General features: G+C 43.7%; 1 protein-coding gene across 3 annotated transcripts; it reads right to left on the bottom strand.

Annotated features, from left to right (window-relative positions):
* Nucleotides 1–76,310: 76,310 nt before the first annotated feature.
* On the bottom strand, nucleotides 76,311–143,930 carry SYT16 (synaptotagmin 16). Of its 3 annotated transcripts, none has more exons than XM_061997913.1 (8): nucleotides 143,736–143,930; nucleotides 143,345–143,492; nucleotides 130,483–130,662; nucleotides 117,780–118,406; nucleotides 98,244–98,500; nucleotides 93,893–94,336; nucleotides 92,446–92,635; nucleotides 76,311–80,350 (listed from the first exon to the last, which is right to left on the bottom strand). In XM_061997913.1, exons 4-8 carry the CDS (start codon nucleotides 118,333–118,335, stop codon nucleotides 80,037–80,039), a joined length of 1,761 nt encoding a protein of 586 aa, XP_061853897.1. In that variant the 5' UTR covers nucleotides 118,336–118,406; nucleotides 130,483–130,662; nucleotides 143,345–143,492; nucleotides 143,736–143,930; the 3' UTR covers nucleotides 76,311–80,036. The 3 variants fall into 3 exon arrangements, with proteins under 3 accessions (XP_061853897.1, XP_061853898.1, XP_061853899.1); XM_061997914.1 differs by having other exon boundaries at nucleotides 143,360–143,492; XM_061997915.1 differs by lacking the exon at nucleotides 143,345–143,492 and adding an exon at nucleotides 131,571–131,622.
* Between the last annotated feature and the right edge of the window lie 249 nt (nucleotides 143,931–144,179).

The raw sequence follows: 144,179 nt of genomic DNA, 5'->3' as shown, positions 1-144,179 counted from the left end.
TTTTTCACCGAGAGGGTTATTAAGTACTATCCCAGGCTACCCAGGTGGGTGGTGGAGTCACCATCCCTGGAAATATTTAAAAGACACATAGCTGAGGTGCTGAGGGACCTGGTTTAGTGGTGGTGGTGTGAGATTAGTGGTTGGACTTAATGATCTTAATGGTCATTTTCCAGCTGAAATGATTCTATGATTCTATAATTCACACCTAGGCCCTTTTAATCAACTTCCTTGCCTATGTTCTCCTATAATTTTCATTTTACCCATAAACTTTCCTGTTTTAATTGCTGCCTCTTGACTTTAAATGTTCAGCTCTTCCTTTAGAAGACAAATATCTATATTTTTTGGTTTTCCTACTGTATTAATTTCAGCTGATGATTATTTAACTTCTACTCCTGGATTGTCTAACTCAGCAGACATCTCTACTTTGGGAATCAAAATATATTCCGTGATTTGGCTTTGGAAGAGTCAGAGTACATGTAGGGAACTCTTCTAGTAAGCTGTGAGATTTTGTCAATCTTTGAAGCCCTTATTTCTGATTTTGAAAATTCTGCTGAAGACTGAAGAATTCTTAAGTAAACATTTTTGTCCTTCAGCACTATGCTTAACTATATCTGCATGTACAACCACATCTGGTTTTGGAATAGTCACTCTAATCACTGTTCTATTTGCAGGTAATGAAATACCTCCTCCCATCTCCGGTAAACTAACACCAGAAATCTTCACACAATCTTCTAATTTTGGAACCCTTCCTTTTCAAAACATACTTTCAGTGGCTACATAGAGAAGATATTTTCAGGACTATTTGTTTCTACTTGTATTTTGGCAGAGGGAATGCTTATTTGAGGTTTTCCCAGACTTCTTGGCAATGTGAAGTTAGTGGTTGGACTCAATGATCTTAAAGGTCTTTTCCAACCATAATGATTCTATGATTCTTTCCACATCAGACTCGCGGTTTTGTTCCATTCAAGGATGTCCAGTCTAATGCAGATACTCTTTAATTTGGCATTTAAAAACATCCCTGGTGTTCCTTGGTCTCAATTTCTTCAGATTTTATCTCATGTTTTCCTTTTAATTTGATTCCCTTCTCTTCAGGGCTCTCAACAGATCTCTATCCTCCAGAATCTCAAATATCAACCTAAATATAAATTTTAAGTTGTGATGCTGGAACTCACATAGAAACATCAGCTATTTCCAGTGTCATTTTAGATAATCTAGGTCTGCTTCTGGTTTTGAAGAGCTGATCTCAAACTCTAGCCTTTTCACATTTTTTTAGAGAAATTCCAAACTTTGGTTCCTGGAACTCAGATAGTTTACTTTTACTTTGAAGACCTTCCAGTTTCTTCTTTCTTCCATCTATAAACCTTTTAATTCTTATTGCAGGATCCTTCAATTCAACTAAAGCTTCTCTTTTGGGTAATTTAATAACTTTTTTGAACGACATCTTCATCAGCAGAACTTGGGTTCTTTTCCCCCTCTGAGGTTTCAAATTCCGTTTTAGAACTAATGTCACCTTCTGACAATTTTCCCTTACTGCAAGCAATTTTAAATTTTGAGGTTTGAGTTTTATGTATTTTAACTGTACATTTTGTATCACCCACAGGTATTTCAGGAGCTGGTGTTTTCCCTCCTGGCTTCAGATTTTTTTGCTATAATGAACCATCTACATTTAAAATTCCAAAATCTGTTGCAGAAAGATTCATATCAGCAAGAGTTGGCATTTTTTGGTTCAGATTCTGGAACGTTCATTTGATATTTAGTTGCATCCTCCTTTGGTGATGCAGAATGTTATTCAATTTTAGAAGGGCCAATATCAACTTTGGACAAATCCCAACCAGAAATGTTAAATATCTTATTTGTAGAGACTCTGTCTCCCAGACAGAAAGATTTTTAGATCCAACACTCCTTGGAAGAGTATCCTCTGTTTCTGCATAAGAAAGATGTTCTGACTGAAAAATGTCTGTTCCCAACTTACTCTTGGCCACCTTGGATGGAAAGGTGGAATAATATTTGGTCAATATAAAATGTCCAATATTTTGTTTTCTTAGAAGAGCCATTACCTGCTATGTAAGCAGGTTTCACATCTTCTGGAACTTCCCCTAAAGTTTCTTTCCTAAGTTTTCCTAAGTCCACAGACATCATCTCCACCTCAAATATCCCAAATCATTTTCTTTTCTGAATTACTAGCATTTGTGTGTTATCTGCTGCTTGTTTTTCCTCTTGTTTCCAGTGTGTCAAATGTTGTATGTAATTCTACTTTAGCAGTGCCATCTTCATACCGTCTACCTGTACGAATCCTCATGTGATCCATTACATCCATGTGAATTCCACCTTCTCCTCTTTGGCTGTTGTTCATTTCTAAATTTGTTCAGTATTTTTATGAGGTCTCTGATATTTGTTTAGCTGAGCTGTCTTTCAGATCAGTTGTTTCTAAACAGAGTTTTGATATCTGTGTTGTTATAGCTGGCACTTCTGGTGCAGTAAACTTTGATGTTGATTCCTCATCTTCATATTTAATGCTTATATCAACTTCAGGATGGGGTTTTTTGCATGGGCTGGAATGCCATTTTTCATTTCTTTTATCTTTTGTTCAAGATTCAGATCACTGTTTGGACTGCTAAAGCATTTACTTCTTTATGTAGTACTTCAAGGCCAGTTACAGTACTGTTCCCTTGTGGTTGGCACTAGGCTTGCAACTGGAAAACAAAGAAACAATTACCTAGGAGGATTCTTGGGTTGGTTCTCTGCTGTTTCTCTTGTTGAAGCTGGGTGTAATTTCTGTGACAGCATAGTTGTCCGATCTGGGCTGTTGGATGCTCCATACTCAGGACTACAATGGTCCTGTAGTAGTTTGTATGGTTAATTCATCTCACCATCCAGTGGGGCACATCCTTTGAGTCTAGAATACTGCAGCTATCCTATGTGTACTAAGAGAGATAAAACTTTTTAAAAGCAGATGATTTAATTAAAGGATAGTTAGGATGATTAGGTGAACAATATCTTTGAAATGTTCCTGTTGGTAACAGTGGGCAACTTTAAAAACACAAGCTAATTAGGCATTACACCACCGCACACAGTGAGAATAAAAGACTTGTTTCCCATTGGGTTGGCTGTTTAAAACAACAAATGACACTGCTAGTCTTGTTCAGGGTGGATCTGCAAAGTTAAACCTGGGGCTGATGACAGCTTACCTAGGCTTGTGTGGGAGGAGAAGTCTCTAGCTTTCCAGTAGCCACTGATCAACCAAGGCAGTGGTGTGTGAGGCATAAGGCTTCAGATGCTTGACCAAGAGCTGTCAGGCAATCACTGAGGCTGTGGATCAAAGTTTGCCAAAATGTTGTCAGAAACATCCTGTGCTGCTGAGGGGCAAACCTCTCAGTATAAAAGACCTTGTCCACCCACCTCACAATGGGTAAGAAGGGAAAGATTCCTCCTGTGAAAGCCTACAGGACACGGAAAGCTTTGGACTGAGGTCCGTGCATCTGTCCTGATTTCCCTAATCTTTGCCTACATGTATATTAATTAGCCCCTCTTGTGTCCCTTGATTGCCACTGTAGACTAAGCCTAGGATTTGCTTCAGGTTTTGTTCCAATCCAGACAACAATCAAAAAAATCTGTAAGAGGAAATGCACTTAACTAATTTGGTTTTCAGCAAAGTTCTCTTGCGAGAGACTGCACCAATAAACCATGGTTTATATGTCATTCTCATGCTCCAGATGTTACTGATGCCAACATTTTATAGATATTAAATGTGTTTTTTTTAAAAAACACCAGGTAATCAATGCTTTGTTCAAAACATTTTCAAGAACAATATGGGATTTGCATCAGTGACTACTTCTAAAAGCCACTGAACTGTCTTTAGAGCAAGGTAATTTTTCGAAAGTAGACAGTAGAAGTTATTCAGAATGGAACATTTCCACATCATATGAGTTAAGATTCTATTTGCTTTTTTAAATGCAACCTAGAAATCCAACTAGTTTGGTTTTGATACAAATGCAAAAACATAAACCCACTCAATTGTTGTAGCATTCACATCCAGTGAGTGACACATTTGAGACGTTTAGTGTGGTTTAACTCCAGCCAGCAACTAATCCCCCTGCAGCTGCTTACTCCAGCCAAAACTAGAACAAGATCATATATCAATTTAAAGTATGACAGCAACATCTAATTGAAGTCAGTTGTTCTTTAAAGTATCGTACAAACTGAATAGAACCTGAGTTTTAATTGAGATATTGGCATGCAAATTTACCATAATCTATATCTTCAAAATCAAAGTAAGAATAAATCAGAAGATGAGTATATTGGAGATGTTAAGAAAAGAAACTATAATGACACCATCTCTCATGCTTACAAATTATATTATTTTATCTGCACTTACATCTGGGCTTTTGGTCTCCTAGAGGTCAACACTAAAGATACATATGAAGGCAGTGAATTTAAGTAGTCTGCTCTTATTTTTAAGGCTGTAACTTTTTATTCTGTTAGCTTCTTAGGTGTTATCTTTCCATGTCAAAAGTAGCTTTGTTTATATCATTCAGTTTTTTTGGGAGAGAATTAAAATGCTGTAGATGACTGGTTTTCCCTAGGACTTTGATGGGGATCAGTTTAAATTGACAGAAGTAGCAATGGTTAGACTGCATGTTTTTGACAAAGATGCATGTTAGCACAGGTCATTCTCAGGCAGAGAGGACTCTTCTCACTGGAAGAGGTTTCCTCTTGCCGTATACTTTCTGGCATGATTCTCTAACTTCACTTCAACTGGTTTCTTTTAACAAACAGAAATTTGAACTGTGATATACCCATGTGAAAACTCACGTGCTTTGCTTGCTCATTTATTATTGTTTGTTAATAATACCAAGGTTATAAACTGTGCCTTTGCTTTACTGGCCTTATAGTGTTCACTACTTACCTCTTCTTAGCTATGATAAGAAATAGTTCAGTGTTTGTCTGGCCTTGCAGGAATCACTAGCTTTGAATCCATAGCCAGCTTAAGGACTTGTGCATGTGGGCAAGGCTGGAATACCTCTAGACCAGCTTTTCTCTAACAATGCATGGTGCACACTGGGCACCTAACACGATTTGTCTTATTGACATGAAGGAGGAGTGAGTAATCATAAGGGACTAGTGATGATAATTGTAAGAGACTAATGATAATAATTTAATATCATTGTCATTGTTGACACTGTGTTTGACATGGAAATAATTTCTACATGCAGATCAATAGTTTTCATAGGCCTCTTTCACGTGCTTAGTATTATGCATGTGTCTTAATTTCAATAAGAGTATGCATTGCTGCTATCACAGAGAGCTTCAGCTGACTTGAAGCTACAGCATAGATGTGGGAAGGGCGAAGTCAGCTCTCGTGTAGCCTAGAGTGAGCTCTACCTCAGGAGCTACTAAATGAAAAAGAAGTCCTTTAGCACTTCTACACTTCATAAATCTGCCATGTAAAGTAGATAATGATGTCAAAATATACAGCTTTGTCAGAACTCCTGAGCTGTGTAAAGAAGGAGAGACGCAAAGGGGAGAAAATAAGGTAGGTCAAGTTTAGTGAGAGATTATTTCATACCATCGTGAACCACTAAGAACAGAGTCTGACATCTCCAAGTGCACAGCCTGTGACAAGCACCATAGGAATTTTGCAGCCTGTGTGCCCAGAACGATGCAGTGACAGCTAATGTTCTAGTATAGAAAATTATCATTCATTAAAAAAAATAGAAACTGCTGGGAGGAATTAATTCCACGCACTGTTTGTTGAACAGAACTCTAGGAAAGGAAATGAGAAAACAGAAACATCAATCACTGCTCAGTTCCTGACAGTCAGGGTGGCATTTGTTTTTCACTCGTGATACAATCCCCTCAGAAAAAGGAATGCCATTTCAATCACCTTATCCCCCATGGAATGCAATCCAGCCAAGGGCCCCACCTTCCAGCCAGCTGAGAACTTCCAGTTTGGATTTTAATAGAATGTTTCTCAGTGAATTGCCTTTTGAAGATAGATATGCAAATAACCTCTTTTCATGCTTAAAGCACCTTCTTAATTGCAGACAATTTTTCTAACTAAGCTAAGCACCAGGAGAAATGCTAAATAGTAAAACATGGGGATTTTTTCAGTATCTGATGTTCTGAATGGTGATGGTTTTGGAGACAGCCTCAGACAATTCCCAGGTTTGACTCCATAGGACCTTTTCATCAAAGACTCAGTTTCTCCTCTTATTTTTCTTTAACAAGTTCTGCTCTGAAACTCATCTGCTGTTATTCTTTGGCTTCTGACAGTACACAATCTGCTTGAGACTTTTTTTTACCGGTAGCATGCTGTGCCACAAAGAATTGAGTACATTAAGGATTTTTCTTTCTTTTTCTAAATGCAAAAACCCATATCAAATGGTGGTTTTTACCCTCATTAATATCCAAATCCTACACTCTGTTCCCTTATTTACACAGAGCAGATTCATGCATCTCTGCCACAGGCTCCAGGGATTTGGACTTTTGGGAAAGTTCAGAATTGCAGTTAATAGTGACTTGCCTGAAGTTGAAATTATAAATGAAGAACAAAGTGATACAATTATTTGCTGCACTATTAGCCCTAATGAGATTTGCAGTTGGACAGCAAATCAGCAAAGCCAAGCAATGTGTACTGAGCAAACATGCAGATCGAACGGAGCACTGGAAAAATGCATGTTTTCTAATCAGCTGCTTTGCCTTTGCAAGGCACTTTCAATTGGTAAGAAGATTATTTCATTTATATATCTGGCATGGGACTAATTATCAAACAGAATCCAACCAACCCACAAAAAAAAAAGTCAACTGCCTATCCAGGAACAATTTAATAACCTCTTTCAGCAAGACTGGAACTCCAAGTATTCCATACATCTGGAGGATAAGCCTGGACATAAAGACTAACTGAAAACAGAGGCTCTGAAGTGAATGGCAATGTACATATAAAATATAATTGTAAGTACATCTGAATCTTGGAAAGAACTTTCTTCTTTATGTTTTTGTCAGAGAAATGGCTTCCTCATGGTGTCCACACTGACTGATGATGGGAGAATTTGTCACACTTGAGACTGCCTGCAAAATCTCTAGTATTCAACCCACCAATAGTTAATGAGATGCATGCGGTGGTACCAGTTTGTCTGGTATTAAAGTGAGCATGGAAGATACAGTCACATCTTAATATGGTAGAAGCACAGAGCTATAGCCCCAGCATGGCCATGCTATGTTTGTGCCTGCTAACAGCCCCACCAATTCTGCACCCACATTCCCTTGCAGGCTGATGGTCTGCCTCTGACCCATCATTCCCACGCCCACTGAGGTGCCCAGTGCCCAAGGTGGGCCTGTCCCACTCCCTGACTGGAATGATGAGATGGGTCCTGGCTGTGATACCCCATCCTGGGGAACCCCCAGACCTCACTGTGCCCTGACATTTGCAACTTTAACCTGCAAGACAGCTTAAACAACCTGAAGTGTTTTGTTTGAAGTCAAATCTAAGCTGAAGTTAAGCATTTTGTTTATTTTCTCAACCAAAAGACATAGAATTATACCCATTGCCTTATAGGCATTTTTCTACTGTTTGTTGGCAACTTAGTCTTTGTTTTATGAAAAACAAAAAGCTCAGAGAAAATTTTCTAACTAGGTTTCCCATAATCCACCTGAGTTCACAGAAATGAGGGCTAAATGGACTATAGGAGAGGCAAGTTGAAACATAGCAAGTTCCACTTGACTATGAGGAGAAACGTCCTTGCTGTGTGGGTGAGGAAGCCCTGGCACAGGCTGCCCAAGGAGGGTGCAGAATCCTCTTTGGAGTTTTCCAAACCCACCTGGACATGTTCCTGTATGACCTGGTAAAGGTAACATTAGCAGGGTGTTGGAATGAATCGATTCCTAGAGGTCCCTCCTGACTTCTACCATTCGAGGATTCTGTGGTTCTGTAAAGTGAAATTTTCCATGTAATCTTTTATAGTGGTTTGGTGTTTTTTAAAGTCTCTGTTTGCAAGAGTAACTGGATGCAGACCTGCCCCAACCTCCCTCTGCCTCATCAAGAATTTTAAATGATTTGTTAATTACTGAAGCACTGTCATTTATAATTGTGTTCACTTCAGACTCTTTTTAGTTTGACAACAAGTGTAAAGGGACCTTTGAGAAGCGAGGAAATTGCCCCATCCTGTCTTGTTCTTTTACATCACAGTTCCTGTAAAAAATCTGTTTACAGAGGAGACATCCTATAAATCTCCTGGTTCTATTTCTGCAAAAGTCAGCAGAACAAATGATAACAAATAACTTGGCAGCTCTTTCATTTATAAACTCCATCTTTGCCAAGTGCTTCCCTGCTGCATAAAGCAGATTGTCGCTTCTCACTTCAGCTCCTTGTGCTTTGTCCCACAGCTTGATAAGAATTTTTGCAAGTGTTACAAGATGAGATCTTATGCCTTCAGACAGATAGACACCTCTTTCACATGCAGAGCAGTGCAGGAAATGAAAAACTCTACACAGAGGGGACTGCCAGACCAAAAGCAGATGTTGAGTGAAATCTGGGGTTTCAGATACCACAAGGTATCTAAGAGCATCACAGCTACTCCTAGATCCTTGCTCAGTACACAAAAACAGGGATGAGAGGGAGAAGACACTGAGTTATCCAATTCCACATTTCTTGCTGCTGCAGCTACTGCAGCATCCAGAAGTTTTCCCTCTACCAAGATCTAGACAAACTGTCAAAAGATTTGTGTGAGTCCCTTGCCTCTTCTCCCTTTAATTCTAGCAAAGCTTTCAATGCCTAAAGAGGTTGCTTGATAGCAACACCATTCAAGCAGCTTTAAATCACAGGTTTTGGAGGTTCTCTTGTGGTTATTAAATCACTGCCTTAGCTGCTGTCTGCTTGAAGCTAGTTCCACAGGAGAATCCAGGAGTGCTTCAGTCCCTTGCTCTTCTACTCCTCTTTGAATCCTCGCTGAAAACATTGTTGCCTTTGCACAGTCCCATTGAATCAGGATCATTCCCCAAGGAGGCCTCACCTTGAACATGCCCCCCTTCATGCACAATCTCATTTCTCTGTCTTTGTCGATGTTGAGGTTTTTTTTCCCCTGCAGCAGGAGAGTTTTCTTTTTAGTTTCCTGCTTTAAACAAGTAAAGTCAGGAATATTGTCTTCTAAAGTGCCCAGAAAAACATCTTGGGATTTGCTTGGTGATGGGGAAGAGATGTGAACAAAAGACTCAGAGAGGTTTGAGTTCTGGAAGGAATAATAATTGTTCATAAGCTTATACAAATGTCCCTGGAATTAATGGATTTACACAACAGACCAACTAAGAACAGAAATACTTCAGTACTTGTCTGTAGGGGCTCAGCTCATCCCACTCCTTGCATTCTCCCCATCTCAGCTTCATCATAGTTCAAGCTTCAGTGCCAGGGAAAACAGATGCTAACACCATGCACAGACTGACACAACAAAGCTAGGATGGGACCAACACTGTTCCCATTGCCAAAGCTGTTCCCATTGCCACTTTCCAAGAAGAGAATTTTGAATCAAGGCTAATGAGTGTGTTTTAAAAGGTACTTTCTACTTCAGTATCTGACAGCCCTTGGGACTGTTTTTGGTACTTTGCTAAAAGAATAAAAATAAAAATGAAAATCATCCTGTCAAACTTTCAGTCCCTAACAAAGAAATCTGATATCAAGTGGAAAGTAATGGAATGTCAGAAATTCAAGTGCAATCCAGCACTTCACTAGTAAAAAATACCAGGAGCATCTTCAACGTAGGTTAGCAGGACTGACTCTATTGGCCCCAGTATAAACTACATCAGATAACAACTCAGTAGCTCCAGCCCAGGATTCAGCTGCTGGCCTGTGCTCATTTACAGCTATGCAAAATTGGCTCTTCTTTTCTGGAAAACTGGTGATGAGCTTCAATAATCTGTATGATAGTATCACATAGGAAAGGAGAAGAGGAGGACACAAGTGACGTTGCTGAGATTATCATAGAATCATAGAATGGTAGGGGTTGGAAGGGACCTTTAGAGATCATCTAGTCCAACCCCCCTGCAGAAGCAGGGTCACCTAGATCAGGTCACAGATTATAACAGTAACTCAAGGACACAAAAAAAATGAAGTGTAAAAACAGCACACCAGAGAGTGGAAACTGAGCAAGAGCAGGGATCTGCCTTTCCAAAAGGCAGTACCTTCCCACCTTATTGTCAAACTGCCTGGCCAGCAGAGACTTACTGGGAACTGATCCCTCTAGGATGCTGCAGGTATCCTGCCTGCAGAGTAAACAGTGTCATTTCACAGCGCAGACATGACCAATGACATTTCTGGAGTGCCCAAGAACAATACTGATGAGGCAATACGAGTCAGGAGGAGCTACAGGATACTTCTAAGTAGCTCGAAACAATTTCTCAAGGGAAGAGAAGTCAAGCGTTTTACTTCAGTAATGAAGAGAAATATTGCCTCACTTTCCAAGCCTGAAGAACTACTTTCTCCCCTGCAAAAACTCCAAGCTTTATAAAGCCCTTTGTTTGCAGAACTGCTACAGTACATAGCTCCCTGCAGTGGTGTAGTGTCATATTCAGGGGACACTGCTTCCCAAAACGAAGCCACACAGCTGCTAATGATTCAAAACAACTGCACTGCAGGACCAGCAGTGTGTACAGTGCAGGACTGAAATGCCTGACAAGGTCTCACCAGCCTTGGAGACACACAGTCTTGAGCTTATGTGAGCATGTCCATCTGCGTGACTTCCAGAGCAAGCTCTCTTCTCTCTTTTCTGAACTCTTTAAAAACATTATTATTGGATTTCACCTAGTAAGTGTTGTCTGGGAGCTTTTTTGTATCTGTATGACATCTGTGATCCCAGATTTTTCAAAGGAAGAACTGCCTGTTGCAGCTACATGAAGGTTTCGAGTGTGACTGTGCCTCCGCATATTGTGGCAGTACAGAGAAGAAACAATCCTTGCCACTAAAGAAGTACAATCACACAGCCTCCCTTCTGCCCTTTTCTCTGAAGGATAAAGATTTCTGTCCTCACCTTGATGTACTAATGCGTATTGGAGAGTTACCCAAGGTAGCACAGGAAGACTGTAGCAGAATCAAGAATAAGATTCAGTTCTCCACACTATATGAGGTATTTTTTTTTGCACTTCTTGTAAGGGAAGGTTTAGATACTGGTTGCCAAAAATTGAAAGAAAAGTCCCAAATTCACAGTTTCATCTTAAATAAATAAACCCTTTGCTCCACTGAATGCTATCAATTCAGAACACAACCCCACCTAAAACAGAGATGATTTGAGGATGTATAAAGTAGCAAAGCTGAATCCCACTCTTACAGCGGAAAGGAAAGAGAGAGATAAATACATTGTTGTTCCCCTACCAGCTCTCAGGAAAAAATAAGACTAGGGGGAAAAAATATTAAAAAGTCTAACTCTGCCTGAGCTATCTTCAATTGATTTTGTTTGAAGAATTTAAGGACAGGTTGAATAACAGAGGCTCCACCTTCTATTCCAGTTTTTTGCTATTCTTAGAGCCAAAATTCTTATGCTAATTTAAACCTCCCTTGTTTTAATTTAAATTCATTATTACTGATTCTACCCACTATGTACTTAAACAGATTATTCCTCCGCTGTTTGAAGCCACTTACACACTTAACACAATTGAGGACTCTTTTCCTCTCTCCTTCTGCTTTCTCTACTTTCAGGACACCCCATTCTTGCCATCTTCCTATATAAAAAGTCCACTTCCTAGGTCCACAATCAGCACCACATACTCCAATTCTGGTTTCATTGCGTCCTACTTGCTTTCTCTCCCTTGCACTCATGTAGCTGAGGGGTCTTGACTTTAGCCTTTAACTTAGAGCCTGTCCTTCCTGCTGTGTGTGATGTACCCCTCCAGGAATCAGTGTGGTGTTTTTAAGGCCTGCATTTCCCACCACTACAACACAACTCTCTAGCCCTGATAGATCCATTGTGTTCCTTAGTGACCCACACCCAGGCACCTGCAGTGACTCTGAGACTCCTTTACATGTTAATAGAGCGAGTGACAAGCAAGGATACATGACCCCTTCAGCCCTTGTGCCAACTTGGACAGGTGACATCCCCAGGGAGGGAGATGGGAACATTTCAAGACTCTGGATTGCTGCTTTAGGTAAAACTGGTTTAATTTCCAAACGTTGGCAGGCTTGGGGAACGCTGCTGACGCTCTCCAACTGTCAGCGCTTTGGCAGGGGCACCGTGTGGCTTTCAGTGCTAATCTGTCTTTAGACATCACAGCCTGTAAACTTGCAGATGGAGTTTTCCACAAGCAGAAGATGACATGTCAGAAGCTTGACTGTAGGATCGGCTGGCTGAGCTCCAGCAGCAATATCTCTCCCTCTCTGTGGGATATGGGTTAAGCAAACAGGGAGCTAAAGCGACATTCTTCAGAGGCTACCTACTTCTGCACCCCAGAAGCCCCTTGTTTCCTCTTCTTCAAGAAAGTAAATGTAAAAGGCTCTTTGCAGGAAAACTAAGACCATGGGGGTGTTTATTGGGGTACATTTATTGGTATCATAGAATCATAGAATGGTAGGGGTTGGAAGGGACCTTTAGAGATCATCCAGTCCAACCCTAAGGCAGATCCACCTAGATCAGGTCCCATAGGAACATGTCCAAGTGGGTCTTGAAGACCTCCAAGGAAGGAGCCTCCACACCCTCCCTGAGCAGCCTGTGCCAGGGCTCCCTCACCTCAACAGTACAATAGTTTTTCCTTATGTTTAAATGGAACTTTTTGTGTTCCAGCTTCATCCCATTACCCTTTGTCCTGTTGCTAGATGCCATCAAAAAAAAAGAGATGTCCCAACCTCCTGACACCCACCCTTTAGATATTTGTAAATATTAATAAGATCCCCCGTCAGTCTTCTCTTTTCTAGACTAAACAGCCCCAGTTCCCGCAGCCTTTCCTCATAAGGAAGATACTCCAGTCCCCTGACCATCTTGGTGGCCCTGTGCTGGCCTCTCTCCAGCAGTTCTCTGTTTCTCTTGAGCTGAGGAGCCCAGAACTGGACACAGGACTCCAGATGAGGCCTCACCAGGGCAGAGTAGAGGGGGGCTAGAACTTCTCTTGACCAACTGCTCACACTCTTCTTGATGCATCCCAGGATGCCATTGGCCTTCTTGGCCACAAGGGCACATTAATTGGCTATCATAGACAAGAAGCTATCAAGATTATACTCTAGTCTCAAGACTCTTTCAAGCCTGTTGCTTCACTACACTAATAGAATGAAGTTCATCGGGCTTGTGTTTCTTTTGGTGTTTTTTTTTAAATTAACTCTATACAAGTTTGGCCTTAACCTCCTCTGTTCCAAATCCTTCTCTCTGCTCAGATCAGAAGTGACCACTGCTCGTGCTTTACTGAGGGCAAACAGATAATGGCACGAGGACCTCTTAAAAAATGCACAAAAACAACCTGTGTGAAATATGGAATCTGCTCCGTATCCCAGACCTGATATCTTATGCACAGGCTAGACATTAAACCTGATATAGAAAGAAGTACATACACAAGTTTGAAATAAAGGCAGCCTAGAAAAGCCAAGACATTGAGATCTATCCTGAAAACCGGTAATGGGACAATGACAATGACAGAACAGCACCTTTACCTCTTCTCTCCCAGACTGCCTAGTACTGAAGCCAAACTTAGTACAGACCAAGCAATAAAACAAATGGCTGAGGGATATATCAAAGTTCTTCCAGCCTGCATGAAGACTAGTTTAGAAAATGTTTACAAGCATTCCATTAAGAATGTCTTATCATAGAATCATAGAATGGTAGGGGTTGGAAGGGACCTTTAGAGATCATCTAGTCGAACCCTCTTGCAGAAGCAGGGTCACCTAGATCAGGTTGCACAGGAACGTGTCCAGGTGGGTCTTGAAGACCTCCAAGGAAGGAGACTCCACACCCTCCCTGGGCAGCCTGGGCCAGGGCTCCCTCACCTCACAGTAAAATAGTTTTTTCTTATGTTTAAATGGAACTTTTTGTGTTCCAGCTTCATCCCATTACCCCCTGTCCTGTTGCTAGATACCATCAACTTTTGAGAATAATTCATATACTTTCAAACAATTACACTGCAGACAACAAATAAAAACACCCAACAAGTGTCACTACCATAATAGCTTCTGAGAACGTTCATTTATATCTGTTCTTTCTAGTTGCCAAATATATACTCATGTCTAAATATTCAGCAGATAATTTGATGTTTCTAGATGTGACATTATGAACAATATTCCTCTCAGAGTGGTGGGAATACATTATGACTCACACACGACACCTGCCTTAAGCCTAAGGAGTAATTTAAACTGGAGTATTTTATCAGGGAATTATTAATTAAATTAATGAACATTAACCTGAGTGAATATCTAGAAAATATTACATATTAGTGGGAGGGGATAAAGCCTACTTGATGACTCAGAACAGAATGTAAAATATCATTTAAGAGGGTATAATGACTATGGTAATTAAGAAATAAAAATCTGTTAGTGAGGAACTGAGTCAAGTTATGTCTGAGGCAAAAGTCTTAAGGGTAACAACAATGTCCCCCACCACCACAACAGGCTTCGTACCAAGTCACCACAAGCAAGAAACAGAAGCATCTGTTTTCCATCAGCCCAAGTTTACTATTATCTAAATGGGAGATTACCAAAAAAAATGCAAATTGCCACAAAACAAAAATTGCCACAATGCAAACATTTTAAGGACTCATAAGCACTGAACTAGAGAGCTTGAGTCAATAGAAATGAATTTTTTTAGGCTAGAAGACTCTCAACTGTAAAATAAACTTGCCTCAGTTGTGTCTCACTGCAGCAAATGTTATAGTGGGATGCAGACATAGGAGCATTGCCTGGAGGATGCAAAATATTTCTTCCACTCCAAATGATGAGGCCAAACTGGGATTTTCCCATGTGCAGCACTACAGTACAGTTGGGATGTCAGCTAACTGAAGAGAGGCTGGAGGTGACTGCAAGTTGCAGACATCTAGAAAATATGACCTCTGAAGGAACGCAGAGAAAGTTTAGCCTAGAAAACAGAAACCCAAGAGAACACAGAGTCATGTGCATGGATATAAAGACAGCTGAAAAGATAGCGGGAATGGAATCTTCTCCACATCTGGGGTGGCAAGGGCAAGGAGTCGTAAGTTTAAATTACAACTGAGGAAATTTCAGGATAGCATAGCTTTCATGTTTCTAACATCCAGCAAAACAGCTAATGGGATGGGGAGAAGGTACTGGGGTATCCTTGAAGAAGGAGTTTAAGCATGGCCTCAAGGAGTTGCTATGTCAGGGACAGCAAAAGTAGAATTGATTATGTCTTAAGGAAGAAGGATACTGTTTGCTAATCATGGGAGATGAGGACTTTGAGCAGACATTTCCTATGATCAGCAAATGGGCAGATTTCATTTCCCACTTATACCAAAACTATTTCATTTAGCAGCATGAGGGGACCTAAAAGAGGACCTGGGATTAAAAATCAAACATACAGCTTGAGAGGTGGTAATATGTAGTGAGCGTTTCCCACAGTCTTTAGAGAGTTTATGAAGCACACTACCAGAGGGTGATTGTGTCTCTCACATAAGGGAATATGTCTAATTAGAAGCATTTAACTTTTCCATCTTACTGTCAAAATAGCCCACCTACGGCTCAGAGCACAGGCACCATCTGACAAGCTTTTAATGGGAACCCAGCAAGCCCTCAGTTGTTTGGAAGCATCATTACTAAACTGAATTTCCAAACTATATTTTTTGTCCTTTATGAAAAAATAATGAAGTTTTTCTCTGAGAGTATTTATAGTTCTTCATGAATTTGGGATGAGTACTAGCAAATAGTTTAAGACCCAGTGAAACACTGGTAAACAAATGCATAAAGACTTGGACTTCAGCTTCTCCTCCCTTGACTATAATTACCAAGGGGTAACTCACATGCCAGGCCTTGAGATGCGTGGTCTTCCACATGACACAACCATTAACTTGTCAGGGACTCAGAGAGCTCCCACTCAGCTTTTTGAATGCCTTGATACTCACCAATTTATAAATCATCAGGCACTAGGTTGGTCATCACACTTTCTGCTTAATGGATCTGGCTCTAGAAACTGCAATACATGGAGGCAATGGAGAGCACTAGTACTTTCAGACCATGAGGGCCCTAAGCAAGGCTACAAACTCAAGGGATTTCAGGTTTGCTCAGCCAAGCATGAACTGTGGTGGGAGCACTCATGAAACCTGTCTGCCCTTCCTGGGCTCCTCTTTACCAAAATCTATCAACAACCTGCATGCCAACCCAAAATACTGATTAGGATCATTCTGTCTAAAACAAGAGTAGGATAAGACTAAGCCCATGGAAGAACGACAAGGCCATTTAGAGGAATGAGCGATTAAATAGACAACTGATTTAAGTCTGGAAGATAAGTGGAAGAAGACGGAAAATTCATAGTGGATCTACAGAAATTTCAAGACTATCTCCTCTGTGCCAACGAATGAGCAATTGTTTCCCCTCTTTTCTAATGCAGTAGCATCAAATTAAACTCTCCAGCTACATAAATTCATGGATGGAATGTTCAGTATCTTGGAGAGAGTGTGCTATCTCCTACTTGTAGCCTTTGGAAACCTCTTGTGAGGTCCACGGGTAGGGTGTGGGTTGTGTTGTCTATCTGTGGGATGATGTGTGTGTGTCCCATTCCCCTCTATTTATCAGGAACCACCAAATGCACTCGTATAGAAAGAAAAGTCAGCTCAGGTCTCTGGCAAAGATAACCTCGTTTAAATTCTTCCAGCACTTACACACCAGAAGCACCAATCCTAGTTTCTTGTTCTCTGCAATCCAAGTCATAGTTTTGGCCCAAATACTCTAAAAGATAGAGTATTTCTATATAGTTCCTGGAGCTTTTCTTTAAGAATAACACAACAAAGAAAGCAAAATGTTTGCCTTGTTTCCTACCTTTCTTCTCCCACACCTTTCCCGGCAAGAAAAAATGCTGTGTATTGTGCATAAACCCAATGCCTGGAGAAGATAAAGCCTCATCAGATCTTGCTTTCATTCTCTTGCTGTGGAGCAGTAAATCAGCACAAATCTGTAAACTACATGTTTTGTGTTCACTACTTGTTTTTTGAAGCATTACTTTGGTGTCAGCACCCCAGAGCATAGTTCAGCATAAATCAGCCAGTATGACAACCCTGGCAGTCAGCAGGTGGTCATTCCAATTTTCTCCTATACAGAGTTGCAGTGACAGAGAAATGCACTGAAGAATGAGTTCCCACCCTTGTCCAGTCTTTCTTTAGTAGAGCTGTCTTGAATCCCTCTGTGGAAGGAAGAAAGCAGCCCTCAAATAAACAGCATACGAGTCTGATTTGAACAATTCCCGTTCAAACTCTATGCAGATCCTGACAATATGAGGAACATAATCCACAGGACATCTTTGTATAACAACTTTGAGGAATGAAATTCGGAGCTCCAGCTACAGTGGGCAAGACACTGTTTTAGACTCCAAAACAGCCCATCTCATGGCTGAATCTTCCTGTTTATCATCCTCCTGAGTGCCTCCTTTGCTGGCACATCAGCAAGTTGTGTGTGATTATTATAAACAAGTTTTTTTTGCAATATCAGTGGTGATGCCAAGCTTCCACACAGCCTTGTTTCATTTACAAAAAAAACCCCAAAACACTGTTTTGATTTGGTTTTATGATTTTCTTTTCCTGTGAGTCATCTATTTGAGGCATGAGGAACAGCAAAACTTTCTTGAATCAAGAGGAGAGCAACTGAAGCACAAGGCTGTGAAGGAGAGACAATTTTGATATGATGCTTTGTTTGACACAATTATGGAGTGTTACCTCTTTTTTATAAGACAACAAGCCCTAAGGAAATGTATTTTTTTAATCAATACCCAAAGTTTTCACGACAGAAGCAATAAGTGCACGGAGATAAAACATGCACAAACATCTCTCTCACGCACTCCAGGGGGAAACTGTTACTGACCCAGAGACCTTCCTCCAAAAGCACCCCAAGTTGTTTCCATTATGACAGTGTGATGATTAAAATCGACATGAGGGCAGGCTCCTCAAAACTACCTGTTATGCAAGGCTAAACATTCAAATGCCATTTTGTAGATTAACTGGCATAGCTGTGGGGAGGAGGAACAAACTTCTGAGCCCTTCTCCAAAACAAGTAGCAGAAAGCTCTGCCTACATCAGCGAGACATCACTATTTGCCCTTATTCACTGAACAATAACACTTAAGATAGAGAATTTTCCCTTTTAATATAACACCAAGTAGCTTTAGCCAGGTTAAGTGACAAGAAGCATTTTGCACCCAGCATTATATTCATAGTTGGCATCCTAAAGGAAAAAAACACAAGTATGTTTCACAACTGCAAGATATTAGTGATATCTACAAGATCAACTAATTAGCACTGATGGTAATTTCCCAGCCTTGCTGCCTCCTCCCCAACCTGTGGGCATGTTAGCAGCCACTCCAATTCCAAAGCGCTGGTATTGGCAAGAAAGATAGCTGACAGAGCTTTTCCTTGGTGAGAAAGGTTGAATGTTGGTAAAGCTCTAATTGTCCTCTTTGCTTAGTCATGGTTGAATGCTTTTATTGATAATTTTCCACCATTAATTAATATCCAAAAGCCATATAGAAACATTTTGTTAGCATTCAGGCTGGCACTTGACAGCTTGTAAAATATCAGGTGAATGTGCCACGTAGGCTGAATGCCAAGTGTGGAAAATCTGTCTAGCAATGCCCTCTACTTCCTTGGCAAGTGCAAGCAGCCTGAACAATGCTTGGGGCAGCTATCAAAATGCTACATCCAGGTCAAGTGCATGTTCATGGCTTTCTCTTACTCGTGGAGAACTCTTGCCTCTCCATGTTGACCTGAGAGCAATCTGTAATTAGCAGGGCCTTAATATGAGGATCTATCATACAGTTTCAAGTCCTAAGAGTTGACAGAAAACTCATGAAATCTTGACACAGCAGCTCCAGTTTGGCCTCAATATGCAGTAGAAACACACACATCCTTCCTAGCTTGTCTAGTCCTGATTAATTCCTGAAAACTGAGGGGTTTAGGTAATAGGGGGAGCGAGGGAAAATAAGATACTGTTATAGAAGAAAACAGTTTTCCTCAAACAATACATGCTACCAGTCTGGTACTTCTGTTACAGCCAAGTCTCCTTACTTTAAAGGACTAGTTCAGGCAAAACAAGACAAGTAAAGCCAAGCTAAGCAAAGCAAATGGAGCTGGCAGAGCTGCTGACCGAGGCAGGTAAATACCAGCACTGTCAGCGTAATACTGTGCTGCAGTCCTTGCTTCAAGAGCAAGCACTAAGCTTGCACTAATTTTGACATTATTTTCCTTCCCCCCTCCTCTCCTGGCATGATTGGTTGTGTGCAGCCCAGAAGGAAGAGGAATTAATGAGGTTTCAGCTTTTCAGGAGTACTCTTTTTGAGACAGTCTAAATTGCAAAGCTCAGCCAATGCCCTCCATTCCACCCACCTCTCTCCTTACCCAGCTGACACAGCTTAAGAAAGCAAAAATGGGTGCCTTCAGCCATTACCTGGTTAAGAGCCCAGGACTAACACTCCAAATACGTAGTATTCAAACACTATGGTTGAGAGAATAAACTACCTTGATTGAAGAATGGGCTCATTCAGGTAACAAAGTGACAGCTTTGAGCAAACTCCCTTTGCAGTTTGCATCTGCTCTGATGGGATTAAAGACTGGGAGGAAAGAATGACGTTAATGTCAGGTCTGCCTTTGGCTACAAGTTAAGCAACAAGCCATGACAGTCAGTACAGTTCCAGGGGATTTTTTGCATGCTTAGGTACTCAGTGAGGTACAATGGTCAGAGCAAAGCAATCTCAGCCCCAAGAGCTGCAATCCTTGCACCAGTACATATTATACACACCTCTCAACCAACCAAACCATAATACTAGGAATCAGAGAGCATCATTTTTTTGCATCTCAAATCATTTTGGGTAAAATTCATCTCTGGAGCCAAACATCCAAGTAACCAGGCTTTAGATGAAACACACACAAGCCTCTGTATCTATTAAAAAGGCTTTGTGAGCAACCATCAGTTTAGAAATGCTAATTACAGGCCAAATCCTGGAGAAGTCCCTGAGCTAGTGCTGTGCCAAAATATTCACAGATGGATGTAGAGAGCCAGAACTGATCCCACAGCTCTTTGGCAGGTCACTGAGTGCAACTGCAGCAAACCAAGTTGCATCCCATTGTACGCAACCCTTAGAGGCCTGGAAGAGTGATATATGGGATTTATGGATGACTCTACATCATCTGCTGCCACCCTGATGTAAATTTGCTCTCAACTAACACATCTTCTGTGTAAGAGTCCCATCTATCATCACTGAAACAAATGGTAATGGAGCAGTTCACCTTCTACTACTGGATACATGGAGGAAAACCACTATTTTTCACCACACAGGGAGTAAAAGTGCCCTGTCTAGTCACTCCTGAGCATAGTAAGCAGCTTCTACAAGCAGGTGAGACCTACATCTGACACAGAAGTGATTGTCAAATAGTGAGAGATCCTGATAAGTGACTTGAGGGTGATTAACCCACCTTAAAAGTAAGGGCTGGTCTTGCGGCATCAATGTAGCAGAGTCCATCTATTCCTACTTCCAATGAGTCTGTCCTCCGTATATCAGGTCTTGTACCTCTCCTTGCCTCTGGCCTCAGAATTGCTGAAGTCACTACTGGCTGCAGTTGCCTGAATTTCCCTATACACTGTTGCTTACTCAAATAAATTTTTCAGGCAGAAACTCTTTAAAAAGCTCCCAAACCAGGCACCTAAAAACGAAGATGATGAACACACCTTCAGAATGCTTTCCAAAGGCATCCACTCTTTCTTTTGGATTGCTGTGAATGAAAACTACAGGCTACATATTTCATACCTTCACAAACAAAAAAGCAAGCCTGCTCTAAAAATAGTTTGGATGTGTGATTTATACATGCTATGCAGGCAATTTAGGAAAGAAAAGCTACACAAATAGACAGTCAATGGGGAAATTATTCCTTGTCTCACAAAAGGCTAATCCTATAACCAAATACCATTCACTGAAAGAACCAGGCGCTCACAACTGCTAACATAATCTGTCTGCAACACATTTTCTGCATCAAGCAAGCATCCTTACTTCAGATTACAGGGGTCTATGCCATCCAAGCAGAGCTACAAGCTATAGAGGGTTACTCTAACAATTCAAGGAATGACAATCACAGAATGGGAGGGATTGGAAATTTAGAGATTATCTAGTCCAAACCTCCTCCTATCAACCTAGAATTTGTCAAAGTTGCTTAAATGGATGATTGTGAATTAGCTTAGGGATGGCTGTCCCCACACAACATGCAATGGCAGCCTCAGACCCACTGAATACAGCTAGAGGCCATCTCCAGTACCTGAGAGCTTAGCACTCCATTCCTGAGACAGGCTTAACCAGAACAAACAGTTTATTTCTCTGCTCGATTGAGATACATAACCAAAGGGTTGCTGATCAGTAAGATGTCACATAAAAGTGGAAAGAAAGAGAAATATGACCCATTAGCCTTTTTTTTTAACATGGAACAAGGGGCTCAGATTGTCACCATGACCTGAGCTGGTGAATTCCAATTATACCCTAGCAAACCACTTCTCCTATCCCTCCCCTATGTTTTTATCAATTACTGAGCCGGTGTTCAAACTCCCATAGTGCAGCCACAGCCTCACATTAAAGCATGAAAATTTAAACTCAGCATGTTTTGCAATATTTACAAATCAATGAGAGTAATGCAACCAAAAAGCAGTCGTGTGGGGCTGAGAAAACCTGCTGAGCTCAGATGTTCTCCACCAGTAAATCTGTTCCCATCTTTTATTTACAGGAATTTAAGATAATTCATTAGTCAGAACATTTCATATTTTAAGACAAGTGAGAGGCACACAAGGGCTCCCCCACAACAGTATGTGCTTATGTTTTTTTGGTAGAAAATGGAACATTCCAGGTTATAGAGCCCCAGTGAAGAAACTGAACAACTAACTCTACTGCTGCATGTCCCACCCAGGTTGTGCTACGCAGACCTCTGCCAAGTGAAAGGTGGCTTGGTGTAGAGCCAGGAGCTGGCCCTGCAAAGGAATCTACCACTGCACCATCATCCACTGAAAACTCCTGACAGTACCTTCTTGACGACCTATTTCCTACCAGCCCATTCCCAGGGAGAGAACTGGGAGCCTGGCAAGGGACCCACCTTGCTAAATTCATATTTCTCCAATTTTTTCAAGCCCACTCAATACTGGATTATCTTGCAGCTTTAACTTGAGGTACATTTTTAAAAGCTATTTAAATTCTATACCATGCAAACCCTTTTTACACATTTGCCAGAATGTTCCTCACAACAGAAGGGCCACATGGCAAGAATATTCCCATTTCCTTTATTCACAGGAAGCTTTGTGTTACAGGTTCCTTTGTAAAGAAATGCTGGAAATACACTGGGACAGATTCTCTCCACCAAATGTAAAGGGATAGTCATCACAACCCATCCTACCATCATCCCTTCTGTAATAAGTACACTTTAGAAACCTGGCAATGGAGAGAATCTGACTCATCCCACAGGCAAAATGCCTTCCTGTAAATTGCCTTACTGCTCTGGACATCAGTTTGCTGTTAGATAGGATGTAGTGCTCCTTGGGAAGAGGATGCTGATAATGAGAGCTATGTAAAAAGCTAGAGAACTGCCTATTACCAACAGTATATGATTATTCTAAGACAAAAATCCTCTTGCCTGAGGATCTTCAACAATAAGAAGCTGAGAAACATTCAAATCTTTCCAATTACAGGAAACAAGGTGACTCATACAATTTGAAATAATAATTTTTAACAAGAACATTTGTAACTGCAGGATAAATAAGCAAAGCAGATGATGGCAACTGATTAAACACTCTTAATTGACTTTATATTCCTTTCTAGAGTTACCAAAGCTACTCTTCTTTTCTCTTCTCTCCTAGATCTTTTCCTCCTCTGTCTCATGTTACACCCTCCCCTCTGTCTGTTGCCCTGAGAGCTTTTTAAAACCATCTCAAGAGCCGAACGGTGAGCTCTGTTCTTGATTCACCCATAGATGTTACAGGAAGAAAACACAATATAGCAACCTTGTTAGCTTATGAGTTATTCCTGGAAGGCTCAAAGTTTTTCCCACCAAGTTGTGATTGGTTTGGTTTTAAAGCCTTCAGAAGTGCTCTTCTGCTAGCTTTTCCCCAGCCCAACCATAACGTATTAAATGAGATTGCTAATTTACTCTAACCACTACTCCTTACCCTCATCATCTCCTCCTCAGGGGGTTTCAGAACAATCGTATATTTGCTTTGTTTCTGTCTCAGGGTTTAGTGTTGCTCTTTCCCTTCCTGACATCAGAAATTCAGGTGAGCACAGTTACATCTGAAATGGACACAACTCTCTTGGGTCATCTTGAGTTTGTAGTGAACAGTGCAGACACATTGCCTGCATCAGATAAAAATAGCTTTGTTGTACGGCCTATATGTCTTTAGCATGTTAAGCTTAACATGCCAAGTACTGTCCTCTGGCTATGGCATCAAGAAAATATTACCTAGTTCATCGAGGAGACACCTTGAAGATATCCTGTGATATGGAACATAGATGGCTGATATCTCCCTCTCACCTCAAATAAATTCAGTCCTACAATATGGTGTACACAGGCCATAGGTCTGTGGAGAGTCCCATAATAGAGCTAGGAGAACAGTATCTTACAAGATGAAATACTTGACTTGCTCTAAGAATATCTGGCAGTTATGAATAAGGCAGCAGTTCTGAAAGTCTGGTAAAGGGCTGTTATCATTGCCCATCAGAGTGTTCCTAAAGACTTTCTGCTAGAATCTGCAATCTAGTTGTTGCATTTAATGTGAATGGACATCCAAGCACACAGCTGCTTGTGACTGTCACTGCCATTATATCAGAGATGCATCAGAATCCAAATCTGGAAATTTCAGATGGGATTATTTTGAGACTTGAAATGTGTCTGGACTGTGCTTGAAGATAGCCTTCTCCCCTCAATTCTGTGTGTATTGGGAGATGAAGATCTCGTTCCATCTCTGAACTTTCTGTGCTCATGAAAATTCAGTCTTCCTCCAGCTGGAGCTGGGCTAGAGCTCAATTGGCTCCAGCCAAGGCTGGTAGTCAGAAACCACATAAAGAAGAGGTTTGGCCAATGCCACTGCGCTTGAATATATACACACAGAGAAACCCAAATTCTGGCACACACACAAATTTGCAGTATAGAAGACTGGCAAATCTGGACCTGAAATCATTCCTGGGTAGTTAAAAATGGAGAAATACTCCTGAGCCAAATACTGAGGTGGGGAAACACTTTTGTTGGATGTCTTATCCTTTCCTTCACCCAAAATGTTTCCACAGTATTGGCTGGGAAGGAAAAAAAGAAAAAAAAGAAAAAGAAATCCATTTTCTCTCAGTTCACAATTAGTTTTCCAATTTGTTTACAAGACAGCAAGAGAATTACTCTTCCTGTATGGAGCTAAAATGCTCACTGATCCCTGTGAGTTCAAAGGATGCAGCACGTAAATACATTGAGGAGAATTACTATTTCTCATCAGCAGGATAATAGCAGGCAATCCACTTGAAGGTTAGAACACAATATTTGGAAGAAGCTATTGCTTTTGTGTTTCTTGATAGCATGACATGAAAGATCTGAAACTTCTCCTGTACATGACTCAAATGTGAATAAAGCTCAGAACAAAACAGACGAAAAATTCCTGGCTGATTTCGAGGCATCTGTACTGTGGCTAAATTATATTCTTGTTTTCAGCTGAGTTGTTCATTCTTCTAGACATCTACTGACCATGTATCTAGAGGACCTTAGCTTTCTAGAAGATCCCTTGACTTTACTGACTTTTAATCATGCATCAGAGGGACTTTAAAGTGCAGCAGGCAGAAACTCACAATTCTGTCTGTATGGGAGACAATCAAATCAGTAGTAACATGAGTAGATTGCTGTTTTGCCAAACTCATCATAACAAAGGGATGCAAACTGAATTTACCTAGGACAATGAGTAAGAAAGTATTTCTTTTTCACATCAGGACCTCATGTCTTACATTTCAGGTCGAAAAGTCTCTAATCACACACTTATTCACTGGATTCCATTAAAAGCAATTCTGGCACTCATCTGAGCTGTGCAAGCTTCCCATTTCAAGCAAGTGTAAGAAGTCTCTTCATCTTAAAGATCAGAGTAGTCTCTTTGCTCAGATCCAGTCTCTGAGCACAGAACTCTTCTTGGAGTTCAATGTGTTTAAGAGTCAAAATGAGAAGAGCCCAAAAGAGCTCTACTTCAGTGCCTAATGTCATGTGAAGCTGGAGTGGCAAAGGGCACACATTCATCTCAGAGATGCTAACCAGGAATCCATAGACCTCAAGAAATGCCTGTCCAGTAAAACTGTATTGGAATAGATTTAAGCAATCGGACATCATCTCCAGCCTTCACTCTTCAGCACATATTACTTGTAACTGGTGCAGATTCTTCCCCACAGCAATTTCTCAGTCAAGCAATACCACTAAGGATACCAGCTCCCACCATGTGGAACCATGACCTTGGGCACTAAAAGCTTCCCAAGAATGTCCCCTAGCAGATGGTATAAGCTTAGTGAATGGTGGATAGGAAACACAATTCCCAAGAGATGCAGTGCCAGCAGAGATACTGCAGAGCAGATATTACCTCTGTGTCCCCATAATCCATTTCCATACAGTCCCAGACTTTTCTCCTCATAGTATTTGGGACTTGTATATCTTTAATGAATCATGCTTGTCCAAGACATGGATGAGGAAGGGAGAAATAAATAGTATTTTCTAATTTTGCAAAGAGATCACTGAGACATCAAAGGCTCTCTCTAAAATGTGGGTTGTGAGATGAATAGAGCTAGCTCCAGATCAGCATGTAAAAGCACCAGCACTATTATCTTAGCAGTAGCAGATAAACACCCTAGCAGACTTTGGTTGCCTCCATGCCTCTGTTGTTTTCTTGTCAAGCTCCGAACTCTGCAACATAGATGTACCAGCTGACTGAATTCCCCATGGCTCTTCATACTGTGCTGCACCAAGTGTTGAGGCATCTGAAGTAACGGTCATGAAGTATAACTCAAGTACAAGATCATAAAGAATCACAGTCACAGAAGAAAAAAAAAGCCTTCTGGGGCCAGGAAACAACGGATGAACTACATCAAACAACCTAGCTACATGTAATGTGGATCTGTTTCACCTTTTCTCGAAGCCATCTTCTCATACCTCCATGTACACAGGCACAAAAAGGCCCCAGGACATGAGATATGCCAGACAGGAGAGTTGGATTGGCTCCAGTAGTTTCAAGGACTACACATCTCTACCCACTTTGGCAATCTGCACAGCACAAATACAAGTCAGATCATCACATAACACACTTTGTCAGATGTGACAAAGCATGATGCAACCCAGTGGACAACAAGACAGCTCTCAGGATCAAGAGGAAGAGTCCTTTCTTGTGTTAGAAACACCTGTGGTTTGGTTATCAGACCAGCTTTAAGGAAGCTTTCTCTGTAACCACATGCTTAAGAATCCCTCAGCATCAATAACCCCATCCAAAGTGAGACCTGGATAAATGAGCAAAAAAGTGCAGACATTAAAAGGATACATTGCAGTGAGTCACTCGATTAGCAACCTTTGTGCAGTGTTTAGTAGACAGAGAAGGGCTGTCCTATCTGGCAAATGACTCACAACATGAAAGAACATAATACTATAGCGATCAATCACAAAGGTGAGTAAGTAGCAGCAGCAGCTTAGTCCAGAAGCTGAGTACAATGCTCAGCTGTGCATTGACATGATCTGTGCTACTGCTTCTTTCCTCTGAGTTAAACGAGTGCTACTGAGCCTAAGCTGGTGGTGTCTTATCTAAAGGGCGGAGATGAAAGAGTATCAAAGGGAGAGGTTTCCAGACACTCCACATAACATTACCATTGCCAATTGCAACAGTTGTCTGACTCCAGATAACCCTTCAGAAGACCACAGGAGAGGAATTGTACAAATTCTAACTAAACAGAGACTTGCATCTAGTGAGAAAACCAACAAAACTGAATTTTAATCCAAGGTAGTAGTTTCTACCACCTTTTCTAGACATAAAGCCTGTCCTTTGTCCTACCTCTGGATGGTCAATCCTATCCCTATCCCAGAGTTTATCATTCCCTCAGTTATGTTGAAATGTGGTCAAAATGTTCACTGTGCAGACTTTTTTGTTTCAGGGATTCAGTTAAAGCCCAGCTTCCTTCCCTTCCCACCCCAGCTGTGTTAGCAGGATAATTTTGAAACCAACAGTAGGTCTAAGTCAATTTTGACACCATAGAAAAGCTATGTTACCCTGCTGGGAAAGGATTCTGCTTTACCTGTTAAATGCTGATGCAAATTGTGTTTGAAAGATGCAGTCAAAACAGAGATTACAATAAATAAAATCTAGGGACTGAGACCATTCACAAGCACAGTGAGTTTAGTCAAGAAGTCATCACTGATGAACAACTTGCGAAGGAACCCATTCTGTGGATGCCCACAAGCCATGTTGCTGGCTGCCCTGATATCTGCTCTGCAAACAGCCTCCCACTGGTTCTCCCAGTCCCCACAGGCAAGTAGCAGCAGGCAGAGGCAGAATGTAAGAGTAGGTCTGTTTCATTATGAGTCTCATGTTCCTCTCTCATGTATATGTGCTTCAGGAACCAGTGTGACCTCCACAGCACCCATTCTGTCTCCCGGGGACAAATGCTGAGGATGGCAGAAACTTCTTTCACGTGAGGAACAAGGTCTGGAAATTTTATCAGTAAAGTTGCTTCTAATATGTAACAGCCTGATAAACTTGCCCTGCTATAGTGCAGGGAGCATAAGTGGACATGACAAGTCAATGTTCATGTCCAAGTGAGCCTATGTCTCCTAATACCTGCTCACAGAGTCTGACTGAGGGTCAACAGCTATTCCTTTTCACTGCAAATTGCAGACAGTAGGTTTGCACAGAGAGCAAAGCAAATGGATTGCTTAGAGTTAATATTAGGACAGTGTGGGCCAGGATATCTACCGAGAGGGCAAGTACGAGTGAAATAGGATGGCTACACATTACAGGGAGGATATCAGGAGACAAGCTTACAGGCTTTGTCTTCATTCCCCTGGAACACAATCATGAGTCCTCTTGTCTTTCCCATCCTCAGGCACCAGAAAGTACAAGAGGGCAGCTGAAAAGGTAGAGCTCATCTCCCTCCAGCCTCTGTCCACAGTAAATGACAACCTACCCCTGCTACCACTTACTGTAACTCAAATGCTGAGCAGCAACGTGAACCACAGAACAGTATAACCAGGGTGAGCAGGGAAGATGGTAGGGATTTCTCACTTAAACAGAGAAAGCTGTCATGCACCCTCCCAGATTGCAGTTTTCTCAGTGGTCCTGAAGGCTGAGGACAGCTGATGGCTACTTGGGAAGACCTCCATGTAACTTGGAAAGATTCATCCACAGAAGAGAAATGGAGTCAGTGTAACATTACCCAGTCTGTTTGCTCTCTTCTTAAAGGAAAACTCAGCATTTCATATCATGGAAAAGCAACATCAAAGGGGGAAAAATAAAGAAAAGAAGAAGTGTAGAACCCATAGCCAAGTTCTTTAGCACTAAAAGTTTGACTCTCCAACATTTTTTCTGCCTTTTAAGACATGAAAATACAGATAAAAATACTGGTGCTTATAAAACCTTTAAAATGCCATGTCTGGGGTGATCACGTTATTCATAGGTTAGCAAGCCTCACATGAACAGCACAGCTCATTCAGCTGATTTCTTATTCAACTTTTATACAGCAGTACACAATGACACAGCATGTCATAAACCCTCTAGGATACTATTTTAAAGTCTTCTCCAAATATTTCTAACTTAGCATTACAACAGTTGCTTACAATTCCAGGCCAGATTCTTTGGAATGCATGAATGTAAATGGGCAGAACTCAGAAACAGCCTCAAGATAACCCAAGAAAAAAGAAAAAGCCTTTTTTCACACTTAAAGACTTTGTATTCACTCAGAATTTCAAAGGATAAAGATGTTTCTTTTCCCCTTCAATAGAACACAATGGTCAGATACAGCTGGAGAGATGCTGTAAACCCAAAGGGCTGTTGTGGGGTGTTCTGAGGGAGACACCTCAAGGTCTCTTTTCCACTCCCCCTTCCCCATTCTGTAATCCATTCTGGTGTGAAGACATAAGATAAGGGTTTATTAAGCTTTTTTACCAACATTAGAGACAAGAGAGTCTGTAAATCCTATTGTTTCATGATTAATACACAAGTATTTTGGCATATAGTAGTATATTAGCTTGGAATTATTAGCCCAAGCTCTTCCATTCTACACCAGTTCCTTCAACCTGTTAATTAGACAGGAAAAACCCTAACTACTCTCCTTTACTCAGACAAGCTATTACTTTGATAGATTCTTGAGCTCACCTTTCTTGCACAAAAGACCATTCCAAGTGAGATTTCCTGTCTGTTCAAGAGAAGTCTCAGACCACATCTCAAAGTTGCAAGAAAAAGGCTGCATTCCAAAAGGGCTGCCATGACCCAGTTTTACTTCAACCTTCAAGAAACCTTGATGTGTGCATTGTGTCTACATCTTTATTTATTTCAGAGAAATTCAACATTTCCTTTCCAAATCAAGCTTAGAGGCCAGGGCAGTTTTGGGTTACAGCCTCAACCTAGAGGATATTACAATATAATCTGCATATCAAGTGATGAGCTGAGTTCAAAAGACATTGGCTTTAGGGCAGTCTTTCTTTTGGCTGAGTGCAGAAAGAATCACATCTATAATAATACAGACTCTTCTGGGCCTGTTCTGCACAAACCCAGATTACATTCAGCCTTTGGAAAAATCAAGTTATTTTCCATCTTTCATTTCAACTTGATGGAATCAAGCCCCAGAGCTTTTCAGCAGACCATGCCTGAAGAACACCTGTGTCAGATCAGGATCTCTATTCAAACTATTCAAATTGTGTTTTGTCAGTTCTTAGGAAGTAACAACACGTCTGCCCTTCTCCATCACAGAACACAAAGGTACCATTCAGTTATCTCAAGTTACTAAAGTAAGTTAGCAGAAAGTAAGCAGATTATCCTCAGACAGGAGCAGCTACATTGTTGTTGGCAAAAGCAACACTTGGTAGAGTTACCAAGCACTTCCTTACAATTATTTTAACTAGAAACAAAGTTATTTGGATGCTATAGGCTGAATAGCAACCATCCCAAAGCCAAAGGGAGTGTAATACTTACTTCTGAAACAGAAGTCAGACCAATAATGTATCAACTACTCATTCAGCCTGAGACCAAAGTATTTGAGTATTTAATGCTTTGGTCACATTAATCCTGCCTTCAAAAGATCATTAAGCTACAAGGAAGAACACAGGATACTCAGGCATAACGTTGTAGCTGGAAACTTTTAATCTTTTCCTCAACAAGGGCAACACAATCCCCAAAATGAAGTGTAAAAACAAAATAAATCAAACTCCAAACATACACAAATAAACAAACACAAAACAAAACACTAAACAAGAAAACCACACACACACAAAAAAGCGCCCTCCACTCAATAGTTTTGAGAAAAACCTTTCCAGAAAAAGCCCTTTTTGCTTAGCTGGTCCCAAAATGATCCCAAGTTGACATCCACATGCACTGCCATTTAACCAGCCACTTAGGTGTTTATGCCTCAAATCTAACAACAGATGTTCATAATTCCTTTCCCTTTTTAAAAGAATTAGTGGGAAACATAAGCATCAAAGTCTGAAGGCTAGTCTGTATTTTAGCAGCTAAGCAGGAGCTAAAGGAGGATGAAATACGGAGAGGTCCATGAGCTTGTGCATCTCAAAAATAAGCTGCCCATTTACAAGTCATCATTACCTTGGGCACCAATTTCAAAGGGACTTTCTTGGGGGTGGGGGGAGTCCACCATATTCTGAATTTTTGCTTTGCCCTTTTTCACTAGTTAGGATGAGTTCTCTGAGTCATCTATGAAAGAAAGTAAGAAAATGGGAGCTTCAGCTCTCTGCAGATCTCATTGTTGAGCATCTCAAGCTGATTGCATTACCCCTTGGCCTAAGGCTACTGATTGCTTTGACTCAATTGAACAGTAATTGGATTGCTTCCTATAGCCGTGAATCAATGCCACAGCGTTGTGCTATGGATAATACAGTAAAAGCCTATTAAATCCATGGCCTTGTTGTGGAGAACATTACCTTTAAAACAGATATTGTCTTCTATAATGAATATTAATGCTAGCTTTCTTCTTACTTAAATCATTGTAAAGCCACCAAAAATATTTAGCAAGCTGCAGTAGAGTGAAAGAGCAGAAGCTGGGCAATAGTTTCCTTTCAGACAACAGTTTAGAATATACTTTGCTAAGGAGTTTCTGAAGGGTTTCAAAAACACATTTTAGGTCTTTTGCCTGGAAAACTTTTTTCAGTTTCTGAAGACAATACCCAAAATCACAAATGACAGAACAGATCTCCACAGCCGTAACTCTTGCTATGTCTTTATTGTTTACCAAGAAGGGGCTTCCCTGAGTAGCCTGAGCATACAGCCACATCTAGAGGCTGAACTATATCCCAAGTGAGCATTGCTATTTGGGACCTTTCTACTACAAAGGAGGGAAATTGATAGTTCTGAAATGGCTTTAACTGTTGACCTTACTCAGTTGCAGTGCTGAGCATTGTCCTCGTGGGGGAGGGATGAGCAGGAGTGCTCACATGGGTGAAGGAGGAGCTCCCACCGAGGAGATGGAGTTCAAGGCAGAGAACCACAACTTTGGGTGACACTTCACAGCCTGCAGTCAACAGATAACCCAGAGGAGAAACCACTTCTGACCTCACCATCCTTAACCCACAAGCTGCTTTTCCTTAGTAATATGCAAGAGCACTCAAAAATGAGGATGAAGATCACAGCTGTAACTGCTCCTGGGAATGCCACATCGGTTCTAGCACAAGTGGTCTCAAATACAGATAATCTGAATTCAAAAGTGTTATAGATATCTGTAAGACTGCAGGTGACCTACCATAGCCTTTGTCACAAAGTTTTATGTAAGTTAACTTAGAAAAAGGCTCTAATGTTTTATAATTTTCAGGAGTTGTCTTAAGGTAAACATGTATGAGTTCATTTCATGGTTGTGCAGAGTGTACCTCTGTCATAAGAGACCTTCAAACCCTCCTGTATCACCTGTGATGAAAACCACCTTCTCTCAGAACTTCTCTTGACTCCTGGTAGCTTGCTATGGCAGCACTGCACAGACAACAGGAAACCAAGATCTGTTCCTCCAGGTCCTGTTGTCCTCTCTGCACAGGACAGCAGAACAAAGCATGGAGAAAATGCTGCGTTCCTGTCTCATGATGGTCAATTTTGCATTTCCCAGTGCTGTTAAAATGCAGTCTCGGTAGACATATCTAGACCTGGCAGTGAACTGTATAATGAAACTTTGGCATAGCAGGTTTAAACCTTACACCTCTTCCAAGAGCAGGGACTGAAGGTCTCTAAAGCCCCTGCCTGAGGTGATTAATTAGATGATTATTCACACACAGAGCTTAATCCCAAACCCACTAAGGCTTGTGGGAGTTTACTGACTAACGACCTGCAAATTACTACCCAGAGACTCCCCAAAGACTAATTATGTGCCAGATCTGCTCAGATTATAGGCCTGATTTACAACAGCATTTGGTGTTAAGCTTGCCTAATTCTTTCTATTATTCCATTTAACATTGTGTTTGTGCTGAAGTGTTGATATAGCTGCTTCAGGGAGCATTTTTGAGAGGCATTTAAAGCCAGACAGTTTAATGGCTTCCAAGTAAAAAAAACAACAAACCAAAACAAAACCAAAAACCAAGCAGGCAGATATTGGCTTGGTTCTTGGTGGTAGGTCCTAGGGATTTTTAAGCTTTTCCTTAAAAACTTCGAGCTTATCCATGCTGTGGGATGTCAGCAAGTAGAAAGGGATCAGCATTCACCAACAACACACTCTTTCCTTCACCAAATTAAGGTTCACATTTGTGATCTTTGGCTTTTCAAAATCTAAAATAACTGAGGACTCTGTTCTCAGCTCCCATGGAAGATAAGACTTTCCCATTTCAATTGGACATCACTGTGGGCAGCTGCAGCTCTGGATGGGAGTGATGGACTTCTCTTTGGTAACATATTCCACTGGGCCTAGGTGTGCTGGAGAAAGAGGAAGCATCTTGTCCTCTTTCAAATGCAGAAATGGCAAGAGGTGGGTGGAGAGAAGTGAGGGATTGGTGTGTAAAGGAACGAGCTACAGACAGTGATATAAAATAGTATGGAAATAGGAAAAGTGAAACTAGTAAGTAGAGAAGATGAAGAATGATCTGGAGACAGAAGCAGGAAATAAAATGGGGAATGGGGGAACTTGACATCTTTAAAGCAAGAATCTAGAAATCCAAATAATCTCCTACCATTTCATTGTGTGGAAGAGTCAGCTTCAAAATTTACCTTGTTCTCCCTTCTTCCAACCTCTCTATGCAGAAAAAGTCTATTCTTTTTGAGCTGCTGTCCTCTTCCATCTGCAGAAGAATGATGAGAATCTTCAACGGAAGACCGCCAAGCAGCTGGAACATGCTTGTATCCATGCCCCACATAAATACTGTCCTCCTGCCTGAGCACCACATAGAATGGGGAAGGAATGATGATGATTTGGAGCAGTAAGCCTCCTTTACATGAATTAGCTTCCAGGTGCATAAACCACTGTAAGAGCCTTCATTAGAGACTCTGTGGGGGAGTTTAACATTCTAAGTAGCCTTAATTGGGTCAATACACCAGGAACAAGATCAAGGTGTTTGCTGGGTTATAAAAGATATTTGGGCAGAGTGGGTCCACACTCCCTAGTTGTTCCTTGTCCAGGCTGTGCTTGGTTTAGGTCAACAATTTGGTGCATAAAATACTTGCAGAGAGAGAATAGTTCAAGCTGTTACAGTTATCCGTTAGGAATAAGCTTGGAAGCAAGTGTTTCTGGGAGACAATTTTGACAGGTAAGATAGTATCTCTAGAACAGAGCCTGTTCCACTGATAAGGTGGATTACAGACTGTGTTGTAGCCATCTGTCACTTACAAGTTCTGAGTTTGCAATAGGGAGCAGTCTGAAAAGCCAGACATACAGGAGTTTCCCCAATAATAGGGTTAGTCATCAAAACAGCACAAAGGAAGCCAGCTGAATATCTTTTCCCAGGCAGGAGGAAATAAAAAGTGACAAAGAGGCAGTGAACATGCATAGGTGCAAAACTGGCTTCATCAAAGCTACTCTCAGGGGATCTGGATTTCATCAGGCTTCTATAGTGCTCTTTAGTAACAGCTGACACCTCTAAAGACCTAAGGGAGGTGAGGGGAGTATATCCATATCAGTGCTTATAAATGCCTAAGGTGCAAGTGTTGAGAGCATGAGGATAGCCTTTGTCTGTAGTGCTTAGTGACATGACAAGGGGTAATGGGCACAAGCTGGAACACATGAAATACCACTTGAACAGGAGGAAAAACCGCTTTGCCGAGGATTAGGGACCCCTGGCACAGGCTGCCCAGAGAAGGTGCAGAGTCTCTGGAGGTTTCCAAACCTGCCTGGGTATGTTCCTGTGTGACGTGATCAAGGGGAACCTGCTTTAGCAGGGGGTTTTACTGGAGGATCTCTAGAAGTCCCTTCCAAACCCTACCATGCTGTGATTCTGTGATCCAGGAGGCAAAACAGCATCTAACTCCCAGTCAAGCCATCAGCCATCTATGGTGCAAGGCAGAGATAAAGGTCTAGTTACAGAAGAACATCTGTTCTGTGAATAGGGTTCCTTCAGCTGTATGGAATGGTTGTGTTCAGTCAACATCCTGCCACAAGCCAAAGTACTGAAATGAATAAATAGAATGCATTAAATTCCTGCAGTCCAGATCAGATACAGCACAAAAATATAAGGACTCTAAATTTCTTTGATCTTCAGCCTAAATTGTTGACAAGCTCCTTTGGTTGGGAAGGACTGTTTTCTAGGAACTTGCTGCACCATCACGTAGAATCACAGAATGGGAGGGGTTGGAAGGGACCTTTCAAGATCATCCAGTCCAATCCCCCTACTAAAGCAGGTCTCACCTAGATCAGGTCACACAGGAACACGTCCAGGAAAGTTTTGAAGACCTCCAAGGAAGGAGCCTCCACACCCTCCCTGGGCAGCCTGGGCCAGGGCTCCCTCACCTCAACAGCGAAACAGATACCCGCTGTCACTAGATACCCACTCAAGTGTTTTACCTTTTCTGATGTCAGTTTTTTACTTCTGTCAAGGGTAAGTCACAGGACTGAACAAAGTCCTTCTAATCCAACAACAGGATCCTACACGGACATCAAGTCAGCAAATTAGAAGCTAGATTGGGGAAAAACTGGCTCTGCTGGATTGTCTTGCTGATAATCTCCCTGACTTCAAAGCTCACATCTGTCTCATCAAATGGGGCATGGTTTCCAACTTTAATTGACCCAAATTATTTCCAGCCTTCCTCTACAACACACAGCAACACCGAATCTTTATATAATGCCTTTGATCATTGCACCTCTGAAATAAACTGGCCTGTGTGTCTCTGCAAATAAAGCTTTACAGGCAAAGGAATTTAGATGAAGCCCATTGGTGGTTTAGGTGTGGGCTTTGAACACAAACCAGGCTTTATCTACAAGGTGCCGAGCTTTTGTACACTCCACTTCTAAGAGGGCTCCTCACCTAAGGGGAAAAATCATGCTCCGTTTTTTCCATAAGGTGATGCAGTAGGTAGTAGAAACAAACTTTCCTGAAGCATTAGTTAAGAAAAAGTGATACAGAGACCTATAGACTGCCTCAGATCCTGACTAACTTTTGATTTCATCAGAGACAGGAGACTGAGACATTTTTCCTCTGTATCCTAAAAGCTTTCCAACCCTCTTTGACATACCCTTAACAAGCAAACACACTCTGTAAATGCCAAATTATCATGAAGTTACATATGAAAAAGACATTTAGGGAATTCATATTGGGAGTCACGATTTTAATGTCTCATATTTTTCTCTCCAATTAATTTCTAGTGTACACTGTAGTTGTATTCCTGCTGAGTAGGGTGAATGTCGTTCTTATCCTTCAGTATTGGGATAATTTTTGGCCATCATCTATAGTTAAACTCCATTGACTTATCTGCAATGGTAGGAAACTATGTAAAGTTCTCAGAGGGTTTTGTGACTTTCACTTCTGTGAAGAGTGACATTCCAGCAAAAAAAAAAACCAGCATCCCAGAAAAGGGTAAAGCCATTTTTAAACACCACAAATTAGCAGAATACAGCAAAGCTCAGACTTTTGCCTATTCATAGATGTGACCCTTCCAAAAAGTGAGAAAAGACTCACTGGATTTTTGTTTAAAAGAAAGTTAAAAACCCTTAAACAGCAGGATATTATGTACCTGCTATTAAACTCCATCTGGCACTAACCCTGCAGGCAAGTAACAAGCCAAGACAACCTTTTTTTGAGGAAAAAAAAAAACCTACCCACAACTGATTTTTAGCAGAAACTGTAGAAGCAAAGTTTGTTTGAACTGTTTCTGCACATCTTTTCATCAGGCACTTGCAACTTTTAAAACTATTTTAAAATAGGGTGGTAAATGTGTTAAATAGGTCACTCTCTGTGTCCAGCACAGAGATAAGAGGCTGTTTATAACTCCAACTGCAGAACTTTGGCTCTTGAGCTCAACTGGTAACTGCTTACACGGCAGGTCCCCAATTCTTGCCCTGAAGGCAAACGTTACAGTGAGAGAAAATAAATAAATCTGACTAGTCTCATGTTTAGCTTTGCTCCAGTGCTCCCATACTTCTATATATGGCAGCCCTGGAGCTCTGGCACACAGACACCACAGAAGAGTGCATGATGGATTGGACAAGCAGTCCAAAAAAGTTAAAACATGAGACAAGGAGACAAACTGGATGGATTTGCAAGATTAAGCTGGGAGAAAGTAGGTGACATTTCTGCCAAAGAGGACTTGAGTCCTGTGGTTGCTCACAGAAGTGACACACAGAGACACTCTGTGTTTGGCTCACAAAGGAGAAGCTACAGGAGGGGTCTGCAGGAGAGAGACACCAAGAGACACGTGAAGCATCGTCAGCATTGAGCCAGCATTGTCTAGGCCAAAACTGAAGACTAGAGTTATGTAACTTGTAGCATGGGTGCATATCAGAGTAGACACAGCATTGGTATCCACCAAGGAAAATATTCTGGCTTAAGCACATGATGGAGGAGCTGACAGAGTGTGAGCAAAAATAACCTGTGTTTGCCTCCTCTTTTTCTTGAGCAGAGAGATCTCTCATGATTGGTATCAAAGCCTGGGTTCTAGTCCAGTAAAGACTTCAGGTGTACCAAAGTTCCAGGATTTTTCTACTTACTTTATGGTTTGTTAATATGAGGAGGGAGAAAAATAAACCAAAATGTGTTCTGATCATTCTTTGCAGGACAGCTGCACCGTGGCTTCTCAGGGAGCCATGGAAACTCCCAACATGAGCTGCAGGAAGAACGTTCAAGGAATTGAGTCTCTACCTGCAGGCAACAAGGGCCAACTTTGAGCTGGATCAGCCTTTCCAAGTGTCATAGAGCCAGAAGATAAAACACTGTCCCCTAAACAAGCGGGATATGTGCCTAGTCTAATCTACTCAGGCACCTGTATTCCTCTGCTCATGTCCCTACAAGTGGCAACACCACCAGAGCAGAGCTGGGCAGAGCTTTAGCACCTTGTCCAAATGCCAAAAAGTATTTCTGGAGCTTCTCCAGTGTGAGTTGTAATTCAATCCAATTAAAAGTAGGTAAGTTCCAGTTAGCCTGCATTTTCCCAGAGCCAAGGCACTGTACGAGCCAGAGAAGGCAAATTCTAAGAGCCATGGCCAGCCTACTGAGACAGAGATTTTTAACAGCTGCAGTTTCTGCAGTCTAGAGAAGATAGGAAGAGATGGGGAGGGAAGAAACTGCCAACATGTAAAAGATAATACACAAATAAAGCTTGTAAATCTATCTAATGAGGATGGACCAATAAGCTTAAAGTGCAGCACAGTCTAATTCAGATCTCGCTTTGAGACAGCTTTCAAATGCTAGGTAGAATGAAACACTGGAATGCATCACTGGGAGAAACTGATAGATAGAGCTTCCATCTTCTGCAGAACACCAGAGGCAGAGACAAATAGTGTCAGACCCAAGATAAAGGATTAAGTTAGATATGTAGCATTCCATACAGTCCTTTCAAGAGCCATATGTCACAACAGCCCAGAGACACATTTCAGCAGTACCTACTATCCTGCGTAAGTGTTTATACATCCCAGCGGGACTGCTCCTATCTCTAAGTTGTACTAAAGCCTCAACAAGATTGAGACCTATAGAGAGAGGATTGAAAACAAAATCCCTTGTGCCTCCAAGAAGCCCTATTTAAAACCACAGCCCTAAGTCCAGCTCTGGCCACAAAGGACCCATGAGGATCCATGTCTCCCGAGGCTTTGCAAATCGATAAGACTTCCTTGTAGTTAGTACCATTTTATAGCAGACTGGTAGTGTATCAGCCCATCTGTGGACTACACTGCCTCTTGTTTGCCATTTAAGAGGTAATTATTCATCAAGAGCGTATTGCAGAAGGGATTTGAACACCTCTCTGACTGCACAGGAATTAGCTAAACCACTACCTGCCTCCTTTGTGGGTCAGTTACACCCAGAGGGAGGAAGGAATCTGGGAAGCTGTGTTCCTGATCCAGAAATGTCTCATTTTGTGAATAAATGATGTTAGAGGTGTGGGAGTTGTCAGGCAGAAATACTGCAGACACAGAAACAGTTCCATCTGATGGCTGAAATAAGCTTGTGAGGCATGTTTTGGAGAAACAGGAGACCAAGGGATTTGGTGACTAAGTAGAAACGAAGAATTAGATCAATAAATCCTCTTGTTACATACAGCCCTGCCCAGCATAAAAATATTAACAAAAAATGTCTGTGGGTGGTGAATGCTGTTCTTGATCTTCACATTTCTGCTGTTCCTCTGCCCTTTTGTTCCTGCTTTTGGGCACAGCAAGAGAAGTGTGGAAACAAATCAAGAATCAGTCTTACTCAGGAGGAGCTAAACCTCCGACAGAAGCTAACGGGAAGCAAGACATATGCTTACTGTCATCTTCCTGCCTGCATTTGAAAAGCCACCTTACTTCCAAGGGGGAGAAGAGTCTTTTTGCAAGTCTTTTGGAAGAGAGGAGAGCACCTCATCAGCTGGGCTCTGGCTCAGCTCTCAGCGGTGGTTCATTTTCCTTCATCTGTGCCACCCTTCTCAGCACATGGAGCCCATGATTAATTCAGCCCTTTCTTTAAAGGACTCTAATGCTGTTCCACAGTCACTTTGTGGAAGTTGTTTCCCTCCCATGGCAGAAAGCATCCCATTTTGCATACATGTCTGGGAGCTGTTGTTTTAGACTAATGGCTCCTATTGCTGCCACTCACAGAGTTGGGAGTGAATGGCTCAGTCCCCATCCAACAGAAGGGCCAAGAGCCCATCAGAGGAACAAGGGCAATTGCAGAGTCCTGCACCTTGGGAAGAACAATCCCATGCACCAGGACAGGATGGGGGTGACCTGCTGGAGAGCAGCTCTGCAGAGAGAGACCTGGGACTCCTGGTTGATAAGAAACTAACCATGAGCCAGCAATGTGCCCTCGTGGCCAACAAGGCCAATGGCATCCTGGGATGCATCAAGAAGAATGTGGGCAGCAGGTCAAGGGAGGTTCTTCTCCCTCTGAGGGGACTGAAGCATCTTCTTTATGAGGAAAGGCTGCAGGAACTGGTGCTGTTCAGCCTGGAGAAGAGAAGGTAGAGGGGTGGATCTCATTAACACTTCTAAGTGCCTGAAGGGTAGATGTCAAGAGGATGGGGTGACGGGACAAGGGGTAAGGAACATAAGCTGGAACCAAAAAGGTTACACTTAAACACAAGGGAAAACTTCTTTATTGTTGAGGTGAGGGAGCCCTGGCACAGGCTGCCCAGGGAGGGTGTGGAGTCTCCTTCTCTGGAGGTTTCCAAACTCTTCTGGATGTGTTCCTGTGTCCCCTGATCAAGGTGAACCTGCTTTAGCAAGGGAGTGGACTGGATGATCTCTAGAGATCCCTTCCAACTTCTACCAATCTATGATTCTATGAATGGGGCTGGCCCAAGGGGATGCAGGGCAGTACAGTGCCCTCAACCAAGACCATGCGAATCAGAGCACAGCTTGAACATACAAACCAACCTGCACATTTCTGCCTGGGGAGAGGGAAGCAAAAGAAGGATTAAAGAGGAAAAATAACACATTTCTCCTCTGAATCTCTCCTTTGAGCACAAAGACAGCTATTGCATCTCTTTATTCCACAATCAAACTTCGTCAATAATCTTCCACTAAGCCCAGAGATGACTTCTCTCACCCAAATGCAGCTTGTACATCTAGCTGGTTTGTGCAGCCATCTTACTAGCAGACTGTGGAGTTGTTCATGCCTGGAAGCCTAACTCACTGGAATTCCTTATAGGCTGCAGGACAAGGAGGATTAAAACTGGACCATGCACAAACCATGAGCAAACCACGTTGCAGTTCTAGGGCTCATGTGCATGACAGTACTAGACACACGTCACAAATGCACTTAATTCCTTCACCAAAAGTACAGTAAGCACATCCTGTAGTTTTCTACCACTTGATACTCTTTTCTGTCTCAGTTTTTCCCAAAAAGTTTCCTTGGCCCCAAAGCAAAGTTGTTTGTGGAATTTATTACCACAGTGGTTCCTTGGGTCCTCATGCAGCACTGAGAAACACAAGTGTAGAGCCATAAAGTGCCTCAAAAATAGCCAAGTGTTAGATCAATTATAAAAAACCCAAACTTCTAATATTGCATATTAAGCTGAGAATCACTGTTCAGTGTCTCACACCAACCACCTTGGAGAAGAACTTACTCCCATGAATGACAGGACACAATCTTTCCCAAATATAGGCCACCTAAGTTTTCTCCTATCTGCTTCAAAAAGGATGAAGGTTTCACTTTGTGTCCTGCATGTTGGGTCCTGGATGGTCCCACTTAGCAACTCCACAGCACTGCCACAAACAGGTCTCTGTGAGATCACAGCAGAAAATGCCAGGACCATTTAGCATCGTCAGGATAAAAGAAACTTTCACACCTGGAAATTTACCTCCAGTGATGGTTTCAGCTGGGATATGAGCAACCAGGTCATCCAGTCATCTTTTTACTGTTTCAGGAAGATTTCACAGCACAACTTTCAGGCATTTTATTTCTTCTACAGGCTGAGACTGGGCAGGTAAAAGTAAAACAACAACAAAAAGGGTTGAACTGACAAATTAATGAGGATGTATGATACAGAAGGAAAAAGTATTTAATGAGTTGTTAAGGGACATTCTGCTTTGAAAAACATTCAGAACCACGTGCTAATCATGACATGTCCCAGCCAACACATTTGCTTCTTATGAATGTTTGACTTCAGTTGCTCACCAAGAAGATGCAAGGTACTCTCATTAGAAGGACTGTGGCTAGGAAATCAAAGCTTGCTAATTAATATAGCTCACTAAAACAGATGATGAGTTCATAGTGTACAGTAATATTTATACACGTATTTATGAAGTGCTGTCTTTGATCTCATAATTTCTATTATTTCTATGGTGTCCAGAAAGAAAACTATTTTATTGATCCTTTCAGAGAGGGGAAGTATATCTGACTCCCTACTACTGAACCTGCAACCATACAACCTTCCCCTTAAAATGCAATCACAGTGGCCAGACCCAGGGCTCTACCCTTGTCAGTCCTTGATGTCTCCTTAATTTGTACCTTGAAAAACAAGTTGGCTTCTCTCCCCCACACAAGGGAAGTTAGAAAGTTTATCTTCTTTTTTTCACTGGGAGGCAGGGGAGCTACTCAGAAAAAAAGAGGTTTTGCCTGTCATGGGTTTAATGGAGTTTTTGGAGCTTTATTCTTACTGTGCTTGATAAAAGATAAACAGGAATAGAAACCAATAACTAACTGGGATGTAAAAGAAAATACTGGTGAGAGTATATAATATGCTTCCTTACATTCTTAGATACTGTCAAGAGCACAACAATATGTGCATGTGTGTTAAGTAGCACCAGAGTTCTTCTGCACAGGACAATACTGGAGTTTTGCTTCCTCCCTGCATTTCTCCTTCATCCCCAGGAACAAATCAACCAGTATCAAAGCTGTCTACACAAACTCACCTGTGTGACAAGTCACCATTAAACCGATTTCTAGGTCCTGCATTCCCCACCATCAGTGCCAGTCCCCGTTCTACCACATGTACTTTAAGTCTGTGTTGTATTGGCAGAAGTTTGCTTCAAGAAAAGGAGCCTCCATGGCCACTTGAAGTCATCTGAGTTTTATGCACAGCAGGTTTTCAGCGTGGGAATTTTCTAGTGTGGACACGTTCTAGTCAGCATTAGTGCAACACAGGGCATTCCAGGTGGAGAAGATCCAGCTCCTGTAGTGGAGATGCAGATAGATTTTAAGGGTGAAAGTAGACTGTCTCTTCATCAGTTATAGCACTATAAACTTTCATCTCACGTTGATTTAACAGATATTCCTGCTGTCCTTTCTCTGCAGTAGCAGCTTCTGGCATTGACAGCAGAAACTCTCAGAGTTTCTGAAGTTCATATTACAGAGGCAGAGCAGAATTTCCCAGGCTTGGGATTTCCTGATTTACACCAATCCCTAACACTTTGGCTGTCTCAGGCAGGCCTGTGCTGGGTGTGAGAACGGAGGCATTCAGGACTGGCATGATCCACTGAGCTCCAGCACTCTCCAGGCACAGTGAGACGGATTACAAAAAACATCTTGAGCAACACCCAGGGGGACAACGTGAGCTATTTCTCCTGCCTGTTTTCTGTCCTGAGTTGTCCACTTTTTTTTTCCTTTCCTTTTTCTTTTCATATGCAGTATCTTCTACACCCTTGGGGTAGGAGGAAAAACAGATATCTCAGCAATGGAGAATTTCATGTCAGAGTTCAAGGTACTGTTTTCCTATCACAGCTAAGCCAGAAAGAAACAGTTGCTATCCCCAACAGGAAACCAATATAACCTTTGTCTAATACCTTCTGCCCTACAGCTATCACACCGGAACTTGCAGCAGCCAAGCTGAGCATTAGGCTTTCCTGAGTTCAAAGCTGAACTCGTCATCTCCCTGGCCCTTGTCACCAGATGTGTCTGTCTTCATCTTGCTTCTCCAGTGTGACCTGAAATTAATAAGAACAGTTAATACTCTGGTCTTGACAAAGGGATCTGCACCCTCAGACAACATTTCTGTTTCCTGGTGTTGTAGAGTGATATATCCAGAATCAATTTTGCATCTTGGCGTCCAAAACATAGAAGCAAACATAAAAAGGCAAGAGTCAATAAAGTGGATAAAAAATACTTCACTCTATATTGGCCAAGAAATCCTTAATGCCTCATGTCATGCTTTGGAAAATCACTTTAGCCCAAGACTCACTTAGTGATTACAGTCGCATTTCAGCCCCAGATATCCCAGTGAAGCTCTGATGGGAGGTTTAGAAAAGGCCTTTTAGCTACAGACAGGGAGATCAATCTGTTTAGTCTCAAAAGAGAGAGGGTGGGAGGCAACTTGATTACACTGTCTTGACATAAGGATGATAATGTGCACTTAAAAGGGATTCTTAATCTAGGAGGGAGGCTTTACAAAATGCTGGTGGCTAGAAACTGAGTCCTGACCAGTTCCAATAATGAGACACTTAAAATAAAGGGTTATTTTTTTTAATGCCACTCATTTAAGTGGTTGTGACCACTGGGACTATCGACTTGGAAAGGACAGAGTCTCCACACCAAGTCCTGCATTCACTCCTTTCAAAGCCCGAGAGGGAAATCCAGATGGAATTTATCAAACAAACCTCTCACCTACTGGCTCCTTCTGAGCTCAGCTAAGCCCTCAAAACAGTTCCATAAAAGAGATGAAATATCCCACCCTAGCAATGACAGCACAGTGTTGTTTTGGTCCACTACTACTTGGGCTTTAGCAGAGTTTATTCCCTGACTCACCCTATCAAAACTATCTTTGAAATTAAGATACCACCCAAATCTTCCCTCAGGTGGATCTTGTCTTCTGTCATCCTTTTACATGTATGTTTGAACTGGAACAGAAGCTCCCTTCAGCAGAAAAACAATCCATTTACAGAGCTATAGCACAGCCTTCCATAATACTCTCCTGACCCATCATCCAGATGCAGGAAAAGTGGATTGACTAGAAGCATGCACAGTGAACACATCTGTATTTCACTCAGTTTATGTCCATTTATCCTCACTATGATAAATAGTGAGCACTGCTGGCCTTGCCCATACCAGCATCTGTCGTTACTCAGTATATAGAGGCAGCTGCCAGTTACAGGTCCAAAAAGCTCTGAATGAAGCAGAAGTAGTTCAACAGGAACCAAACAGGGCTGTATGACACATTCATGCCCAGATTCTGCACACTGAAAAGAAAATAATAGCACGAGTTCCCAGGAAAAAAAGTGAAGGGTCTCACTCCAAAAATATAAACGCCAGGACACAACATGTATAATAGAACTGGGTCCCTCTTGCAAGGGTTTCAAAGGAAACATTTTGCTCACTGACCAGCATCAGGTCCTGTTAGTGACTCTGAAGCACAATGCTGCTTGATTTATTTATCACAGCTGATATTTTGCAAGGGGTTTAAAGGAAACATGGTCATGTGAAAGGGAAGGAAGAGAAACACAGAGAGATGCAGCATAAGAAGCTCTCATCTAGAATGGCCTTTCCAAAAATTTCAAGTTTGATTACAGATTTCTTTAAGAAGTCCCCAAAAGCTTTTACTGAAACAGTTACCACATCCCTATCCAACAGCTGGCGAGGAGCACCAAACACCCAGATGCAGAAGGGTTGGTGTGTACATGCAACTCTCTGAGAGCAACACAGAGCACTGCTCGGGGAGCACTTGCCTGTGGTTGTAACCTGACAGCCCTCCCTTGTTTGTTCCTCTGTCTTTTCAGGAGAATAAATACTTTAAATATCACAGTGTAGCCTGGAAAAGACAAAGCACAATTTTCCATCCCAGGTACATGAGCTGTACAGACATTTCCACAGGAGTTTGTGGAGAAGAGCAAGTTGCTACAGCAGCCACCAGCAGCAAGCAAGATGGACCCGCCTGCTCTGCCCACCCTGACTGGGGCTTGGTCCTTGCACTGTAGCCCAAATCACCTTCTCAGCTGCAGACAACATCTCCAACATAGCTGCAGCTGCTAAAATTAGCACGGGATAAAGTCTAGTCTATTCTGAGCAATTTGCTGCCCTCTGTAGTCAAAGCAGACTTTATTCAATCCATGGCAGGGACTTTACTGCTTTTAACTGAATCCCTCCACCCAGCCTCAGAAGTGTGGGCCCAAGATGGCACTAGAAAAAGGCAACGGAAGACAAATCCAACTGGGCAAGCAACAAAATCAGCCTGCCAGGCACGTGTCTTATTCAGGAGAGTCATCCCAAGTATTTCCCATTGCCAAGGAAACATTGCCTGAGAGTCAGCCAGAAAACTTCACAGGGGCCACTCGGCCAATAAAAAGGGGCCAAACATGGCTGAAGCTTATACCTGGCTTGCTGCTCATGTTTCTAATGGCTCTGCTGGGCCCGTAAGCTAAAGGAATCCAAAGCTGGAATAGAAATCTGCAAAGTCAGTATGAAGCTGGAAAAAAACATAATAGCCTGAGCAGAGACCCCCAGAGAGGCACAAGTCTTTAGCTTACATTAACTCACCTGCAGATGAGTCCTTTCCTTTGTTAAGCTTAAGCTCCTCATCTGATTCATTTGAAAAAGAGAGCTCAGTCCATTGGCCAGGCTCTAAGGAAACCTGCTGAGCCACACAGAATCACAAGGGCTGGAAGGGACCTCGAAAGATCATCCAGTCCAACCTCCCTGACAGAGCAGGATCACTAGAGTAGGTCACACAGGAATTTGTCCAGTTGGGTTTGGAATGTCTCCAGAGAAGGAGACTCCACAACCCATCTGTGCAGCCTGTTCCAGTGCTCCCTCATCATCACAGTGAAGAAATTCTTCCTTGTATTTCTTTGGAACGTCTTATGTTCCAGCTTGTACCCATTGCCCCTTGTCCTGTCATAGGCCATCACTGAGAACAGCCTGGCTCCATCCTCCTGACACCCACTCTTTATGTGTTTGTAAACATGAATGAGGTCACCCCTCAGGGAGCTTCTCCAAGCTAAAGAGCCCCAGCTCCCTCAGCCTTTCATCAGAAGGGAGATGCTCCATTCCATCATCTTTGTGGCCCTGCACTGAAATCTCTCTGGCAGCTCCCTGTTCTTCTTGAACTGAGGGGCCCAGAACTGGACACAGTATTCCACATGTGGTCTGGAGAGAGTTCAGTGCAGAGCCATCAGCACAGAGCCCATAGGAGGGCTGAAGTTTGGAAACCAGAGGAGCTGAGCCACAGGGTACCACCATCCAGCTCAGGCATGATACATCAATAAATGGCTGGCAGTACATTCAGAAGATCAAGGATGTCTTTGTCTCTGATGGCACATGGCCCCAGTACTTTGATTATTCATGAAAGTCTGGACATAGCTCAAAAGAAACTAAAGCTCCTATTTTCACAGCCCCACTATCTTGAAGCAATTTCCCCCCTTCACTCCCAACCCAATATTTTTATTAAAACTAACCACAAAGCTTCCAAAAAAAGTGGTTTTGCTGCAAATCAACAAAGTTTACAGGCAGGTTTTTTTCCCCCAAAGAAAACAATTTCTGCTTTTCAGTCTCCCCCAATGAGGTTGGCACAACACATTTCTCAAGGTGCCAGGTGCTCTGGGTTTAAGGCAACCTAAAGAAAGTCTGCAGGTGGGTGCAGCCCTCCAGTGGTGACAATAGAGATACACAGCTAAACATCGTTTCTGTGTGTTCATAGGCGACAGAATTATTGTAACAGGCAACAATTGCTTCTTCTTCTCTCTATTAATGGCATTTGGGGGTGCCAGAGCAGGGAAGACATTAAATCCAGCCCTGGCTCCAAGTGTGCACACAGGCTCCATCCCACAAGGGCCACGGCTCAGTGGCTGAGCACAGACAGCAGCAGTAGTGGCTTTCTGTGCTGGAGTAACTACACCAGTGGACAAGGAGAGAGTACCAAGGAGCTCCTCAAACCAGATGCAGGGTCTGCTGTACCCTGGCAATCAAGGCACCCTCCCACCCTAATTCAGGGTCAGTCCTGCCTGTTCAGTCTCTTGGCATAGGGCTAATGCCCAAACCACTGAGCTTGGTTCAGACGCTGCGTTTGGGCTACTTACAGTCTCTCACCACTTTGCATTGAAACAGAGTCAGTACTGATGCTCAGGCAGCAGACCTGTGAGATCTTGGTCAGCCAGGACCATTTCCCCACTATATATGGACTAATTCTTACCTGTACAGTGTAGAGATTATTTGCTGCTCCTTCAGGTCCTTTGAGAAGCGTAATGAGGAGGGGCAGGACACAGGCCCATGACAGACAAGTTCATTCACACTTTGTGGCTCTGGCAACAGTGTTTTATTTACTTGATGTGAACACCTGGGCAGAGCTTGGGTCACATTCTCCTCTACCCTCTTGACACCAGATCAAGAGGAAGATCTCTTGTGAATAAATCAGAGCAGCTCCTTGTGTATTGTTATTCCTATGTCAGACCTCTGCAGTGCTCAGCAACCAGCATACACCAAACTTGCTTCTTAAGAAAGCAGGGGAGGAAGACTTTATACCAAACTTGCAAGATACGGATGCAGTTTGGATTCCAATTTCTAAGGAAGAACTCAAAACTACATTGCAAACAGGTCTAGAGTGAGTCTCGGTTTGGAGCTGCCTGTCCATGGGAAACAGGATCCTTCAAGCCTCAGTCCAGACAGCACTCATCACTGCACTCATATCTGAGCTCAGGTCACCAGCTCTCCAGGCCTGGTTTTACACACAGCTCTGATAAAGTGATTTTCCAGCCATTCTTCGATACAGCAGTGCCATCTTCAGGGAAAAAACCCACCCTACACTCCTCATCTGAGGGTAGGGACCTGCCAGGCAGCCGGGACAAGGCATGCTGCAGGGCAGACTCGAATTCCCAGAGGCAACAGCCTTGAACTTGCTCTGTCCCCACATCTGCTGCAGCTTGCCCTCACTTTCAAGCTAGCTCCCAGCCCCGAGGACTGTAAATTCTAGATCCACGTGAGCTTTTTTAGCTCCCCCTCAACACTCACAGCGTTGATTTTTTACCTAAAGTGGACCCAAATAAGACACCACCAAGCTGGTCCATCAGACTCCGGTCTCTCCACCATTCAGACCCGTGTCCCAAGACACAAATTACTGGGTAAACCAATAATGTGAAGATTAATTACTTGGCAGCATAGTGCAAGACTTACAAGAGCTGAGACCTTCCACCTCTTCCAACCTGGATTTCTGTCCTACTTCGGGTACTCCTACAAAAGCCTGTCCATTGTGCAGCCCACGTGTCTGAGCAGCAACCAGGGATGGGCTCTGGCCCTCCTCCAGAGCAGACACATCTTCAATTCAGCTATCTGCATATAGACCTGCACCTCCAAAGGGCACAGAGATACCCAACAGCCTACAGACAAAATTTTGCAGAAAAATAGCTATTTACAGTAATGATGTAAGCAAGGGGCCCATCTCATTGGAATCTTCAGTAATGGCACTCTGATTCCATGATGCAAAGGCTGCAGATGTGGGTGGTATCACCCTCTAGACCTGGACATGAAGCACATGGATTAATAGATGCTACCGCAACACAGGGCACCTAAGTCCTGACCACAGGATCACAGAATGGTGGGGGTTGGAAGGGACCTCTAGACCTCATCCAGCACAACCTACTGCTAAAGCAGGTTCCCCTCAATCAGGGAGCACAGGAACATGTTCAGGCAGGTTTGGAAAGGCTCCAGAGAAGGAGACTCCACACTCTCTCTGGGCAGCCTGTGCCAGGGCTCCCTCACCTGAACAGCAAGGAAAGTTCTCCTCGTGTTTCAGGAGAACTTCTTGTGTTCCAGCTTGGGCCTGTTACTCCTTGTCTTGTCACTGGACATCACAGAAAAAATTGTCACTCCATCCTCCTGACATTCACTCTTTAGGTATTGATAAAGTTTGATGAGGTCCCATCTCAGTCTTCTGCAGGCTAAACAGCTCCAGTTCTTGCAACCTTTCCTTGTAAGAAAGGTGCTCCAATTCCCTCATCATCTTGGCAGCCCTTTGTGCCAGCCTATGGCACTGTCATGATGGGCATGTTTGCACAGTCCCGACCTGTCTTTCTATACACCATCCCAAGGATTCACTAGATGACACCACTTCAAGCTGCAAATCCTGCCTCCACCACAGAGCTTTGGGAGAGACCCTGGTGCAACCTTTGGGAATGCTCCCTGGGTACGAGACTGATTATCCCAGACATATATAGAGACATGCTGCCAAACTCTTGTAGCTCCCCCCAGCATCCCAGGAAGAGCCCAGGGCTCACCAGGTATCCAGACCATGCTGCAGGCACTGGGCATTTATGTCAGAGGACACCATAGGGAATGACGTGATGCATGACATCTCTATGTGGCCCTGAGCCTCAAAGAACAACATGGGAAGACAAAATCAACTCTCCATTATGAAAAGATTCTAGCACCATAAAAGGAGAAAGACCTTTACCTTCCCAGCCATCCTTCCTCTTACCTGACAGCAGATGTTACACACAACTCTTCTAGCTGCAAAATAACAATTTCCACTATGCAGTTTGTTTCAGGAAAAGCCACCTTCCAGCTGTAAGAGCTACAATTTGGCAGCATTCTGCCCAGCTGGGGATAATTTCCCATCAGTGGCACAGCAGCTTGTGAGCAGCCAGGCAGCTTAGACTGGCCCACTGTGCTAGAAAAGCCAGGCGATTGCAATGCTCTGCAGCACATCTCAGGCAGGAGCTCAAAGCAGCACCTAGTTTGGCAAACCCTGCTGCTTATCTTTGGGCTTGAATTAATTAAGCCCTGGAATGCATGGAACAGTGGATGCAATGGTGAATTACAGCTTTCACCTGGATTCCTCGGGTTCTGCATGACCTGCTCCGCATCTCTGGGCTGGCAGTGTTGAGGTAGAGCAGCTCAGCAGCTGCTGTGGTTGCAACTGGCTGCAAAGGACTATAAAGAGAGTAAAAGGAAGTATGGCTGAGAGCAAATCAAGCCCATGGTGGTCTGGTCATGATGCTTTCACCACCTCCTTTAGCAGCAGAGGAATTGGCATAGAGGACCTTGCCTCCAGGCTGCAGCAGAATTTGCCTCCTGGCAGGAGGTGGGAAGCCACACACTAAAGCAGTTGTCTCTACAACTGGACCAAGTCCAAGGTTCAGAATCTCCTACCAGAGTGGTGTATCTTCAGAGGCAGCAGCTCCCAGGGTACAGGAGAAATTTTGGCTATCTAGGAGGAGCAGCTGAGGAATCTGGGGGTGTTCAGTCTGGAGAAGAGGATACTGAGAGGAGATTATGATCCCTCTCTACAGCTACTCAAAATGAGGTTGTAGCAAGGTGGAAGTCGGTCTCCTCTCCCAAGTTACAAGTGATAGGACAAGAGGAAATAGCCTCAAGCTGTACCAGGGGAGGTTTAGAAGGGAGATTAGGAAGAACTTTTTTCCTGAGAGGGTTGTTAGATACTGGCAGAGGCTGCACAGGGAGGTGGTGGAGTCCCCTTCCCTGGAGATATTTAAAACACACATAGCTGAGGTGCTGAGGGACATGGGTTATGGGGGGCTTGTCAAGGTGAGCTGAGTGGTTGGACTTGATGATCTTAAAGGTCTTTTCCAACCAAAACAATTCTATGATTCTATCTGCACACATCTCTGTGTGCCAGGGATATGCCATCCCAGAGCCCCTTGGCCACTCACATGTAATATGGGGAGCAAACAGGACAAACCTACAGACCTGCAACCTACGTCTTTTCAGCACCTCATTCCTCCAAGCCATACACATATCCATGCCAAGGTCTAGGTATTGCTTTTTGGTTAAAAAGAGCAGTGGTTGAGAGACAGGAGCTGTGTTTGATAGAGAACATCTCAGGATTTGAGTGATGGTTGCTTAATCCTGGTAACACCCCATTCAAACAAGGTATGTAGGGGACTTGGGATCAGTGGTTTCAGAGCCATCCTCAGGTTGACAACATGCAGCTCTTCTCTCTTACAGCAACATCACTGAGTCTCCCTCTCTGGGGGCCTTCAAAACACACCTGGACAAGTTCCCGTGTGACCTACTCTAGATGATCCTGCTCTGGCAGGGGGGTTGCACTGGATGATCTTTCAAGGTCCCTTCCAACCCTTACGTTTCTGTGATTAAAGAAGGTGGCTGATTAACTGCTATGCCTGCAATAGCTGGTTGCAATGCTCAGTCTTCAAAAAAAACCTGGGCCTGTAGACTCCACATGGTACCTGAGCCCTGGCTGGTACCAGGGTGTGAAGTGGGTGCTAAGGTACCTGCCTCTGGAATACTGTTTCCCTGTGGCTGCTTCAAGAGGTCTTGTGGGAGAAAGTTCAGCCTTTTGCAAATATTTCTCCTTTTCAATATCCTTTAAACATTTTCAAGGTTTCATTTCAGTTTCTTCAGGGAACAGGATCCTACAGAAAAGCCCTGAGGATGAGAGAGTGATCCTTCCATTACAATCAGGAGTTTTACTAAAAATTCCCATTTTCCTGAACTGCTCTAATAACCACCTATTTCAGCTTTGACCCTTCTGCAGCATCTGGAAGGTGCCCTGCAGAACATTAGAAAAAGGGCTCCTTGTAGATTTTTAAATAAACAATTGGGATGCCAACAGTGACATCGGGGCAGGATAAGTGAATGCCAGGGTTTGTATGGCAACCAGAGGCCTTGCTCCAGCTCTGCTCATCAGATGTGTTAGATGGGTTGAGGTTTTTCCCCAGCATCCAAGTCCCAGAATTTATGGTTTAGACATTTTTCAGGGGGTGGATGGTGTTAGAAACCTTTCTTTAGGAGTGTTGCACGTTAACTTGTAAACCAAAGAGCACATATTCAATGAGAGTCCATCTGGCTCAATAGAAATAGATCTTTATTAATATCATGCACATCATATGTATATTTAAAATACATATACATTTTTCTACTATTCACTTTAGAAAACAATTTCATAAAAACCTTTCATCAGGTCCCAAGTAATTTTAAACATTAAAAAGCCTTTTTTATTATTCTTACTCTAGAACCAGTAGGTATTATTCCAATTAGGTGGTGTATAATCACCATGTCTTTAACATAATGCAGGCTCATGCATTTCAATAGAAATAGGTGTTCCCTTTTTCTGCTTTGTTAATCATGTCAAATATACACTGATATACTTGACAACACCTGCCACAGTTGTTGGATGCCGTTGTGATTCCCTGCTGAGAGCGCGCTGTACAGATGGCGTTTAAAAGCTGGAGACAACTCTTTTTTTACAACTTGCTGAGTTCCCATGAGGGGCACCTGGTAGTTGTAGGTAGCCCAGAACCCAGCTGTGACAAAAACCAGAAAAACAGGATTTCATGAAGGGTGAAGAGGAAAGCAATCTAAAAAAGGAGAGAAGAGGGAATTTGCCACATCCCCTCTGTGCTCATGGCAAACTGTGGTCAGGGTGGTGTTTCCCAAGGCCCTGCCAAGTACCAAACCAGGTCTGTATAGAGTACACAGTTATCAGCTATAGATGGTTTGCAGATTTACAGAACATATACAGAGGCTCATATGAGGATGGGACTTTAAGGCACGAGAGTCCATACACTCAACACATTCATTGAAAACAAAAGTCCAATTTACAGTGCAATATAAATGTATCCAAGAGCTCAAGCGGCAGCTCCATAATCACTTTCACTGATAATTAGGCAAATTGAGGACTTCTGCAGCACACAGCAGCCCCAGCCCCACACACACTCCTACCCACACAGAGTGTCAAGCACACGAGAAGCTTCTCTGGCCTTGGCCAGAGCATCTGTGCAAAGAAGCTTTGATGTCAGCTGAAGCATTTACATGATCAGGGCCCTAATAGGATGGGGTGTCTGCACCACCTGGTGCAGACAGAGATGCCACCCTGCTGAGCCAGGCTGCCTCAGCTCCAGAAGCTGACCCCACACACTCATGCCGTGCCTCCCACCCAGCCACCACCACCTCCTCTGCATCCAGGATCAGGCCCAGCATTTACAGCGGTGAGGGAAAAGCAGCACAAAGGAAACTGAACTCATGGAAATGCTAATTACAGTCAAGCTTGCTGCTATTCCAGGAGGAAAAACAAATTGTCCTAAATCTAAGTTTTCAAAATGATCCTAAGTTTTCAAAATGATCAGCTATCATTACCAAGTCTGTCCTTGTCACTCAGCTCAGCGACATCCTCTCTGATGAATATATACCATCTCCAAGGCAACTGAGTCAAAGGAAGGAAGGACTTTCTTTACATCCAGTGCAAACATAGCCCATATGTGGGAGCTCCTAATGCAGTCATAATAGAATATATATATATATAAAAAACTGAAAGTTGACCACCTACAAACAGATTCACACATCAGAAGCCAGAAGAGCTGAATTGTAGCTACAAACCCAAAAAAGAAAAATCACCGTATGTAGCTGGATTAAAATGCTGGTACCCGGTAACTTGGCAACTAAACGTTAAAATCAGTATCTAGTCCAAAAAGTATCAAATTACCTATTTCGGGAACAACTTGCAATGTTACTGCATCGTTGTACTTCTTCATCATCCCATAAACTGTGGGGTTTAAGCACTGGAGTGGAATATTTCAGACCCACTTATCGCCAGCACGAATCACTATGCGAAGCAGAAGGCAGCAAGAGCTTGAGCAGACATGAAATATTTAAAGTTGTGGACCTTTGATTCAATTTCATATCAAAAAGTCAGCCATTAAAAAGATAATTTGTTTTCAAGAAACCAATAATCCATTTGTACAGCTCCTAGAGCAAGCAGAAATAAAAACACCAGACAATGGGGGTTTTTTGTTCAAGAAAACCACACATTGGGAAAAAAAAGGGGAGTAAAATACCATCTTCTTTCACAGGTGGCCGGAGGAGTTTTGTTAACCCATCCCTATTTTTGCCTGTTATCTCTGTTCAGCTATTGTAACACTAAAGAAGCTTTCAATGGGCAAGAAAGTATCTGCCCCTTCCAGCAGGCAAAGATGTTGCTCTTCAAAGATGAATCGGACAGTGGGGCTGGTTTTTTTTTCAGGTGATGTTAAAGGCTTTAATCTTACAGAGCTTTTTCATTCCAATGAAGGATTATAAATTTTACATTAAAAGTTATGTTTATTCAGGCCAGAGCTATCCTATGAATATAATAAAGTAGGTCACTGAGAGGAAGAAGCATTTTAGCATTTCATGTAGCTGCTAGACCATTATGAATTCAGGCAAAAAGGGACACGAAGACAAAAACACGCATAAACCAGACCAGTATGGAAAATTACACAGTTTGAAAAATCAGAAGGCAGAAGTAATTTTCCTTTGCCACCCAACAGTCTCCTAAAGTACCTACCCCAGCCCCTAAGTCTGTGTGAGGCGCCCAAGAGGATAACTGCACCTCTCCCCAACAGTCACAGTACGCCCGGCCCACATCCCACGCAGCAGATGGTTTCGCTGACAGCTTTTACTGGCTGTGTTAGAGTTGCTCCACGTACCTGATAATTAGCCTGGACTTTCTCAGCCAGCCCCTGGTGGGATGGGCATGGCCACTTTTAGTAGGAGATCTCTCAAACTTTGCCAAATGTGAGCTTCATTGCATGATTTGGGGCTGGTGCAAACCCAGGGGCAGCAGCAATATAATTACACATAACCAAGTAGCTCTGACACCAAATTACATTGACCAAGAGTTTAAAGATACCCTTTCGTAGGAGACAAGGAAATATGCTTTGTCTCAAAGTAAAAACAAAAACCTGAACATTCATCATGACTAACAGCACCTCCCAAATGGTACTGCCCTGTTTTTCCAGCCTTCCCACAATATTTATGCTGTTTACGTTCTCCAGTTCACAGGTTATCCTTGGTTTGAATTAGACCATTGCCTTTCTTCTTCCCACTAAAAAATAAATAATATCTGGAGTTCACTGTCTCCTAAACCTGTACTGGCTTCTAAGTACTGCTATCAGAGTTAACTTTGCTCTTTACACCTCCTGCTTTTTCCTTTCTGTCTTTTCTCCCGCACTAACACGTGCCTGAGAGCTGCGACGATATCTGCAACACACGACTGGGATGCTCTAAGCAGGGTTACAGGAGGAATCCTACATGAAGCACGTCCCTGGCAAGCAGTGGTATTTGTTCATACTGTGTAATGCTTCAGAAATAGCATCAGCCACATCTACATGAGTAAAGCCTTCCAAAATAATAGTAATAAAAAAAGGTTCTTAGATCCGTATCTGCCTCCAGCTGAGCGTGCGCTGCGATGTATTTTGCTTTAAAGCTTTAAAGTGGTGACAGACAGGGAAGCAAAGCCGGTTTCTTTGCTGTAAGCCAACAGACCTGTAGGACCTTGTCAGGCTTTGGATCATCTGGTGTATTTGTTCAGCAATTCTGGGCTGCGAGTTGCCCAGCAGGGGAACTGCAGGAGATTTGGAAGCAGCCAGTTTCCAGGCTCGTAAATCCCATTTCCCCAGGTTATAGTGCAATCTTTGCTTTTGACCCCATTGCTGCAGCATCATCTTTTCCCTTATATTACTCTTTGGTATTTTCATGACAGAGCTGTGGCAGCTATAAAGCTTTCCACTCGTAGTCATCAATTTGCTGAACATTTCTCACATCATAGCTTGTGAAATACATATTTACATATTCTAAGGTTAATTCCCAGATTGAAATTAGACATTTCACTTAACCCAAAACACTATTACTACTGCTGAGCCATTTCATCAGGAGAGCCTCTGAGGCTTCACTAGCAGCTGTCAGATACATTCATTCTCTATCTGCGAGAGTTATCGTTGTTTTTCTGCCTTTTATCTTCCACATAAAAAGAAATTACTGTCTATTCCCTAGCACCAGTGTGACCCTCTGGCCAAACAGCAAGTTAGCATGCAAACAATTATCAGGGAAACAGCTAAGGGAAAGAATCAAACGGAGTTAAGGAAACACTGATGAAGGGCTGAAGAAACAATCCTTCCTGTGAATCATTCTGGTCTGTATTAAAATAGCAAAGTAGATACCAGCTAAGAGATAATATAAGTAAAAGGTGAATGCATTTGTTTTTGTTAAAAACAAAACCAAACCAAACTAATCCCTTCCAAATCTCAGTATAGAGTGTCTTGTAAGTAGCAAGAGAGTTAAGCCTGCAAATGCTAAGCAAAAGGCTGTTTCCTTTGGCACTGACTCCTTTCTGGTCAAAGTATTTCTCAAAGAAACTTTCTATCTCTACCTTTACAGTAAACATCTTGCATTTGACTCCTCACTGTTAGACTACTCCACTGCTTCGGGGCATAACTGGACTGCAAGGTGATTTTGAACGTCTGTATCTACACATAGGTGACTTAAACGCAGCTTTGTTTCTACAAAACACATGGCACGAAGTCTCTGCGGGTAAGGACCTCTGTACTGCACCAGCTCTGTGTGTGTGTGTGTGTGTGTGAGTGTACTTCATAACCAGGGGATTCGCGGCAGGGGACTGCAGAGTATTATTCAAAGTACCTCCCACTCGGCTCTGAATGCATCCGCCTTTGATCACGAGTACATCTGCAATTAGCGCCTCATCTTAACGTATCAATAAGCAGTTCAAGCATTCAGGAACAAACATCAGTGGGTCTAACACTACTTCAATTCATCTTGTAAATAAGCAACTGAGAATTTTGCTCCAAGTGGCTGCCCGTGTAGCCCATCCCGTAAACAGCATTCTCTGCAGAGTAAGGCACGATGCGATACGAGTGCAGCTCTTCATAATAGAGCGACTGGGAACAGCACTCCTGGACCATGAACTTCAGCCGTTTTCGTGCGTCAGAGTAAGCAGTCCTATAACACGGAGCCTCCTTAAAGTATTCATAGCTCTCCCTCTCTGTCTCTAGGTGAATCTTCCGCAACAGATTGTTAATTAATACAGACCTACGGAGATAGGCTTCGGGGTCGTCCAGGAACCGGAGTTTCTGGAGAGAAAGTTTTAGAATACAAGTCCGGTCCTCAGGTAGTATCAGGTGCTGGGGAGGCAAGAGCAAGCAAATGGGTCTTTAGCACTGAGGAATGAAAGCGGGGAGAGGATGGGTTCTGGAAGGAGAGAGCTACTCACTTTTGGACAATACTCATGGTAATCTTGATGTAAATGTTCTTCTTCTGCATATTTTCTCTTAAAGTAGGCTACTTTCGACGTCGTTAGTGTCTTTGGTAGGCCCCGATCAGATCAGCTCTGCACAAAATGAGAACAAAAAGAGGCTCAGTAACACTTGCTGCCATACTGGCAGGAACATCATAATGAGGGGTATGTAGGGGAAGGAGGGGTCCAGAGGTAAAATGTAGCCAGGACAACACTCAGCCTCGACCTGCAACCCTCAGCCCACTGGAAAAATAATCGAGAGGCTGGAAAACGTGGAGACATTTCTGAGACAACACCCCGAGGCTTTCCAAGACAGCAAGTTCTGTTCCAGAGGGACAACCAGAGCACTGGACACATGCTGCCACTGCCAGGAAGGACCTCCAGGTCCTACAGTCTTGCAGAGCAGGGTGACAGAGATGCCCAAGCAGGGAAGGTCTCCATGCACCACAGGAAGGATGGGATGGGGTCACTCATCAGCACAGCGTGGGTCCCTGCACCACCCTGGGGTGTGTGGGACAAAGCATGGGGTTTTATTTTCACACAGCACATCTAATGCTCCGTTGCTTCCCTGGCAAGCCAATACAGGGCATATTCACTAGATGGTAGTGTCGCTGCAGAGATGCAGGAGAGCCCCAGCTAAGGGGAAGCATGATGGAGCTGATTTGATCTCTGGGTTGCTTCAATTTTTCAGGGTACAGAGAACAGAGACTCAGCTTTTGGGTTAAAACAAAAGGTTATTGGGATTTTGTCCTGTCTGCTTCCCCCAGAGCAGAGCCCTGCAGAGGACCAGGGCTCTCTGCACACCCCCAGCCAGTCCTGGCTGGCTGCCCCAAGCTCACTCATCTCTGTGGAAAGGCAACGTGGTGCTAATTCAGCATCTTAAACTGATCTGTAACTTCACAGTCTGGTGGACACTGGGTCCCTGTGACAGCCCAGATTGAGTTTTGCTTTTCTATTCTCTGGGCAATACAAGGAAGCAAACGTATTTGTGGGTGACATCACCACTCCCCAAACCCTCTCTTTCACAAGACATTTCTGTTGTTTGCTTTTAAATGCACCACTTATCTCAGTGTTTAAAGGCAGCTACAGAAAGGAAGTATCTGGAGCCACTTTTTAGCGTAATTCAAAGTCCCGTGTGACTCTGTGATCTGTTGTCTCCTCCAAAGGACATCTCCTTAGGAAGGCATTTGACACTGGTTTCCTGAGAAAAGAAAGGACTTGGTTTTGGACTGCATCTCTGCCTCTGTAGAAAAGCCAAAATGTATTGCACAAGCAAAGCACAGACCTCCTGTCATTGGACAGATCCTGCCAGGTGGGAGTGAAAAGATACCCACACAACTGTTCCAGGGACTGGTATCTCTCCTTCACTGTGAGGAAGAAGTAATGCCCTTTCCTTCCTCTAAATCAAAAATACACAAGAAAAGGCTGAAGATTAAATCCCCTTGTAAGAGTCTTGTGTTTTCTCCTGAATTTCAAGCCTGTTACAAATGCCTGTTACGATGTTACAAAACTGAGCAGAAAACTCTTTACTTGTAGATTAACACCTCATTTGGAGCTAAGACCCGTAGCCCCAGTCACAGACACAACAGGCACAACAGTATTTTCCCAGGAGGGCTCAGAGAGAGACTATTACTCTGGGAAGTGGGAGAAGGTCATGGAAGGCTGCACACACCAGAGATGCTCTCTGCACCACCCTCAGCTCTCGAGGCGCTGGGGGGGCAAGGGCATGGCTGCTGCCTTCACAGCTCTGGTGTAAATTCATATGCAGTAATCTTCACTGCTTGGAGGGTTTGCTCTAGTGTTTGAATTACACCATAGCCTGGACCCTGGATGTCCTGGACATTGAATTACTCCAACACTAGTCTCTCCTAGGTGAAAATCCAACAGCTGTGTTATCTGAGCAGAATCACAAATGCATGTATCCTTTCAGCACCATGGGATGGGAGAACATTACAGTTTTCCCTACACTTCTCTGTGGAAAACAAAGATACAGAAAGATGAAAGTGACATTCCTGTGACCACCCAGGCTGCCAGGGCTGGGAAAGGAGCCAAAGCCAGCAGACAGGTTGATGATCCAACCATAGGCCCATCCTTCCCCTTCAAACCAAGCCTCTAAATGTTGAAATTCAGTCTCTCGTGGTTTTCAGAGAGAAGGCTGAAGCACAGACTTAGCACTGCTAGTGTGCAGAATCAGCCCAAGTGCAGGGGCAAGACAAACCACAGCACACTGAGCATCACAGCTCAGTCCTTCAGCTCCACCAGTTCTGTGCAAACCTGTCCTGTGCTGCTGCTGGCTGCAGGAATCCCTCTGCTCCTCAGAGTTGGAGGATGACAGTGAGACATTCAGTGTCCTCTGAGCACAGGTGGCTCGGGAGACAGCAGCAAACAGCAAGAAGTCAGGACAAGGAAAGAAGTCACTGGAGTGCTGGTACCCTGGCCCTGGAAGGGAGGGCTGTGTTTTAGCACAGGCTGTGAGTTGTGGGCTGATGCTGGCTTGTGGAAGCGGATGAACAGAACTGTAATTTGCAGAAGAACACACACAACCATCCTGGCAGCAGGTTCATCGAGCACCCAACTGGCACCCCCTGTCAGGGCTTACATTCAGCATCAGCCTAGATTATACCCCTTGGGTGGAAGGTTGTTGGCTGTGCTTAAAAGTCCTGAAGACCTCACAGCATCAGACAAAGTGGCACAGTTATACAACCTCTGTAACTTGCTTTAGCAGCAAGGAAGAGGAATGGCTGGCAAACGAATACCAAGAGCACCTCTGGGCTGGACGGTTGGTTTTAAATGTGTTCCCACTTGCACGTACAAGGCAACCCTCCAAGGGCAAAGCAACCACAACCTGCCCAACACCACACTAGCTGTTAGCAAACTTCAGCAAACCAAAACTGTAGGACCCAGGGCACCGATTTCCCCAGCCCGTAGCTCCCGTGTGTCATCACGGCAGGCTAAAATTCCACTTCCTCACTCCAGAAGGGACAGGGTGCTGCCTGCACACCTGCAGCAGCAGGGTGAGAAAACGACTCAAAGGCAAGTGGGTCCCATCATAGGGCTGCTCCACAGGGGCTCAAGGTCTGCTCAACGTAGCTGCCACCCCCTCCCTTGTTGTCACCATCATCTTTTGTGGCTGCGGGTGATGTCCACACATCAGTCTGCAGGTGCAGGTGAATGAGAGCATCACCTGCACCTTTGCACTGTGCTCTCAACACCAGCACCGATGCTAAAACCCATGAGGGCTACTTCTCCCCACACAAGGCTTGCAAGGACCATGCAGGGGAATGAGAGCATCACCTGCACCTTTGCACTGTGCTCTCAACACCAGCACCGATGCTAAAACCCATGAGGGCTACTTCTCCCACACAAGGCTTGCAAGGACCATGCAGGGGAATGAGAGCATCACCTGCACCTTTGCACTGTGCTCTCAACACCAGCACCGATGCTAAAACCCATGAGGGCCACTTCTCCCCACATAAGGCTTGCAAGGACCAGATCTTTCTCTCCCACTTAGCTTGAAAGTCAGAGCAGGGCTGGCTCTGTGCGTGCCTAAGGGCTGCTTGGCCAGGGCTACAGGCATACAAGGCTGTAGTAATGCCGCAGTGAATCAGCCCCTGAGTGTTTTGTTTAAATATAAACATATTGAATCAGTGCTTTTTGTGTACAAGGCTATTCTCGCGAGCCAAGTGTTTTGACAGTTACGGCAAGGTGGTATGAGTCACTGCCTCTGCTTCAGTCAAGCTCGGAGACAGATACATCTTAATCACATTACATTTTTCTCCAGCACTACACCACAAGCCAAGGCACAGGGCCAAATTTCCCCACAGGGACTAACCAGCGTAGCGCTGAGCCCTGAGTGTGAGGTTTGTCCTTCCAGCCTGGATGAACCTCAGAGAAGCGCATTCAGCATCCCGCCAGCGTTCAGCTGCGAGCCCTCTGCTCCTCGCCAAGGACTCAGGAGGATTTGCAAGAGCGGGCAGCGCTGCCAGGGCTGGGGAGGCACTGGGCAGGCCCTGCCAGCTCACCCTGGCCACTGTTTACACCCTGCCGAGGCGTTGCCTGCTCTGGATGCACGGCACATCGGGGCACGGAGGCTGCAGCTGCCATTAACGCTAATGGAAGTTTGAAACATAAATCCCACATGCGGCAGGGAGGGAATAGATGCCTCTGTCTCAAGCCTGGCTCTCTCAAAGGCAGCTTTGCAAGGGCTTTAATTGTGCTTTCAAAAGATCAAAATGTGCCCGGTTCCTATTTATTTCTCCGGGAATAATTACCGTGCTCTGTGGCGTGGTACCCACAGAGTTATTAGGCATGTTTGGACAGGGGGTTATCTTATCTAAATTGGATTGGAAATATAGCACAGCAGCTTCACAGTTGAACTGCAAATGGCAAGAAATTCTCTTCATCTGGCCCCTGCCCTTCCGTGTCGCCCCAGCGACAGGAGTCCCTTTTTGGCACGAATCAGTGCTGCCTGATTTCTGCAGGGCTGCCCAGACAGGAAGCAGGGCAGCGGTTAAACGGCTGAACAGCCAGGAACAAAAAAAAAAGCCAAAGCTTTGTGCTTTGCTGTCTCAGGCAAAAGAGAGAGGGACCTGTGAGTCCCGGGTTTGCACCATAGCTCTGCCTCAGAGCTCCTATGTGAGACCTTGGGAGTGTTCCCACACCTGCCTGTGCCTCTCTACCTCTGCTAGGGGTGAAAATCCATCCCTGCCTTCTGGGTGCTGCAGTGAAGGGGGTTGTACAAGCAGGTACTCTTGGTTGGTTGATGCAGAGGGCTGCAGGGGGTGAGCACAACTGCTTGCTGGCCAAGCCAGACCCACCGAGCTGTGAGCAGAACAGGGGGAGACCGATGTGAGAGTGCCCTGCAGGGTTCCCCTATCACAGTGCAATGGAGCATAATCCATATGCAACTAAAGGTGGTTGAGATGGGAACCATTTCTGAGCATCTCTTGCATGCACAAATAGAAAACTTAAGGCTACCGAGCACACAGAAACTGGCGTTTATTATGAGCAGGAGACGTGACTTTGACACGCCAGGAGATATCATCATGTCCCTGCAACTGCTGTCAAACTGCAGTGATAAATTCTCCTGTCTCCAACCTGAGCAGCACTCACAACTGGGATGCTCAGCTGAAACCTTCCTCTCATTTCACGTGCTACGCTGCTGCATTTCCCCTCTCGGGGGACATGAAGAGCAGCTGGTCCCATTGTGGGATTCCCAGTTGCTAATGCAAAGCTACCAGACCACAGACAGATGAACATGTGGATTGAAAACACATGCCAGCCCCAGGATTTCACACAGACTGCCAATCGATTGCAGGAATAAGACTCGATACTCTGTTCCTTGCTCAGGCAGAGAGAGCTCCCTTTTATTGACCCACAGAAAGATGGGGACCCACAGCTGTGCTGTTGCCTACTGACTTTGCACTTGAAAAATTACTTCCTTTTAGTTTGCTAATTGTTTTGCAGATCTCCCTAATTTCAGGCTCTCCCTGGGCACACATGTGTGCAAGGCACAGGCACCCGAATAGCTCTCATGAGGTCATGAAGATAGGAGATTTAATAATTGAGTGACTATTCCTGTCTCACTCCTTGTAGTCCCACTGCTTTTATCAATAGAATAAATTCACATTTCCAGCTTTGCCCCCCTTTCAACACTAATCCAAGTGATTTCTCTCACTCTGAAGGCAAGCCCAACCAGCTGAAGTCTGCAAACTTGTTAATTACCTGAGGATGCGGAGTCAATCTGCAAAGGGTCTTTCTGGGATAATCTCAGCAGTTCTGGACAGATTTCCTCCTCTCACAGGCTCAGCGAGCATTTCTGGCAGCACAGCTCTGCTGAATGGTTACCTGCCATGGTGGGTCAAGAAGAAACACACATGGTTCAGGTGGCAAAGTCAGGACATGTAGGGCAAGTAGCTAGACCATAGAAGAAAGGTGCTATTTCGGCAGCCCCACAGGGCTTCACAAGAGGAAAAAGAAGAGTTCTAGTGTCACATCCAGTGCTCTAACTCTGACCTTGCTTCCTGGACTGTCTTTCAAACATTGAGAAAGTAAAATAAAATACTAAGAACAGAATCATTCCAATGTCTCAGTTGTATAGCTGTAATCCTCTCAGAGGAAAGCCTGCAAAAATACAGCTTGCTCCTCTAAATATCCGGAAGTTTCCTGAGCTAGAACATGATTACTGCCCTGAATACCACCTCTTAAAATGGCACATTATTTTCTCCATTAGTTCTTGTCAGCCTCACAGGAAAGCTAAAGGGCTACTATTAAAACCACGCCATTATTTTGAATAGTAGCATTCATTTCCTTCCACACACGTACATACACCCCCACACTGCCTGCACTGTAACACAGGTCTGGGGAAAGCCAGATCCCTGTTTTATCTAACAGCATGATTGCAGCTTGCATGTTCCAGTGTTTGCCTTATGTATGTATGGTACAGTTTCCAGGCTGCAAGTAGATGCAGCAGCATCGGGATGGTTGATTGCCTTCTGAGGGGAGTGTTTGGCATGCTGTAGGAAGGATATTTCCCACTCTGGGGGAAAAAATGATCACAGAAATGCATGTGCATACCCAAACTCTGCACTTCCTCCTGTGTGTGAGGAGATACTTGGACTTGGGAATGAAAATAAACAGGTCTAAATCCTGTAAGACAGAGTGAAACAGAATGTGTATGTGTGCGTGTTCATGTCTCACAGCTATAAGACATCTATATTTAGCTAGTTGCCTCATCCCAGAGGATGATACTTCTCTAACAGGCAATGAAAGAGTAGCTATGGTTACTTTTCAGAGTTCAGCTTTGACCATAAAAAGATGTTTCTGGTTAAAATGACCTTTGCTAGAGCAGGACAGAGTCCAGCAGAGCAGTGGGCACCTCTGCCTACAGCCTGTGGCACTGCAGGGCGAGTGCCAATCCCCCTCGCAGCTCTTTGCCCTTTTCCACGGATGCAGCAAAGCCCAGAGCTCACAAACAAACACAAAACTTATTCCATGCCAACAGCCACCTGCTAAAGCCGTTCGGGCAGATCCCACCAGCAACGCCCGACAGACAACCCCTTCAGTCGCTGCCCATGGTCCCTGAAAGCCCAACACCACTCACCCGGCGAGCCCCGGCTCCGGAGGGAGGGCTGCTCCCCGTCCTTCCCTTGCTGCCCCGAGCTGCTGGAGGAGGTGGTGACGGCAGAGGAGGAGGAGGTTGTGAAGGTGGTGGAGGTGGAAGTGGTGGAGGTGGTGGCAGCTCCTGCGGGTCCCTGCAGGCACTGAGGAGCGCATCACCTCCCGGCCGCAGCCCGCGGAGGTGGGTGCCCAGATGTTCCCGGCGCGGATTGGTCCAGCGGGAGCAGATGCTGCCGGGTTGCTAGGAGCGTTGCTAGGCGCGTTGCTAAGAGAGAGTGACGCTGTCTCCATCACCGGCGCGACTCGAAGCCGCGAGGAGGGAGGGAAAGAGGGAGGGAAAGAGGAAGGTCCCACCATCGGGATGCTCCGCGGCGGGATGGGGCAGAGGGGACGCCGGGCTGCCCGGTGAGCAGGATGGAGGATGGAGGTGATGCCCGCGGCTTAGAGCTGTAAAGGCGGTGAGGAGCTGCCTGGGGTGTCGCGGCAGGGGATGGGGATGTGAAACGCCCGAGGGACGAGGAGACAGCCCTGCTCCGCGCCTCGGGGAGGGAGGAAGGAATAAAACCTCCCGTCAGGGCAGGTGGAAGGGTGAGCGGAGCGGCAGCCGGAGGGGAAGAGCCGAGGAAATATCGGGTGCCCAACTCAGGGCAAAACTGTGAAACATAACCCGGTGCCTGGAGGGACTAGAGGGAGCAGTGAGTCCGGTTTGGGACTGCTGGCAGCAAGAGCTGAGAGTCAAGTTCTTCTGCTCTCTGGGTCACACTTCTCTTCCCTCCAGACTTACATTGCTCCTTCCCTCCTCCGTGCCCACCGACATATCTTAGAGAATTGTAGAACCGTTTGGAAGGGATCTTTAAAGATCACCTAGTCAAACCCTCCTGCAACAAGCAGGGATGTCTTCAACTAGATCAAGTTGCTCAGAAAGCCCTATCCAGCCTGACATTGAATGTCTGAATGTTTCCAGGAACAGGCCATCTACATCCTATGCATGTTTGGGTGGGTTTTTTTTTTCCCGAGCCTTTAGTATGCCCCTGCCATGGTGCCCTGGGACATATATCCATGACCCTGAAACCTCATGGGCAGAAAACAAGATTGCTGCAGGAACAGAAGACACACAGTAAACAACACAAACCTCCTCTTCTCCCAGACAAATCATCAGGTCCCTGTGACATGAGGGAGCTCCAGCATCTCACCCAGGCAGGGGAATTTTATTGCTGAGCACCCTCCTTATGCCAATAGGTGGGAAATTAGACTCAGCCTACTCTCATAACTAAAGCCCCAGCCAGCAAGGCTCAGAAAAAGTTTAAAAGAAGTGAAACCCGACCTGCATAAGGTAGCATGCAAAGGGGGGAAAACCCTTTCCCAAAGATCCCAAATCTACAGGTATATACTGATAGATAGGAGAGAGCTAAAAAGAAAAAATGGGAAAAAAAGTGGTTGGTTTGTGGTTTTGTTTTTTTTTTTAATGAAACACTTTCTCCAGCCAGCTCTGTGTAGGGGGTCTTCTCTGGAAGACTTGGGAAAAGAGGTTGTACAAAGATGAACCTTTCTAGGAAGCCAGGTTGGTGCCAATGGCTACACAATACTAGCTTAGATCAGCTCCAGGCCCCAGCATGGGCTTTGCTCAGCACCTTTCTCCAAGAGAAAACCTCCCTAGGCATTAAATTTCTTTGATGCCCTCCAGCTGTGTTCAGGTCCACACAACTACTACAGAGTACACTGCTGCTCCTGAGAGTGTCATGCTCATGACACAGCCATCCTCATCTGAGCAGTCATCACTCCAGCCCATGCTCCATCCCACTACTGAAGGTGACACAAACAGTGTGACACAAACAGCCAGTCCCAAAAATAAGGCAAGGTGTTGTGGGAATATGTTCATTTTGTGTTCCTGGACAATCTGGAAGCTCCTGGACAATCCCCTATTCTCTTGTGATCTGGAAGATGGGTGCCTTGCACACATGTCTGGTCATGTAATTACTGGTCAGACACAGGGAGCTCCCCTCCTTCTAGATGCTCCAGGGTCTCCATGAAGCTCCTGCAGAGCAGAATGCACCAGGCTTAGCCCTCCTTGCTGTGCCAGAGCAGAAATGAGGACACACTTCATTTGGCATTCCCTTGATCTACCTCTCAGCCAGATTTTAACAGACCGAGTCTCAGCAGGGCCAAGTCTTGGCTATAACACATCAAGAGAGCAGCCTCAAACCAGCCACAGCATTGACTTAGAGTAGCTGGTTGTGTTTGGTACTCGATGTGCACTGATGCCCACATGCATACACACGGCTCCTCTGGCCTTTGCACTTTGAGAAAAGATCAGTCAAGGCCACATACTTATTTCAAATTATCTCTGAAGCTCCACTTCTTTCACTGAGAAGTCAAATGAACTCAAACTAATTTCAAATCTGAATTTTCCAGGACAATAGGAAGGCACTGGAATTTAATTGATTTTGATTACCTGCCTTATTATTATGCTGCCAGTAGCGATAGCTCGTGTTGGTGTAATTTTAAATTTACTGTGAGATGAACCTGACATTTCTCCTCTGCTGAATAGAAGACTTGAGCAATTCTTCAGCTCTTCACAAAGATGTCATAATTAATTCAGAAACATCACTTCTGTAAGCAGAGATAGAAGAGGAAGACCCAGAAGCACCTACTCTGTGTCTAAGAGCTGAATGAACGACAGGCTTTCTTACTCCAGGCTTCCTGAAATGGATTGGCTTGGATTTTTTTTAACATTCAGCACAATTTCTGCTGCAAAGACACATCCTCCCCTCTCCTGTCAGCACATGAGCAGGACTTATTACCTGGCAATAATTTACAGCCAAAAGGTCACCTCATCTTTCCCCAGCTGGCTCCAAGAAGCATTTCCACCCCCTGATCAGCCCAGAGCAAATTCTTCTGCAATCGAAGTCTATCTGCTTTCCTTTATCCCCTTTTTGAGAGGGCAGAGAGTTCAGGGAAACAGATCTGACAGTATAAACCAGCACTGCTCGTTAAGGTGAAGAGCAGATGTTCCATCCAATTCCAACCTATCCCCTTTCCCTTGCCATGGGAGCAGGAGAGATCACCTCCCCTCCTGGTCTGATGAGGAGCTCTCCCCTCTGCCAGGTCGGGGATTGCTGCTCAGCTGAAGCATACAGTGCTTTCATGCAATGGAAATTAAACAGAACTGTGAACTGGGACCAAAGTCTCTATTGACAGTGATATTATTTGGAAAGATAAGACTTTAAATGTGTACTGCACAAGATAAAGCCCAGACAGGCAGACAATAGAAGAATAGCTTTTTGCTTTTTTTTTCCCCAGTCTTTTGAAAGCAAGACTGCCCAGCATAGTCAGTGCTATAATAAATATATGTTTTTTAATGGCTTAGAGCAATTGGGAATATGAAAAAACCCAGAATGTAAGCATTTAACTGCCTCCCAGAAGTAGAAAAAAATCAGTTCCTTCGTTTCAAAGCAGTTACATCTCCTCGAGACAACTGTGACAGAGAAATGAATTCAATTAATGTGCCCTTCTGAATTTAAGCACTAAGCATTCAAAAGATATGTGTATAAAAGCACCAGTCCTCCCAGGCAGCCTTTACCTACACATGTGCTGTATTTCTAAACACAGCATGCAGAAGGCATTTCAAAAGGTATCATGTACCTCAAGCGTTTAGCACTTGTACCTGAAACACTGAGCAGTTTCAGCTGTGAGAAGGTCCATCCTGGACCAGTTTTTTATCCCTGGCCTGGCCCACTCAGCTGCCTCTGACAAAGAGTCTCAAAGGCTTTCCCAGCCTTTGGATTGTCACAGCAGATGGAGACAAGCAGCTCCAGCTTCTGGACTCCTGTGTCTCTCAACGCTTGGCCAACCTCGAGAGGGACTGGATGGCTTTGGAGACTAATCCTGCCTGTGCCTAAAATGCAGCCTTCACATTTCATCTTAAAAGACCAGTCATTTTTTTCTGTACCAGATCTCTGTTTTTCTGCTCTATCTTCCAACTCATTGTACGAGAAAATTCATCAGTATTTTAAAATTTGATGAGGTTTGGGGTGTTTCTTTTTTACCTTTTTACAATGAAAAACCCTTCAAAAAACTTCAAAAACAAGCAGGGGAAGGGCAGGACTAATGAAGCCTGTTCTCCTACACATTTCTTCTCTTTATCCCCTCTGTCTTTCCCACCAACAATCAAATTCCACCACATCCCCTGGGGCACCGCCAACTCAACCAGAGACAGCATACAAAGCAGCAGATGCTGTCACAGGTCTGGAGCTGCAAGCCATCCTGATGGACCAGCTGACCAACCCTTGGCCAGCAAACCTACTTCCTTCTCCTTCTCTGTGAACAATCCTCTGCCAGGTGACAACATTTGTAGAAGCAAAATTGTCTTTGAGACAGTCGCCCTTCTTTCAAATGTGATTGAAATTGGCCAGCCTGTTAAAAAATGATGATGGTGGGGGAGAGACTGGTGAGGAGACAGATGGCAGACAGCTCAGCTTCTTTAGCCTCAACTGAGCTGATTGAGAAGTGGGAATGCTTTCACCCTCTCATGAAAAATGATATCACCCTTTCGCTGAAATTCAAAACTTAGTTTCCCGACATTAAAAATATGACTTTTCCAACTGGTCAAAATTAGGATGACATCAGAGATGTCTTGGCAAAACAATACTTGGTGCTTTGCCAAGGAATTAAGCTGCTCTCAGCAAGGAATTAAAATGCAGCTGGAGGCAGAACAAGATAATCAGAGCAATAAAACAAAACACAGCTGAGAGTCCCTGGGGAGCCTGGTGAGACCTACACGTGCTGGTGCTGAGCAGCAGGCAGCCCAGCAAGAGAGCAGCACATGGATTGCTAAGCCCAGTGATGTATTTGTAGGGTGGTGGGTGTCCACCAGCACACAGACAGCCCAAGTATTGTATCACTGAATTTATGGGTGGCATCATTCAGGCCAAGCTGTCCAAACCCTGGCATCAAGACATCAGGGCTGTTCTTCGCTCTCCCTTAGTTCAATGCCAGCAGCTTCACTGTGCCAAGCTTCCATGGGGACACAGGCAACTCTGCCCAGAGGAATAACCCAAAACCCACTCTGGTTAGCCCTGTGCAGGTGATCAGTCTGAGAAAACCCACCCACTGTGAAAATTCCTCCAGCTCCTTTGTCACCATGCTGCAGCTGAGGACATCCCCACAGAGCTGTTGTGAGGCTGTGGGCACAGCAAAGCAATTGTGGTGGCCCCAGTGGTGCTCAAGTCCTTTGGAGTAATCACTGATACCCCTCAGGGTTGGGTTTATATGGGAGAAACAGGGCAGGGGGGGGAGTGGGGTAGAAACTGAGGCCAGATGGGCAGGGTGAATTTTAAGTGGTTTTCAAAGAAAAAGCAACACAAGGTGAAATGGTGTTAGGAATGACCAGGCCAGAAAAGCATTGTCCTGGTACTGATTTGGGCTCTGCACCTACCTGAGCTCCCAAACCCCAGAGCAACTCATAGATGGCATCTGGCTCTGCAGACCCTCCTCTGTGCCTGGAGGAGCTGTTGGGGCTCCCCAGCTCTGCTCTGCAGCCAGCTTGCTGCTGAGGTCTCCAAAAATGGGAAACTCCACCAGCACGTTCCCACCCTCACCCCTCTCAGCTGGCCCTGGCTATCTCACCAGTGTTAGTCCTTAGCAAAACACATATTTCATCACCCATTTGCACCAAGGAGGTTGATTTTTTTCCAACCTCCCTCATGTCTCTGTAAGCCTCCTGCCATACCCCATTTAACCACTGTCTTTCAGACGCAGGGCTCTGGGTTTTCCACATACCCAGGCACAGCTCATATTGGCCGCTGTTGCTGAGGCTTCCAGGGACTGAAGCTACCAACCGTCACCAGAAAAAGAAACTCTATTTCTGGGCTGGTCCTGGAAAGCCAGCCCTTCGGATGCCAGCAGGGATTCAGAAATCGTGGTTTCTCATGTCTCCCTCAAAGACAGCACTTCTATTCTGAGAGGAACAAACTATCCCCGGCTCAAAGACACCCTTTTGGAACTTTTTTTTTTGTTTCTGTCTTTCTCTGTCTTAATGCAGACAGAGATTACAACTGCAAGCTGGCAGGAGTATACCATACACAAACACATCATGAGCAAAGGTACCTGCAAACACAAGGGAACACCAGATAAAGACATATCCCTCACTGCTACAGGGATGTGCTTGGTCTTCTCTCAGCCCAGTTTCAGCTCTCCAGACCAGCTCTCGAGCTCTCACCTCTGTTTCCAGAGATACATTCACCCTATGGCTACCTGAACTGCCACAGAGGCATCTCTCTGTGTCCCATACTCATAGAATCATAGAATTGGTTTGGTTGGAAAAGACCTTTAAGATAAAGTCCCATGACTGCCTTTACACTACCAAGCCCACCAGAAAGCCATGTCCCTCAGCATCTCATCTGCACAGCTTTTAAACATCTCCAGGGACAGGGACTGCACATGGCCAGGACACCAACAAAGCTGGCACCTACACGCAGGAGAGACATTGGTGACACTGCCCCACACATGTCCTGGTGCAGGTACCAACACATCTGTGGGCCCATGGGAGAAGTGGCGGCTGGGGGACCACCAGAGGGGAGGGGGCAAGGGGTTACTACTCCAGCTCCTGCTGGGGCTGGATGAGAGACAAGAAAACAGCAGACACCAAACACAAAGCCAACACTTCTCCTTCCCCACATATTGCTGGCTGAAAGGCAGTATACACGGGGAGGCAGCAACATGGTGGGGCATGGGAACCTCTTCAGTCCCCCACAAGATCCCTCCAGCTGCATGGATGGGCAGGGAGACCAAGGATGGGGGGGATATCTCCCATGTTTCCCACATCTCCCAGTTATGCATTATGCACCAGACACTTACCTGCATCTTTATTCTGAACAAAGCATGTCCACCTCTCCGAGATGCATATTCACATGGTTCTGCCACAACCCGAACACAAAGGAAGACAGGCCAGGTTTGCATGTCTACATGAGCCATCTGCTTTGATTTTATTGATAAAAACCTGTAACAATAGCTTTCACCGTCACAAAACAAGATTGTTTCTAAGGTGTGGATGGTTGTACGTGTGTGTGGATACATTCTGCCCAGAATTCTGCAGAAGCTGGGTTTAGTGCTTTTTTTTTCCCCCCCAGTCAGATTATCATCTAGACATTAGTATTCCTAACACAGCATATAATTAGCAAGAGGCAATATATTGTATGATCATGCACGTTAGCACTTAAGTAGAATAAAAAATGTTTCATTGTCAAGTACATGAAAAGCTAAGAATAAACCCATACCACTCTTCCTGCTGAATATCCAAACATCTTTTCATCGTATTTCTCATCTTTTTATCACAGTTTTGCAGTTCAAATACGTCTTTCACTCACACACACGGCAGGGGAAGTGATGCTCATACCATTCCAATGACCTCCCCAGTCAATATCAACCATTTGTTAACTAGATTGAAGGTACAATTTTAGTGCAAATCTTTGAACTTTACAGAAGTGACAAGGGCACATAAATTTGTTTCATATAATTTTCCCAGTACAAACAATTCTTCTTTTATAGATACGTTTATCATAAAAAATAAGTTAGGAATAAATCCAAGCTCTAGAAGCCTTGGTTTTGCAGTGACAGAAGTTAGAGACACGGCCCTTTTACGGCCTGTGTTGGTATTGTTCAAAGTGATCCATTTATAGATAAGTTTTGTGCTTGTACACCTCAGCCTGGGAAAGGAGAGCTGAGATCTCTGTTACTCTTGATGCACCCTCAGCCACAGGGCTGAATTACTCCAAATACCAACCTCCTCATGGTCTGTGCTGAGGATCTGATGGCAATGAAAGGAAAAGCCTTAAAGGTGTATTGTTCTACTAAATGCCAGGAGGGAGATGCAGCAAGTGGGTTTGCAACACTGTCCTGCAGCAACACAGTCTGGCAGTGATGGATGTTCGCCCTACAGGCTGGTGGAGGAGGAGGAGATTACAGGGAGCACAGAGGAAAGAGGAGATGCACCCACACCTCAGCCGTTGCACTGCCAGCGTCCAGCTGCGAGTGCAGCAGCGAGGCAACAAAAACCTGCCAGAAATGGTATATGGCTCCAATACACCAAGCAGCCAATACACACTAAAAGTAACTTATTATAGACAGTATATTTAAATCAACAGTCAAATATACGTTGAGATGTGCTTCATGCAAATGCCTTTGAGGCGCTCTACCATAAAACAACGTTTTTTATATACACAAGTATAAATGCCACACAGTATTTAAATGCTCAGCCTACCAAACGATTACTTCATTTATCCTTCTTGACAAACAAAACTCTTGCTGGGAAAGAAAAAAAAAAACAAACAGTCAAGTTACAGCTGAGAACACAGCCCAGCAAGGCAAAAACCACAGTAGTGCCAGCAGAGGACTACGGGAGAGATGTGGTACCAGTTTAACTGGAAAGCTTGTGCTTTGGGTGTCACGTAGTGACAACAAGAGATTGGAAGATAGGTTTTATCCTGAGCACCATGGACATAACATAGTGCTACCAGGCAAAGACCCAACTTGGAGCAGGCCTCTACAGATACTAGAGCATGGGAGATGCACGGGAGATGCAATGATGGAGACAGAGTGAAAGGAAAGCACCTGGAAATTCCGTGTTAACAAGACACACCAGGGATGAGGAAAGCTGACAAAACTACACGATTCTTCCCAGCTGCAAATGGAAAGAGAAATATACAACATTCCACTAAGCCTGAGAAATGGAGAGGGAAATATTTATTACTAAAAAAAGCCTTCTTCCCCAGAGGTCAAAGCTAATCAGCATTTGTGGGACTGAGGAAGTAATTTCGCTTTTGTCTGAATCCTGAATCTTTCTCGTTCTTCATCCATGGCCAAGATCAGCTTTTTGTCTCTTGTTACTCAACGAGATCAGCCCATGCTGGGTATGATGTTAGAGGGGATAGACACCTCCAGGGGACTTGGTAGCTACTCAATGGTCACCCATTACAGCCAGGAGGAAACACAAGAGCCAGGAGGTAATGTCCTCACTTCCTCACATCTGCAGCTGCCCAAGGAGCTGTGATTTCTGTTAAATCACTTCTTTTAAATAAAACCTAACAATTTGCTTTCCAGTTTTCTAAAGAAATGAGCAACTAACAGGTCTGAATGGAGCCTCATAGCTCTCATCTCGCTTTTGGTTCTCCCAACTTTTTCCAGCCTCAGCTGCCTAATGCTCACTGGATGCAACATGATAACAGTACAGTTTTCCATCGTGCAGGATCGTATGGATCACCTCAGCCCACCTGCATCCCTGCTAAGCAGCAGACTTCCTTCTGAGTCATCAGTGGTACCTCACAGGATTCAGGTTTTTATGTCCCTGTGATGGGCAATACCCAAATCCCACACATGTTCCCAAATTATGAGTAAAATCTCTCAACACTGGACTTTTCTCTGCCTTCTACAAGCATTGGGTTTTCCCTGCTCTGCGTGTAAAGACCTGTCTAGTGGCAGAACTTTGCTCAGGCTGTTCAGTTCTGCAGTGAGAACTCAAAATTCATCTTCTCGTGGCAAACCCAGGAACAGAGGGGAAAAAAAAATATCCTCACCTTCAGCCTTCTATTTTAGGGGAGCAGCCCAGGGAGAGCCTAGCCTGTAGCTCTCCTCTTACATCCCCATTTGTACAGATGGCTCATGTGGAATAGAAAGGGATTGTAATGCTAGAAAAGATGAATGGTACCTACCAAGTTCCTTATCCAGGCTACAGTATTGACCTATATCTGCTTCATAAAGGTGAAAAAACATGGATAGCTGTGTGGGTTGAGCAGGAACATCTTCCCGCTGCCAGCTGGCAAACAGCTTGGGGATTACAGCATGAGGATTAATAGCCTTTGTCATTTGTAAGTGCAGATGCTAACCTTACTCACATGACAGACTGATCTTCTTTGGACTCTGCGCCTGTTTGCTGTTCCAGAAAGATGACCTTGGGCTGCTGTGAGAGACAAAATGTTTACACATTCATTTCTTAAAGCCTACAGCGTAGGCTGCAGGAAGACACGAGCTCACTCTGCACTGAAAAAAAAAAAGGAAAAAAAGAGGAAAAAAGCAGCAAGCTGTATGTCTTCAGCAGATTTGGAGCTAGGGAATCATGCAGAGAAACAGTTTCAGCTCAGGCCTGATGCTGCTGCAGCCTGGCTGTGCTGCTTTCTAGAGCACAGAGTGAGGATGCTCTCAGCTCTACGGCAGCACAAGCAACATTGAGACCCCTCCCTGCCCGCCACCTTCTCAGCCCCTGCTTGGGGGTTTCATTTCTTGTTAAATCTGCACCAGATTCCAAACATACACTCGAACCAGCTACGCTGAATTATCCCCTATGTCTCTCCAAGCTCTAAGACCTGTCAGCTTCTGGCTGCTTTTATCACAGAAGCAGATCATCTGGGAGCCAGCATCGTTGCCTGGATTACGTGAAGGCACTTGCTGGGGTAGTATGTGCTGAAAGGAAAATGAAAAACCTGCCTCATTCAAAGTGTGAGCTCTTCTACAAACCCTGGCTGCCTTTCTCTTTTTTTTTTTCCCTCCCTCAAACCATAGTTGCAAACATCACACTTAGTACATTTTAAATGGAAAGTGGATGCTGCTGCATACTAATTGCTTCAGGCTCTGTTGTTCTTCTACAGAACACAATGCTTAGGAAAGACAAGAAGAAAGCAGAGAACAGGTTGTCTCCTCTGTCAACTCCACATTGGGGTGGAGAGGTGTCAGTACTCTGTAATTGTTAAAGTATCACAGCCCAGCCAACAAGCTTAAAGCTCCCCAAGCAGGCTAGACAGCAGGAAGGCAAGGTCTTGTAACGAGCATCATCACTTTGAGATGACCTCTCCGTGAGTCAGCTTCCCTTGAGCCTGGAGATAAAGCAATAGCGAAGGCCATATTCTCTGCTCAGCCTTTCTCTCCACCTTTTGTGCTGAAGGGCAGAAGGCAGCTGAGAGGCAGAGAGACGAAGTGCAGCGATCACACAGATTAAAGATGATGATAAATATGGGAGCGGAAAGAAAGCTCTGCAGGCACGCCAGCTCCAAGGTCACTGCCAGCTTCAACTGAAGGAGAAAATGAACTGCTACCAGAGGAAACGCCTGCTCTTCTGCCAAGCTGCCACCTTAGGCTTTCTGCTGGAGAAATGATCAATAGCAGCTGGCAGCCTTTGGTTCTGTGCATCCAAGAACATCTAAAGACATTCATGACTGAAGATCAGTCAATTACGTAAAGCACCAAATAACTTCTTGGGATCTACAGCTGCTAAAAATATATTCAAGTATTGTCCGTGTGCCCCAGGAGCTGCACAGTCCACCTGCCCCTGCAAGGCAAACGCAGACAAGCCTGAGCAGGCCACAGCAGGGGCCAGGTAATTAAAGACACTGGTGAAAAGGGAACCCAAACGAATCAAAGGATGTAGCAGAGAATCCAGATAAAGCCTGTACAAGCAGGCTTGTCATTAAGCCAGAGCTGCAGCTCAGTGGGCTCAAAGAGGTGCTCATTTCTGTGGGCATCAGTTGAAAGTCACCAGTATTACCAGGAATATAAATGTGGTGAGATCATTCTGTTCTGTTGTCAGTACACATTAAAAACAAAAATAAACTACCAGCAGCCAGCCTAGCAGGACAGGGGCATGCTGGCTGGAGAGAGACCAAGGAAGGAGCAGACTGCAACTGGCCGAACGGCATTGTTGGAGATACAGAAATGCATCCAAGAGCACTTGCCCACAATATTCTGGGCTTATGCCAGTGCAGTTAGTTCCTTCCCACACAATGGTTTTGTGGCTTTTCAGGCTTCCTCTCCCCACCCCCATCCTCACTCTCCCCCAAGGAGAAGACAATTTAAACAAGCTATAAGGATATTCCAGACAGTGATGTCGAAAGGGGATGAATTATCTTAGAAAACATGAGTGTAGTAGGACATCTCCATAATCTGGACTTGCAAGTGCCCAAGCATTCCCAGATTCAGGTCAGCCATTCTTCTCTGCTTGCTGAACTCTCCAAAGCCCTCCCACGGCTCTTCTGCCCACCTGGAGCCCCACAGAAGCAGAGATCAGGCATCAGCATCAGTGTCCACAAGGATGGAGGCCAGGGGAGCACAGAGTCCCAAGTCTATCAACTGGTGCCAAGTGTAAGCCAAGGTTCCCATGGAATGGAAATCTTCCTGGAAATTCAGTCTTGTCAGTCACTTCCAGAGGAAACAGGGGGTTAATGCAGTGACTGAAAGGGCAGTGGTATTTACATAAGAAAGACCACAAGCAGAAGCTCAGCCTGCATCAATATTAGCAATAACTAATTCAATCTGTCAATGGGAAGAATTATGGGACCTCTGGAATGTGGGGGAGCTGCTGCAAAGCTTTCATTTCACACACAGTCAATATTGCAAAGAAAGATAACCCACAAAAAAACCAAAATTCCCAAAATACAGCTAGCTAGCATGAGCACCCCAGTACTGTGTTCATCTCAAGATTTCTTAATTCCTCTGTTGCTTCAGCAAGAACTTAATAATCCCCACAAATGTCCAACTCGAGGCATGGATGTGACAAGCTTAGCAGCAGCTCCAAAAACCCAATGCTCCCCTTATCTCATTCCTGTTCCCTTCCCTCCAAATTTTTCTGGTAAAACATCAGCCCAAAATGTTGTTGCAAGGATGCAGCAACCTGCTTAACAACCTGCTTCCCCAGGAGAGCAAAGTTTTAACATATGCTGAGACATTAACTTACTCCAAGTAAGGCATTTTCACTCCCTTTCCTTTGACTCCCAATACTCTACATTGAAATTATGTATTACAATTAAATACCTTTCATGCTGTATCTTCAGAGAAGATCTTGATCTGAAAATGTCATGAAAGTCCTAAACCTGTTTACTTCAATGCTTTTTCCAAGACTCTTTTTTTATATATATATATATAATCTGGGTTATCTCTAGTTCACTGCTGAAACACAGTCAGCTTATACTTTTCCCTTAGCTAATTGTGGAAGCATAAGCGACACTTTACAGGTTCAAGGAGTTATGAAGAGAATCTCAGTAAGTTTATTATGCATACACATCCCAGAGAATAAAATTACTTATAAATACTTGTACATACACTTCACACAGTTCAGGAAAAAAGATGCAGAGGTTGGAAAACAACTGAAATCAGAAAATGCACCTTTTGAATTGGGCTGTTTCCTCTACTTTCTTTCCAGAAGAAAAGTATGTGATAAAAAAATCCATTTCTGTTCTGCTGGCTAGCACTCAAATGCTCAATTTCTCTCTCATTGGTAGTACAGCAGCATTAACAGTGCAGTCAAAAATGTTATTTGTTTGCTGAACTGTATTTGAGTTAGATCCTGCTTTGTGATACAAAGCCCCAGTAGTGCAAAGCAGATATTATGCCGGCAGTGGAGGACAATCCTCCTGCATAGGATACCCACCAATCTCACTGAAAAATTGATGCTCAGACAGGTAAGTGATAAGAATAGACAAATCCATGTGTATCATCTATACCAGACATCCTTCTACATGGAGATAGTTCTGCCTGACTCAGGAGGATAGACAAAGCCTCCACGTCTGACCCCAAGTGATCAGCTGTGTACATCACACTACTGCCCCACAGAGTCTGGCTAGATTGGATGTGGTGCAAACCAGCACTGAGGCTCAATTTTGATCAGACAGCCAGTGCCCGAATTTGCACTAGTGACATTTGCACAGCACCATTGGAGAGGAAGGAGATGGCTGTGGTGCAGAGGCAGCAGAACTTGGTGCCAGATCTCAGCAAATGACAGAAACAAAAGATGAAGTGATTCAGTAGAGACAAACCTTCTCAGTAAAGCATTTCCCGTGACTTGCTGTCATCAGTAGGAATGGGGAAATGCCAGTCCTCTCCTAGAGAGCGCAGAGAATGGGAGATTGGGCAGCTGACAGTATTTGAAGATCTCAGCACCTTGCTGCCTACCTACCATCACTACAAGAGAGGCTGAACATCCTCTGCTGTGTTGCACATGGTGTTGTGACACTAACAACCACTGAACTTCCAGCAGTCAAGTGGCAGACTGAGACACATCCCCTATCCATCATCCCCATGACTTCCACAGAGACAGGAAAAAAGATTAACATGGAAAATGACAATATAGTTGGAAAAGTAACTACAGGAATGTGTCATCATCTCCTTCAGCAAGTCTGCTCCTTGTGTTATTTGCAGTTAGAGGCAGCAGTAATACTTTGGTGCTAGTTCAGTCGAACCAGAAGCCCCTCTAAGAGGGTGCCCCTGGTCCTATTCCTTGTCTGCAGGACAGCTCGCCCCAAAGATGAGGTGATGTGGTCTGGCATCTTCTACTGCTCAGCATGCCAAAAACAGTCCCCTCTCAGATCCCAAGAAGGTATTAAAAGGATAGCACATTTGAAGAAGAGCCCTCAGCAAACTGAATTGTGCTTAACCGAGTCACAGAGAAACCACGGGTCTAAAGCTTTCCTGTGTAGTGCTCACATAAATGCTTTTCTGAATGAATCTCACTTTTAAAACCCAAAGTAACACGTGGGAAAACAACGATGCAGAAAAGGGTGATTCAGGCACAAAGGTGGATGTGCAGCGTGTTCAGGTCTTTTTTGGTATTCATGATGAGAGAAGCCATGAACTTCAATAAACATCTAAACATGCATTCTGTAATTGCAATACAAACCAGATGCTAGTTTTCTCTCGTGCAAAACCTATGGCAACGCAGGCTAACAAATGCACAGGATCCCTAATTAAAAACACTGGTAGTGTTTAGTACAGAAGAACAGTAGTAATGCCTAGGCACTTTGACAGGGAATTCAAGGGTGTTTTCCCATGCTTCCTGAAAAGTATATCATCTAGTCTACAGGACTTAGACTAGGACTTAGAAACACGATAATAAAAGGAAGAGGATGTGATCTGCATGCAGGTCAGCCTTTCTGTGAGCTATCTGTGTGTCAAGAATATTTGCAAAGTTCATGAATATAAATAAGGGGAGGGAGGGAAGACAGAGTTTACCCTAGAAGAAAACAGCATCCAAATCACCCTGTGATGATTAAGCCTACAAAAAATGAGAAAGAAAACAAACAAGGAAAGGATTTTGTAAGTATTCCCATTGCTTCTTCTTAAGGTTAACTATTTGGATGTAGAAAATACAGGACAACCTGGAAAGACAAGGATCAAACTTGCTTCCCAGGCCTGGTCACCTTTAATATCCACGACTGCTGACACTGAGAAGTCAGGTTAAAGTGTATGTGACCTGTCGGAGCACAGAGCTTGCCATGGGATCACAGAACCGCAGAACGGTGTGGGTTGGAAAGCACCTCTGCAGCTCATCCAGCCCAACCCCCTGCTAAAGCAGGCTCCCCATGATTAGGTTGCACAGGAATGTATTCTCCTCCAGAGAATGAGCCTCCACACCCGCCCTGGGCAGCCTGTGCCAGGGCTCTCTCACCTGAACAGTAAAGAAATTTTTCCTTTTGTTCAAGTGGAATGTCCTGTGGCTTGTGCCTGTTACCCCTTGTCATGTCACTGAGACAGCTATTTTCTGCTGACTGAGAGGAAAGGAAGACAGCCCGTAGTCCCAGGCCCCCAGACTGCTCTGGTAACCACTAGGACTCCAGCAGCGTGTGCCACCTGCAGACCTGCATCCCCTTTGTCTCCCTCATTTCCTGCCAATGACTTTGCTCTTCCTCCCCGCTGCTGTTCTGACCCATGGAAATCCACCCAATCATCTCTTTGCGCTTCATGCTGCGTCTGTTGTATATGGAGATCATCAGAGTGACATCAGAGAGCTGGAAGAGGGCAACCTGGAAGATGAAAGTCTCCTTATAGACGGGGTTGGGCTGGCCTCGACGGATGGAGGTCTTGCAGCGAGACATCTCCTGACCCACAGAGTTGAGCAGACAGAGCTTTCCATAGGTGTCTAGGAAAAAAAAAGAGGAAAGATGATCTTTGGCACAGCTGAGAGACTAAATGAAAGCCCCAAACAGTCAAAAACCACGCCAAAAAGCTACAAGTAGAATAGCTTTGTCTGCAGTGAATAGCAGATGAGTGCTGGACTGCTCTTAGTAAAATCCACAGGATAAGAAGCAGCAGGTGAAAGTACTTCTTGGATTTCCTCATATTCAACTGGGGAGAAAAATGAGTAAAAATGATGCACATTTCAGCTCTACTCTCCTGAAAAAGACGCGGAAATCTGATTCTCAGGCCTAGCAAACCTGCCTAACCAAAACTAAGAGCATCTCCATGGTTTCTCCACATCAAATGATGTGTTCCCACTTTCCCTCCATCCCCCTCACAATCAAGCTTTGTTGGGGCTGCCTAAGAAGGGTTTCCCTTGGCTGCACTTGCCTCTCCACTGGTCTCATTTAGAAGAATGCCTCTATGACTTAGTGTTTGAGATAGCAAACAAAAAAGGGTCCCCCAAAATAATGAAAGGAAACCTGTATACACAGTGAATTGATTTCATCTTGCATGACAGTTTCAACACTTTTTCCAGATTCTTGTCTTTATATCTTGGTGGACTTGGGGTCAATTTTATCCACTACTTAAGTCAATACACAGAGTAAAAATACTTAGTAGACACATGGAAGGGTCCAAGTCACAAATCCACTCTTCAAACTCTTGCTGCCTCCTGCATTAATCAGTTCAAGGCAGTTATATGGTCACTACTACTGAGGTCTCAAAGTTCCACAGGCTCAGCTCAGTGTAAGTTTTCACCTCTCTCTGCACGTGACAGTAACACTTGGCTAGAAAATTCCCCTTCCTGTCCCCTTCGTAATCTGTGCCTAGGTCGCTGCAAGTGAGTATTATTTCAGAGTCTGCTGAAGACAAGAAATAAATAACCAGCCTCCTTCTCTTGTCTACAGCATGTCTATCCTCTTCTGTTCCCGTTTGATGTGCTATTTTACGCACTTATCTACTGAGCAACACAAGGTGTGAAATTACACTTCAGGTGTGAAAACACTTCTGTGTCTCAGAAGCAGGGCTTTCCGCTCCTCTCAAACTGTTCCACTGAAAAAGCTGTCAGGAGACTGACAATCGAGGAGCAAATTGTGAGCCTGCACAGCTGCACAGCTATCAAGTTACAGCAGGGAAAGTTCAGACCAGTCATTAGCTGGAGGTGCCAGCTTGGCTCCCAGCGTAACACTGGAGATGAAGTAGATCTTGCCTACAAAGACCTACTCATGAGACATAAAAGCAGAGGTCTGACATAAAAGAGTTTCCTGATTGTATCTGGGAAGAGAGGAACTACATTATCAAGAGGTGGACTAATTCCCATATCAAGAGGTGGACTAATTCCCACAGCACATTCAAAGTTCTTGGTGCTGAGGGACTGAAACCTGTATGTAACAACTCCAGGTCCATCAGAGTCACAGAGCCCAAAAGAGGACCCTCTTTTCCAGCTTGACTCAATGTGAAGCCACGTAAGATAACTACCAGCCACAATCTCTGGCAGCACCCACAGAGATGTCACTTTGCTTTGCACTGACAAATCATAACATGCACTGAAGTGTTCCTCAAGTGGAAGCCCTGGCTGCTGTTCTGAGGCTGCAAGGAACTCCCTGGAAATAAAGATAAGTGGGGAACAGGGGGTTGATGGATATTTTTTTTTAATGTATTCACCTTTTCTGTGTGAGGAGGGGATTTCAAAATAGGAACAAATCTCCACCAGGCTGATTTTTAAATACAAACAAGCAGCTCATTAGTACAACTCTCTGATTTTTTTTTTCATTCTTTCCAACTGAAACCTTACATTCACTACATAATTTCAGGGTATTTTCCAAACTAATCCCATTTAGAGCCAGAAAGCTGAAGGGTTTAATTTCTCCTGACACACAAGAGAAGTGAGAGATAAGACCTAGGAATTCAGGAGGTAAAGACCCCTTCTATTTGCTCCTGACCCAGTACCCCTATTTTTCTCTAGACATGTCCTTGGTGTCATATTGCTTTCCCCACCACCCTTTGAGAACCGCTTTGCTGAGGGTGAGAGCATTGTTTGGCATCACAGTAGGGGCTGGGAACAGTCAGCAAGGGCAGAGCTGGGGTATCGAGCAGCACTGGAAAGGTCCTGCTCTGGATCCCTTGGCAGCTCTGGGGAGGATTTCTCTAGCTGTGCTGGGGATGGGCAGAGCAGAGCGAAGAAGCAGCATGCAGCCAAGGACCATGACAAACATCCTCTCTGCTAGCTCACCTGACCATGGCAATATGCAACATTACTAATAGATGATGAAGTACTTTATAGCTTATACATCTGTCCTACTTGAGGGAAAAGTCACCTACACATATCTGTATCTCTTATTTTGAGAAGATGGGGAGAGGACTGAGGTCTAGATTTTCTTTTATATCATCCTTCTTTCTGAGTGCCACTAGTATTGGCAGCTCAGGTGGGATCCATCACATCTAACTGTAGGCACATTCATTTGAGTGGTCCCCAAAGGAGTCAACAAATTTACAATCAATACCACCAAAGAAACATAGGACATAATTCAGCAGTGATCTAGTAGGCAACACTACCATTACAGATGATTTAAGTTTTAAGCAAGAGCCACAGCTAAAACACCCCATAGGATGCTGTTTCCGGACATCCCGGTTAATTTTGCAGGCAATGAATGGATGAGTTTCTTTGCAGTCATAAAGTCTAGAATGTCACACCTCTGACTGAGACCTCATTTTTTATAGGTGAGGAGTAATACAGCAAGCTTTAAAGAAAACCTGGCATCGCATGACCAAGGACTTAAACCCAGAGTTCAACGTCAAAAAACTAAGCTTTTTCTTTAATACCATCAGATCTGCTACATAATTCTTCACCAAGGCCCTGTCTATGCAGTCCTAAGGTCGATGGGGATTCTGCAGATATCCTCTGGATTAGGTGAGAACACGAAGGCTGGAAAGAGGCTACGCTCAGGGTAGAACTAACACCAGGAGCCCTATTCATCCCCATGTAAACACAGGGACAAAACCAGTGCAAGTGACAACTAAATCAGGCTGCTAACATTTCTCAAATTTATTCCACTTGAGTGTATTTTACCAGCCAAAAGAATCAAGGTTGCCTGAACAGAAATAAAAGAGTAGGTGTGGATAATATATTTAGCATCTGAAATTTGCTTTGCAGAGCTGGTACGCATGAGGCTGAGCTGTTATTCTGCTTCACTAACTGCATTTTAAGACTGTGGCTTGCCCTTACTGCATTGTGCTCCTTGCAGCATCTTTTAGGTGTTTCATCAGAACTTCCTAGCTCTCCTTGTGATCCAGTCCAGTCATCTGAGATGGAAAGCTCTCCCCTCTCCAGTTGGCTTTGGCAAAGAAAAAGTCTATCCCCAGATATACAGTGAAATCGGTGGAAATATAGCAAGGATAAACTTGTAAATATGCTGAGGAATGCATGTGTGAGAATATCTATTCATTACAATGTCAAACGTTTTCCCTCTATTCAGTAATAGACTCAGTAATAGCCTCATTACTGTGGTATCTCAGCGCTCTACATTCTTCAGTGTATTTACTTTCATGCTACCTCTGTCAAGCACAAAAGGAGGAGAGAGATTAAGGCTTACATTCCTATAAATGTCTAAGAGTTCACCTCCTATTTAAGCACCTATCTCACTGACATGATGAACAGTGAGACCTCTGAATACCTGGGAGTGTTGGAGACTGCAGCTTGCCCCCGGTTTTGCACGAGTCTGTGAAGAAGCCAGAACGAAGTCTAATTCTGCTGAGACCAATTTTAGCACCATATCCACCAGGCTCTCCTTTCCACACAGGCTTCAGAGCAGAAGTTCTTCCTACAGATCATTTTTACTCTAAACTCATCTTTCATCTCTGGTATGAGTGGATTGCACAATGTTCGTGTATCCATAAAATATCAACACCTCTGCATTTAATAGCAGAGTGAGAAGCAGTACATCAGGGAATGCTGCAAGAAGCCAGACACATTTTGGGCTGGCGCTGCATAATCTTACTCCAGAGGTTTGGCCAAACCTCTCCTCATGCAGACTGCTCTGTCTCCATCAGCACTGCCCCAACCATAAAACACCTCTTGAGAGCTCATGTGCAAAGGCAACCAGTTTATCTGTGATTCTTCTAATGACCCATTTCTGTCATCATTCATCTAAGGGAACTAACTGATAATGACAACTCAGGGGGATAATTAGTTCTAATTTATACGTTCCCATTTTCAGAGGGACCATAGCGTGCATTCTGCTTTCATTTACCCTAAGCTTCACCATTGCTAATAAAGCTGACCTGTGAACAAAACCACTGCAAATACAAAAGTGTCTAACCCTCTGCTTGAATTTATATTTAGAAAGGTAATAAACAACCAGAGGCTCCCGACCCTTTGGGTCTGGGGACGGCAGGGTAGGACACAGTGTTGTACAGACTTTCCCACCCACGCTCCAGGCAAGCTAGCTCATTTCCAAAAGCAGTATAACCATGTCAGCATGCTGCAATCCAGACTAATAACAGCAGCAGTAAAATAAAGCCTTGGGCCTAGAGTTTAATTTCACCCAGCAGGCATGCCCACGCTCCTAGCCTACATAATAAATGGCAGCATTGTGTGGCAAAGCAGCCCCAGAGCTCAATTCTGTGCTACTCTGTATGGTGCAGCTCAACACAAGGTCTCAGTTTGAGATCCAGAAGACCGTTGCTCCATTAGTCATGGCTTTACCTCCCCAGTAAACGAGCAGTGGGGCAGAAATACTCTGAACCCATTTCACTGCAACTGGATCAGGAAAAGACCAAGGGAAGAATTAGACCTAAGCTTTTGTTCCCAACCCCACGTCATCGAAGTCTGGACTAGGCCAGAGGCAGCTTGTGGCCAACCCTATAAAGCTGAGAGTGTCCTACTACATTGCTAAGAGCCAACTTTTCTTCCCCTGTTCCACCAAGTTTCTGCTCCTCAGGTCTCCTCTCCAACAGCTGGCAGCTCTCACGCAAGGGAGGGGCTGGGATCTGGCAACCTTCATGACTTAGTTATCAGAGAATAGATCAGCAGCAGCTTTATTTAAAAATGCCACAGAAAGGAGTGTGCTGCTCCCTGGAAGCACTGGTTGCCCTGAGGAGAGGGAACTGCCAGCATCAGTGACTTGTTTCATGCAAAGACATGAGTTGTGGAGGGACAGGAGACAAGGGATTCCTGGGAGCAATCCCTGAGCCTCTCAGGAAGGAAAGCTGCTTCCAGACAGCCATTGAGCCCAGTTTCTTGATGATCCTCTTTTGGTGCCATAACACTTGATGTCCATTCCATTTTACAGTGCCAGCTCTCACCTGGGACACGTGTCAAGCTGCAGAGCCAGCTTACCATTTCCCTGCACTCTCGAGGTGCAGCTTTAGCCCAGGCTTACACAACTAAAGCAGAACAGAGACACCTCTGCAGATACACAAGGTGACTCTACACTAATAAGGGCATTTCAACACTTTCCACAACATATATTGGGCTTTCTGGATTGCTGCTGCCTCAGAAATAACTTTAACTTAGAGCATCTCAAAGCATGAATGCACCCCTTCTCAGCGTCAGAGGCATGGTGTAAAGATGCTTTATCTTGCCTTTTCTCACCTCCAGCAGCAGTGCTCATGGGCATGGCTTTATTACACAGCCTGTCATCACATCACCTGCAACACTGCTCTGTAGAGTCACTCCAGAGTTGCACTAAACATTCAGTTCCTACTGAAATCTGGAATTAGGTGAGTTCTACCCTGCAAGCAATGGCTTTGTCTTCTGCTTGTTTTGGGAGGGGGAAAAAAAAAAGCTTGTGGGTTTTTTTATTCTTCACAGCTATGGGAGCCGAAGAGGCAACGCCAGACATCCCACCTCAAATGGTCTCCTCTGATTCAGAAACATCCTCATTTTTATACCCAGCAAGAAATAGAAAACTATTGAAAACATTGCTGAATATCTAATTATCATGGAGTATCCCTCTCAATATCTCACAATCGCTCCTTGAAAGTCCATTATTCTGTGACTCTTTTCTCATCAATCTTAGGTCTCACACGGGGTGTGAAGAGCTGTACCAAGCCAGTTCATCCACCCAACGTCAGCCAATACCACGTGCATTAGTAAGTCCATAAAAATATGCAACGGCTTATGTTGATTCTCTCACAAACACTCTCCCAGTCTCCAGTGACGTGTGAGTCAAGTTCCTCAGTCAGAGGCAATATCTTTGTATTTAATGATCCTCAGTGAATCTTTCTTTGTGAGCTTGTTCAGTGCTCTACCAAACTCAAGTAGACTTGTAGCATTCACGATGTTCTAAAGTGAGGAACTTGACAGCACAAGTGAAGAGCTGTCTCTTCTTCAGGACCCGCTACCCTCTCGCATCACTTTATGATCCTCCAATTTTGTATCAGGAGAGACAAGAAATAGTTGTTGCCAATTCACTTTCTCAACAACATTCATGATTTCATAGACCTCCACGAAATCTTCCACTACCTCCTTTTGTTGTAGTGTTGTAGGAGGCACAGCTGCCTGGAAGCCATTCCCATACCCCTGATTGTCTCCAACACTCCTCACCACATCTTTCTAGTTCTTCCATATTCCGTTTTAATAGAAGGAGTCAGAAAGGTACATGGTATTCATTACACCAGTGACTGTATATTTACAGTCAAGTCAATTTTGTCCCCCATATATTTCTAACCTTTAATTTGTTTTTGCCACTACTACTGCTGATCCTTAAGTAGACATTTTTCAGCAGCTATTTACTATAAGCCTAATATTTCATTCTCAGGTGGCTCTGAGTCCATCCAGATTAAGTTTTAACTCCATGCCTGCCCCCATGCAATACCTTACAGTCATCCACATTTCATCTTCCACTGCCCAGCTGCTCATTACCAGACATCCTTCTCAGGCTCCTCACAGCTGGCCTGCCTCTTGGCCTACTCTTACTGTGAATTTATTCAAGGTATTTTTTGTTACTTATTCAGGGATGGACAACAAAAAGGTGTAAAAAGAGTGATGGTCTTGTATGAGCTTCCTGCAAACAACTCAGCAGCAAGTAGCTGTCCAGCACTCCTACTGCTCTGCTAATCAAGCTCTCTGGGGGAATGAATCCTCCCCAGCTTGCCCTGGTATGGGTCTCCCTTTTTGTTACTGACAAGATGAGAGCCTGAATGACAAAACTTTGGGAGCACAAGCAAGTGCCCTGCTCAGAGCAAGATACACAGGTTAAACGTTATTCTTTTCATTCAGCTTCCTGGTCTGGTTGGGAGTAATTCAAAGAAATTAAATTGTACCTTAGTTTGCCAAGAATGAAACAGGGATAATAAGTTTTCCTCTCTCAGAAACAAGTTGATAAAATTAAATCCACTAATGGCTTTCAAGCACTTTCATACCAGAGCAACAAACATCACACAAGGATCCTAATTTTTCTGTACTTCTTGGCATTGTTATCTGTGGCTCAGGTAGATGTTTGTTTTCAGATAAGTCTTCACTCCAAGAATTTCTCCTGTTACCAATACAAATCCTAATAGCCTGTTCTCTCCCTCCTGTCTTATCCAGCATTAATGCTATTGTATTTGTTTAATGGGGTTAATATGCTGCTGGTATAATAACCATCATGTACGGATGTAATTATAATGTGTGATTAATTCGGCAGCTGCTGAAAAAGCTCGGAGAACTTCTCTCAGGCGAGGGAATATCCTTACAACAGTCCTTCTCAAACTGCATTACACACGGAGGTAAACCCCAAAAGAAACACAGAAGGGGAAAGAACGAAGGCTGGATTAGAGGAGAGAGAACTGCACCCTGTAGAGTAGTTGATGAAGGTTAAACACCACATGAGCAGAGATCACTCCTCTGTTGTGTGTTTGTATGCCAACTAGCACAAATGAGTCCTAGTCCATTACTACAACCCCAAGGTACAACTACCACGCACGTACTACGCAACTGGTCATAAATTTGTAAAGATGTGTCTGCCAGTGGTTTAGGCTTCACTTGTTACTTTTTTTTAATAAGAAACACTCTTTAAATGAATCCATTGGGCTTTGTTTTAAGAAGGTACAATATTACAGACCAAAACATGGAATCACAGAATCATTTCAGCCTTTGAAGAGACCTTTAAGCTCATAGAGTTCAGCCTTTGTTCCAGTCCTGTCAACCACTGGACCATTTCCATAAGTGTAGCATCCAACCATCTCTGAAACCCCTCCAGGGATGGTGACTCCAGCAGCTCCCTGGGCAGCCCCTTCCAATGCCTGACAGCCCTGTCAGCAAAGAAATTCCTCCTCGGATCCAGCCTGAACCTCCCCTGACACAACTTGAGGCCGTTTCCTCTTGTTCTATTGCTTGTTACTAGGGAGAACAGATCGACCCCCACCTTGCTTCAGCTTCCTTTCAGGTAGTTGTAGAGAGTGATAAAGTCTCCCCTGAGCTGCCTTCTCTCCAGGCTAAACAGTCCCAGATCCCTCAGCTGTTCCTCACAGGAGATGTGCTCCAAATCCTTTACTAGCTAAGTACATGAACCCCTGCAAAACGCTAGCACACGTTAATGATTTGTACAAGAACCAAAGAGAATGAGGTGCACAGCACACAAGCCATTAGCACTAAAATACTGAGGGTGACCACATCTAACAAAACTGTAGATGCTTTTCTGCATGAGGCTTTTTGGCACACACTGATAATTTACGGTCCGATGCTGCAGCCGTACTCTTGAGTGCTCTTGAGTGCTCTTAAGTGCTCTGACTGATAATGGATCTATTTGTGTGATCAGGGATTGTAGACTCAGCCCTATAACTCAGCATGTTCCCCAGAACAATACCTGGACACTTAACCTTGAACAAATTGTCCGTAAATCCCACATACGTGACCTGAAGACAAGATATTGTCTGCAAGACTTAAGTCTCTGTAAGCTGTCCAGCTGTTTTCTAACCCAGGTATTACCCACGTAAGCACTCATGACTTTGACATTTATCTATCTCAGCATAAAGCTGTGAGTGGAGCAGAAGATGTGCCCAGGAAAAAACTGAGAGGTGCACATAATCTTCTTTTCCTTCTCCAGAAAACCATCTGGTTTAACACTTACGGTCTTTAACATCTGAAAACACCTAAAATGCTCCAGTCCAGTTCCTTCTTCTGCTAACAGTGAAATTGATGTGCAAGGATGCCAAGGAGAGAGCACATATGCTGCAGAAGATGCTGAGTTCACGTATGCAGGGCCACAAGTGGCAGAGAAGAAGGTCAAGGTGGCCAAAAAGCACAGCTGAAGGATTTGCTGCTGTGCAAGAGTCTTGTGTTATTCCCCATAGCTTCAGTTGTCGGCAGCAGACAATACTAAAGCCACTGGGTTGTGACAGCACAATATATGGACAATGTATAGGCTCTGTGCATGCAGGGCTGGGTATGGAAATGGATGCTGTCTGTTTACTCCTCTCAGCCTTACCACAAATTGTTGCCATGAATAGCAGCTTGGGCTTGGTGTTCAAGGGCCCCAAAGTGGTATTGTATCTGAAATCCCCATGATACTTTATAGAAATAAATCACTCTCTCTAAGCCTCAAACAACAGAATCGCAGAATGGATGTATTTGAGAAAACACAAGGGCTATTTGCTCACCCTCTAGAAAGGGGGATGGCAGTTTTAGTTCTCACCTAGTGAAGGATGTATTGAGCATCTCATTCAGCCACCAGCATGTTTCAGACAGTAACGATTGGACCTCATGTTCCCCCCTTGTGCAGTGTCTGCAGCAGTTATCAGTGAAATGCTACTCCAGCGTCTGTTTTTCTTCCTTCTTTTTAACTTCTTTCAACTTCTGCTTCACTGGGTTTTCCTTTTCTCACCACACTACTGGGTACTTTATAGATGCAGAATGCAGAAGCAGCAATGTGACTTGGAATAAAAGCTGCAGACTGGGAGAGGTTCAGAATTTGCCTGTAACCATTTACGAATCTCCATGTTTCACCAAAAAATGAATCTAACACTGAGAGGTAGTGGTCTAATCATGCTAAAGTTGATCTGGATAAAGAAAGAATGTGAAGAAACAACTCAAGATAGCCTTTAACAGTGAAGATGGAAGAACTGTTACAAAACAATGTCAAGCCTACTAGTTTGGGCTGCTGACAGAAGAAAGGTCAGCTTATCACACCAATTAAACTGGGTTTATCTGAAGCCCTGCAAACACAGAAATGGAAAACTCAGGTAAAATTTCAAATGAAAGGGGTCTCACAGAACACCTCTTTCCCATATCCTGCTCCTATTCTCATTCATCAAAAATACAAAATGTTTATCAGGTTTAAAGGCACTGCCAACAAAGCTACTGCACTCCTGCACACCCACAATCTGAAACGCTGAATGGGACATCTGATCAAGGCAGCTAAACACAGATCTATACAGCACACACCCAGAGAAACCTTTGTTAGAAGAACACAAAAATTGTCAGTAAATTGGTAGATAGTAAAGCTGTAAGGCACTTATTTGAATTCTCTGCAGTGAAGACTTTCCATTTATGGGGAAAGAGTGGGCCTGGCCCAGCCAGATACAAGGCAACTTGTGCAGGGCCTGATTTAAGAAGTGTTGCATAATCCACATCTTCAGGTAGGCAAGAGACAAAACTCCGGTACTACAGGTAGATGCATGGAAGGATGCCAGAAACTAAAACACAGCAAATTACCTTGGACCTATACTGGGACTAATTTAATTTCATTTCTGAGAATAAAACTTTAGGAGGTACCTACACTGCAGCTTATATAAGGATGGACAAGCTTGCTCGCTAAAGCTTGTGCTAAGACTCTTGTCTTAGTCCACCTTTGCTTTAAACTACTAAAAAGGTCCCAACTTGGAACCTTTTATTAAAACATGTACATGCAAACAAGAACATGTATTTAACTAACTTGCATGGAGATCTGTGCTGTCACAGCTAATGCCAGACTAGCTAGAGCCACACAGACTGGGGTCATGTGTTCTACTGTTGCATAGATTTGCCTTTAATTCTTGAGGGACTGACTGATGACACAGATTTCTGGAGTATACTGAAGTAGAGCTTAGTGGAAAATCAAGTTTTCACGTCCATACACTGAAATATTACATAAATATTTTGCTAGCTCAGGGCTAAAAAGCACAGCATCTTGTAAAAGTAATCTTAGCATTTTGAAGCTTGGGATACTATGCAAAATCCAGTGACTCAAGTGAACTGCCAGAGGTTATTTCCTTCGATGGGCAGGCAACCGCATCACGAAAAGCAAACACAGCAACAAACAAACAAAATGTTATTTCACATCATCATTAGCTGTTTGTCTCAGACAGAAGGCAAAAAGGACAATAAGAGATGAATACAGCATCGTCATTCAACCACTCAATGAGGCAGCACAGCAGCAAAGCAGGTAACACCACGCACTATGGCTGCATGACCTCATCTCCATCCCAGGCATTATGTCCACCCACTATCCTTCCCAAGGACTAACTACAGCTCAAGCACTAACTACACCTACTGCAAGGCATCTTCCATTTTTCCCTTTAGGTACTGGAGGAAGGGAACTCAACTGTTATGACCCAGAACAACTTTCAAATTCTCTTTCTGCAGAGGATTTCCTTGTGTGCCAGTGGGAAATTCATAGCAGCAAGATCCCCAAAGGGCCCAAAGCACCAGGTCACCTGGTGCTTAGCAGCACAGCAAGGGGACTAAATAAAGTACAGCCCTGGGAAACACTTATTGACATTAGGCAGGGCCTTTGTAGGTCACATGGCAACACACAATGACCTGAAAAGTGCTTATTTCTTTTTATGGATCTGCTGAGAATTACGCTGTGCTTTGGGTTATTATACCCACTTTTGCCATAATCAGATGTTGTGAACGTATATGCAATAAAAGAGACATTCAGGTATCACTGTTCTGTCAGCTGTGTCTTCCTATGATTGCCTCCAATTACACTGCAAAATTTACCAGCACACATATTTGAAATAATGCTTTTAATTTTCAATCAGACACTGCAAGGAAATCCAGCTCCAAAATGACATCATTAAATACCTTAAGGAAGAAAATAAAAAGCAAATTTTGATTCAGTGGTGTTATTTGATAGCAGTGAAAGTACTTACCAGGTGGCCTATTAATTGCGAGGTTTCGGAAATGACTGCCTTTGATCATCTCCACTGACAGCCGCCCCGTCGTGGCATTGTATGACAATCCCACGAGCAGCTCTGGCACCCCTCCATGCGACAGGGACTGTGTTGAAGAAGTGCTATCACTGTGAGAGATCGCTGACAGACTAAGCTGAGAGTCTGCACTCTGCAGGGAAAGAGCACTGAAAGTCTTATCAGGACATTCACCACCACCCTCCCTTAACTGATGTCTTGTAGCCTAGTTTAGTAAGGTCTCTCTTAAGAAATGACAATGACTAAGAATGACTTACGATGGGGCACCAGGAGAATCGGAGCATCACTTTCACAAAAACATGTCTCCAAACTTTAAAGATAAGGAACGTTGTGTAATGTGTTATCACTGACATAAATCAGAGTCTCTGAGATAAACATAAATCCCACTCCATTAAATACACAGTAAATCTCCTTGACAATGACTTTTGGATGGAATGCATCCCACAGTTTGGGGTTTTTTTGGTCAGGTACTGTGTATTTTCTTTGTTTCCTTGCTACCACGATGCTCTCCCTACCCTCTTTTCACCCAGGGCATGATATTCTGTTAATTTCATGTGCACAACCTCTCACTGAGATTTTTGTAGGCAATCATGACAGAGCTCATCCACACAAATCTACTGGCATAGCCAGAGCTCGATACAACTGTGATGTGCATGGAAGACTATGAAGCAGTACAGCCAGTTCTTCCTCACATGACACACCTCTCCACTCCTATCTGTCATGAAAAAGAAGATTTCTAAGCATTTCTGGTAACATGGAAACCACAACACAGAGATCCACAAGCTACTAGCTAATGCCAAATGAAGTAGCTCTTGCACTGGCAGTAGTACAGGTCCACCAACACAACGTGGCACAAAGACTACTGTCCGTGTTGAAATTCAGATGTAATTGGCTTTTGTGGTTCTGGGATCAACATACCTCTTCTGCATGGCATAGCACCTGATGACTTGTGTAGAGGTAGGACATCCTTGCTAGCTGAGCTGTTGTTAATTAACAAGGCACAGCTATGTGCAGGGAAGACATGCCTCATCCTTCACTTTACTGGTAAATTTTATTGGACTCCCTATTTCAGGAGGTTGGGGTATCCCTTTTTTTCTTTTGTATCTAGCAACAGGACAAGGGGTGATGGGATGAAGCTGGAACACAAAAAGTTCCATTTAAACATCAGAAAAATCTCTTTCACTATTAAGGTGAGGGAGCCCTGGCCCAGGCTGCCCAGGGAGGGTGTGGAGGCTCCTGCTCTGGAGGTCTTCAAGACCCACGTGGACATGTTCCTGTGTGATCTGATCTAGGTGGGACCTGTTTTGGCAGGGGTGTTGAACTGGATGATCTCTAAAGGTCCTTTCCAACCCCCACCATTCTTTGATTCTATTTATTTCATCAAACTTACACTCAAGTTACTCCTTGGCTCCAAAACCAATGACACCTTTGCTTCTCTTTCCTGGCTGATGTTGCTCAGGTAGAACAACTGCTCTCCCATCATCTTCTCTCCAATCACCTTGTGAACCGCATAGAGGCGGAAACGAACGGCGTGGCTGCTTAACTCCTCTGGCTCCAGCTTACTGAAGGTAATTTTATCCTTGAACATGGGCATAGGTCCTCTCTGAACACTGGTTTTGCCCCTTTGTTTCTTGCTAGGCATCAGGACTGTGTGCACTTGCCAGGTATTCACACCACTGCGGTCTTTGTCTGGGATATCCCTGGCCTCCAAGATGGTAACTACGAGCTTTTGGCTTGAGGCTTTGTAGTTGAAGGTGACATCTAGATCACCACATTTACAGATTGGTTCGTGAGCACCATGATGTTCTGGTACACTGTTCACTTCATTATGTTCCTGCAAAGAGAAGGAAGAAGTAAAACCTCCACTGGAGTTCACCTGCCTCTATTTAAGAAAAAAATTGTCCTCCCTTGTGCTTGCACACAAAAGGCAGTTGCTCTGCAAAATAAGACCAGTATATAGTTAATTGCCTGATTCTGTGTCATATTCTCCATACAATCTAGTAGGCAATAGCATTTGTTGAAACAATCCCAACAAAAGGTTTCATCAATATTTAAACATTTTTGCAGGAGTCTGTTAATTTGGCAAAAATTCAACATACAGAAAAAGTAAAAAGGAATTTTTTTAAAGACTTCTTTCATGCCAATTTTGAAGCATTAACAAAACTTTTTGTTTTCTTTTGGTTAGAAAAACCCCAGCCTGTTACTTTGAATGTGCACAGGATTTTTTTTTTCATTACCAAAATCAAACAATCCAGCCAAACCTGCTAACTTTGTGGATATTTTGTTCTGCTGGAAGATAAAAACTTTAGCACTGTGTTCAATTTGATGGGAGGGGAAATCACTGTGTCAGAATTTCTTGCAGAGTGAAAATTCCTTTTCTACATGCTACCCTATAATTCAACACTTTTCCTACAGCTAAAGCAATGATAATCAAGAAAAACAATCTGGTTAAATACATATTGATTCTTTATTCCCTTTTTAAAATCTCCCAAGAGACGCATCTGTTCCTTCTGTTCACTTTGGATACTAATACATTCAGAATGAAAATTCAAAATAAACAATCAAAACATGCACAGACCAAGTCACACACAATCTTCTACCTACTTTTAAAACAAAAACCATCTTGATAAAGCAAGATAAAAAACATGGATGCTCACCTTACCTTTTGACGAGTGGGCGTGTGCGTTTCTGTTCAAAAGTGCTTTTTTATCTTAGAGCTAGAACGTGCTTCGTATGATAAAGGGGTTGCTATAGTGATCAATGATTTGTATTTAAACATGAGTATACACTGTACTAGCGAAAGATTTTCAGTTAACAGCCAGAAGGTGAACTAAGGCCTGTCACTAGCAGTCTGAGTCACCCTCCTCCTCAAACATTTCTCTTCTTCTGCGTTTCAAGCAACATTTCTTTTCAGCATTGGAATCTTATTGTTTAAGAGTACAGATGATGGGCCACGGACTTCTGATGTAATTCCCTTCATAAGCACCTAGGGTGGCATGTATCTCAAACAAGACCTTGGACAAACCTCAGAATTTACATCTACTTCCTGTCAATTTGCTTTTCGAGTGCTCAGATTCACCTGCCACAACATGCAAAGCTCCAGCTTTTCATATTTTCGTAGATGTTTGTTAAGATTTGTGCATGTAAATACAAAAGCCACGCGCACTCATTAGCGATGGAGACCTGCTGTCATATGTCTTGCAAAAGTCATGTCAAAGAGAGACAGACCTCTGCTCAGACAGCACACAAAATGTCCTGGTTGCCCATGAAAATGCCTTTCTGTATGAATGGCAGGGTGCAAAGACAAAAATGCAAGGCAGGCCAGGTTGCCTGGAGAGAACGTGACGTTATGCAAATGTTAAGTGCTGCTGTGTAGCTGTCAAGTTATTTCTGTCTGTTTGATGAAATAATACTTAAGAAGGAAACTTAATGGGATTGTGCTTGATTCATTTTCCCCTCCACATGTTCATTCCTCCCCATTTTGATCTGTGCACTTGCTATTGAGGAGATGGAATCAAGGCACACTTGAGAATTGCTGCTACAGTGTGGAGACAACTGTGCTTGTGGCACAACTTTGCTTTCAACTACGTGCCTGAGCTGGAGAATGCAAACTTCCATGTTTCATCATCAGAAACTCACAAGTACAAAGATCCAAGAAGCACTTTCCTGCCCCAAAGGGCTGAGTATCTCATCTTCTGAAACTGTTTATGGCAGACTGAAGGTCAGCTCTCTGTTTTTTGACGGAGCAGCTAGAAAGAATCTAGTCTTCATGAAATCTCAAATTGGCCACATCCACTGCAGAGAAGTCTGCACGAACTGGAGGCAGAGAGAGAAACAGAAATGCCAAACTCTGTGGCAGCAACCTTTCTGTGAGCAACCAAGCTTTAGAGACCTCCTGGGCTGGCCCTTTCAGAGAGCACTGGGCTATCTGGGACTCACCTCTGCACAGGTTTTCAGCACACAAAGCTTATAGATATTCAATTTCCTTTCTGTGGAAGTCATTGACAGAATCTCCCTCAGCTTTCTGAGCTCAGTTGGACTATGAGTCCTTTGCGAAAATATTGGTTATACAGACACTAAACTGGAATCCAAAGAAAGTATGGGTTTTAGATAATCCATTTGAATTTTTTCCCTCTTTCCAGCACAGTTGTTGAGAAGTCAAGCCAAGTATTGATACTCTATGTCTGACCTGGTCATTCAGGACACTCAATATCCACTTCACTAGGTAAAATAAGTTCATTCCTGCCAGAGAAACCTGAAAGAGCAGCTAATTACGAGCAAAGCTTGAAATTGTACTTGTGGTTCCACTGCAGGGGCATAAAATTATCATTTTTGTCTCTAAAGAGATGTCCTTTGAGTGAAGGATAATAGTGCTTGGACATTTCTGGCATGTCAGAACATTCAGTTCCTGCAATAAAAATTCTTTCATTAATCCACACAATACCTTTGGATGAGAAGCTGCTTGTAGTAGATAAACTGGAACTTTGGCATATCTGCTCCCTGATGCTAGGAACATTCTTGTCATTTTTAAAATGTAGGTACCAGGAGCAAAACAAGAGATATATTCCAAAGAAATACAAGAGGATACTGGAGATGCTGCAGCCCATGTGAATCGTGGCCATGTGCATCAAAAGTGGAAAAGGAGCAGCAAGCCTCAGGTGGGCAGACAAACAGCATGTGTCAGAGGCACGCAGCAAAGAGAGGGCAGGGCTGCCCCTGCACGGAGTTCCCATGTGTTGTGTTGTGTAGTGTTTTGTGGGAGTGGATTGTGCAGCAAACCAAAACACTGTCCAAAACACCCCTTAGGGCTGGAGCATATGCACCAAGGAGATGCTTTCCATCTCTCTAACTGGCTGTAAGCAGCACACTTGGAGGAAAGGAGCCTCTCCCTCAAAGCCTCGTTGCTCAGAGTGTGATGGAGGTATTCATTCTCCACAGCTGAAGAACAGCCTCTTTCAACTCAGGCAGAAGATGTGACCTTTGTGCTGTTCTTTTAATATGTCTGATGCAGGCTGATATTTTTTCAGAAACTTAATCTTGTGGTAAAACAACAATGAAAACCCACACACCACATAGAAAGATGATGAGAGAAAAGGCAGCTGCTAAGTCATTGGGTGTTTACAATGCCTTAAAGTCAGCAACATTTTCTTGAGGCATCCAAGTAAAGATGCAGAACTAAGAGAAAGCAGAGGAGCTCCAGCCTCAGGCTCTCTCCTTCCCTGGAAGGATGCCTGGGATCAGTGGGGACCAGAGTGATGGTCACTTGGCCATCTCCACCAGCTGCCTGCAGCTTTCCAGATGCTTCCTATTTGCTAAAGCCACAGAAACTACCTGGTAAAAGAGGCACACATCTGACCTAGTGACCATGCATCATGTCCCTAGACATAAACCCTGCACGTACAGCCCCTAACAAACCTTTGGGCCACCACAGGGTGCCCTTTGCTAAATGATAGTAACTGCTGTCAGGCAGCTAATGGCTCCAATTTCAGTTCAGAGTTTGCAGTCAGAAATCATGCATTAAAACAGCTTCTCTAAATGAATGTTAGTAGCAAGAGGTAAAGCACAAGAAGAAGGGGAATCACATAGAGAGGGGTCTGTGCTCACTCACACATGCACACAGGAGCACCATTATATTGTGTTGTGCTGATCAACTTTTCACTTCATTTCTCCTCTAACATTTTTTGGCCCCCAACATCCTTTAAAAGCTCACACTTTATGTAATAAATGGCAATTCACCATACCTCAGGGCTCCAAGCCGAGGAGCTGTCAGTAGCATCATTTACTTCAACCCTCTGGTTGGCAAACGCTGTCTCCGTTCCCAAACGTCCCTCTGTGCCTTGCTGGCTGACAGCATCGGCAATGCCAGGCTCCATGCCAGGCCCTGAGCACTGCCCAGCACCTCTACTCCCAGTTGTTGTTCTTGAATCAACAGATACATGGTCATCTCCATGATAAGACAGGTTGTCTTGGTAACTCAGTTGGCTTAGTCCATCCAGATCTAACAATTCAGCAAGAAAATAATTTCAGAGGGATTACAATAAATTCCTCCCCCTCTGCCTCTCAAAATGTGCCTTTCTCTCCTTTATTGTCTTTGGTTTTCCACCTCTCTCCGTCTCTAGTGTATGCAAGAGATAGTTTCTACTCCTAAATACTACAGCACTGAACTTATCACAAGTCCCATATAACTCAGCACTGGGTGGAGTGGACATGCCCGTCTCCTCACACCCTGAACTGAGAAACCAGTTGCCTTTACTTGAATAAGTTAACCATCAAATATAATTATCACCGGGGTGTTTGGGATATTCATGTGTCTTAGGGCTGCTTTGTGGTCCCAAAGCAATCACCTCCATAAAAACACAGGTCAGACAAATTGCAGAAAAGCACAGCACAGGCCTGATGAACACGGATCAGCAATTTCCTTCTACACAGAAGGAGAACGAAGAGGAAAGGTTAGGAGTTAGCATTATCCTCAAGGGGATAGTGTTGGTCAGGAAAGAGATTTCATGGAGTTAAGAGGGCCACTATGACCTTACCATCCATCCCTGAGAGCCTGGGTGCACATGACGAGCCTCATAAGCCAACTAAGAATCTCCATGTTTGGGCTAAACTGTCCCAAAGGTAACTGAGGGAAGATGCATTGCCTAAGTCCCTGACTGCTTTTATTAGTTTCATCTAATTAATCTGACCAATCTGATTCTACACACTTACTCCTTGATCTAAAGTAAGGTTCATTAATGGTAACAAAATAATCTTCTCTGGTTTAGACTACAGATTTCTCCTCGGCACCATCAGAAATCTCTGTTGTGAACACAGGGTACTTTAAGGCATCAGTGAGAGCTCTCTAGGTGGAGAGACACAACTATATCTGCAGGGACACAGATGAAAATCACGTCATGATTTGGCCTTGAATGTGTTCTGCAAGCACTTTCAGGAGAAAACCAGGGACCCTCCTCCTCCTTATTCATCTGATGCCAAGCCTTGCTTTAGGAAGACAAAGAGCTAGATTCTGCCTTCATCTCTTTCAAATAACCAAGGTGCAGCTACAGCGAAAGAAAACAAGGTGTGCTTCCAGACAGCTGGTGAGAGTAATGAAAACAGAATGACTTCCTCTGCAAACACAGCTCTTTGGGGTTTAAAGGTTTCACAGAATGGCTGAGATTGGAAGGGATCTCTAGAGGTCATATCATGTTCACCTCCCTTTCCCAAGCGGGGCTACCTGTTTGTTCTCAAGAAGCCCATTACTACAGGACAATTTCAAACTTAGTCTCCAACCCAAATCTTTAAAAAATAGTCTTAATTACCATGTTTAATGGAAAGCTATTAGTTTGCTTTGGTTCAGATGAATCAATGTTTTCATTCCTCACCTGACAAATGAGAGGCAATCTAGGATTCTCTGTACACTCCCCCGTCTCAAATAAAAAGCCCAAATCCTTCTGAGTAGAAGGAATTCTATGATAGGCCTTAGCAGCAAACTAATAGCAAACTATGCTATTTCTGATTCATACCTGCTCCATAAAAAAACAACCAAGCAAACAAACAAAAATCCAACAAGCAGAATGGGGATTATAGTCAGGAAACGTGCTGAAGGCATGCAGAAGTCCCTGCCCCTCTCCTTGGCTGCTCTTTCAATTTAACAGCTCAGAGATCAGGAAAATGACTTTATCCCCTTTCTTCAACTATGAATGGTCTCACATTCTCCCTCCCTGTATAATGTTTCAAAAGCATGGGCACTTCAACAGACAAGTCTGAGAGCACCTCGCAGCTTTGCAATTATGCAATGACGTGGGAGATGGTCCCTCAATAGGAAAGAGGGACCCAAATTCAGATCTCTCAAATTCCAGGCAAGTGCTCTTCTCACTGTCTTCTGAAATGCAAGCCCCACCTCTTCTGCTCCTCATCCTCCCCCTTGGCAGACCTAGCCTTGAAACCAAGACCCCTCAATGTTTCACCTCTGCCCTGAATTGAAACTCTTGAGGGTAGAAAGTAACTCGATTTTTTGCCATTAATCCCATTGTTCTCCAGAAGGTTAGAAATCAGAAGGAAGTAAACATAACGTAAGCAAGGAATAAAATAACAGAAATTCCACAAATTTACTGAGATTGAATGGGTACAGGCACTCCTTAAGGCATTTAATTAGCAAGCCAATGTCTAATACACATTTTAAACAGTGGGTCATCCATCAAAGCACACAGCACACAGCAGGCTTTCAGAATAAAATGCTGCTGTAGTAAGAAATGATCCTCACACAATTGTCTTGTGGTTTTGACTCCTGCTGGGATAATATCTAGATCAATAATAGAGGAATTTTCAAAAACTACATTAAAGCCATAAAAGGCTATTCATAACAAGAGAACTCCAGAAACATATTAATAGAGCAAGCCATCTCCCTAAGACTTGGGCACAAAATGAATGTGTTAGGAAAGCAAATGTAGAATTCAGGGAAAGGAAAGGAAAAGAAAAGGTGATTCACCAAAACCATTCAGTGAAACAGTCTGTCTTTTTCTCTAAGGTAGTTTGGTAAAAGATAATCACTTCTAAATACCAGTATTAGAGGATCATTGCAGGTAATAGCCCAACTTTACAGACTAGAACAACTACACCTCTCCAATTACTTCCCTTCTAACATTAAATTCTAACCAAAAAAAAAAGGTGAAAATAGAAAATTCTTCATGTAAAGGAAAAGGTCAGAGCAGTAAAATGTCTGTAATTTACCTGAGAGATCTTCAAGGAAGAAAATGTCAACAGTCTTATGAATACCTGACATGAATAAACAGCACAGCCTCATATAGTTTGAGACAGCACTATCTAACTATCTGAACTTTAATTAGCCAAGAGTCCCTGCAGAGCAATAGCAGTCAATTCTAAAATTAACAGCTGATAGTACTGTACACTAAAAGACTGTGATTTTCCTTCTTTTCTTTTTTTCCCCCCAGTCCTGTCCTCCAACTTCGTGTCACGTGTCCAGAAACCAAACTCAGCACATCACGCACTGAAAATCAGTATGGAAAATACTGTGAAGTTCCCCTTCATGTTGGCAGCTGAATGCTGGCTAATCTACAGCATATCTTCCTTCTTTTTCAATGATGCACATTCTCTCTATGAAACATTGCAATGAGCCAAAGAAATGTCCCAAGAGGCCTCGTCATTTCCTAAAACACACTGCTAGGGTTAAAAGTCTCTAGTAGAACCTGCTAAATTAACACTACACAGTTCATTGACCAAAGGGAAGCACTGTGATGTAGAGTTTGAAGTGTGTCTGTTAACCTGTGCTGACCAAGGATGTGTTTGCTCTGTGGATTGCAGTGAATCTCTGAGCTTTTACAAGAAAAGGTATGTCTTTTCTTTATGATTTTACAAAATGAAAGAAATTCCATCCCATCTTCTAGTCTGTATATGAACACATGCTGAAAGTTAAAAGCCTGTTTATATACGGTCCAGAGAAGAGGATTTCAGTATGTATCTGGTTACTTATGGACTTGAAACCCTCCTAGTTACCAGCAGTGATTTTCAAATCCCTCTTTCCAACAGACAATAATGGCAGCAGAGATAGAAGTTAGTGGGATTGAGATGTATTTGTCCTAATACGGCAGGAAACCTGTTGCCTGGCCCTTGCTACAGCGCCAGTTCCAAATCACTCTGCAGCACCCTGGGCATCACGTGCTCCCCCACAACGAACTAAATCAGATGCAAGGAGACCAAGCAGTGCTCTTGCCCCTGGTTATTTTGAGATTAGCCCTCAAAAAGGGGGGAAAAAACCCCTTTCTAGAAGAGTCTCAAGGGAGCAGAATCATTATCTAATTACAATAAATCTAAACAAAAATGGATTGTAAATTTTAGGGGTTAAAGAGAAAAAGGATCTTAAATTTCAAGTGATATTATGCAATCAGGCCAAGACTGTTTAATTTACCACATGCTGGGTAATAGCCTGAGAAGACTCCATGTTTCCTATTCTAAAATAGGCTCTTTATTAACAGTGTGATTTGCAGAGAGGCTGTGGGCAGAGCTGGCATTTAAGCCATTCAGCTCCCCAGAACATGATCCAAACACTTCCTTTCTGCAGCGTGCACTCCTCTTTCCAAGATCTACTCACGTTACTACAAAGGTTTTTAACGGGTGAAAAGTTAAAGTTAAATGAGCCTAAAGCGCAGACTGTCAAGACATTGATAACAGAAACAGAGGGGCAAGGAAAATCTCATGTAAGAACATGATGTGAGAAGATTTTGTGGTATGTCAAGTCTGAGTGGGAGAGAAGCTATTCAGGGCTTTCTGAGATGTTCAGCTTTGCTGTACATCTAAGTTAGTTCTAGATTTCTGATTCTGTAAGCAAATAAAACAACCAACTATATGAATAAAAGGTCTGGTTAGAGAACACAAGGAAAAGAGATGTCTTGGGCAGGTCTGAAAGAGTCATGATCCCAATCTGAGCTTGGCACTTTCCAGAGATCCTTTATACTTTATCCTCTCCCAGAAAGGGCCAGAGGATCTGCTCAGCTGAAAATGTTCAATACACCTTCAGGGCACAATGATGGCTTTACACCCACAAACCTTTCTGTGGAGTTTCTGCCCCTTTAGCTAGGGGCCAAAATGGACTTGTACCAACACAGAGTTCTCAGACCAGCAATTGGGAAGTAGTTGGGTATGGAGTTGTCTAGGATTTACCCCAACCACTCAGCTTTTCTCCCAAATAAACCACTCATATGAGAAGCCAGGGGTGTTTGCAACCATCACCATACTCCCCGTACCAGCAGCTCTACATGCCTTGGAAGCCTCTGGGTTTGAAGGAGACCTGACATACCCAGGGATTTGTTCATAACGAAGAGTCTAATCTTGAGTTTGGAGAGGAATGGGGCAGAGAAACGACTGTCTTAGAGAAAGCAGGCTTCAATATCTGGTTTCATCTATTTTCTGAACAGCTATTTAAAGAATATTAATATTACCTCTGAAAAGTAGGAGCAACACCACACCACATTGTGCCAGAAAAAGAGTTAAATGGAAAGTCATATCTTGAAATGAAGTCAAACAATTGAATTTCAAAATTAAAACACTCTACAGAAGTAAAAAACAAAGGACACTTTCATGTCTGTTCCCTCCAGTGAACTTCTCCAGCTTTTAGAATGTATTCAGGCCAATTTTCTAAGTAGCTACATTTTGAAATGCATTTCATCTCTGTTTGTGTAAAAGAGTCATTACATTAGTCCATAGAAGAGCATAAAATTCTTCCCTTCTGTGCCATAAATTTTCAGTTTCTGTCACTGCCTGACATTTGGTGTATACTCTGGCAAATGATACAGCATAACTCATTCATTGTTCACCTTGTGTTTGCAAAGCCATTACAAAAGGAGACGTTTAACTTTTGCTAAAAGGCTTGCTAAAGAGATGACTTAAATGGCACAGATCAAAAATAATTAGAACAAAGTCCTGCAGTCTTTACTCTGGAAAAAATTGTTAATAAAATCCATGAAAATCCCACTGGATTAGGAGTCAGAATTCAAAAGCCATATACAGTTAATGGAAAGATCTTCATGGACCTAGCAGTGCTCAGATCCAGACTCTTCCCCCTCAGTACTTTAGAAATGAGTTGCAGGTAACCAACAAGGAAACCAAGTTTAGTAAGAGAGAAAGTAAGATTCAGGACTTGTTTTTCCAGAACAAAAGAACCTCTCCACATTTAGGCTACAGATCTTAGACTCGAATTTCTTTAACCTCATTTCATGCAAACAGTACCTTTGTATTCAGATACCTCTGTACCGCGCTTCTCACGGCTGCAGAGCCAGCAGCTGAATTTGGGTCTACACTCCACACCTGCTAATGTTGCTTTTTCAGATACTTCTGATCAAAAACTTTGTGAGCATGACACAGATCTCAAACTGCTTAATCACCTTATCACTCCTGCCTGAAGATGCTGTCTGTTCTTCAGCCTCCCCATAACTGTTTACTGGGAGAACAACTCTTGCTTTAGACAGTCTGCTGCCCTTGAACAACAAGCCAGGTGACACGGCACACTTCTAGCTCTCAGATGGACCTTCTGGGGAGGAAAAGGGGACCAAGGTTTAGGGAGGACTGAGGAACGAACTTGAGAGTCACCTGCTTCTTCAAGCTTCTGGAAAGTCTGCGAATGTCATATTGTATTTGTAACATTTACATGTTATTAGACCTTGTCCAACTCTGGACATTACTCTAATGAAGATATTTAATGAAGCAGAACACAAAGAAAGACACAACACACATAGAGAGCCACTTGTAAAATCACTAGCATGTGCAAAGACAAAAGTAGTAAGCAAAGGACTGGAAAACTTTTCCATGCTTCCATTCCCCTACAGCTCCTGCCAAGGTGGAGAGAGAACTTCTTTTTTGTGCTGAAAAATGAATTCAGATATAACCTGCTCTGGGTAATAGAACAGACACATAAACACGGCACGTGGCTAGCAGGCACTGCTGACTCCATCTGCCAGCAGCAGAGCAACTCAGGAGACCAATGTAAATTGTAACCTTTAAAAGCATAGATCTGCATTTGAGCACGTCCCTCTGAGTGCCCTTCCCCTCCTGCTACCAACACGAGCTTTGAATATGAGATGACTTCACCCTCATTAGCGTGTGAATATCCGCCAGATGGGGAAAGGAGGGTTCAATACCTACTATATATACTTGGCCTTGCTTTGTCAGGGTGAAGGCACAGAGGCATTTTGCTGATGTCCCTGCCAGCAGCACCAAGGATGCCCAGCAGCAGGACGCTTTGACCCATGGAAGGGAGCAGTGGGGAGGACGGGCGGGCGGTGTGCACGTGCGTGTTTGTGTACACGCGTGTGAAGGAGCCAGCTGTCAAGTGTGGTCGGTCCCCTGCTTGCTTGAGAGCATCAAACAGGAGATATGGTTGCCAGGACTCACTTTGATAATTGCCATGGCAAACCCGAGCAGCTAGACACACGGGTCTTGCATGTGGCGATGTGGTGATGTGTGAGTGGAGGGCAGCTTTCTCAGTGACACTGCCTGGTTTGGAAGGGAAAGTACCTTTCTCCACCTCAGAGCTCATATCAACCACAGAGCTACAGGTGGGGAAACAGGATCCTGCTTTTACACACTACATTAGGTCTATTAAAAATCTGCAGTGTCAACTTAATGACAACTGCTGTCACTGCTCCATAAATTTACCTGCTGCTGCACAGAAGTCAGCGCTCAATTCCGGCAGAAAGGACAGAGCAAAGAAGCTGGCAGTGCTGAAGTAACGTGCTGCCAGTACCAGCTCAGCAGAAGCTGGTTCCTTCCACAACACCACGCTGGCAGATGTGACCCTCTGGTCTGATTTGCCACAGTTTGACAATAAACCTGCTGTTCCTTCTAGAAAATTGTTTCCAACTTGAGGAAAAAGCTGAGTGTTTCTATGCTGATATAAACGATAAAAGGGTTTTAGATATTAGTTTGTAACTGGTCAGTGACCAGCTATAGAATCACAGAATCATTTTGGTTGGAAAAGACCTTAAGATCATCAAGTCCAACCACTCATCTCACAGTGCCAAACCCACCACTAACCCATGTCCCTCAGCACCTCATCTCTGAGTCTTTTCAACATCTTGAGGGATGGGGACTCCACTGCCTCTTCCTTTTTTGTAAGCTGTTAAAAGAAGCGTCTTTGAAACTTTTTAAAATAACAATTATTATTTCAAGCTGTAACAACCCTATATCCTAAATGTGCCACAACCTATTCAAGTAATTGAAACCTATAAAACCGAACGTTCCTTTTCAGCCAACTGTGTTGTCACATCACTACCTGTGGCTCATGCAACATCCACCACATCCATTTAAACTCTCAGCTGATGCTGATGAGCTCTATTTATATGTGTATACATTTTGGCTATTTAAGACAAAAATAAAACTTACTCCAAGTTTAAACAGAAGTCCGTTTGCAGTCAAACAGTCTGCCAAAAATCATGAGTAAAAGATTATATTTAGTAATTAAGCTGCATCTGTCACCATTTTCCAAAACAACTGTAACATTACAATCCCAGGCCCAAGGGCACGAGGCTGTACCCTTCAACAGACGTGCACTAATGTGGTGTACAGTTCTGGTTATTACAAGACATTTTGCAAAGGTCCATGTGGATGCAGCACTCCTGGACCATTTCTGTAAAGATGCTCGCTGGGTGACCTGCATGTAACTCCCTGCAAAACAGAGCAGAGTCCTTTCCTAAGACAGAAGGGGAAGGCTGAAGGGGAGGAGGGGAAGTGTTTGACCCGCTTTGATGTATTATTGACCACTTGACTTTGACTTCTACTTTGCCAATCCCCAAAGCACGACTGCACCACTTGTTATGACACTGGATGCTATTTCTAATGAGCATTTGGAAGCATACAGGCTAATTAAACCGTGGCACTAGGGAATCTGTAGCAAATGCTTGATACGTCTGCTGCTGAATCTCTGCCTGAGCAGCAGACAGTTCTGTGTCAACTTAATATCTCTGTATTAATAAAACTAACTTCACCCAGGGGAGAGAGAAACGTTCACCATTCAAATATACAAGTGTCCTGATTAGGAAAGGACAAGGGGGAAACATTTTCTAAATCACCATGGAAACTTAAATAAAGGACCCATAATTACAATCTAAATTCTGGAAGGATAATGAATACATCTTGAGATCTGCAGATGTTGCAGAGCATATACATATTTCTAGCAACTTCAACTCAATTGCTTCTATGCAGCATCTGTTTTACAAATCAACTTCCCACTACTCATAAGGAGTCATTTGGGATTATCTTTTCCTTTTTTTTTCTCCCCAGAGGAAGCAGTGAGGAGGAAAGGAGGGTGACCTCTTTTCTCTGCAAGGTATTTCAAACTTCCACTATTTATTCAGAAATCTCAAACACCCAATCAGTTAGAAAGCTTAAAGGCCTCCAAATACACTAAACTAAAATGCATTAAATAAATAATTCAAGAATCTTCTGCAGTGTTACCAAGTATAAAGAACAACTTATCATTTGCTCAAAGACTATCCAAGAAAAAAAAAATGACCGAATAAAATACACAGTGTAGGTGTAAAATATAGATGTAAAATATGCCTCCTGTCTGCCTGCACGTTAAAAAAAAACCCCAACAAACAACAGACATTTTGGCTGAACAATGAAAGGTTTGCAAATGCCAAATTTCTGCTACCCAATACATTTAATGCTGCTCTTGGGTGTCCATTTTCCTCTTAAAGATTTTGATTCTGCTTTAAGAAAGTCAGTGAAGTGACAATGGGAACATCACCGAGCCCTGGAGGAAGCAGAATACATATTTGATCATATAACCAAAAACAGTATCAGTACACCTATGCATAATGCATATAGTCAGAGGATCCCAGGAGTGCTCTGTGCTGTGTTCTTTGCTATTACAGCAGCAGTCACATAGGCCTGGCCTTAAAATTTTCATGATCGGGATAACATAGAGAAACAGTGAACTGCAACAGCTCCTAACTCAACAAAACCCAGAACTACACACAGAAAGAAAAAGGCTTTCTTTTGGAAAATTGGAAAGGGCTGCTGCAAACAAGGGATTAAAAAGGAGGTACATTTTGTAAAGGAAACGTGCAGCAACACACGTGGAGTTGCTACTACCAATTCCTATTAAAGTACAGCCCTGATCTGCACTGTCTTCAGTCTGGACTCTTCTCATTCTTGCTGGCAACCATTTGAACTAGGAGTCCAAATAGAAGTACAAAGTGATGCAACTACCTGATTCATGGGCTTAACTAAGGAGAAGAGCATCCCATCACTTTATTTTCAAAACTATTTAAATGTATTTAAAAATGTATTTAATGTATTTAAATGTATTTAAAATTGATGGAGAATGCACTGTGAGACAGTAAACCCATATCTCCATGCAAGCTTACGGACAGATTGTGCACAGTGACCATGCACCGTTGACTAACTCCAACTGGTCATTTACTAACAAAGAGAAGGCAGCTCTCAGCCGGGCTTTCTCCCTCCAGCCAGACCTATGTGGTTTGTCCCTTTTGGGTCAGTGTACCGACCAAGGAACCATTTGGTGCCTAGTGTTGAAGGTAAGGTCCACCCCTCCTTGCTGAGTGTCAACACACCAATCTCTACCTCTTCAATCTGTTCTCACTCCATGACCAAACCAACAGGGAAGCTCTCCACGGCAAACACATTTGGATGCTGGCATGAATGCAGGCAGAGAGAATCACAACTTGGCAGCTTTCATACCAGGGGACACTTCCAGCAAAAGGAAAACAAAAGCAAACAAAAAAAGTCAGAGAGTAATCAGAAGCAAGACATTATTTGGCTCTGGCCTTCAAGTGCCTCAGTAGCCAAACAATAGAGCAGTCAGAGCAATAAACTGCAATCCTGCACACTGCTGTGCAAAGAAATAGAGACCTGCCCACAGAAACAGCATGAAAATCAACATATTTTCCTGTTGCTTTTTGCCTACTCCCAAATTTAGGTTTTAAAAATAGGAACATGGGATTCAGCTTCAAAACCGACTCTCACTTTGCTGCCTAAGGTTCTTCTATATCTAAAAGGAAATGGCAGCCAAGAAGTAGAATCACAATCATCCCTGATTTTCCCAATCACCTACTTTACATTTTACATGTGGAGTAAGCATGAATCAGGCTTCATTTATGCTACTGGGTTTTATGAGCACAGGTCCAGGATTTGTGGAGAATTAGAAGAAAGAAGAGATTACACACTGTAGGAGACACTTCTAAGCCAGGAAAACCCCTGGTGTGGATGCAGTTACATCCATGAGTCAGCCTACACCCCTTTGCCAGCTCTGGTTAGGTTGCTTAAAGAAAACATGCAGCTGCAGAGGCAGAAAAAGCACCTTCTGTCAGCAGATGCTGTGTCTACGCTGGGGACACTGCAGGGCACAGGTGTAGCTGTGTACAATCTGCGGTGTGGGGCTGTAAATGCTCATGGACATGGAAAGTAGAACTGCTGCATCCCAATGGCCAAGGAGTTAGAAAACACTGTCCTTTCCTTCCAACATAAATTAAGCTTTACTTTATAAGCATTATTTTGATGACAGTTTTCCTGGCAGCTTTCATACCACAATGGGTTGAATTCCTTCAGTTCCCCATCAATTGCATCTTCTACTGGTTTGCTTGGCTTGGATATACACTTCTTCTAAGGCAAGGGAGTCACTGTGTGAGCTCTCTCCAGTAAATTTAAGGAGGTTTCACTGAATTGACACTAGCTTCTTCCAGAATACAGCCTTCCACCTAGGAGAAATCAAACTGGCCAAGGAAACGCTCAGGAGATCCAGGACACCAACTCTTGCTCCTCTTTATAGTGGTTTCACTATGTAACGCTCACACCCTGTGAGACTCAGGCAGATTATAGGCCATTCATAGCACCCAAGGCTGTAACCATTGGCTTCACACCCACTAGCCTTTGTTTGCTGATTAGCAGGCTGAAAATCAACTCCCTCGCAAAGATATTTGTTTGGGGTTGCTACGAATAACAACTGCATTGCAACAAGGCAGATATTTATTTTCCCACTGATTATTCTAATTGAAATTTTCTGTTTGCTACTAAAGAGTTGATTCATCACAGCCCTACTTTACCACTGCTGTAACACCACTGTTCCTATGGCACTCCTGGGAAATTCACAGACTTCGGCAGCAGCAGTGGGTGAGGATGTGGTGCAACAAGTCTCCTGTGTGTTCACGACCTAAGTTGTTACCCAAAAGGGGCAATCTTTCCCTTTTCCCTTGTTTTAGTTTTAGCCATCTTCACTCAATTCAAAAGTAATAGGGATAGTAACAGTTAAAGCAATGAGCTGGTCTGGTTCACCATACAGTTGCATGCTCTGCAGACCAGACATGGAAAGCAGCACAACTATGTGACCAGGGAATGACAATACATCTCAGCTGTGGTTTTACTTCAGCTACTGACAACAGCAAAACTGCACCTCTGGGCTCAAGGGTTTTATAGCTACATTACTTATGGCAGTAAGTCCAGACCTCAAAACTGACCCTGCAACACAGATCTTCAGCAAACCTCAGTGCTCTCATTTATCCAAATTCAAGGCTTTCTGTACAGCAACACCATTCTCATACTATCTGCTGGAAATACTCCCACATGGATTTATGCTGCTACATATAGACCATATGGGCTTGAAGCTCTCGGTCTGAGGAGGGAAATGCCTCCAAGAGCCCAGCTTGTGTGGGCAAACACTTATGCCCACTGCAATCAGACCTTCCAGGGATGCTTCGTCTCACGTGGTATTGAGCACTCCAGACAGGAGAGCACCCGCCTGAACCTGAGGGAACTTTTAGGTAGGGTGATGAAGCCATGAGAGCACCAGCTGTTTTCATGGTCGTTAGAAGGCATTTTCTACAGATTTTGCTATGGACTGGTTTAAAATTCAACCTAAGTCATTCGGGTTGGTCTGCAAATAAGTTCTGATGAAACCTTCCTAACTCAATCTGAGGAAACTGTATGAGAATGACACAAACAGCATCTGCAGAGGTACATCTTCCTCATTGCCTGGAAGATCCACACAGCCCAACAATACCATTCACTGTCAACAAAACTGCACATTTTTCCCTCCATGACTTTAACCTCGCTCCTTCATTGCTTTCTTTCCCCTTGGTTACTAAAATTGTTTCAGAAGCCTGCAAGGCCACTCAAAATGATGGCTGCTGACAAAACGTCATTACAACAGCCAAAAATGAACTAAATGCAAGGAAGTCAGAACCACATCCCTATCTGGCAAGAGGCTATAACACCAGCTCACCTTTTGTCAAAGTGATCCCACCTCATATGAGCTCAGATCAGTGGGGTTTGTGCTGTTAAGCAATGCAAAGAGGCTGGGAAGAAACAGAGATGGATTATCCATGCTTCCAAAAGTCCTAACGCTCATTTCCTTCTGCAAGCATTTGCCTGCTACCATGGGTTTGCAATAAGAAGCCATATACCAAGTAGGCCAAGCTAGCAACAACTGAAACAAACAAACAAACAAAAAAGGAACAAAAAGTACTACTGTTTGTATCAGCACCCAGAAATACTATGTTCCAGCTCTGCACAGAGTGCTGCTAGTACGCCTGCACGTAACCTCCACCACAACGCAATGAGATCATTCACACCTGCCTTGCCTGTAGTAGGAGATGGAAGGTGAGGAGGCAGGGTTTCTAGGAGAGAGGTAGCTCTGCCCAGATGCTGCCAAGATGCTGTTTATTGGTAAATGAAGCCTCTTGAGTCCTAAACAACCTTCCCAGAGGAAGATAGAGTCGCAACTGCCATATGGGGAGTGGGAAGAGGATGCCACTTAGCAAAAGTGGATCAGAAAATACATGCACAAACACACACACTCACACACACAATTTGTTCTGTAACTGCACTGAATGGCAAAATCCATTTCTTCCCCTCATACACATCCTTCTCCATACAGCTTATGCAACCTTCTAGACAGCAAGAGCAGATGACAAGTACTCCTGAACATCCTTCCTCGTGGACCCTCGGAAGCTAGGCACAAGGAAGCTCTGTTCACCGAACAAGGACCTTGATGAAAACCCAAACCACTTGTCCACTGTGGGCTTACGAAGACACTGCATCTAAAATCACTAATTGAGGACAAACAGTGAAGTTTCTCCTCAAACAAGGGAGCTTTCAGTTGTAGCACCTTTGCAAACTTCACAGAATCCCTCTTTGGCTCCATTCCCCCAGCTGCAGAGCTGACATACCACAATGCACCCTCATCTCAGGGCTACTGCCTACTCACATCACCACTTGCTTTTAACTTCATGGATGAAGACCCCTTATAATTTGAAACCTTGAAAAGACAGAACCGCAAACGAGTACTTTAAGAAGTGACATGGAACCGCCTTCAGAAGGATGAAAGTCTGTGGGCAAACGCTGAGCAGCTCTGAATTTCCCAGAGATAAAGCATTCCATGCAAACTCACATCTGCACTTCGTTTCAGAAAGCTGCAGACTCACACCACATTCTTCAGAGACCAGAGGCACATCTCCAGTCACGTTGGTGCATTCTCCCACTCAAGTAGCTAGGAGTATTTTCTGTGAAGTGCTTTTGTCTGTTGTTTGTCTGTGCTTTCCTTCACTCAGTCCTAGTGGTGCTGTTGATTCAGCAAAGCCTCTTGACTTGTTGTCCTGCTTTGAGTACAGGCACTGATTTTTATACTGCTGTGCTCTGGCTAGAGCACTGGCTGGCTCTGCAGCCAGGCGAATGGCAAAATTCATAAACAGGATCTCTACATGGAAACTGACTATCTAGCTATTTTAGTCTCAGGTTTAAGCAGAAGTTTTACTTATCACACAAGCAGCCTAGTCTTGTTAGGGGTATATTTTGCTATATGGGTCTATAGGAGCTAATGAAAGTTCATTTCTTGCCTAGGAATTCCTGACCACATGAACAGTCATTTACTGAGGTCAGGAGTGCTCATATGCAGCAGAAGGAATATCTCCTCTACTACAGCAATTACGGGCAAAAATCAATGACCTCTGTTAAGCTAGAGGCCAAGGTAAGTAAATGCAATAGAGGTTTCTAGTTTTGAAGACTCCCAGAGCCTCAGAGGCATGCCTTCCCTTACACATGCATTGAGGATAACTGCCTAGCCACTGAGACAAGATTCCTATTAGGATGTCAAACTGCATAGCATTCCAAGGTCAAAGAATTTACTTTAGTCCAAGTGAAATGCAATCTTTAGCCAGCCTTGAGATTGTCTTATTGATGGGGGAAAATCTCCACAGACTTCATGCAGTTGGAGTGTAGTGCTCACCTATATGTTACACTAGTATTATGAACACTGTCAGACAGCTCAGGGGACTCTTCAATCACAGAACTCGCTGTGCAAAAATGGTTCAGCTCTGATTCAGAAGACTCAGCTCTGCTGGTGTTGTCTGTCCCCATGCCTTTTCAGAGCAGTGTCTGCTGAAACAGCTAACTGCTAAAGTCACTTTGACTTTTTGTTTGCAGAGGACATGGGCCCTGAGGCAGAAGTGTGCTAAAGCCATTGTGTTCGCGGCACGATTATTGCTGCTCTTCACCTTTTTCCTTATGAGGTTTTTTCCCTCTATAGATTCAGGCTGGGAAGCAGATAGACTGGCCAGCTCTACCCCTCTGCTTGGAGTGCACTACTTTTAGAAGTGGCTTATTGCTCTATTGCTTTTTTTCACTTCTTAAGCCAAATGTGCAATGACAGATTTGGCAGCCACACTCTCGCCAGCCACCTCCAGTCAGCTGAGCAGCAGTACCATGACCATGAGGAGATGCAAAGGCTGCTCCTTCCCTGCTCTTTGATGGGAAACAGTTTCTCTATCAGAGCTTAGACGATGAAGGAGGGTCTCAAAGGAACTGCAAGTTCATCCACACTTGCAAAATTTATAGCTACATGATTTGCAAATGGCAGCAGGGATCTGCAAGCACGGACGGGTCTGCTTTCCTCTCATTCACCTCTTAAACCAAACACCTGGTGCTGCAGTTATTTCCTGCTGCTCTATTGCCTCATTTTTGTGCCGTGGATCAAAAGCATCCAAAGTGAAAAACTTCTCCCTGTGTTTGTTTGAAACCTTGGCACGACATCCCCGGCATCATTTAAGTACAGACGGGGACTGGGTGGCAGCACCCTGCTGATTAGCATGCCTCACGGTGTCTAACAGACATTTGGATGAAGAAACCAAGAATTTCATTGCTCAAATACTTTATTAGATCCCTAAACCTAAAAATGGTTTTCACTAACATGTGTACAGCTTTGGGGCCTCAGAAAAGCTAATGTGGGAGCTAGGAAACATTTCCTAGGAGGCAAAAATGTGATCAAAACCATATTTGATAAAAAGGAGAAGGGGTGATGATGATTTTTAACTGAAATGTTATTTTATTTCCTCTCAGAAGCAGGTTGTAAGTTTAAGAGGGGGGAACAATTATTAGATTTTGGTTTGCATCTTTTGTTAAAACAAAACTATTTTCACCCAGGGTTGTGGGTTTTTTTCCCCCCCTAAACCCAATAAGCTATATATTGGAATGACCTTGTAACACGTTTCTGTGGCTCTTTAATCACCAGTGGCTGCTAAACGAAGCATATCTATTTTCTCTGTTACATTACTATTGGCAACCAGGTCTTCAGTAAGTGCCCAGAAATATTTCCATGGCAACCAAAAGCATTCAGCATTGCTACTGTTTTGTGCCAATTTAGCTTTAAAATATTCTATTGTGGAGAGAAATATGGTACATTAAGTGAAATAAAGTCAAGATGCAATGTTCTGAAAAGAATATAAGGATAAACAGGAAACATGTATTTTGCAGAAATGGGTTAAAAAAAAAAGTCAAATGAAAGGAAAAATATTCAGAGCTAATATTGATGCCACTGAACGCCTTTGCTGAATGTCAGCAAGTGCATATGCTGGCTTACATTGTCACTTAGGGTTAGGTAACAAAGCTAACAGAAATAAGGATACCTCAAACATCTTCTCTTGATCATTTTAATCCATGACTGAAATTCTAAGTTGCCAGGGCATTACAGTCTCTCTGCATGTCTAGGTTACCATCAGAAGAGTTCATACTCTTGATGTTAGAGAATTAATCTAAAGGAAAAAGAGGAAATAAAGAGTTGAAAAATAAAACACAAAGAGTATGTGTGTGTTTTGGAAGTGAAAGGTCACTTAAAAGAGAGAAAAGAGTTCTTCCACATCAAAGATCTTATGGAAGACATTTTCAGATTACAGTTCAGCACTTTCTCTCCCACCACAGAACTTAGTTCTGAGAAAAAAAAAAGGCATCAGCTCCCAGCCCTCCAACCCTCAAACAGCCAACTTCATGACTATGAAGTCTTGAGACCATAGGGTGGCCCTTTGTGCAGTGCATTGCAGAGATGAAAAGATAAAAGACTATTTGAGAGCATTTGGATTTGACACTCCCTCTGGTGTAAAAAGCTCTGCAATGCCCCCTAAAGCGCTTTGTGCGGAAGTAGAGAGCAATAAGCAGCAGCAACAACATAGGTGCTGGGGAGCTCTGTGATTCACAGAATCAAAGAATCTCAAGGACTGGAAGGGACCTCAAAAGATCATCCAGTCCAACCCCCCTGCCAGAGCAGGACCACCTAGAGTAGGGCACACAGGAACTCATCCGGGTGGGTTTGGAACGTCTCCAGAGGAGACTCCACAACCCATCTGAGCAGCCTGTTCCAGTGCTCTGTCACCATGAAGCCAGTCTCCACTCCACAGTGGCTCTAGGGAGCTTACTGAGAAGGAAAGCAAATAAATACTGAGAGTCCACCAGCAACTTGATCAGTATCTGCACTAAGCTGGGAGAGAAGTTCAGAGTGACCGTCCCCTTCAGCTGCAGTGATGGGTTACTCTGGCATCTGTCTGTCACTCTAGTGTCTCTCACCAGGAAAATTCACCTAGTCCATCATACATTCCTAAGGACCTTCTTTCTTAGATATCCCTGCAGAGAAGATTGCAGGTGAGAAACTGCTCTGTCAGTGACAGCAGCCCATTCCTGGCCCCTATTTCCCAGAGAGCTCATCACCTTTCTGTCATTCACTGTGAGCAAGGGTGTAGTCCAGAGACAGGACAAAGATCTGCAGGCCACCATGGAAGTAACACAACTGTCATGTAGCTGCTCCCCAGTCTACTCTGAGGAGTCTCAGGATTTGCCATGAATTGCTCCAACAGCCCCTATTAGGGGTACAGGCTCTGCAGGAGACAGGGTTGCACCCCAGGCACCACTTGTCTAGGAGGATCCATGGCCTTAGCACTCCCTGGAAGTACATGCAATGCCCCATGATGTCTGTGCACACACTGGACACCTCGTTCCAGCACACACAGTAAATCCAGCCCTGCAGCATTGACTTGGTACCTACAAACACACCTTGTGGGCAGGATATTGCACAGGCAACGTACAGCGGACACCAGCAGATAGGGGATCCATACAGGACAGAGGTTGGGGTCCAAAAGACACGACTCTGGGATGCTTAACCTGAGAATTGGCAATCATTCATTTGCAATATGAAACAAGCAGTCCCAGTTTGTAAAACAGAACAGCTAGACCAAAAGCTCTTTTTAATTATTTACTCCCTGGCCATAACAGTGTGAGGAATAGTAATAAAGAAAAGAGCTAATTTTAACATTCATTAAAGAACACCGTCAAGGTTTATACCCTCTCAGTCTGATATTCCTGTTAAATATGAAAACAAACAGGCTGATCTTCTGCAGTCTGCACAGAAAAGGCTAAATATGTAAGACTACCCTAGAAGCCAAGAGTGATGAAAAGCTCTTGGTCATTATGAAACAACCGTTTGCAAGGGCATCGACTGCCTGCTTAAAAAAAAAACAACCCAGAATTTAGATATTTGAAGCCAAATTCTGAAGACCCTCAGTGAGTCTCAAGTTCTTCATCAGCTCCATATTGTAGATTGACTGCCCCCTCTCTGTTCTTTCCCTTCCTTATTCCCCCCTTTCCTAGGATGTTCACAGAGAGTGGCTTTAAGCCAGCGTGATCCAAGGATGGTGTCAGCAGCTTTCCTGACGGTGGTTGGGACATATGTCTCCATCAGTTCTCTGTGACCCAGGTAACTTCCAGCCACATTTACAGTGATATTTAGTGAGTACAAGTCACGTGCCTGAAATTCAGTCCTGAACGCAATCTCCTGAAAAGCTGCTCGTGTCACTTAATGATCAGAAGTCATAGTTAGGTCTATTTAAAACTGAAAATATCAAATTCAGTTCTCCTTCCCATAATCTCCTGCCTGCTGTCCTCTTCAGTCTTATTTGAAAAGCCTGTGGGGGTGGTGGGAGGGAAGGAAAGCGATTTGGGAGCCTTTCATCCATAAAATCATGAGATATGGCTGGCTTTTTAGTGCAGCATTTCACAGCACATGGCACAGTAACATCTTGAGATTCCTGGCACAAAGAAACAAGGTTTGAGATTATATATATCTTTAATAGCAATGACGCAAAGGCAGATGGTTCTCAAAGCAAAGGCTTAAGGCTAAACACTCGTTTTGAAGGGTCCTGCTACCAGAAACAAAACATGGGTGGGGTAAAATATTCCTTGCTACAGCAACAGGGCCCAATTGCCTTCTAATGCTCAGCATTACACCCTGGAGATTTCCACTTGCTTCAATGAGATTAAGCTCACAAACGAGAGAAGAACTGAAAACAAGAGGAAAGGTTAGATTTTTCTTTGGGATTTGGGGAGTTTCATTTTAGCCGTGGGAAACAAAGACAACATAGAACATAATGAGCAGATTAGCAACTAGATCAAATCAATACTAGAACAGAAAGGTCTGGATAAAACTGTCAGGGTGTGTGCGAGCTGCTTACCTGCAAAGCTTGCCTTGCCATTATTAGTTTTTAAGGAGTCACCCAAGTTGAGGTTGTGCTCATGACCTCTCATTCTCCTAGAGGGCTCACCTTCTTCCTCAGGGATGGGAGGGAGTTGATCAAACGTCTGGAGATCTTCATTCGCCCAGTAGGATCCATTGGCTGCCGAAGACCTGGTGCTTTCAACACACTGTTCTGGTAAGCGGCTGGTATTTTTAACCTGTTTTTGGCTCTGCAGGCCCATGTCAGAGGCACGAGGGAGGTCTTCCGAAGCAAGATCAGGACCCCCAATGTGACCATCTTCTCTGGGATATAAGTATTCATCATCCCAGAGGTCCAGGTGTCGTTCATCATCTGACTCCTCAGAATAATCCTCATAAACTCCTCCATTATTCTCCAAGTCCTGGTTCCTCTCTTCCTCTGACTTACGGCCCGCTCCACTCAAATGCAGCAGTGAAGCAGATATTGAGTCTCCTGCGTGTTGGATAGCTTCGTATATTTGAGACATCCAAGAAGACAGCGGCTGAAGGAAATTCTGAGAAGCCTCAGAAGCCATGTTTAACGCTGTGCCAGGATCAGGTGATCAGTTGTTCAGCTTTTCCATCATGTCAATTATCATTCAGGGAGCTACAGAATAAGCACCATAAGAGACTACTGTAAATTGTTTGTCCATCAACACCTGTCGACACACTATCTAAGATGTCTAGAACCGAGAGAAGAAATGTAAAAAAGCACTTCTACCCATTGAGAATATCACTACAAATCCAGAAATGATGGACAAATTACATGTATTCCTGCAGAGATCTGGAAAGCTTTCATTCAATTACTAAAGCTTACATAAAAATAAAAACATAGAACATCGGAACAGAAATATCTCTCCACAAGTGCACACATTCTGGTTCCAGCTGTCAACAGTCCTGGCAAGAAAAGTACAAAACAACCTGCAGTCAAAAATCTCAATCTCCTGGTCCTGACTTCCATCACATTCTTAACCTTAGCATGTCCAGATGAGAAAATTGAAGAGGAGAGAATTTGGGGAGATTTATGTTTTTGACTGATTGAAGTGATCTAGGTTGACCTGCTTCTGCAGGGGAGTTGGACTAGATGATCTCTAAAGGTCCCTTCCAACCCCTACCATTCTATGATAGGCCTAAAGCATGCAGAATTAGCCCATGACACAACCATCTCAAACAGTTTGCTCCAGAAAAGCTCTGAAGAAGACCTGTCTGCCCAGAGCAACCCAATCCAGAGTTGTTTTGCCTTTCTCAGTAATGAAAAAAACCCACCACAAGAGATGGAATATTACAGGCATAAAATTATAGGGAAAAGAAGGAGGTTAACAAAAGTATTGGTATCATGTTGATATGATATTTCCTTGAAACTCATCTAACCCCTAAATAAAATGACTTGCAGAAAGATAAGATGACTTTCTGCCCAATATACATCTTCCCACAGTATCACAAGACAGATATTCTTTTAGGAACTCTGAGAAGGAGAAACCTAGAAATAGGAGGATGAGTTTAGGAGGAAAGAATTAAATAAGCTAAAAGACAACTAAAATGAAGCAAAAAGAAACTTCAAAAATTAATACTTATCTCTTGCTGAATTTAGAGTTCTGGGAGCAATCACACTATAAAAGGGCAAATACAGCATAAGTGGTAGGAAAATAAGCTCACCAGCAGTGTTCATTACCTTATGAAATGGTCTCCACAGAAATGTAGTGGGAATCCCAATGTTTTGGATTTTTAAATGCAGCATGGCCTAAGGAGATCCCACCGTGCTTGGCAAGCAGCTTTTTTACAGATGAGATCAGTGACTTAAGAGGTCTTTACCTCTTGAAACATCTGCGCTGAGTAATTTTGCTCAGCAACGTTGACTTACACCGCAGACACTTCCAACAAGTTTATTATCAGCTTCAGGATGTACTAAGAATTACAGTCCTAACAAGGGCAGTAAATGAACGTAGGTTACTGAAGCCATCTGAAAAGCTGATGGCTGTTATAACCTCCCTGAGCTAGGGAAACACACTGTTCCAGTACCCACCTGTCAGCCACTGGCCTCTGGCTCAGCTGCTGGGACCCAGGTAACACTCTCCATCACACTTTAAATCTCTGGCAAGGAACAGACGATGTCATGGCTTAACCTCCCAGGTGAACTGTTCTCTTCATCAACTCTCTTCTTTCCAACCCTGTCCTTGGCAAAGCCTCGCTTGCTTTCTTACTTTCTCATAAAACTAAAGCAATTACACACTCCAAACAACACATTTTCAGCATAATGCAGATATGTTACTGGTAAGTCACAGCACCACGGAAGTCACTGGGAGGAGATGGTACATTTTACTGTGAGATTCCCTCAGGCATGGAAGGAGATAAACTTGAGTGGGTAAGTACTGGATACATTTTTAAGCTGTTATTTACTTGGAAGCAATAGCAAATGAAGCTTTGATTTCTGATGAAAGGAAAGCTTCATAATGCTCTGCCGTCGTCTCCACAGCAAGACACATGACAGCAGTAGCCCTTGGAGGGATGCAGGCATCCAGGAGTGATCGCTAACCAATGCAGATAAAACATATGGGTGCTAAAATGAAGCGCTGATCTGTTCTAAAAATCAACAGAACATAGACTTGTGATATTTGCACTGGGATTAATTAGCTCTGCTTGTTATTAAATTTCAGTGCTAACACCCAACTGGGCCAACAGAGCCATCCCACTTCTCCCGGATGCTGTGACTGACTGCACCACGGCTTAGGCAAACACTGTAGAAGAAGTGTCCAGCAGGCCAAGGGAGGTTCTCCTCCCCCTTTACTCTGCCCTGGTGAGGCCTCATCTGGAGTCCTGTGTCCAGTTCTGGGCTCCCCAGCTCAAGAGGGAAAGAGAATTGCTGGAGAGAGTCCAGCGCAGGGCTACCAAGATGATCAGGGGAATGGAGCATCCTCCTTATGAGGAAAGGCTGCGGGAACTGGGGCTGTTTAGTCTGGAGAAGACTGAGGGGGAAGTTCATTAATATTTACAAGTATCTAAATGGTAGGTGTCAGGAGATTGGGGCATCCCTTTTTTCTATTGTATCTCGTGACAGGACAAGGGGTAATGGGATGAAACTGGAACACAAAAAGTTCCATTTAAACAGAAATAACTCTTTTAGAGTGTGGGTGAGGGAGCCCTGGCCCAGGGAGGATGTGGAGTCTCCTTTCTCTGGAGGTATTCAAAACCTACCTGGATGCATTCCTGTGTGACCTGATCTAGGTGGACCAGATCAGCAGGGAGGTTGGACTGGATGATTTCTAAAGGTCCCTTCCAACCCCTACCATTCTATTATTCTATGATTGTGGTCCTGCACAAGTGACTCCACATTAGGGAGGTTGACGTCACAACCCTAAAGATAGAGGGAGTTTTTCAAGGCAAGGTTTTCCTTTAGTCACAGAATTAAAGCAGTGATCTACAGCCACCCGAGAGGCTTGGACGTGGTCACCCAGTCAGCCTAAGAGGCTGATAGCACTTGAACATGCATCTTCCATGCACCAAGTAGGTGCCCCGATCATCTTGCTATGCACACAAATACATACTCATCCACACTTCTGCCCAAGACCCACACATTTGTCTGGATTAAAGACAGAGAACTCCAAATAACAGTTTAAGTTTATAGACAATGGAGAGACACTGAAGTATATTTCACCCAAAGAATCTGAACACCTGCAACACACCTGTACAACAGGCAATCCAGTGCCTACATCAACCCTACAGGGTTTCCAGGGTGCCTGATGTTGTTTAGCCTTTGCTTGGCTTTTCCTCCCATCCCCTCCCTCTTAACAAAGACTCAACAATCAGTGATATGTTGAACAACTGGAGTTCAACTGAATTATAAATTGCTTATTTTTGGTCTTGCAGCAGATGGATAAAATGTAGAACAAGCCACAGACAAGTTTAGACGGGCAACGTTTTTACAAAGTCAACAGAGGATCAAAGGGGGATGAGCTCTGCTATAGGCTTGCTGTTTCCCAGGAGCTCTCTCCCTTAATTAGCAGGCACTGCTCTAACAGGGTGTTTATGATACATTTCACAACATGGCCTTTTTAGACATAACGGATTTCTTTTACTTTTGAATTCTCTACCAATTTTGACTTCCATTAGGGAAAAATACATAAAAGAACTGAGAAGAGCATTTAAAACGTGTGGGAAAGAAAAATTCATTTTTTTTTAAAAAGCACTCATTAAAAAAGAGAGAAGGGGGAAAAAAACCCAGTTCAGCAAATTCACTTCAAGTTCCATCTTCTAAAACTACCCACAAGAATTTTCACACTGAATCGCCTGCTTAACTCAATGCTGCTGGGTTTTTTTTTCCTCTTGGAAAATCAGATAGCTAAAAGGATCAATGTTAAGCCTCTCACAAAAAACCATCATAACCTTTACTACAATCTATATTCCCTTGTCTTGATAGGATCATTATTTCTGAGTAGCATTCCCATTGAGAGGTGCAATTACTGTACAGCTAAAAAAAGAAGCCTATTAGCAGAATTTCAAACACTACCACAATGCAGAGGTTTGTCATATTAGCAAAGTGTCTTTCAATCTTCTTGATATGCAGGTCTCTCAAACAAATGAAAATGCCATCAGATTGTGCATTCCTTACAATGATTTCCCTAATTCAAGTTGTTGTAGAGCATAGGCACAAACTTTCCTTTCCTCAGTCACTTTTTGTGTGGCCCTTGCAAAAGTTTTCTATCAAACTCCTCTTTTGTAGGGAGGCTTGTACACCACAAGGTGTAAACAGTGTCCCAGCATATAATAACTGATCGACTTTCAAGTAAGTGCTTATTTCTGAAACATTAGATGAGGAAGAAATCCACAGTCTCAGCTCCCCGCCTGGGAATGTACCATTCCATGTGGAGCCAACCAGCTCCCAACTTCCACAGGTCAGAACCCATCTTTGCCACATCACTGTTTGAGAAAGATGCACTTTCTTTCCCATGGACAAGAAAATTGTACCAAGGAGCTCTTTTAGCTGTTTGGGTAAGTTGTTGAATCCATCTGCCCACATCTAAAACTCTCAGCACTGTGCTGGGTTTAGACAGAAACACTACATGTAACCAGAGGCGCGATTCCTGCCTTCCACACTCCTCACAAATTTTAATTAAGACACTGATAATGATTTACTTTTATTTCCCGTTCTCATACAGAGAGCATCAGCTCCTCATGCCCACCTGGCATGCCACAGATCATACAAACAGACAGGTACTTTATGCATGGCATACTTAGGAAAAGCAGAGTCACAGACCCACCATGAAGCCCTGCTCCAAGCTTAGGAGGAAAGGCCTGAAAAACAGGTGTGAATCTAAGCTGATGCCCAAAACATCAAAGGTCTGTTCAAAAAAGCAAGGCCATTTTGCTGTTAACAAAAGGAAGAAGTAAGGAAAACTTGGAGGGGCAAGGGGATTTAATAACACTTTTTAAACTATTGGAAACTCTAATGAGCCTGATCATCCTTTTAGACTGGAGCCCAATTAACACACCTGTAAAGTAGCAGAGAGGAGATTAGAAATGTGCTCTGTTGAAGGCAGGCAGCTGCAGCACTGGGCCAAAAAAACCTCCATCCTTGTTCTGAGAACAATCCAGGCTCTTCACCCCTTATGTAGTTGCCAGAATCAGGTTTAACAAGATTCTCTCAAAGTCCTTCGATCCTGACAGTGAAGGATAACCAAACATTGCTATGACCAAACTGTATTTCCAGTTAAAACTGTCACAGTGCCAAAACCAGCCTCTTGCAGAAGCATTATAAAGAAAGCTCACAGAGAGTGCCCAAGATTTCACATCAACTGTGAGCACCACTGCTGACCAAGCTTCCCTAAGGAAAAACAAAACAGAAATACAGAACATCTTGGTACCTTTTTGGCCTAAGTGCTATAAAAGTGCTATAAAAGTGTAGCTCAATTTAATGCAAAAAAAAAAAAAACCAAACCAAAAAAACCCAAAAAGAGAAGACAGAGCCAATTTCCAAGTGATTATGTGCTCTGTAATAACAGTTTTCAGCTGGTGATTCAGAAACTCCAGGGCATTCAACGAAGAGCTAATGGTTTATGCCAATAAATTACACACGTCTCATTGCAAACACTCACGGGTTACAAATCAACAGGGCAATAAACCCACTGCTGCAACACAATGGTCCTGCAAGCCCCAAAAGGGCAAAGTGAAAACAAAGATGAGATCAGACAGACAGCAACGCACCCCGCTGCACGGGGTTTAGCCTACGCAGAGGAAGCCTGCAGACTTACTCCTCACTCCCAAATCATCTCATTTCTTTGCAGGCAGCTTGGTACTAGTGATGCTGTGCCAAGTTAGTTGTAAAAATTGATACCCAAATGACAGAAATGGTTTTGAACAGGGTATTTAGCCCCATGGCATCTCCTTTCTTCTCATTCCTTTGTTGCGTGCTCTCACAGTTTCAGTGGGGTGAGGAGAGGAGGAAAGAGATAGAAGAAAAAAGGAATTATGCAAATGTGACATTAATCATTCAAAACTGTGGAGTCTTTTTAAAAGAACCCAGGTGTCTCCACCATGTAGAGAATATGGTGACAAATTCAGGCAAAAATATACTCCTGGAAGATCAGCATCAAAATATCACGTTCAGGAGCTCCATCAGGAACAGGCCTGAGGAGCTGATGGTGATGTCCTACACTGAACACCTCTGGTTTTGTTTAGACTGTGAAACCTCCTGGACTCAGAAGTGTTTGTTTCACTCAACTCCAGTGCGTTCACAGGACAGGGAATGTGTGACTGCACAGATAGATACCACTGGTGTCAAAATATTAATGCAAAGCTTGAGGGAATTTGCAGAAAGGAGAAAATGGAAACACCTGTCTTGACCATAACGTTTGGCCTGGATACACCAGAGAGCCAGATTCTATCTTGGCTCTGGTGTTAATCCCAGAGTCACTGCCAGTGACATCCTCCAGTCACATCCTCCAAATCAAAACTAAGTCCTTGGCGTTTAAAGAGCCACTTGCCGCCATAGACATAAAAACCCAACAGTTCTGTGCCAAGTGGCAGTACAAAAAGCAACAATGAATAACCTGGATTATTTATACTTCTCAAATTGAGGGTTATGAAAAGGGCATAAAGTAAGTCACAGACCTTGGGAGTATTAGAAAAGTGGTGTCAGTAGCAGCAACTGTGCTCTTTCAAGGTAAAGGAGTGAGAAACATCTGTAATTACTGGATTAGGGGAATGAAAGAAGAAAGCTGCAGTCAGAAATTACAGCACATTCTGTAATTGAGCTGCTGTCATTCGTCAGCTTGCATGAAGACAGAAGAGCCAAAAGGAAATCACAAGTTCAAAAGGCTGGAGAAACACCAATTTACACCACTACTCGAACCCACCCACCTGTGCTGTCAAGCTGTTGCGTAGAGCAGACCCAATAGACCGAGACTCCACCCCGCCTGCAATCATGCTACCCAGTCTGCAGCAACTGAACAAGCCAGGGTCAATCAGAGCAATTACTCGCATGGGAATTAGCAGTGGGAGAGTATGTCTAGCTGTTTAACACAATGAAGAGATTTTAGAAACATTTTGAGGAGTCGCCCAGTTACTGTTACTCCTTCTTCCCCCACACAGGCTCCACTGTTACAGAGCCTATTTAAATTGCTCTGTACAGACCACCATCGAGCAGTGCAGACAGTGCTGTGTGGGAACCACAGCCCTGAGTGGCAAATGCAGTGGTGATTATCCATTCCTGGTTATCCACCTTTGTGTGCACATGTGCCCAGGTCCATAGCTCCCATCTCCTTTCACTTCTGCCAACCACCAGTCCAGACAGATGTGCTGGCAGGCTGAGAGGCCACTGGGAAAATCAGACCTAGTTTCAAAGGATTTGAAATAATTCAGAGATGCAGATCTGAGCAGGCAGTTGCCCTCTCAACTTAGGAAGTGCTTCCTCAGCTACTCTTCTTCATTTAATTCAGCCTTGTTACAAACCAGACTCTAACATCTAGGGCAGTGTGGCAATAGCCACACTGTCCCACATCTAGCCACTCTTCCTGCTAAGCCTCTATGGAAACAATTCAGAGAAAAGGAAATTTAGAAGAGCAGCTTCCTTTGAGCACCGAGAAACTTCCCTTTCAAGAGCTCCTCTCCTGCAACTGGCTAATGGAGGAACCTCCCACCCTCAGCTATGTACCTTAACTAGGAGACATGAACAACGCCAGACTCATTTCCCATCTGCACCTTGCCAAGGACAATAGAGCCACTAGGCACTCAGCATCTAGATTACAAAGACTAACCACAAACTTCTTTGGAGAAGGACATTCTTGGGCTTCCCATGACTTCCCATGCTGTTGGAAGAAGCCAGTCTCCTGCACACACCAGACTGGTATTGTCACACTTACCCACAGCACTTGTTTCTAAACATGCAGCTAAGCCTCTGGCTAAGCATATGACAGTCCCACATGCTGCACGGGACAGATCCCCTGTGCCTGACTGGGCCCAGGGCTGCACCAACGAAGCAAGGTCAATGTGCAGGCAGCCCTGCTAACACTTCTGCCTTTGTTGAGTGTTATAGTTGTTGATGCTTTCCTTAAAGTCTCAGATACATGAGATGAGTGGTTTATATAAGAACTGCATCTCTGTTTATTCCTTTTAAGTGTGCTGCTAGCCCCGGTGGCTGCGCAGAACAGCTTGAGAACATGAACTGAAAGTGCTCTTGAGGTGGATAAGATAGAAGGGAAAAAATGGAAAAGAAAGAAATGTTTCTTCAAACCTCATGACGTTTAAGCTGATTTCACATATCAGGAGTGCATCCTTAACATCACAAGTGTTCAAGGTAAGGCAAGACTGGAATACTTTTGTATGAAGTACAGTCAGGAAAGTACAATTTCTTTCCTGGTCTCATTCACATCAATATAAAAATAATACAGTACAGAACAATGAGGGCCCTTTTCTTTTTAGAGTCTGAAGCACACTGTTTCATACAGCTCTTTAGACAAGGGCTTGCCCAGCACCGTCATATGCTCTGTGAAGTTTATTTCACTCATGAACTTTTGAAGCCAAGGGTTCAGCAATACTATAAACACTGTATGTAAGAACACCACCACCACCTCTTGGTTCTGAAATTCACAGTACAGGAAGGGACACCAAACCATCACAACATCAAACAGTTTCACACGAGACCCCACTGACATCTGTCAGGCCTCTGTTCAAGAGAAAGTCCTCCTTCCTTGTACAGGGGGATGCTATGCAGCCTGCTCTGAACTCTTCCTTGCAGTGTTAAGTCCATCCTAACTACAGGCTGGTCGTGTCCAGATGAGCTCCAACCTCCGCAGTGAATGGACTCCTGCAGCTGAATGAGAGGTAATCAGGGCAGCACATCCTTGCTCAAGAGATGGGGTCATCACTAAGGTTAACGAAGGAGTCACAAATAGGATCCACAAAAGACTCAAGCATCAAAAACATTATCCATTGTGTCCTAGTAATTAAGAGGCTTTGTCCTGGAGTCTTCTAAAAGGTTTAAAATAATTATTCATTTTCACAAAGATCTCTCCCTTATCCTGTTCCCTTCATAAAGACACAAACTGTGCAATTAAAATGAAATCAGGAAAAAACCAGCCAGATGTATCCTAGAGCCAAGATGATGGAACCACCTATTTTGTTTTGTCACCTGGCTCATCCAGAGGTCAGGCTCTGTGCAGAAAAGCAAAGACAACAACAACAAAAATGAGGCTGACACTTTACAGTGCATCTTTTGAATGTCAACCTGTGCACCTGCAAAGTGCACAGATTTGCTTATGTTTCTATACCAACTCTCTTTTTTTCTCAGTATATAACTCAAAACTTGACTAGATCCAAGGACAAGAGAATCTGAAGCCGTACAAACCTTCTCAGGTTACAGGCTTTCATTTACTTATGCTGCTGCAAGTTGGGGTTCATCTTATTACAGATGTTATAATCATGCCATTCTCTCCTATTTAGATAGTTATAAAGATGGTAGTCATACCAGAGAGATATGTTCTAACCATTCTTAATTCCAGATGTGGAGAAGCAGAAAGGTTTCGCCAATCTGAGAGCTTAAAAATGGGAAAAATAATCATCAGTGTGTTACATGTTAACAAACAGCAGAGTCTTTAGAATCAGGATCTGCTCACCAGAAGAAGTTGAGAAGAGGAAAAGTGAATGCTAACTACTGAATTACACGTTACAAACACTCCCACTCTGCTCCCTTCTACCCAACAAAGTACGATTCTGAATTTGAAACAAACTCTTGCTTGTCAACACTCCTCTTGGGAGAGCTCCCTCACCAGGCAACTGCCATGCTAGAAACAGCCTTTCCTGGCTTCCCAGCCCAAGCTCAGGCTCCAGGTTTCTACATTCACCATATGACATGCTATGTTAGCCCAGGGTTTAATCTATTCTCTCATGCTGCTGTCCTTTAAAAGCATTAGCATTTCCTACACACATGTACCATATTGGCCTTAAAAGTACCAAAATGCTACGGTGAAACTTAAACTAAATATAGAGGTGATATTTTTAAATAGCTCTTAGCTCCAACTTGCCAAGCTGATTCTGTCTGAACAGAAAAAGCAGGCTCCAACTTTAAGCTTCCATTGTAATTAATGATTACAACACATTCCTCTGCCGTATCAGATTTAGCACCTCATTAATGTGTGTGGTATTTTGCTTGTATGGCACAGCTGTAGTTAAAGTTGAATTAGTGTTTCCATTATAAACCCATGTTTTCCAAAGCTTATTATTCAGACACATAAGATTTAGTCTGAAATGAAAATTGCCATGGAGCGTGTCAGCTGGGAAGCAATTTTTTGTCCTTCAAAATTTGGAAGGAACAAAACACAAAAAAAAGCAAGCCACCCTGTTTATTAATAATTCACATTTTAAAAAGCATTGCAAATACATGTTTACATGCTAGCCTGTGACAGATCCATAGAATGTCAACACCCACACACTCCTGGGAGATGTGTCAGCTTAAAAACTGAAATAAAAGCCACATTTTTACACCACTTGATGGGAGGCAAAGAGAAAAAAGACTTAAAATAATATTGATGAAGGAAACTTATTAAAAAAAAATCCATAGTCTTTATTTAGAAACATAAAAGTCAGGATGTTTGGGGAGGGGGGGAGTTGGGGGGCATGGTGGATATCATTTCAAGTATTTGTACTTGTAACTTGTTGGTCATCATAGAATCATAGAATGGTAGTGTTTGGAAGGGACCTTTAGACATCATCTAGTCCAACTCCCTTGCAGAAGCAGGTCACACCTAGATCAGGTCGCATAGGAACGTGTCCAGGTGGATCTGGAAGACCTCCAGAGAAGGGGCCTCCACACCCTCCCTGGGCAGCCTGTGCCAGGGCTCCCTCACCTCACAGTGAAATAGTTTTTTGTTATGTTTAAATGGAATTTTTTGTGTTCCAGCTTCATCCCATCACCCCTTGTCCTGTTGCTAGATACCATAGAAAAAAGTGATGCCCCAACCACCTGACACCCACCATTTAGATATTTGTAAATATTAATGAGATCTCCAGACTAAACAGCCCCAGTTCCCGCAGCCTTTCCTCATAAGGAAGATGCTCCAGTCCCCTGATCATCTTGGTGGCCATGTGCTGGACTCCCTCCAGCAGTTCTCTGTCCCTCTTGAGCTGGGAAGCCCAGAACTGGACACAAGACTCCAGATGAAGCCTCATCAGGGCAGAGCAGAGGGGGAGGAGAACCTCCCTCAACCTGCTGCCCATGCTCTTCTTGATGCATTTCAGGATGCCATTGGCCTTCTTGGCCACGAGGGCACATTGCTGGCTCATGCTTAGTTTATTACTGGTGCCTTTCCCTGGCTCACTAATGTATATCACAAGAAGCAGTCAGTCCCACTGATTTCCCATCCCAGCTGGTACCCAAGCCTTGGTCTGTACACAAATCCTAGACTCTTAAAGTATGACCAGATAATGTCCTTTGCATCAGCTGTGCTTAACTCAGGGTACAAGGCAAAACGTACAACAAAAAAGTCTCCATTGGCTCCATGCTTTGTGATTGTGCCCTAAGTAGCTTTAAGAATGGACTGCTGAGAAGCAGATTGGGAGGCTTCTGAGGCCTCATCTTGGCTCATTATTTCAATTATTATGCAAATTTACAAACAAATTTATGATGAGATGACCACATTCTCAGTTAACACCATTACCAGAACGGATGCATTGTTGATAGCTGAGAAACACTAAAATGTTGGGAGTTTTTTTAACACAGTAAAATTCCCAGTTATTTGGACTCCAGCAGTCATAGGTTTACCCAAAACACAATGTTTCCAGGCAAGAACAAACACATGAAAGGAGGTGTAATAGCTACTACAAGAACTCCACGACAGGCGTATCCTTCGTGAGTGGAAAGGCTGGGTCATTACTCAGAATTGCTCACATTTTGCTCTTCACTGGATTAACAAAACACTCCCACAACAGACAGAGAGCAGGGAGTGTGCTTTTTCCCCAGTGTTGCTCTCCATTTTTCAAGAGATTACTCCAGACAACAAAGATAATGGGAGCATGGTAGCAATTGCGTATCCATTTGATCAAGTTTTGGCAGTTACTATATTCTATCCAAAACCCTGCTGTTTTCCACAGAAACAACCTGAGACACAGCAAATAGGTCTATCTCGGTCCTCCCAGCAATCAAAGCCTCACAAAGATTCTGTACATCAAAGGCAGTGTAATACTGTGATACTTACCAAGGCCCTCATGAACTCTGGCCTTGTCTTTGTAGTGTTTTCTTCTCCCTTGTTGTTCCAGGCATGGGAGCCCACTTCTCTTAACAAAGCAGAGCTTCTTGTTGATGAAGTGGAAGAGGACTGAAGGGAAGATAATGAAGGCTCCAACTGCAGACAAAAACCCAGCAGCCTCAGAAGTAACTAGGAACAAAAAGTCAGAAAGAAAATATCAGCTCAAGCAGGGAAAACGACCCAAAAAAAAAGTGGTTTAACCACATCTTCTCCATGGCTCTGCTTCTCCATTCTCTCCTCATCAGCAACAGCAATGAAATTCAGAAGTTGGTCATCTACATTGTGCCAGTCTAATGAGGACATCAACAACAGCATGTACTTCACACAAAACTTGGTTCCAGTTAAGGTCTTCATTTCTGTCACGTGTGACCTCCAACACAGGAAAGCCTCTAACTGATTTTAATTAACTTTTGTATCAATGGAGAATCCCACCAGCTCCGAGACACTCTCAATCTATACTGCAACAGGGATCCAGCCAGGAAAGGGCTGTTGGTCATAAACCATTTGTGCACACAGCTTCTGCAGCACATGCTCAGGGGAGGCTGTGGGGATGATTAGCTCAGGGGTGAAAGGCCCCAAAATCTCCTCTGCAATTTCTGCATTATATTGAATACCATCAGATTATACCACAATGGTACTCACTGACTTCATTAATTTTACTAAGAACCAGGTTAACAGACAGCCTATGGCCTCATGCAAATGTTACTTTACCCTTAAGTAAGCAGTCCATTACTCTACTACCTAATTACCATTCTTGGCTGCAAAACTTCCAGCTCAGGTAATTCAGTTTAGCTCCCTTGGTGTCAAGTTTGGCCACATTCAACAAGCACAGTGATTTTGCATCGGCTGATGACCTAATCCTATATGTCAACATCCCTATGTCAAACTGTGGAGAAAGAGTCTTATTTCAATTTATCACGTTCTGCATGTACCACCGGGTCTGCAAGAAACCGCAGGCGCCAGCAAAAAGCTTTTAAAGTCATTTCACCTCTCTCACACATATCAAAATGCCAAAACAAGGGACAAACATTACATACATCATCTGATGTGGATGGCAAGGGCACACACGTCAAAAAGGGTAAGTGCCATCTGAAAAAAAATAAAAACCAACTTAAAAAAGGCTTGTTATTCTGGTAATTTTTTCACCAGGAAGGGGTGAAGTTCAGTTGCTCAATTCAAGTCAAAGATGCCATAAAAATTGAAACATTAGCAACATCAGTGGCACACCAGGGATGCCTGTGATTGCAAAGCTGCAGCTCACAGATGAGATGAGCAGGAGGAAAGGATGTAAACAGAGCCAGCCCTGCCTGTGAAACATCCCACTGGGAGTTTACAAGACTTGACTCAGCAAAGACTTAGGCTAGAAGAGCTACACTGTCTCCAGTTACAGCCTTGATAGTTCACAGTAGGACTACAATCCAGCAGATTAAAAAACCCCCTAAATTAATACAAACTAACTTGCCAAATTGGAAACAAAAATCAACCATGCATAGCAGCAATCCACATGCAAAACAGACAAGTGTGTGGGACTGAACCCAGAGGAATATGGGTTACACAAACTCTGGAGGTGGCTCTGACCTTGCTCACTCCAGTCTAAGGAAAGAACAGAAATATACACTGAATTACAGCACCTTAAATGACAACAAGATCAAGTCTACATTTCCATTGCCCTCTCCCTACGTGGGCAAAGTCACTTCTCTGGTGATTACTTCTGGGCCCACCTTGTACCCCACCAACACTAAGCAGCTGTCCATGAAGACAGTGAGTCTCCCTGCCAGTACTGAAATTTGGTGCCATATCTTCACTGGATAGTTTGGTAGGAATATACATGCCCTAACCTCCCCTTATACCTCAACCAAGGGAGCAAGGCTAGGGATGTGAGAGTGGCTGAGTGATACATCTACTCTGGCTATTTTCAGCTGCTGAAGTCACCATTAAGTGGCTGCTGGAGCCAAGTATAAATCAAAGGAGCTGAGTATAAATCAAAGTATCCACAACCTCAGAATATAGATGTCAGCCTGGCTGGCTCTCATCACTGACAACTCCTATTCTTGAGCTCAGTATAGGTAGGAAGAAGGATGATGCTCTATCCTACATATAAACCACTTGGGATCACCACGTCTCAGCACATAAGTGTGTGTGTGTGTGTGTGAGTTCACAGGCTCACATGCATGTGTGTGTTTGTGAAGTTGGAGCAGGTATATGCCAAACCATCATGTTTTGAAGGCTCTATGTGAGTGTTTTCAATGCAGAGGGTGTGATGTAGAGGGGTAGCAAGCATACCACTGTTACTATTTTTTAAGTCCTTTTACAAAATCTCAGCTCTGAGTCCAAGGAGGTGCCAGGGCTTCCCTTTCTCAGAGCACAAGCAAGCCAGTAATATTTTAAAACACAAATATGCCACGCTACATGGAGCGGCAGAAACCCTCAAAGTGCCTCTTTCTCTAACACACCTGCATGGTACCTCATAAAATCCCAGAGAATGAAGCAGATCCTTGACTAGATCAGGCATCCTGAAAAAAATTTTGATTACATATTGCTAGCTGATATTCACTTGCTCTACAGGATCTCAGACTGGCACTACAGCCCTATTGCCCATCTTCTCTTGTTTCCTGGTCAGCTACGGAGAAACAAGAAAGTAGTAGCATGGTGGCATAGGACCTGGGACAACCCTTCAAGCTTCCCCTACTCCATGAGGTAGAGATGTAAAAGGCATCTCCAGTCAGAGTTCACAAAAGGTCCAGCAGCAACTTCTAGGAGGAAGCTTTCAAAGCTGAACACCAACAACCATGTCCACACAGAGGAAGAGGTTTTGGGTGGGAAGGGACTGCACAGACTTCTCATACATCTTGAACAGCAAACACTATCAGCCAGCTACCAAGGGCTGAGATCCCTGCACCCCTCTTCACCTTAGACACCAAGCAAAGAGGAAAGGTGTCTCAGAAGGGCCACCACAGCTCTGACATGAACTAACACCTCCTACACAGATGGCTCTCACAGAAAGCCCCAGAATCCCCCTTCTAAAGAGGGTCTGCCCAACTGTGAGGAAGTGGCTGGGACTTCTGCAGCACAGGGCAAAGGAGCTCATGCATCCTGTCCCAAAGCCTTTAGAAGAAGTTTCCTCCTCTCTCCCTCATGTTATCCCTGCCAGATACTAGAGGTTTGTGATGTAGCATCTCTGAGGGAGGGCTGTGATTTTGCACCTGAGCACTGTCTCACATATGTGGGTAGAAACATTATATTATGTGCACCTGACTCCAGCTGGAAGCTCATATCCCTCTGCGTTGGGAGGTATCCTGGCACTCAGCTCCTTCATCACCATTGAGGAAAACATGCTGCAGCTGCACACAGTTCTCACCATGTGGCCTAGTTCTCCTCCCAATCCTCAGCTGAAAGACTTTCTCTGAAGACTTGAAACTCTAGGCCAAGGCTATGCCTGGGAAACTATCATAAAAATGATTTGGAGTAGAGCTCTGTTCTGGCTTGCAGTGGGATGTCTGGGCCAGGAGGGTGTTGAGAAGGATGAGCAGCAGAAATACACACATGTCACTTGAGTTACAGCATTGCTGGAGCATGTCAGAGTTTCTCACAGAAGTAAAACGTCCAGCTTTACAGAAATAGATGACACACTGCACCTGAGGGCAAGAAGAGAAGATGTAGTGAGGCATTCAACTGTTGGTTCAAACTCTGGGCACCCAAATCCAGAGAAGGAGCTGTCCAGCACATCCTTTAGGACACATCCACTCAGCCAGGACTCTCCCCTACTTCTGTGTTATTAAACTAAGAAACTAATGCCTTTGAGCAATGCCACAGTGGATCCATACTTTCGGTTACCCCAGGTGAGAACACAAGCCAAAATACAGTGTTTGTGCTCCTGGTAAGTTGAGGGTGTGCTTAACTGCACAGACTCCTTTGCATACACTGCTTAAGAACAAGCAACAGGCACAGTGTGAAGGGCCCAAAACTAAGAAGGAGGAGATCAGAGATGAAAGCAAGATCAACAGAAGACATCTGACAGAGGACACGGAGAGCACAAGGCATTACTATGCTGTTCGTGCTCCAACCTCTTCCTCAAAGCTACCTCCACACTGCAAGATGACTTCAGGAGATTGTCTGAAAGAGCAGGAAGGAAGTATTGGCCACATTGTGACACACCTTGCATCCAGCTGGGTATTTGGCTTCTAGGAGGTTTCACAGCAATTCTGCTAGCAGACTTGACCCCTCCAGACAAACCAGGACCAGGAGAATGAATGCAAGAACTGCCAAAATATATTCACTTGAAGAATCTACAACTAACAAAACCTTGATGCATTCAGCTCTGCAAGGGTTAAATTTTGCATGAACTCCTATTCCAGACAATAGCTCTTTAATTCCATTTGATACCAAGCTTCCTGCAAAAGGAATGTTTACTGGTACTTTTTAATTATAAAAAACCCATAAATTGTCTGTTTTACTGTCTATGCTAATTACATTTCATTATATATTTGGAATAAGCTATGATTTTCCTGCTGGTTCCCATGACATTTTTCATTATCAACCACTAATTGTCTAGCATGCACACTGCATTGTGAACCAAGTAGGCTGATGGCGTGGGCAGAAGTTCTAGAGAAAGCTGCAAGGCAGTAGAAGTGCACGTTGTTATTATTACTATTATGATGTATTAGAAAGTTTCCACCTACTTGCATACCTACATATACTCATCCCTATCAGCAGTGTCGCAGCACAGCAGAGCACAGGAGCCTGTCTGTAACAAGCCTCCTGCTCAGCAAGGCTCAGCAACCATCAAAGGAAAGTTATGTGGGGGGAAATGATGACAGCAGCCCCACTGCAAGGACAAGTTCCCTGCTGGGTGCAATGGAAACACCAAGGAGGTTTCTCAGTCACTTCCTCTACTTAGTGTTGAAAACATAAGGTATCAGGATCTTGTGATTTTGCACACTCACAAGCTGAGGAATTAAATAACTAATGGGTCTTTCTGAGAGAACAAGACAGAAAAGGGGAAAGGGTTTTCTTGAGCTGCAGCTCACAGTTTGCCTTACAGCAAAACCTCTAATGAATCCATATCTATGCAAGCTCAGAAAGTGCCACAAAGGTTAAAGCTACTCACTGCATGCAGCATTTCATAAATTCAGACCAAGGGAAGCTTGGAAGGTGCAGATTCTTCCCACAGCGAACTGCTAGAATAAGGAGTGCATGACCACTGCTCCCCAGATCATCCTTATCAGCCTCGGACAGGTGGCAATTCTATTCATGTGCACCACACACAAAATACACAAACACTTCAGAAATAAATGTGTGTTTTCACAGGATTGCAGCTTTCTCCTGATATCTATTTCAAAGGAGACAAAGCCCGACCCTTCCTAACAGCACTGTGAGGGAACAGTTGTATAACTCCTCCTCTTCTCCTCAAGGTGATCCACAAATACATTATCAGAAACACAATCAGACCACATTCAGCACTGTAGCAGAAGGATGAAATTCCCACACGATGCAGGAGGACTGGCCCTGCATCCAGGCTGTTTCACACACTTTATTTTTGTGTGCTAACTTACAGATAGCAAGAGTGAGGAAGTTCTCCAGTACATTTCTATAAAGAATATGAAAGACTGAAGGGCACTTTGCTTCTGACTATACTTCTAGTAGCTTCGACTGCAAAATTTGACTGACCAGAGAGTAGAAGAAGGGGTCCATTCATAGCTGATAATGATGTATTTGCAAGTCACCTTTAAAGATTTAAGTTGCCCTTATGGCCCATGACATGCAATCTCAAATGTCTCAGAGACACTACAGCAACTTCATCTCCCTTCCTTCTGTGATGCACAAGCCACAGTACTCAAACATCTTACAGGCTTCAATGAGTTTATCCCTCCAGCAATGATGTGAAGTGAGGGAACGCTAACACAACTGCTCTGCAGAAGTGGAGCCATGGCACAGACACAATCCAAAACAGTAGAAGTTAGACACAAAAGAACAATCAAGAAAAAAATCCCATTCATCTACACAGGCACTTTAGTGTCTAGAAATACTTCACTTTTCACCCCATGGCTGAGGCTCCCAAATAGAACATCTACAGCACTTTCCTAGAGAGGACACCACAGTAGCAGCTGCGGGCCTCCAGGCAATTCCTCAGTCACTGCAGGCCACATGAAAGCCACAGGACTGCCATTTCTTCCCCAAAAGCCTGATTCTTCTTAAGGATGCAATGCAGTAGAGGTGCCTGATACCTACTGGCAACACTGAGCTCAAGAAAAGGCACATCAGGCACAACAGGGGACACAGAGGCATTAAGCAAGGGCACTCACCTAAGAAATGGAAGGCCTGAAATAGATTTCCCTTTAAACCCACACTTTCCTTTCCCCAGTAGCAGGTCCCAGGTGCACTAGAGGAGGGTGTCCTCTAACCTTTACTCTGAGCTTGGCTCACTGTGCAGCCCTTTTGGGGACAGCAGTAGGGGCAGCACTCGTAGATCTGCTGTTTTCAACCAGCTCACCGAGGTTCTAAAACGACAGACTCAGACTTCAGTTCTCAGGACATAGTCTGGACTTCACTGAGAACCTGCTATAGATAGTGACATTATGACCAAGACATAAACACTGAGAGGGCAAACATCAGAGCATCCAGCAGATCACCTGTGAGAGCCGTAAGGCAGCAACAAGGAGATCCAAGTTCAAGAGGTTTTTCCTGAGGCCAGATTTCCCACCTTATAAAGGTTTACATCTTGCTATCTACAACTCTGCTACAGCACTGTTTCCCCAGCAGCAGAAATCCCACTCTGGCCTTGAGCAATGCTCCTGACAATGTTTGCAACCAGGCAGATACGGCTCTGTGAAATATCCTGCCTTACACAAAAGGCATTTTCCAATTAGAAAAGATGAAGTATTAGTTTTGCTGGATGCATTTCAAACAACTGTGGAGTGCTAGTTCAAGTCAAGAGCAAGTACACAGTGTTTGCAGATGATGATGCCTGATGTTCTGTGTCCCAAAGAGTCCTGGATCTCACCTCGTTCCTCCATTTGAGCACACAAATATGGATAAAACAAGGGAACAGAAGCGTGTCCTCTAATAAGGTGACTCAAGTAACCTAAAAGGGTGATTCAGAGACTGTCAATCAGAGCCTAATTGTTAATCTTAGCAAAGCCTTAGAAAAGTGGTTAAAACAGTGGTTAAAGTTCATTGAAGTTAACAAGGCCAGGGAGACTGAGAATTTGAGCAGCACACCACTTAAATTGCCATTGACAAACCAAAAGCTGGTCCCCTCTGTGTAAGGGCCCAACAGGTTTAATGGGGACAGCACGAGGAACCTTGTGGTACCCATCCAGGCCTCGGTCTTCCTGTACCACCATCAGTCTCTGTCGGGATTGTTCTCAAAGATGGACCAACAGCTGAGATAAACAAAGTGAAAACCACAGCCCTCACAACTGTTTATCTCAATCCTCCTCTAGATTGATGAAGAAAAACTAGAACTAGGAAGAAAACGACTTTCCTAGTCCACAATCTGTGAAAACCCCTAACACTCAATTCTTTGCTCTGTCATTTCCTCTCTATCTCTATAACTCACCCTAATCTCTGAGCTACACTCAAATTTTCAGTTTTGCATGCTGAAACTGTATTCCACTGCAAAAACAGACACCACACAAAGCAGTGAGGGGACGAACTTGGTGGCCAAAGCTGTCACCCCTAAGATGTAAGAAAGGAAAATAAATGCTGTAGTGATAACTATCCATACAATCTGGATTAAATCAAATGAGAGAAGGAAGCTAGTCACTAAAAGCCAACCTCCTGCTGCTTAGGGCTCTCATGTTAGAGATGAGAATTATACTCAAAGGCAACCAGGCAGGATGGAGACTCAAACTTGCCTTTACCATGTGTCCTTTGATGGTCTGACGTCCTGAAAACCTAACAGGGTGGCAAGGGACAGCTCTCACTATCACCATGCTCTGCTCAGAGAGGAATGAATTCCATTGTGAAGAAGGGCACAACCTGGGTCTAGGGCCATTTTTTTCAAGGTTACATGTTTCCTAGAAAAAGTTCTAATTTAAAGAGAATTTAGTTGTCCGACAAGGGTGTGTTTTCTCAGAGGATTCTCAGCCAGCTCTTAGGCTGTAGTAGGTTTGTCTTTGATCATGTCACAGGCTTGTTTTCAGTCACAGTACAACACAGAGTTCATAATCAGATACATTTTGTCATAGCTGACACCACCACTGCCGTACTGGTGGAAAGGGAAGATTAGGGCTGTCAGTCTGACACTTCTCTTGAACGCTGAAGTCACGCTTTTTTTTCCTTCCCCTTTTCCTTAAAGACAACTTCTTTGTTGCCATGGTATCACTAATGGAGTATTTTGAGACAGGGAAAGAAGATAACCATGCATCATCACAGTGACACATCTATCAACTGCCATCCTCTCAAAAAAGGGTAAACAAGTAAAGATGCCAATGAAGACTTTTTAAAGGCTCCTCTATGCTTTTTAATTTTTCCCCTCTCACATAGAAATTGCTGCCTACAAAGGTCGTGCCTTAGTTTTATGACAGAGAAGGTGAGAATTTGTCTCTAAGCAAGCAGCGTCTGGGCTTTTGGGCTTCTTAATTCCTTCCCTTCCCTGAGGTACACACTCATAAGAGAACAGAAGCACCTGCGTGTTCAGAAAATGTCCATCCAACTCCTCACATTAAAGCACATGGGGACTGTTTCATAGTTCTTGCATGTACAATGATATCTTCCTGAACTAACAGGGTATCTGCTGCTGTGCACAACCCACATGTATCTCAACAGTAAGAGAAAATTAAAAAGGGCTCTGATGGTGTCTCCTATGTACCACCTTCAACTCACCAGCTGTGGTCTTGTTAGCCTTGTAGCGTATAAGAAAAACCTATTTCACTGTGAGAGTGACAGAGCCCTGGCACAGGCTGCCCAGAGGGGTTGTGGAGGCTCCTTCCTTGGAGGTCTTCAAGACCCACTTGGACATGTTCCTATGTGACTTGATCTAGGTGACCCTGCTTCTGCAGGGGGGTTGGACTAGATGATCTCTAAAGGTCCCTTCCAACCCCTACCATTCTATGATTCTATAATCTCTTCCTGTCACTGCCAGAATTAAAGAAACCTTTATTAATTTAACAAATCAAGGCCTTGCACTCGACACAATGGTATTTCCCTCCTTGACTGTGCATCTGAGAACACTGCAACAGGTTCCCTGCAAAATTCCAGAGAAAGCTGTGCAGAGCACTGGCTCAATGCAACTGTTACCTCAGTAAAACCAGGGAACAGCCACAGTGAGAGATGATCGTGTCTCAATACATTCCCCTTACTTTGAATCCAGATCAGTGAACTGGCAATGACAGACATGATGACTTTCAGCACACGACCATCGCTGTAGTGGCACTCACAGTGGTGACACGATGAGCTTTTCATCTCCCAGGTAGCACAAAGGGAGGAATAATGTCATGAATGAAAACTTATATAAGCTGAATTTATCAAGGCTTCTGCAACAGAGAAGGCAACAGAGAGCAACAAGCAAAGCAGTGATAGAAGGTCAAACTGGATCCTTCAAACTGTAAGGATCTTTGGTACAGGTCAAGAATTCACCAGTGAGCACACAATCCTCTACTAAACAAAAAACAAGTGTTGGGAGAGAGAGGACTGGGAGAGGGACAAGAAAGGGAAATCTCAGTCACTGCTTCTCTCTTATTTGGAGGTATAACAAAGAATAAGTTGTCTCCACTCAAATCTGAAGTGCTCTCATCTCTTCAAAGAGGAATCTAATTGGCATCTTTATGCTCTCATGTACTTTTTCTTCTCATCCACAAAACCTTGTTCTTCATTCCACCAATATGACCCAAGGCAGGATGACTCACCACTGCAAAAGGCTGGACAGCAGCTTTTTTTTCCCCAAGACCTAAATAAACCCTACTCCATCAATTGACCAAGGACGATGCAGCAGTAAACCTCTCACAGAAGGCTGTGCGTTGCCTTGGCAACCTGTCTGATCTCCATTGCTCCAGGGACTGGAAATGTGCTGCCAACAGGAGATTTCAGCTAATCAAAGCAAATCTCTTAATACTTAGATGGTTTCCCATCTGCAGAGAGCAGGACACCCTTTGGACACAGCCCTGGCTCCTGCCTGACCCATTATTTGTTGGCACCTTGTAGGCCATGGACTTCTCTTGACAGCTGCTGACAGAGATGAGGAGGCCACAACGTGCTGCTATCTGCACCACAGCTCCACGCCTGCAAGCAGCATGTGCCTGGCAGGTTGCAGAGAGGATTGGCTGCCCGCTGAGAGCTGCCTGCAGGCAGCAGGACCCTCATGGGGTCCATGCCTCAACACCTGACCTTTGACAGAAAAAGGAATTTTCCAATATTGGTAACATACATTCTCTACAGGCCTAGTGCTACATGTTTTGAGTCTTGTCAATCCATTCTGTCCCTTTTTCAGCTCTCATTAAACACATCCATTAACAGCAGTGGCAAACTGCTGACCAAAAAGTAGGACAACCACGTATCTCTCCACCTTCCTAGAACACAGGCTGCTGTCAAACTGCAGTGCAGGACACCTGCTTTACTCTAAAACTTATACATTATCATAGAATCACAAAATCATAGAGTGGTAGGGGTTGGAAGGGAGTTTAGAGATCAGCTAGTCCAATCCTCCTACCAAAGCAGGTCCATCTAGATCAGGTCACAAAGGAACGTGTCCAGGCAGGTCTTGAAGACCTCCAGAGAAGGAGCCTCCACACCTTCCCTGGGCAGCCTGTGCCAGGGCTCCCTCACCTCAACAGTGAAATATCTTTTCCTTATGTTTAAATAGAACTTTTTGTGTTCCAGCTTCTTCCCGTTACCCTTTGTCCTGTCACCAGCTACAACAGAAAAAGGTGATGCCTCAACCTCCTGACTTTCATCAAACTTCTAACTAGTCATGCTAAAAGGGTAGCTTTGGTGGCTAATTTTGCCTTGAAAGCACAACCAGTAATTCAGTTTGTTTGTTTGTTTTAAAGACAAGATCAACTTTTCTACTGATCCACTAAAGGTTTCCAGCCCCTGAATTTAAGATGAGCCACAAAAACAGGCAGTCACTCTGGCATTTAGCACAATCAAGGGGCCACAAAAAGAGATAGGAACAGAAGACAGGAGAGAAGTTTTTCACAGTCACACTGCTGCCAAGGTAAGGAATTCTGTTTGGTGGTGATGAGATTCTCATCTGTGAAAAGCCACCAATTACCATTTAACAACCCTCAGTGCTACATCAACTAAGATGACTCCAACTATGACCTTTCCACACAATTGCCAAAGGGAATCGGGGCATTTGAACAGCAGACTCAATCCTGTCATTCAGGCTCCCCCTTCCCTCCTGGCTCATTCTTTACTGCACTTCAGATGACACTAACCCACCACTCTCTGAACCTAAATGCCACAGATCCTACACTGAGTTTCATTCCACATACGATTTTGCTGACAGATTAATTCATGGTATTGCCACAATGGTACAGGGGACCCTTAGAAGTTTTTTATCCTGGGACGGAGGACATTTGCCCCACCATGAAGCTCCCTGGGACCTAGGCTAACTACCAAGCTCAGGCTTCAGCTCTTGAGGACAGAGGAATTAGTGGTATTTAAAAGGGAGCCCTGAAGCGGAAGAACTTTGCTCATGAAGGAAGGTGTGGTTTCAAAGAAAGAGCACATTGTAGGAGATTACTAGGCCTCTGGTATTGACCAAGTGACCTACGCCCTGGGAAAATATGTTCTAACAAAAACAAAAACCATTAAAACAAATGCTTGGGGGAAAAAAATGTCAGTGGTTTCCGGAGTTGTGTATTTAATAAAGTGAAGAGCTTAGCAAGTACTGTCACCTTCTACCACGTCAACGGGAACATTTCTCTCTCCACACCAGTACAACAAGCCAGTTGTTCCAGGGCTACATGGAGAAAAAAGAGAGGGAACTAAAGTCATTGCTCAGCTAACCAAGTGCTCTGTGACAAGGGAAAGGTGGTCAAGTCCCACAGGTATAAGACACAACTAGAGCTAGTTTTACTGGCCAGAACAGCTGGCTCCCTACGTGTGCTTTCCCACCTTATTCTTTCCTGTGATATGCCTCCTTTGTATTCCAGGCATTCCTCAGCCTTGCTTAATATCTCAGTTCAGTCAAAAAGAATCAAAGATGGACCCCAGGACTTATCCCCTAAATATCTGTCTCTACAGGGTATCGACATTCTAAAGCATGGGAATCAAAAGCAGAGTTGTCATTGGTCTAATGAGGAGCAGGAGGGATCTCAGAGAAAACAAATGATGACGATGCAAGACGTGCTTCACAATTCCTTTGTAAAAGCAACACGCAGGGCAGGATCCCAGCACTACAAAATCTGTGGGAAGGGCCCCCCTCCAGATGAAAGCAACTACAACACTGGCTCAGAGAATTCATTTCTGTTAACAAGTTTCAAAGCATCTGCCTTCTGCTTTCAAGCAAAAGCTGTGACATCAGACTGTTCTCGGGGATAACTGGAGAGCCAGGAGAAGAGAAGGGGGGAGGCAGATAGAGGCTATCATTAACCAAATCAGCTGCAATGGAGACAGACTAAAATACATTCCATGTATTTCAAAGGTTTATGCAGTTCTGATGCTTCACCTGAGCAAATACCCACACACACATTCTGCAAAACACTTGACATAAAGGGCAACAAGAATAAAGTGCAGCATGTTCCTTGGATGTTTTCAGACACACCGAGCCAACCTATTGAGTCTACTTACTACTTCACTTGGATCTCTTCAGTCGTTTACTCCCACAGACACCATGCTACATTTAGGTCATTTTTTTTTAACCTACCTCAGTCATAAATACCTGCAAGTATCCATAGCTCCCCTTGCACGGGGATCAGATGTGCCCTCAGCTAAATGGGAATGCAAATACATTGCAGCTGTGTTACTCGTTATGGATCCGGAATTACGGCCATCCTACTGCTTCACAGTAAAGTCTGAAATGACAGCAGGAAAGAGCACAATGTCAAAGCACAGAAGAGAAGAAGAGGCTAACTTCCATTTCATTACTTGCAACTTCCAAGAGCTTTGTATTTCATGAAAACCAAAGAACCATACAAATCCAAAGTAAAAAGTGTTGGTAACACAGGATATGTTTTTCAAACTGCCAAAGTAACAAGCTAAGAAAGCTATCTTCTCACCAAGAAACAGCCACAAATCATTCCAAACGTCAGACTTACCTAACCACACTCACTTAAAGGCAGCAAGACAAATCAAACCAGCAATGAAATTTCCCGATGACACTTTTCTCACAAGCAACACATTTCAAAGCTTTGTTCCTGGGACAGGTTGCTAAATCCTTAGGTTCTGTGGTGTTCACACAAGCTGAGCAAAGCTGAGGAGAAGCACGCTCTTGATTTTCAAAAACAGGAGTAGTGCTCACGCTCTCACACTTTTCTCTGTATGTACTTGTTGATTTAATGTCCCAAGGAAGAAGGAAGGCTACTGGTTGGTAAACATGTGACAGCTACTAAAGGAATGCTAGCCAGTGAAATGAGAGATAAAGCAGCCTAGACTGCTTCTGACAGGGTTTGTTTAAAAACTGCTGCCTCACCTGCAGCTTTCCTATTGCTCCCACCTTATGAACACTACTAGGTCTTTATTCAAACAGTTATATTGCTGAC

The sequence above is a fragment of the Colius striatus genome, chromosome 6 (assembly GCF_028858725.1).
Source record: "Colius striatus isolate bColStr4 chromosome 6, bColStr4.1.hap1, whole genome shotgun sequence".
In the NCBI taxonomy this organism is placed as follows: Eukaryota; Metazoa; Chordata; class Aves; order Coliiformes; family Coliidae; genus Colius; species Colius striatus.
The sequence above is the reverse complement of the archived record's forward strand: the minus strand, read 5'-3'. Positions and strand labels throughout refer to the sequence as shown.

Bases quoted from the DNA above. Each gene is read 5' to 3' on its own strand.
- SYT16 (XM_061997913.1), bottom strand. From the start codon at position 118,335: ATGGCTTCTGAGGCTTCTCAGAATTTCCTTCAGCCGCTGTCTTCTTGG. The intron at 98,501-117,779 runs GTAAGCAGCTCG...CTGAATTGTTAG, and splicing joins TGGCAAGGCAAGCTTTGCAG to ATCTGGATGGACTAAGCCAA. The intron at 80,351-92,445 runs GTAAGTACTTTC...TTTTTTTCCTAG, and splicing joins CGCAATTAATAGGCCACCTG to ACACCTATGGAAAGCTCTGT.